Consider the following 144179-nt stretch of genomic DNA (forward strand, 5'->3'; position numbering starts at 1 on the left):
CTTGCTGTCATCTCCACTTGGGGAGTGAACCATTGCATGGCAGATCTCTCTCTCTCTCTCTCTCTCTCTCTCTCCCTTCCACACCCCATTACCCTACATTTCAAATCAATAAAGCTTTAAATTAAAAAGGAAAACTCACAGATAGGAGAGAGTATGGCTCCAACCCTCACCTAGCTCTGGTTATTGTAGGCATTTGGAAAGTGAACCAGTACATGGGAGAGTCTCTGTCTCTCTCTGTCTCTGTCTCTCTCTCTCTCTCCTCCACTTCCCTTCCTCCCTCCTTCTCCCTACCTCTGCTTCTCAAATTAAAAACAAAACAAACAAACAAAAAAGAAATCCCATATACAGACCTTAAAAATTCTTTGTTAGATAAACAGACATATGAAAACATGCACTACTAGACCACACCCTCTAAAGATGTCTCTCGGGTGTGAATGTGAACAAAACAGGGCAGAGTCTCATTCCTGCTGTGCCTAGCCTTGCCAGGCAGTGTGCCCACGACCTTCAACCTCCTAGGGGTTCCGGGACTGCTTCAACAGAGCCTGGCAGTGTTTCAGGGCTCATTTCCTCAGCAGGGAAGTCAAGTCTAGAAGCACCAACCCTTCAGAACTGGAGAGAGGCTCCACGCAATGTGGCTCCTTTGAGCTACTGTCCTGCTGCACTGACCCTATTTCCCACTCCCTTCCTGGTGGCTTGGCCCATCCTTGGCTCACTGGGCCCATTTCAGGTTTGTTGCATCAGAACCCTGGCCAGCAGCAGGGTGGTGCTCATCAGTCCCCTTTGCTATGTGCTAGCTGGGCTCTGGCTTTGACCTGTTAGAGTCCCTTGGAAGCAAAGAATGCACTCACTGGTGCAGATTACTATAGCACTTTGACATGCTGCAGCCAGCCAACACCTGGTCCAGTGCATACCACCTCTTGCCCATGGACCGGACTCCTGCACACTCCACTTTGGGTCGGCCAGGCCCCAGGCAAGCCCCTCCCTGCCATCCACCAGAGATCCCACAATGCCTCTGGCATCCGAGCAGTGCAAAGGTCAGAGGTGCTCCTTTTTCTGTTCTCAGCAAAGGAGAAAGGAACAAAGGTTTCCTGGAATCCCTGAGGCTCAGAATAGATGTGAGATGGGGGGAAACTGGAGTACACAGATGAGGGCTTTATAACAGGGGGAATGATGATGAGGGGACTGGTGATACTCCACCAACATCCACATGAACTCCCTGTTGCATCATAGACCCACTGCGTGGAGGATGACAACTGTTGAAGAGACAGGAACAGGTAAGGTCCTGATTAAAAGGCTGCAAGTGTGACTCCAAGACCACCATCCCCGACACACACATATAGGAAGTGTGAACAAAGGGCCACCTCTCATACTGACAGAGCAAGAGAATTCAATCCACACACTGACTTCTATGCTACAAACACATGTTATCTGGTTCTTTTACTGCAAACATAATATAACCAGGAAGATAAAATAGAGAAAAGCACATTCATATCTGTACCTGTGCATTAATATGCTACATGAATATATCAAATATTTGCACTGATATGTATGTTTTATATATATGTGATATCAAATATATGTGGTATGTGTGCATTATAATGCACATGTATGTATTGGTGTGTGTTATATTACACATGATGGGTACATATATGTGCATATAATGGATGTGTGTACTATATATGCTACACATGTATACTCTGTATGCATTGATTTGCACACATGTATATGTGTATATGATGTGCATGTATGCTATATGTGATGGTGTGCATACATGCTATCATATTACATGTACACATGGTGTGCATGTAAACTATGCATGTGACGTGTGCATACTATATTTGTGTGTGATGTGCATGTATGTTGTGTGTGATATTCATATATGCTATGTATACATATGATGTGTATGCATATTCTGTATTCCTGTGATGTACATGTCTACTATGTATGTGTGTGTTATGTACTGTGGTGACTTGAGTTCATCACGGTACTCATTGGAACCTCTGAAAACAGGAAAAGCATCTTTATTCTCATGTCCACTACCTCTCAACTACATATACACCTCTGTATATTCCCAGACAGCACTGAGGATTGACACAGAGTCCGTTCCATCCCCACTTGCCCCACATCCGCATCACAGATCTTGACTGTCTTGTATGTTCTATCTCCACCACTATTCCTTCCATCCTTTGCTGGTTATCACAGATTCACCTTTATTCTTATAAATCAGTGTCCTGGCCCCCTTACACACCAATATTTTATCACTTTCTGTAAACGTTCCACTTACAGGTAAGAGAGACTCCCCATAACACTGCCCTTCTAAGTCTCATTTAAGTGTAACCAATTTTCTTTGTCAAACTACTTCTCTGTTTTTATTCAGGGCCTTTAAATGACATGGACAAATACAAAATGCAAGTAAGTATGAGCATATGTAATAAATTCTCTCCCGTTATTATTTAAATAAACATATAAATAATTATCAGTATTCACACCAAAAGCAATATTAATTTTGAAGCTAAAGCCAGAGAGTCATTAGAATGAAATAAATTGTGAATTACTCAATGTTAAATGCTCATTTCATCATTATCTAGTTATACTCACATAAAATATTGCAGAGAATTTGAACATTGAGAATATATTGTTTTCATTACATCCTAATTTTAATGATGCTTGAGAAATACACATTGGTCACATTTTTGTGTGCAGCATGAATGAAATCTTGTCTAATCCAACACTCACATAATTCACAAATTACAAGGGATGACAGTATTTCTGTTTATAGCTAAAATGTCACCGCCATATAGAAATGACAAATAAACAGTTTCAATACTCTACTTTCAATTGCTCTACTTGATCCATAAAGTGAGAGTTGTAAAGTTGTCGGCAAGATTTTTTTTTTGATTGGTGAAGAATAATTACTTTAAAGTTTGAACTGAAAGTGAAATTTTATTGATATTTCTAACAGATGTTGAGTAACTAGGATCCAAAGCTAGGGAAAAGAGAAGCTCAATACCCCCAAAACTACAAGCAATTCACCAGTCCATGGGGACAGACACACCCCTCAAGGTTTACTAGCAGTCAGCTGAGGGACCCTAAAAATTAACTACCACTCCCTCCACTGCCTCCACCATGTCTACCAGACACACCCACGGAAAAGGAAGAAGAAAGCGTTGCTGGGATCATGAACCTTACTTGAAGTGAAAGATTTCCTTGTCTCCTCATGGAGAAGGAAAGGGATGCCTTCCCCTACCAGACAAACGAGGACTGCGAGAATCCCTCATGAAGTTAAAAAGGCTCAGGGAGGGAGCTGGCGTCTCGCTTTCCGGGATGCTGGTCTCTTGCGTTTCTAGCCCAGTGCCTGTTTCAGGAGAGGGTAACTGGGAGATGGAGAGTGGAGTTCGAGCAGCCTGCAGGTTCACACCAGGTTCACTGCTGAGCACTGCCCAGCAGCAGAGCAGAGCTATCTAACATACATCCTACCTGGGAGGGAGGCCACCACTCCAACCTGTACCCCCAGGCAGGGAAGATGCAGGCAGGTAACTGCATGCCGCAGGGCTCTTTGGAGACATCACACAGATGCCCACAGAGGAGCCCACCTTCCAGTGGCTGCCAGGCACTAAACTGATAACCAGTCACAGACACGTCCCTTTTCCCTCAGCCCTCTCCTCTCCTCCCACAAAGCAACAGGAGGGAAGCCAGCGTCAGGAGGAAAGCAAGACACCCAAGGCATGCAGTGTGAGACCCTTCCTTCCAGACTTCACTCCCTCCCTCATTTCTGGCCCACACTGCTCGGGAAGGAAGGATGGAGAACGAGGGATGGAGATGCGATGCGAACCAGTCAATGAATTGGAGACTGTCACTGAGTCAGACCAAATAAACCCAGAAAGTTATGGAATTCTCTTGGCACTGTCTAAGGGCTCCATACCACAGAAAGCTTCTTAATGGTCTGCTTAGATGCAGGATTTTAAAATGTTAATAATGTACTTGGATGAAATTCCTCAATGAGCTAAGGTCCATTTTTTTATACTTTTTTTAATTTTAATAATAATTTTATTAATTTGTGTTATACAACAAGCTGTCAATCACTGGATTACAATCCATTTAGTTTCTTTTTTTTCTTTTTTTATTAGAATTTTTTTTATTTAGTAAATATAAATTTTCAAAGTACAGTTAATGGATTACAATGGCTTCCCCCCCCCATAATTTCCCTCCCACTCACACCCCTCCCATCTCCCGCTCCCTCTCCCATTCCATTCACATCAAGATTCATTTTCAATTCTCTTTATATACAGAAGATCAATTCAGTATACATTAAATAAAGATTTCATCAGTTTGCACCCACACAGAAACACAAAGTGTAAAATACTGTTTCAGTACTAGTTATAGCATTACTTCACATTGGACAACACATTAAGGACAAATCCCACATGAGGAGTAAGTACACAGTGACTCCTGTTGTTGACATAACAATCTGACACTCTTGTTTATGGCGTCAGTAATCTCCCTAGGCTCTAATCATGAGTTGCCAAGGCTATGGAAGCCTTTTGAGTTTGCCGACTTCGATCTTATTCCGACAGGGTCATAGTCAAAGTAGAAGTTCTCTCCTCCCTTCAGAGAAAGGTACCTCCTTCTTTGATGGTCCCGTTCTTTCCACTGGGATCTCACTCACAGAGATCTTCCATTTAGGTCTTCTTCTTTTTTTTTTTTTCCCCCAGGGTGTCTTGGCTTATCTTTTTTTTTTTTTTTTGACAGGCAGAGTGGACAGTGAGAGAGAGAGACAGAGAGAAGGGTCTGCCTTTGCTGTTGGTTCACCCTCCAATGGCCGCCGCAGCCAGCGCACCACGCTGATCCAATGGCAGAAGCCAGGTACTTATCCTGGTCTCCCATGGGGTGCAGGGCCCAAGGACTTGGGCCATCCTCCACTGCACTCCCTGGCCACAACAGAGAGCTGGCCTGGAAGAGGGGCAACTGGGACAGAATCCGGAGCCCCGACTGGGACTAGAACCCGGTGTGCCGGCGCCACAAGGCGGAGGATTAGCATAGTGAGCAGTGGCGCAGGCCGGCTTGTCGTTTTAAACACGAATTTGCAAAGTTTGGGATTTGTATCAAATTATTACTATTTACATTGCTTTTTAAAAATATGATGCTTTGGAACTCAGGAGCATGGATGTGGTAGCAGCTACCAAGATATCTTGAGGCCGGCACCACGGCTCACTAGGCTAATCCTCCACCTGTGACGCTGGCACTCCAGGTTCTAGTCCTAGTTGGGATGTTGGTTCTGTCCCGCTTGTTCCTCTTCCTGTCCAGCTCTCTGCTGTGGCCCTGGAAGGCAGTGGAGGATGGCCCAAGTCCTTGGGCCCTGCACCCGCATGGGAGACCAGGAGGAAGCACCTGGCTCCTGGCTTCAGATCGGCGCAGCGCACGCCGGGCATAGCAGCCATTTGTGGGGTGAACCAACAGAAGGAAGACCTTTCTCTCTGTCTCTCTCTCTCTCACTGTCTAACTCTGCCTGTCAAAAAAAAAGAAGATATCTTGAGAAAAGAAGTTTCTGAATCTAGCACAGATGTGTACAGGGGACTCTAGAGCCATGCTAGGTAGCAACTGGGGCTCAGCCTAAACCCAAGCGAAGTCTAGAATTCTCAACCTGTTGTTAAGTAGTAAAACAGAAGGCTCATCTCATAGTCTCATCCTGGTGTGCTTTCCAATAATCCAAAAAGTTACAAAACTCAAAAATCTGCCTGTGCTGCAACAAAGAGGCCCTGGTCCAAAATTTTTGTTTTGTGAATTCTAGGCCAGTATCCCACTGATAACTCAGCCATGAGTTGGTTTTAAAATGAACAGAGCTACAAATGCAACCAGTGGCCAGCACAAACACAACTACTTTGGTTGTATCAACCTAACTCCATAGACCGATATCCAATTTGCTCATCTTTAGAAAGGATGTCTAAGTTTAATGCTGATGAAAACAAAGTCATACTTGTGATTGACTTTTCCTGGCTTAGGAAGATTAGAGAGCCTATATTGTTTAAAACTGGAGTCCTTCATTTTCTCTCATGTTGATAGCAGACAGAAACAACACAAACACAGCCTACTAAAGCCATCCGTTGCCAGGAGCCACATACAAACAACAGCGGGTCAAGCAGTAGATAGTACCAAATTATGCAAAATGATTTATACACAGTTTCTTTCAGCAACACATTTTTGGACAACATGGGTTAGAAAAAGCATACCTCCAAAGATGAAAACTGATATTCCAATCTGCTTCTGATATTTTCTTCTATAATCATATTAAATCAAAATAAAAATGCAAACATTCAGATTAATCTCTGTAACTATCTTAAAGCAGTTGTAAGTAATCACAGTATACTATATTGAGAATTGATAAGGAGCAAGAACTTATAAATATGATTGGATGTGATTAAAATAAGCTATAATAATGACAGTGATGTTATACTGAAAACATGTGCTTTAAGAAATGACTATGATTCTTGCTCTTTTTCCTCACTTGATTTGAATAATTTCTTGCTATAAATTAGCAAAATTTAGGCTCACATAGGCAACCAACTTGTCTTACTTTGTTTGGACTTTTATTGCTTTACATGAGAGGGAATAGGAAATTTGATATAAGCAATTTAACTCCATTTATTTTCCAAAATAACAAAATAAACCATTTTTCACATCAGAATTCCAAGGAGCTTCTACTTCCAGTTAACTCATCCCATGCAACTGCTCTCCTTGCCTTTGTAGCAGATGACAATGTGACTGTCTAAGCATTTTAATGACGCATGATGTGAACCAAATTTAGCTGCAGTTCAGCTTCTCACTGTACAGATGCCTTGTTTTGAATTAATCAAAAATAAAAGTAAAATCTATTGTCTTGACTGAAGCAGACACCAATCATTTCTGAAGTTCAAATCGCTAATTGCAATATTACATATCTACATATTTAATCTTCATGTGCATCAGATTGTCATAAAAATAAGATGGAAACAGTCTGTGAAAATTGGGGTCTTTTATCTGCGTTGATGAAGTTTGCAATAACAAAGCCCAGAAGTCCGGTCTCATAAGGTTTCTAGCTGGATAGTTAAAGTAAAGGCTCCATGTTATATACTACTTAATTCAAAATTCCTTCCCATGTTTCAAAACAAAAGAAGACAGAAAAGGAGGAATGGAAAGGAGAAAAGGAAGAAGGAAGCAGGCAGGTGGGAGGGAGGGAGGGAGGGAGGGGAGATCTGCAATCTCACGTGCAAAGGCCAGCACAAATCAGTAAACTACTTCCTGCAAAGCTTCTAAGAGTAAATACATATTCTAGAACAAGAGGAAAGGCATTGTCTAAAAACTCAAGTCATTATGAAGAGCTTTACTTTGTCAACAAATAAATATAAATAAAGTGGCTTCAACGTGCCAGACATAGTTCTAACTGCTAACGAAACAGCAACGAACCACATACATAAAATTTCCCTCGTAGCAGAGCTTACATCCTCATAGAGAGGCAGGTTATTAACTATATAAAGCAATAAATAGACTTAACTTACAGATAGCAATAAGAGCTAGGAGACAAAAATAAGCAAAATGTGGGCATGGACATGTGGGTAGGAAGACTTTTGTGAATAGGTTGTTCAGAAGAGAAGTGACTTCTTTGCAGAGACCTGGCATACAGAGACAGAGTCTTGGTGGAGACCCTACCAGTACCAGAGGAAGAGAACCATGGTAGGAGTTTTCTCCTGATGCTCACATCTGATTCATTTGCCAGCCTTTGCTAGCTCCTCCTGATACACTTAATTGTATTAGCTTTTTTATTGTAACTTCTTGATAAAGAATAACTAGGTTCTCAGTGTGTTGGAATACACATCATATAAATGTGTTTCTTTTTAGTAATATTTATTTATGGGCTGGAAAGGCTCTCAAAGACAAAGTAGTTGTCTGTGTTCTTATTTTACAGATATAGAAACAGAGTCCCAGAGAGGCCACCAGATCTCCCTACTCCCACAAGACTAGTGGTCGAAGGAAGGGAGCAGTGTAGATCTCATCCCGGCACTGGTCACGATCCATGCTGCCCTTCCATCACTGGAATTCATCTGATTTCCTCTACTAGACTCTGAGTTCCCTAAGAGCGAACCTCCATCAGAGTCAAACTGACAGTCAACAGATTCCATGAACGAGTGAACGCTCCTCTAGTCAGCCATTTTCCAAAACTCCAGATTTCTTCAAATCCCCCAAACTCCCTTTGGTAAAGTGGCTTTGTCTCCCCTAATAGAATTCCTCCATAAATTGGCAGCAGTATTCTCCACTTACTAATCTATCAGTGCTGATAGGATTAGGCATGGTTCTTGCCAGGTTTTTCATGTTTCAAATTAGAAAGGAAGGCAACATAAACACAGAGGAATCCAGTAAGGAACGTGTTTATTTCCATGCCTGCATTGTACTCTGGAATTTTGTGTAACTTCAACAGGAAGCATGGAAGGAAGAAATTTGATGTATACTGTAGAGACCTGGACACATTGTTGGCATGAAATATGTAATCAATGTTGATAACAGCAAAAATGTAGGCAATGTGTTCTCAATGAAATAACATGTCTCTTAACTGTGCAAATATGCTATTACTAAGCATTTTCTTCCCTACAGTATTAATACTTTCAGTGTTGGCATACAAGCCCATAAAGGCTATTATCATTTGTGCCATACAATTTGTAAATAGCAAAGTACAATAATGCAGCATGAGAATATATAACTGAGATGACGGTATGTAAAGAAAGAAAATTCTTCCAAAATCTATTCTTCCCTCACATAAACAATGTGAAAAAGAAATTAAATGACTGCAGAAAAGCAGCAGTAAATTTAAGAAAAAAAAAAAAAGACCTGGTTTTCTGTGCCCAAGTTCCCAGTCCTTTGCAGAGCCTAAGTTCAATGTCTCAGCTTTTCCACCATGCAATTCAGAGAATGTGGTGGGAACAGAATGTGAAGGCAATTCAGCTGGAAAACATCTCCAGTGAAATATTTTTGCTGAGCACTTTTCTCATGTGAATTTGCCTCCAGTGGTCTAGACCAGTCACCAGAGCGTGGCATTCATTTTACCTCGTATCTTGAAGATTTGTTTTTATCAAAAACTACTACATGTGCCAACAGAACGAGGACAAAAAAAAAAAAAAAAAAAACGCGTTTAACAGGAATTGTATCTCTTATGAGGCCGATTGACAAAAGCCAAGTTTTAATATCCTTAAAGTTTCTTTCCCGCGATAAAAGGGCTGTAAGGAAAACTCTTGAAGGCTCTCTGCCCTGTCTGCTTTGTTCTGAAAAGCAGATTAATTATGATCCACATGATTTATTTCTGTTTCTTAAAGATGTAAGTCAGGTTTGTTAAGCTTTTTATTCAAGGTGAGTAGTGAAAACTTAAATATTTAAAGTCTGTTTGCCCCCAGGTGTGGTGATGTTCCAACAGGTGCTTGTTTACTTCAAGAGAAACAAGGTACAAACATCTGATCATCATATTTGTGGATTGTAAAACTGATGTCCTGGGGCTGGCACTGTGGTGCAGCAGGTTAAGCCACTGTCTGCAGTGCCGGTATCTCATATGGGCACTGGTTTGAGTCCCAGCTGCTCCACTTCTAATCCAGCTCTCTGCTAATGCTCCTGGGAAAGCAGTGGGACATGGCCCAAGTGCTTAGGTCCCTGCATCCACGTGGGAGACCCGGAAAAAGCTCCTGTCTCCTGGCTTCCACCTGGCCCATCCCCAGCCTTTGCGACTATTTGGGCATGGAACGATCTCTCTCTCTCTTCCTCTCTGTAATTCTGTCAAAATCTTTCAAAAACGAAAGTCCTGGGCAACACAGAAACTCATCCAGTAGGTGTTAGCTGGTCAAACATATTTCACAAGCACAAAAAGAGAGAACCAGACAAGCTGTAAGCGAATGTGAGAGCTAGAAAAACAATAGCTCTGGAAATTAGTAAACTCTTTAAATAATGAGACAAAACTGAAGTCATATTAAAAGTTCACATTAAAAGTCCACATTCCAGGCCAGTGGTTCTTAGTTGCTTTCAGATTTAATTTTCTGGGATACAGATGAAGCAACAGAAAATTTTTTTCTACAGGTGTTTTTAATGTGTATCCAGAGTTGGGAATCAATATCCTATAATTTAAAAAAGTACAATGGAAGTCAAATATGTGAGTGCTTCTAAAAGTTCATGAAAAAATGAAATTAAAAGATAAATTTATTTTGATGCAAAAAATTCGAAAACCATGAATAGTTTTTTCCTAACACGTTTTTCATGAACTCCTTGGAGATCACTTGTCTGCATGAATTTCAATTTGTTTTGGCATCAAAATAATCTTTTTATTCCATTTTCCATTAACTTCTCTGTGTGCCTTTGTATAATTTCAAGTAACTTTTCAGGATACAGTAATAAATCAAAAAGGAAAAAAAAGAACTGTAAAAATTTAACTTTGGCTGCTGGTGTTTGGTTCAGTGGTCAGGATGTGGATTTTGCTTCTGACGTTCCCTATAGGAGTGCATGGGTTCCATACACGGGTCTACTCCTGACTCCAACTTCCCATTGACTCAGACCCTGGGAGGCTGCAGATGATGGCTCAGTGCTTGGGTCCTCGCTGCCCTATAGGAGTGCATGGGTTCCATACACAGGTCTACTCCTGACTCCAACTTCCCATTGGCTCAGACCCTGGGAGGCTGCAGATGATGGCTCAGTGCTTGGGTCCTTGCTGCCATACAGGACACTTGGGTTGAATTTCCAGATCCTGGCTCCAGACCCAATCAGGGGCCTTGTGGCCCTCTGGGAAGTGAGACAGCAGATGAGATCTCAATAAGTGTCTGAGCAAGAGGAAATCCTTTCAACTTCATTCTCAAGTTTGTAAACAAGTCTACTTCAATATACTCAGAAGACACCTCTGTTCACTGTTTTCCCTAATCCATAAAGAAATAAGAACAGTGTCTTGTCATTATGGCTTCTAGAGATAAAATGGTGTCAAAAACAGACCTTCCAACAAAGATGAATAATTTGCAAAGGATTTGGGGGTAGGGAGAGTTTAATTGTTCTATTTGCCCATTCCCATGGTGTAAATACTGCCATCCCTGCTGAATTCAGGCTACCAGTGTAGTGTGAACCAGTTAGCAAAGTTCTTGAAATCAGTTGTGGTGAGCCACACAGGAGGACTTGGGCACATCACTGTCTAGTCATTGTTCTGTATGTGCTAAAGGTGTGATCCCATAGAAGTAGTCGTCATATACTCAAAAACGCTAAAATATATTGAGAATACGTATCATGGGAAGGCATGACTTGATGGAGAAACTCCTCGATCAAGATTTATGCCCTTTCTTTTATGCTACTCATTCCATTTCTTGTCCTTTATAAGAATTAACTACGTTTGACAATCTCATTCCCTCACCCTTAATTCATTGGTTTTAATTTGGGTGTAGTTTTACTATGCCAAGTGTTGTCAGATTTCTAGCCCTACCTCTGCAATTCCAAGAATTTTACCGTCCCAAGGGAGCAATCACACTGCCAAATATTCACTTACAGAGCACTGAGAATGAACAAGGTATTCCCCTTCGCACAAGAACAGGGGGCAGGCATTTGGCACAGCATATGAGACTCTGCTTGGGCCACTCATTCCATATCAGAGTGCCTGGATTGAAGTCCCAACTCCACTCCCAGTTTCACCTTTTTGCTAGTGCCCTGGGATATAGCAGACGATGGCTCAAGTAGTTGGGTCCATGGAACCCACATGGAAGACCTCAATTGAGTCACCATTTCTTGGTTCATAGATTTGGCCAGGCCCATCCCCAGCTGTGGTATTTGGAAAGTTAATCACTGGTTGAAAGATCTCTGTCTTTCAAAAAAAAAAACAACCAAAAATAAGTAAATAAAAAGTTTTTTATAAAGAAGACTAGAACTATTCTTATATGAAAAAGTTATCTAATGAATCTAGAATCTCAATAGAAATGACATTCTGCAGTATAATTTGTAATAGAGATCAATTGCATGACCCTATGAAGTTTAGAGTTAAATCAATAACAAATTGTTTACATGTAATTTATGTATTTTTATAATAAAAGAAATCATATTTTTAATAAGTTCCCTTTTTGAAGTCTCAGATCTGTGAAAACTCAGCCATTCTCAGCAGGTACTGAAGAAACCCTAAGAGACAGAGGAGACAGAACAGTTAGCATTACTCTATAAGGCTTAATTATATTTCCTAATCTATTCAGCTATTTTTTAAGACTTATTTATTTATTTGAAAGGCAGAGTTACAGAGAGAGACAGAGAGAGTGAGATCTTCCATCTGCTGGTTTACTCCCCAAATGGCTGCAACAGCCAAGCCTGAGAAAGGCCAAAGCCAGGAGCTCCTTCTGACTCTCCCATGTGGATGCAGCTGCCCAAGCACTTGGGCCATCCTCCCCTGCTTTCCCAGGCACATTAGCAGGAAGCCAGATCAGAAATGGAGCAACCAGGACTCCAACCAGCACCATATGGGATCCCGGCACCCAAGGTGGCTGCTTTACCTGCTACACCACAGTGCCAGCCCCTCCGTTGTTTTTCAACAAGTCCTTCTATATCTTCCCACAAGAGGGACGAGAACTGAGAGGCAAGAGACAGGGAGGTTTGCACCAGGTTGTCAGATAACTTCTTGATCATTTATTTCCCACCAAATGCTTCTAGTTACAGACAATAAGAGGAGATCACTCACCAAGTAAAAGTGTAAAGGGATGTGGAAGAAAGGGACCATCAGTTTTCCACACCTGCAATACAGATTAATTAATTTCAGGTGAATTCAATGCAAAACGCACTTTCTCAAACAAAGCCAAGACGTGTTGTTGTGGTGGGTTAGGGTACAGTATACCGTTCAGAGATTGGCAGATTTGGGGAAATGAAAATGTGCAGGTATTGGCAGGTTTGCAGAAGCACAGGTACAGTATGAGGCTGCTGCTGATAGTTAGCAAGGGCTGGCAACCAGTTTACTAGTTACTTCTCTAAAATTGGAGACTACAGCCAAGAAACAATTATTCTTTTACTTCATTCTATGAACTTGGGGAACAGGAAAATTTTGACCTCTGAAAAAATCAGGAACAGTGATTACTATTTTTAAGTGTATAAAATGCTATAAAAATAATTTCCTATTTCATTTTATAGGAAAATATAAATGTTGTACTAAAGGTTAAGATTTATTTACTTAATAAGCATTGCTGTTATTTACTAACATGCTAATAATGTATTACTTTTTATAATTGATCATCAAATCTCCATGATTCAAAAATGATGTGATCAAAATTAGTTTTTAATGGTAAAAGAGTATGCCTGATCTGAACAAAATTAGCATGTTTATTTTTTGATTGACATAAAATACTTATGGGACACAGTTCCATATTTCAACACATGCATACAGTATAAACTGATCAGACCAGAAACAATGTTAAAACATGCTGCCTGTTGCCAAACAGGGTTTGTCCCATTTAATCCACTTTGAAAAACGGAAATTTGGGGAATCAGCCAGATCTCTTCAAAATCAATCTCTAGTATTTAGTAGCTGGATGGCTAGAAAAGCCAAATGCATTTTCTTCACTAGTAAAATAAAGACAGTAATAATTTTCAGCATCTGAGAAGCAATAAATAGAAGAAACGCCTGCACTCATGTTCAACACATTGCTGAAATTAAAAACAAAAAATGGAACATAAGAATACTACATAATCTTCCATGTCAAAGGTTGCTGCTAAATAATAATGATGGTGATGATGTGGATGATAATGATGATTATAAAATTATTTCAATCCTTAATTGTGCTTTGTACTATAATTTTATATATGGTCTTTATTTTTTCACAGCTGACATCACAGGTTAAGTTGAGACAGAAGTTTGACTACTTTCAGGACACTTAATGATTTCAACCTTTTGCATTAATTTTACCCAATTTATGAGACCCATATTTATTAATACTGACAGCATTTTCATTTTCCTATTTCCATAAAACAGAGTAAAATGTTCAATAGTGTACTAATTGTCAAAAGTGGCAATAGTGCCAAAATCAAATCATTGATTAAAAGGCATCAATGCTAATGCAATTCTCAAAATATCCAATTATCAACTCAAGTGTGGATGCTGCAATTTGTTGAAGAAGAGATGTTGTGCTATCTGATAATAGTAGCTGTTAGCTATATTGGGCCTATTTAAATTGAGGTTTAAAGTAACATCAAATAAAATTTTAAATTCAGTTCTTCATTCTCACCAGCCATATTTGAAGTGATCAGTGTCCACATGTGTCTAATGGCTACTATACTGGACAGCGCAGAGACCAGTTCCACCAACACACAATGCACACAAAGTTCTGTCAGAAAGCAGTGGTCTAGAGGCTTCTCCACGTGTAATGTTTGAAAGCACAGGTACTTCCTGAATCCTGTCAATTCTTCAGGCACTATATTCTGTGTCTTTCTTTCCATTCTTAATATTTCCTCACTAATTCAATATCTCTATAGGGTAGCTATTACAATCATTTGAAAATGATCTTACTATTTCTAGTCTCTTTTTCTATAAATATAACCACAAACCCAACTTGATTAATTTTCCTCAAGCAATGCTTTTTCCTCCCACCCAAAACTTTGAAGATCTTTACCTTGCCTATGGAACACATGTCAATTTAGTTCATAAGGATCCTCTACCAACTGGCCACTTTCCTTCCACTACAGATGTATTCTCAGAGCTGTGAAAGTCCAACACTCCATTGCAAAGATCACTTCGTTGTCCTCTGGTGTACTTTTTCCATTTCCACTTTGGCTCAAACTACTTTTTCTCTCACTCTTTTTTAAAGATTTGTTTATTTACTTCAAAGTCAGAATTGAGACAGAGATTTCCTATCTGCTGGTTCACTCCCCAGATGGCCCCAGTGGCCAGTACTGGGCCAGGTCAAAGCCAGTGGGTAGGAGTTTCTTCCAGGTCTCCCAAGTCGGTGGCAGGGGTGCAAGTACCTGAGCCATCCTCTGCTGCCTTTCACAGGCTGTTAGCAGGCAGCCGGATGGGAATCGGAGCAGCCAGGACATGAAACAGTGCCCATATGAGCTGCCAGCATTGCAGGTGGATGCTTTACCCACTATGACACAACACTGGCTCCTCAAACCATTTTTTCAACTGGAAACACTTATAGATTCTATTCCCCATACTTGAATGCTATCCCATAGCCTTGTGAAATGCAGTTTAAGTCTGATTTTAGCCTTAAAGCTAAACTTAACTGCCTCACGCAACAACTATCTTCAGCCACCCATATTGGCAGTCTCTCCTTTGAGATTCTGATCATCTCCATTGGCTACAATATGGCATGATGTTCATTTTAGCGGTTGTGTGTTGCACTTAGGAAACTGATGGTCCATTTTCTAGACAAAATTACAAGGATATTTCACAAAGTTCAGGGACTGCATGCCTAGGCATGGATCTCAAACTTTTGTACCAACATACGCATACCTTTTCATTCTACCTTTCTGGGAACTTCCTGAAGCACACTCCTATATATCCTGTATCTCCATAAGCAGTACCAAGCTCTACGGGGGAGGGGAGTGTTTTGTATACCCCACAACACTTCCCATACATCTTTGATGAAGTACATTTAACAAATACTAAATTGATATTTTATACAGAAAAGGAATTGAACATGTGGAGAAAATAGTATTTCTTAAACATAACACACTGTATCTTCACAAACCTTCAGTGTTAAGTCTTCTAAGTCCCATGTTACAGATTAGGTTCAGAGAAGTTATGGAAGTTGTTCCAGATTATAGCTAAGAAGTGTCAGATCAGAGATTTTGAAACTAAACAAATTTTAAAGTTCACGATATCTTGGCTCAAAGGCAAATCTCTCAAGAAAGGCCCTATTTCCCCAAGAGCCAATGCTTGGAAAAAGTTCCCATGGTATGAGAACAAGTTTTCTTCATCATCTCTAAGTTCTTCTGTCCTTAAAGCCTGACCACATGGGGAAGCTTTACCTCTGCCATTGGATGAAAAGTTAAATCCCCATGGTTTCCTAGTCACTATTTGGTAATTAAAATTCCTATATAAGCCAACATATTAATTAACACTTCAAAATTCATCCATAAGGCCAGCGCCATGGCTCACTTGGTTAATCCTCTGCCTGCGGCACCAGCATCCCATATGGGCACCAAGTTCTAGCCCCGGTTGCTCCTCTTCCAGTCCAGCTCTCTGCTGTGGCCTGGGATAGCAGTGGAGGATGGCCCAAGTGTTTGGGCCCCTGCACCCGCATGGGAGACCAGGAAGAAGCATCCGGCTCCTGGCTTCGGATCGGCGCAGTGCCTGCCATGGCGGCCATTAGGGGAGTGAGCCAATGGAAGGAAGACCTTTCTCTCTGTCTCTCTCTCACTGTCTAACTCTGCTTGTCAAATAAAAAAATCATCCATAAGTAAGGCTCCCCTCTGGCCCCCAACAAAAGTTGGCAGTAGCTGGGCCACCTACCTTCAGGACCAAGAGATACTCCCTCGCTTCATTTTTCTTTCTCCCTCATTCAGTCACTGCTTATTTCTTAGCCTTCTAGAACTGCGTGCAAAGTAGGAAGGAAGAGAGACAAAAGAAAGTTGAAAGTTCTCTCTTGGCTGAACCATCGTGGAAAGGTCTTGTGTTCTTCAGGCCCAGCAGACGACCAAGTAGATCATCCTCTCTGGGTGGTTCTGCAGATTCTGTGAACGCTTTCACTCTGGGCACCTCCAGCTGCAATTCCTTTGTCCGGTTCCTTCGCCTGTGGCTGGCTGGTCCGCACCCTTCCGCAGCTTCTCTCCTCTGTGATATCCTCCCTGTCCACATACTGTGAAGTTCCGAGATAACAGGCACAACCTTGTTTTACAGAGTCCCATGTTCAAATGGCCCCAAGCTCACGATTCCACTGAAATCTCTCCAAGGCTGCCATTCACACACCTTCGGTCCCATCACACAGGCACGTTCGGAAACTTTCCAGATAGGATCCTTGTCCCTTACAGGCTGCCCTACCTCTCTCAGGTGTGAATCGCACGTGGCTCTGTGTTCTCCACTTGTATGGAACGCACTTCAGGTCCTCCAAGCCTCTGTGCCTCTGAACCTCTCGCACAAGGCTTGAGATAAAGGCACCTCTCCAGTGACTCCCATGAGCCCACAACGCTCAGAGCTCTCTCCAACTCCCATTCTCTCACTACTTTCTTGATCCTCACCCTGGATTCCAGGGTCATCCTTCTGGTTCTCAGGTGACTGATCACCTCATGATTCATTCTTGAATCTAGTTTCCAATGTCTTCGTGCCTCAGCCAGAACTGAGGGAGAAAGAGTCCTGTTTATCATGCTGTAGTACGTGCAATTGCGTTTGACAGAATATCGTCTCTGCCACGGATTGCAGATGGTATTGATAAGAAAGTGGCCAACTTCTCCAAAATACTCATTTTCTGAGTATCAACCCATTCTGCATCCTTTCAATTCCGACTGACATTATGTCTTCACTTTTTATCACTGTAATCACATTCAAAGTCTTCCAAGCACTTCATTGTATCTGAATTTTCACCCCGAGTATCACTCCTGGCTTCCTTACACTTTTCATAGTTCTCTTTCCACCTGGATAACATTATTCAGTAATATTCCTCACCACCGCCCATTCTGAGTCAGAATCAGCAAAAAGTACATATTGTTTTCTCTCTGCCTCTCATTTCAGATAAATTGCTACTCTCGTTGCAAGTAGTAATCTTCACTCATCCAGTTGTCTTTCACAAAGAGAGCAAAGCAGAATCTGCTTCTAAGTTAAACAAAAAGCAGAAATCAGAATGTCAAATTATAATTGGCATATCCCAGACATAATCAATATTGCCTTTTGCAAGTTCCTCCCACAGCTAAAGCAAACCCTGGTTAGCGCTGGCCAAATCTTGACTAATTTGGCTTCAAGTTATTACCATACTTAATATCTTCGAATCAACACTGATGACTAAGATAAAGTGAACTACAATAAATGATCAGTCTTCAATGCAAAAACTTTTTCACTTTGTGCCAACTATTACTGGCACACCTGTTTTATGTTCAGAGTGGGAAGAGAATCCAAAAAGATGTGGCCAATTTTGAAAGAGATGTGATGTTTTCAATGTCTCAAAATAGCTCAAATACATAGCATTGCTTCTACTACTTATTCAGACTACAAGGCTGATTAAGCATATGTGCAATGCCGGCATGCAAATAAAAGAAGTTTCTTCTTATCTCCCACCTCACTCTCCTGGGTTCCAGATCATGTGTAAATTGGTAATGCATCAAGTGGAAGCACAGAGACCCCAGAAATTCAGGAAGTTTTCATGGTGCACACACAAAAAAGCACTGTGCAAGGACTTTCAGAATTTCTGATATTGCAAGTGCAAGGGGCTCTATAAATAATCAAGTCCAGTCTTTTCCAGATGGTAGCCTCAACTTCTAGTCAAAGTACATTGTACTGGATAAGCCAGCATCATAGTACAATACAACCTCTGTGGTCTCAGCCCTAGGAAAATGAGAAGAAATTTGCTTTATGTGAACTAAGGACAGATTGCTTCCAAGTTATAGTTCTAAAAACATGAGAGGTCTCAACAATTTGTGATGAGAATATACTTAAGTGAATTATTAATGTGAATCAAACAATTTCATTTGCCTGGGATGCCCCCACTTGAGAAAACAGAAATAGGGAGAGTCATGTTATAGATTCCATCAGCCAATTTTATGAGTGCCACTAGTCTGTAGGGTTTAGGACCAAACACAGACTTGATGCATAGCTGAGGACTGAGACTCGTGTCTGTGCAGATCATAAACTATAAGCATAGGGTCAAGGATTAACCATTATGGACAGGGTAGACAGTGCTGCAATGAGACTGAGAGATGATTCAAAACTGAGAATAAATCCTTAGAGGGCAAAATATTTAGGGTTTAGCACAAATAGCTGAATATTCAAATTAAGTTCAGAGTCCCTGGTGGAAAATGACTAGGAATCAAGATGAGAAGAAATGTATCTCCAACAAGGATTCTAAGCATGCAACAGCAGAATAATGGAGTTTGCAATAATGTGACAATTAACTGGAAGCTAAATGTGCACTACATTATGTGGGTACTTTTCTGTTGATCACAATTTTCATATCATTTAAACTCTAAAGGTAAATTTGCAGTTGGTACAATGCCATTTTAAATAATACTCCAGCATTTTCTACAACTATTGAGTCACTTTTTTGCACTTGATCAATAAATCCAATTTCAAATGGACTCAGTGAAATTTAATGCAAAAAAAAATTTTAACTATATGTGACAACTTAACCAGGATACAGTGATAAGCAAAATATAGAACTTATCCTCAATGAACTTACAGTATGAGAGTGGAAATGGCCACTGAGTAGTTAATAACACGGTGAGCCTTTGAATATGAGTGCGATGGGAGTCTTTCTATAAGAGAAATTCAATGTAGTTTGTGGAATCAGAAAAATATTCTTTGACAAGGCGTTATATGAAGTGAGGTTTGAAGTATAAGTTATACAAGAGGAAATTTGAAAATGTGGGAGAGTAGTTTTGGCTGTCACCATGAATGGGTTTCTCTGCTGGTATCCACAGAAATTAATTGCCCAACTGACCCACTGACTTGTGTGAAAGGGATATATCATTGCTGCTTTAAGCTATTCAATTGAGGGGTATTTTTCTATATAGCATTTTCATGGCCTAGGCCAAGTACTACTAAGCTGAAAATACCGTTCTGATCAACCTGAGACACTACTGATGTCAGAGTGTGACATTTTATGCTTTCACTAAAACCATGAGCACTCAAGATTGAGTCAGACAAGTACTGTGACGAGTGACAGAAGGCTGTATTTTATTTTGTTTGGAAGTCTGCCTGCAGTTGTTTGTCACTGTGGAAAAGCGTGTCATTGACAGCAACACCATTTGCGGCATTGGGGTTCTGATTCAACACACCTGTGTCAGTCTGCGCTTGCCCCATCAAATCCACAGGAGTTCCTGAGAGAGGGACATGGATCTGATATCTCACCAAATCTTCTAATGCTGCTTAGGCAGAACATTTATAAATGGAAGTACATGTCCTTTTAATGTTAATCTTTTCATTTAATTTTCCTTTATGTAACATTATTGGTTTTATGTGATCGTAGTTTAGTTCAGGAAAGTACTGGTAATATTACCAAAAGGATGTAAAAGAGAACTTTGGCTCTGAGATGACTGAGTCACAGCTCCGAAGGTAAAACAGTATCCACAGTACTCCATCAGATTCTTACAAGCCTTTTTAAATGCTGGCATCCAAGTGGTGGTATTTGGCCTAGCAGCGAAGATACCCGCATCCCGCATTGGAGTGCCTAGTTCCAGATCCTGACTCCAGCTTCCTGCCAATGCAGATCGTGGGAGGAAAGCCGTAGGTGATGGCTCAAGTACTCAGGCTCCTGCCACCTACACGAGAGATGCAGATTGAGTTCCTTGGCTCCCAGCTTCAGCCTTGACCCAACCCCAGTTGATGCAGACATTTGGGGAGTGAACGGGGAATTGGAGCACTCTCTCTCTCTCACTGGCTCTCTCTCCACCTCTCTTTGCCTCTCTGCCTCTCAAATAAATAAATATTGGCATTTTAAAAGAATATATTATCTTTGCATCCAAGCCACCATTTCCCCGCTCTAAAACCATTCCATTTGGATTGAGCTATTGTGTGATGTTCACAGCCAGGCTTAATGCATACAGTTCCTGACTCCCGTTCTTGTCTCTAACAGGTTGGGTAAACTCATCAATAATTCATCTCATCTCTTCCCCACCCCGAACCCAAGGACATACCCACTTGTATGTAAACTCTTTTAATAGTGAAGTCCACAACCAGAGTTTCAGTCAAGTCTGAAAAACATCAAAATTGTCTTCTTTGAGCAATTCAAGCATGAATTAGCAGCAGAACTATACTTAGACCAGACAGGTTCTCTGAATTCATTCTTCTGGCTTGGGGCTGGCACCGTGGCACCCACATCCCACATGGGTGCCAATTTGAGTCCCTGTTGCTCCACTTCCAATCCAGCTCTCTGCTTATGGCCTGAGAAAGCAGTAGAAGATCGCCAGGTACTAGAGCCCCTGCACCCAATGTGGGAGACTTGGAAAAAGCTCCTGGCTTTGGATAGGCCCAGCTCTGGCTGTTGCAGCCATTTGGGGAGTGAGCCAGCAGATAGAAAATTTCTCTCTCTCTCCCTCCCTCCCTCCCTCTCCATAACTCTGCCTTTCAAATACATTAAAAAATAAATCTTTTAAAAAAATTCTTCTGACTTTTCTCAAGTTATTTAATTTTCTATCTTTACTCATTACTTTTTCTATTGATTACCTCAATAAAATGCCAAGAGAGGTTCCTTCCATTGGGAATTTTCTGACACCCTTATACTTTCCTCAATATACTGCCCTCAATACAGCCATTGGAATCTCACAACCTTCCCTCTTGTTCCCTAAAACTCAAGTCAAGGAGCCCCTACATCAGTCATTCATCTCCTGAATTTTTGCCTCTTCCCACACAAACACCTGTAAACACAAGACTACCTAGAGCTTTGTTGGATTTTATTATGTTAGAGATGTCACTGGATTTTATTGCATCAGAAGTTTGGGAAGAAGCCTTTGTATAATCTTGAATTGTTGTGTAATCTAGGAAAATCACTTGCCTTCCTTCCTTTTGCCTTAATATTCTGATAAGTATATTGAGTCTAATTAAGGAAATTAACCTTGGAGCACTGTGAGAATTAAATGAATATAGGTTAAGTACTTAAAACAGTGTTTACATACAGTAAGCACTATATAATATATTATTGTTATTACTACAATTTTAGAAGTTATATTTTGCTGTATTTTAATTCAATGTTTAAATGCAATAATTTTAACTATACTTAGCAAAACACACTAATACCCATTTAATTAGAAAACGTGCTGATTATACCAATACAAATATATACTATAAAACTCTGGAGAACCCCAAGAGACACACCAAATCTGGCTGATTTTCAAATGGAAGCTGCTTCCACACCAGCAGCCTAGGCAAGTACTAAGTAGACATCATGCTCGCCCACGGCATTCCTTAGGGTTGGGGCCCACTAAAGCCGTCAGATTCTCCAAACTGGCAGAGTGTCCTGAAGTTAGCTCCAGATCACAGGGTACGAAGTCACCCACTGTGCCTTCTAGCACCTTTACTCTCCTGGGAAATGGTTCATTATCTAGGCAGTAATTCTGTGCCTGCAATATTACTGTGGACTTTGAAGCTAAGAGAAGAGAAGAAATCAGTTTAAGGTCTTAGAAGCATGAAAATTAATCAAGATAGTCTTCAATTCTCTTTCCTTGCTCTCAAATTTGTGTTTTAAGTAAATTCAGGGGATATGGGAAGAAAATAAACTAAACCATTTCAATAAGCCCCTAGTGGGCTTCCATGTCTACCCATCATCCTTTTCTTGACCAATGGCTACAAGTAATTCCTCAAGTAGTAGGGTTTCCACCTCCCATTATAGAGGACCCAGTTTGAGTTCTGTGATCCTGGCTTTGGTCTGGCCCAGACATAGCTGCTGCAGGCATTTGTAGAATGAACAAGCAATTAAAATATCTCTGTCTGTCTCTGTAAGATTTAGTTTCTTATTTTTTGAGATAGCATATTTTTAATTTGTATTATAGTCAAAGGTTTAATAGCTCTACTAAATAAAGAGCTCATCAAATAAAAAAAAAAACATAGTCCAACAGGAAAATAGGCAAGGGCTATAAACAATAATCAATGAAAAGATGTTAAACTTCACTCATATAAATTTTAAATTTGTTATAAAAGCATTCAAACTATAGTAGTATATAATTTTTATCTATCTGCTTGACAAAGATTTAAAAGAAAGTTTGACAAAACAGTGCAGCAAAGCTGGTTCAGGTATTTCTAATTTTTTGAGTTTCTTTGTTTTTGCTTGCACATATAAGGAAGAACATGCCTTTTTTAAAAAGCAACAAAAAAAATTTATTATACACTTACTATACACCAGGCAGAGATACGCATTCTACCAGCATTATCCTCTTCAATTGACGTTCCATCATGATAGGTGTACAAACCAAAGCTTGCATAACGCCAAAGCCCCATATTTTTTAACCACAATTCTGTGGTGAGAAGGAGAAGGAGAAGGAGAAGGAGAAGGAGAAGGAGAAGGAGAAGGAGAAGGAGAAGGAGAAGGAGAAGGAGAAGGAGAAGGAGAAGGAGAAGGAGAAGGAGAAGGAGAAGGAGAAGGAGAAGGAGAAGGAGAAGGAGAAGGAGAAGGAGAAGGAGAAGGAGAAGGAGAAGGAGAAGGAGAAGGAGAAGGAGAAGGAGAAGGAGAAGGAGAAGGAGAAGGAGAAGGAGAAGGAGAAGGAGAAGGAGAAGGAGAAGGAGAAGGAGAAGGAGAAGGAGAAGGAGAAGGAGAAGGAGAAGGAGAAGGAGAAGGAGAAGGAGAAGGAGAAGGAGAAGGAGAAGGAGAAGGAGAAGGAGAAGGAGAAGGAGAAGGAGAAGGAGAAGGAGAAGGAGAAGGAGAAGGAGAAGGAGAAGGAGAAGGAGAAGGAGAAGGAGAAGGAGAAGGAGAAGGAGAAGGAGAAGGAGAAGGAGAAGGAGAAGGAGAAGGAGAAGGAGAAGGAGAAGGAGAAGGAGAAGGAGAAGGAGAAGGAGAAGGAGAAGGAGAAGGAGAAGGAGAAGGAGAAGGAGAAGGAGAAGGAGAAGGAGAAGGAGAAGGAGAAGGAGAAGGAGAAGGAGAAGGAGAAGGAGAAGGAGAAGGAGAAGGAGAAGGAGAAGGAGAAGGAGAAGGAGAAGGAGAAGGAGAAGGAGAAGGAGAAGGAGAAGGAGAAGGAGAAGGAGAAGGAGAAGGAGAAGGAGAAGGAGAAGGAGAAGGAGAAGGAGAAGGAGAAGGAGAAGGAGAAGGAGAAGGAGAAGGAGAAGGAGAAGGAGAAGGAGAAGGAGAAGGAGAAGGAGAAGGAGAAGGAGAAGGAGAAGGAGAAGGAGAAGGAGAAGGAGAAGGAGAAGGAGAAGGAGAAGGAGAAGGAGAAGGAGGAGAAATATGGTCCGAATGAGGAGCACTTGTGAATGGAGAGTGGGCACTTGACTCTGAATTCCCAGATGGAGGCAGTCTGTAGTGCAGATGCAGAGGTGGCTTGCATACAGATTTTACCTATTGAAGTAAGAGTCACTGCAATATGAAAACGATAGCCAGAAGCTTAGGCTGTAGATCTCTTACTTAGATGGCTCCTTCTTAGAACTGCAGAATTTTCCTGGCGATGTACGTCATGCCCAACTCATACATATTTTTGCTGAGGTCCTGTCTGCCACCATCTTGTTTAGTTTGCTGAGGGTGGGTTTATGGTTCAGGGATGAGAACTAATGCAAACAGGGCTACTGCTATCATACAATAGAAGATCACTGCTCCAGGCACACAAATTGCAGAACAGAAACATTATGGACAGAAAAGCATGCCCAGCTTCGGACAGATCAACTAGTAAAAGGTCCCCCTTCCTAGGGGCCGACATTATCCCTGCCAGAAAACACTTTCCAGTCCCCAGACAGCCCTGCAAACCCATAAAAACAGGCATGAGGGCTCTCAGCACAAGTTCCTACCGGAACTTATGGGCAGCAAAGCACATCCAGTCTTCTACAGCTCCAGGATCCGTGCATTACATGACTCCAGGGGACACCAAACACATGGAGAGGTGGTGCTGGTGCCCCTGAAGCTGTGCCACATGGCAGCCCTGCACAGTAACCCTCCTCCAGATGCCCTCTCCTATCTATAAGTGTGTGAGTAGTGATCAGAGTGGGAATTCTCTGACAAATGAGACTTTCTCCCATACCTGTCACTAGTAAACATTGTTCAGTGGAATCTGGTCTCACACCTCCACCTCCAAGTGATATCGAGAGCCTATGGCCTTCCCTCCATAGTCGCCCTCCATACTGAGGCACTTCAGCTAGACCTGATTCTCGTATTTCCCCTGTGCTCGCTCCTCTACGCCATTTCCCACAAAAATATCCAGAGTGAGATTCTGTTTTTAATTCAGATTATTCCATCTCTTATTATTAAAACTCTGATTATTTCGTCCCTTCTTAAGATCCATCCATGGGAGGGGCCTGTGATGTGGTGTAGTGGGTAAAGCCTCCGTGTGCAGAGCCAGCATCCCATATGGGCGCCGGTTCAAGTCCTGGCTGCTCCACTTCCCATCCAGCTCTCTGCTGTGGCCTGGGGAAGCAGTAGAAGATGGCCCAAGTCCTTGGGCCCCTGCACCCATGTGGGAGACACAGAAGAAGCTCCTGGCTCCTGGCTTCGGATCGGCACAGCTCCAGCCATTGCGGCTAATTGGGACTGAACCAGTGGATGGAAGACCTGTGTGTGTGTGTGTGTGTGTGTGTGTGTAACTATTTCAAATAAATACATATTTTAAAAAAAGAAGAAGAAGAAGAAGATCCTGATGGCCAGCAAAGTCTCGCAGTTTCCTCGTGTGTTCCTCTCCAGACTCTTTCTCTCTCTCATTGTCCCGCTTGCTTCCTGTTTCTTCAGACTGCCAAGCTCTTTCCTGTCTCAGGACACCTGTGTGTCTTTGTCTGGAATTCTTCTCTCCCATTCTTCAGGTTCCCATGTAACTGCTGCGTCCGTAGAGAAGCCCCATGATCCAAGCAAGATCCCCTCGTGAGAGGTGGTTCATCTCTCATATCACCTGTGCTTTACTGAGTACTAATCACAATCCACACATAGATATTTATTTGTATTATTTACTGACTGCATCACCCTTGGTCATAAGAGCCGCCAGGACCAGTGCCATGGGTGTTCTGTTGACAACTACACCCAGCATGATGCCTGCTGGCCTGACAGATAACAGGAGGTGTAATACGCTGAGAGAGAGCTGGTGGGAGACACACTTTCTAGAAGTTTTTAACATATAACAGGAAAAATTGCAAGTAATAAATAAGCCATTCATAGTAAGAGAGAAAGATGACCAAAAGACTAAGTTCTGGAGAAATCCCCTTATGTGGACAGCCTGTGCCCAAGGAAGGCCATTCTCAGCTAACGAAATGAAACAGAGAAATCCATCCGGAGATAACAATAGTACTGACATGATGTTGAAGCCGGTGATGTTGACAACACTGGATAAAGAGAAGTTCTTGTCTACTGCCCACCACTTGCTGAACAGCTTCAGTGCCTTATTTTGATGTCAACCATTATCACCACTGAGTCCTTCCTCCTAAGCATATAAACTATAGAACACAAAATCCTCCTCTTTGAAAACCACAGGCAGTTTTGACAAACATATCTGAATTCATTAACCTCTTAACTCTGATGTGAGTCCATATTCACAAGTATGACAATGATTACGTTAATGAGTTAATCATTCCCTTCTAGTTATAGTCTCTTAATTAGTTGATTTAAATTGGGGAGTGAGAGGAGGAAGAAGAATTTTCTCGGGAGTCTATAACCGGATAAGATTTCTGAAGTCTTATTTTTTGAAAGATACAGAAATGTAGGTATCTATTTTATATTGTTTGTGATTTTTTTTAAAAGCTACCAAGTCCCACTAAACTGATTATCATATGTTAGCAAAATAAATCACTTGGCAAGCACTTCCTACATTCCCGTCCTGCTGTGACAAAGCTCTTAGATTGATTTCTACAGAGAACCTGAAGAGAGGAAGGAATAGGACTGTGTGCTCCTCTGGGTTCCAAAAGGGCTGTGAATTTGAGGTTTGCCGGTCACCTCGCCAAAACTTAAGGGTGAGGGATGAATTTTCAAAATCATTTGTGTTCCCTAACAGGGCTTTAGTTCACTTATAACACTGTTATTCGTCAGAAAAGGATATGTCCAATATTTTTCTATGTCCCCCCATGCATTGGGTCAGGCCCCACAAATGCCTCATCATTACATAATGCAGATAGTGTTCAAATAACATTCTTAGAATTTTAATATGTGCCTTTCTTGTAAATGATTTTTAAATGTCTCTCTTTTCCTCTTGCCCCAGATAAAGGTTTGCCAATTTTATCTTTCCAAAAATGCAGCTCATTTCATTGATATTTTGCATTTTTAATACCAAAACCAGATAAGGTCATGATTTAAAAACTAGAAAACGACAAGCCAATATCACTGATGAACATAGATGAAAAAAATCCTCAATAAAATATTTAGCAAACCAAATTCAAAAGAACACTAAAAAGATTAGTCACCAAGATCAAGTGGGATCCATCCCAGGATGCAAGGATGGTTCAACATACATAAATCAATAAAAATGATGCATACCATTAACAGAGTGAAGGATAAAAAACACAGAATAATTTCAACAGATGCATTAAAGGCATTTCACAAAATTAATCATGCCTTCATGGTAAAAATTCTCAAAAAAGTATGTATCTCAATGCAATAAAAGCTATTTATGACAAACACAGCTGACAACACATCGAATGGGGAAAAGTTGAAAGTTTTTCTTCTAAGTTCTGGAATAAGGCAAATACGTTCACATGCACAGTACTGGAAATTCCAGCTGGCACAATTAGGCAAGAAAAAAATATAAAGGCATTCAATTTAGACTGGAAGAAGGTAAATTGTCCCTGTTTGCAGATGACATGATCTCATATGTGGAAAACCATGAAGATTCCACAAAAAACTGTCAAAACTAATAAGCTAATTCAGTACTATTGGAAAATACAAAAGCAGCATGCAAAAATCAGTAATATTTCTAAAAAGACAAACAGCAAACTATCTGAAGAAATCAAGAAATCAATTTCATTTGTAACAGCTATAAAAAATTAGAATTGAATTTAGTGAAGGAGGCGAAAGATCTCTTACAAAATTATGAAAAATTGATGGAAGAAATTGAAAAAGACACATATTAATGTAATCCCTACCAAAATACTCACAAATAACTTTATTACATAAATAGAAAGAAATACTACTAAAGTTTTTATGGAACCACGAAAGACCTCAAATAGCCAAAATCATCCTGAGCAAAAAACAAAAAAGTTAGAGGTATCACACTATCTAACTTAAAATAATACTACAAGGTGAAAATCTCAAACTTCTTCACTTCACTGATGTTTTTCTTGTCAATGGCTTGTCGATGCAAAGATTTTTAAGCCTCTTTGGCTCTCCCCTTAGACACATAATCAGAATGGTGCATACTTACTCTATGCCTTTAGAACTCAAGGGACTTTTTAATTTTACATCTCTGTGTCTGCCATAGAAAAATACAAAAAGGTGAGTGATAAGAACTTTGCTGAAGAACTTGGAAGACGATACAAGAGATTCAAAGTAGCCCTTGAGAGAAGAGATTTATATCCAAGTGGTTGTCCTTCGTGCTTCTACTACCTGAAACATTTCTTATTCTCTCTGTAGCCCCTCTCAAGCTTTTTCTCCCTTATTGTGTTGTCATCACCTGTACCTTTAGATCCTAAAATAAAAATCTTACTGGGTTGAGCTGATTTTTTGCTTCCCACTATTTTTTAATCAGATTCAAACCACATAACAGTTTAGATACCTTCAAGATATTTTTAAACTGTGCATTAGGTTCTAGGACCCCAAATTAATCAAAATTGTGGTTCTATGATATTATTATATGGAAGCACAAAAAGAGTTTTTACTCTAGAAGGGTACTTAGTTATCATCCAGTTGTTTACAAATTGATCTTTGCTTTAAAATCAGAGAATTAAGGTCTCCTTCAGAGTGAATCACTATGATTCTCTGCAGTAGACTTAATCCCCTTGGAATAAAGAAAGTAAGTTTTGCAAGGGCAGGGATTTACCAAAGTCCTAAATCTGTATGGAAACACCCCCAGTGACCCCAGGACTTCCACCTGGGTCTACACAGTGGTCTCATTTTGTTTCGACTTGGCCCAAGCATTGGAGATGGTGATGGAGACAGAGTCTCGCTGTAGCCGTTAGGTCCCTGTAAGATCTGTGAGAAGAAAAGAGTCAATGGGTAATGAGAAGTAAACTAAGCACCAGCACTGCAAAACATCCCATTGTTTACCTCTGACTTGAGTGTTTTACATGCTAAAAACCAAAGAAGACAGTACTGACATATAAGCAAAAAACAAGCAGGTTTCTAAGGGCAAATATCACCTAGAGTTACTTCTCAGATTAATACAAAACAACACATTTATAATTTTACACTTTATGTATTTATGTCTGTGTAGCATACACAGGTGGCAAGCGGGCAGAACTCAGTGTGGAGACGTTGGCTCCACTTGGAAATGGGTCGGCCGAGGGCTACCAACATTGGTGCACTCAAGAAAGCACAATCCTTGCAGCGAAGCGTAGACAAGCGGGAGAACGTATCCAAGGCACACAAACAAAGAAGAACAAGTCTTCCAGGAATAAGAACGTGTAACTCATGAAACTGACTCAGAATAGCCCAGAGTCCATCCTGTCCACATGAGCAATGCCCGTTTAGAGTGAAGTGAGCATTTTTTCACTCCAGTTGATGAAGATGGATGGATTGCGCTCTCTACGTCAACTGGCTTAAGCAAATGGATCAGTTTTACCACCTAAACTCTTTCCACGTGCGTGCGGCTTAAGAATGTTCCAAACGTGTTTAAAATCGCATACACACAGTCATGTCATAGATGACAAGTTGATTAAAATGACATAGGTGGGAGTGGAAGCTGTGCATGTACTTTAAAGACAGCTTTAATTGCAGGAGGACTCGGCTTCTTTTACCTGCTTCTTTAAAGCCGTCTCCAGTCTGCCCTACTGCCAAGGTGAGGGGCAGGTTACCAGGGACACGTGGCTGAGACTGCTGGTTAGGAAAGGGTCTTCCAGTCCATAGCATTCTCACAGGTTTTGAGAAGCCATCCCCAGCAAGAGGGACCACATTCGAAGAGGATTGACAGTTTAGACTGAAAACAGCTTTCAAAGAGACTAATCTTATAAAGTACTGCAAATGAAGAAGGGCAGCAAGAGTAGGTGTTCACCTGCCAGTCTGCGCCGCACAAGATGAGAGCCTGTCTGTACTCACACATGCACCGACTGAAAAAAAAAAATCACAGAAAAAACAACATCTTTGCTACAGAGACGTTTTTAACAAGTATTACAGAAAGAGCACCAGCTACCAAAAAGAGTTGCCAGGGCCAGAAGGAGCCATCAATCGAAACAGTTTACATTTCAAAGTTTTTCCAAGAAGAGTGAAAACGTCTCCCCTCCTTGGTGGGAAACGGAGGAGCTGCAGAGAAAGAATCTACCCACTGGCTCCTCAGTGGAGTTTCTTCCTCCGGCGCGGCCCTGGCCCTCTTAAGGCGGTGCCAACAGGTAGACACGGACAGAAGGGGTTGCCTCTCCCAGGGCCTGAGCACTGAGCATCTTACCGGTCTGTGGAGTCTGGGTGAAATTCTTCCGACATAGCTGAGTTTCCTGGTTCAGAAAAGAGCCTTCCTGTTCTCAGGCACCGTCTCTGAAACAAACAGGTCACTGTCACCTCTGCACTGTGTAGGTCTCGATGCCACTTGGGGAACAATCTCACCTGCGGGCCTTAGAAAGTGTCTTGGAGATAATTCAGGAGCTGTCTGCCTTGTCGGCTTCATTTAAATTCTGGAAATGGAGGCTAACAATGCTACATCATAACCAGAATGAATGTTTGTTTGTTCATCCCCTCCTAAAAAATTATTCAAAAGAAAAAGTTTGTATGCTTCTCTTTGTTCCCCAGCAAAGCAAAGAACATTCCTTCAAATCAGAAGCAATTTTCAAAAAGTGTGTGATCTAGATGGATAATTCTGTGTTTTCGTTTGAATTTTCTGCTTCATTTTTCCGTGTCATCTCCAGACCCCAAATCCAATTTCTTGAATCCATTAGAATAAACTCAACATGCCTTCATCCTTAGTTCTAGAAGCAGGTCAAATAGAAGCCCCAGCCTAAGAAAAGTTTTCATTTCCAGGGAAAGACACGGGGAACTTTTTGTCACTGACTCATGACACACAAAAATGGTTCTCTGTGCATGTCCCTCCCACACACTTGCCCCTTGTACCAACCATCCTACCACCGGAGCTAGTCGACTCCCCACACCCCTTTGATCAAAAGGCAATGTGAACAACCATGATGAAGACCCAGATGACCTGATACCCCCAGAAGCTTGCCATCACCGTTTTATTAGATTTCAGCATGAACAGGAGAGGAAAGCCCTGAGAGAACCCTCTTCTACATTTGCACACACATACACATGCTGTTCACCACCGTGGCAAAAGTCAGTCACTTTCTTAGATGCACTTATTGATATAAGTCACACCAGAGAACTGGAAAATATTGCCAATTTCCACGCCAACATCCTTTTTAAATACCACTGGTTCTCAGTGAACTCCTTGTGACCTCCTGGTCTGGGGCTGTCACCTTGTGATGTACGTAATTCTCTCAACACCAATCTGTTACGTGTGTTCAGTGTTGGGGTCAGGCCAGTAGGGCAAAGTCAAAGATAATTCTCAGTCCTATCAATAGCGAGCTACAGGGTTGCAGCCTAAGTGACAGGCTGGAAAAGCCAGGAGGAGAGGTGGTGACGCAAAGTGGAAGGCAAGTGCTGGTCTCATCTGTGGCTCCAGCAGCTGCTGTGGGCTATCAGCATCACAGGAGACCTCGTTGCATTAGCATAAATTCAAATGACAAATGCACAGTGCTATTCAGAGACTCATTAATTTGCAATGGGTGCAGTGCTTATGACATATTAGTGCAAAATTCAAATGTCTTTGTAGCAATGTGAATTTAGTTGTGAGACCAAAGTCGCTAAAATGAAAACGTGTGGGTTTTTTTAGCAGTTTATTAAATTATGAACTGTGATGACTATATCCATGCATCTCTTTAAGCAGATGAGGTCCAGCGTGCTCCAGCGGCAAATCGCATGGTTTGTGTTGATATTTTCCTGTCAGACAATTTCCAAGCAGCAGATCAGATACCAGAGTATGGGCCTTGCTCTGTGGCATGCGGGCTGAGAGCGCCCCCTTCTGGAAAAATGACATTCCCGTGCAAGAGGAAAACTAGGCCATTTATTGTCTACTTCGTATTTTTAACAGGTTTTGATGCAAAGAATTTCAGTGTCCACCTACAGCGGAAGGAAAACAATTTGGAATCATTGTTTATAAGTAAGGATAGCTGACGGCTTTCTACAAAATGTAGTCGCCGCAATCAAAATTGGTCTTACATAATTTTGCATGAAGCTTCTCCAAGACTTCACTTCCCAGTGTTATTTGTTAAAATAATTGCCTGATTTGTATATGCCAAGAATATATGCAACAAAATAAGAAAAAGTTGCCTTAGTCCTCTTACTTCCACAACCTCATAAACAAGCTCATAATTGCTGGCGATCTATTGTATAAAGGGAAAGGCAAGCATTTATGTAGAGCCTTTTAAACAAAGCAACCAAGTATATATTGTATTCAACCCGGATGAATGAGAGGATGAACAGACCCAGATGAAGAAAATCAGATTAGACCCCTCTTCAAAGTGTGGGGTGGGATATTTTTCTCTTCAACACAAGGAATCTTCCGTCCAATTATTTCAAGTTACTCCAAGTGGATTTATCACTGGTGTGCCTTCTTTTAAAAATTGGTATGCCATAAATTTCTACTCTGATTAGTACAGTAATTGGATGAAGAAGGTTAATTTTGTCTGCAGTTTTAACATAAGCAAAATATACACTATGTCAATACCAACACTTCTCAATACCCAAGGTTCATTCTAGTTTATAGAATCTAAATATTCAAGTCTGCCAAACCATGTAAAAGACCTCTAGGTAAATTGAAATGCAGGTCGCCATTTGAAAACTTCTTTTAAGAGAATAGAAAATCCAAAAGTAAAAGATTCACCCTGTGGCCATTGGAACTAACTTTGATTTGATTACTCAAGTATGCTTTATCAGATCCTTCTTAAAAATTGTGTTTTATGACTCTTACCCTTTAAATAAATGATACCATGTGAAAGGGGATGACAGCATCCTTTTATTGCTTATAGACTTAATTATGTCCTTTCTCAGCATTCCGTTTATGATGAATTTCAGAGGGAGGCCTTTCTGTGAGCACTGTGTACTTTTAAATTACATTTTGTAATATCATTGATGCTTCATGTCATCTTCAACAATTAAAAGGAAGACCGCTGTAATCTATTCTACTTACGTGCAATTGAACTGGTTTTGAGTTATTGAGCAGGCTCATTTTATTTTCCAGTGACTGCTATGAAAAAGACATGAAGCTAATGAGGATTGAGAAGGATCACTGTGCATTAAACGTGTGGACGTGGTATGTAACTGAGCAACGTCGGATTTATCACTGTAGCTGGATGCCGAGGCGCTGCTTGTCCCTAATGAATTCCCTTGCACCAAGTAATTAGAATCCCAGCCTCACAGAATGTCAGAGCTGGAAGAGCCGTTGTTGATCATCTCTCATTTTATGGATGCGAGGAGCAGAGGCTCAGAGGAACTCAGCAAACGTAACAAGAGCTGAGGGCTAGACAGTGCCAGAACTGAGACACGAACCCTGTTCTCCAAACCTCCCCTCTCTAACTTGGGTGTGCAAGAGAGCCACCTGCAGGGCTTGTTGGAACACAGCCTGCGGGCCCACTCCTAGGGCTCCTGAGTCAGGTGTGAGGTGGGCCTGGACTCGCACTTCTCACAGCTCCATGCATTGGCTTCTACACCGATTTCTGAAAAGCTCTGATCTCATCTCCAATAACTTTTCTGTTGATGAACAAAGCAAGCTCAAGCGGAGAGCACATTTCTCGGTCATAGACAGGTGAGCTATGGGGGCACTGAGCCTGAGACACTCTTTCAGCTTCAACTTTTCCCAGTTGTCACAGAATCTAGTTAGAGGCCCAGTACAGGGATGGTGACCTGATCCTCGCTGTCTCCCTTCCCCCACTGGCTATCAATATGTAGACCGACACAGAAGTTTGCTTTCTTTTCAGTCTCTGAAGTAAAATAGCACTCACAGACCTAATGAAGCAAAGTGCAACTCATCGTTGTCTGTACAGTTGGAACAAATGTAGGTCCTGATAACCAGAAAGAAAGAGCCCTTCTCTAAGTGAACCTGAACTTGCAGCAAAGCTCCAAAGAACGGGGCCGTGTGAGAAGAAGAGGAGCTTCAGCCAGGCACGAGCTGATCCCTAATCCCACAAGCACAGGGATCAACAAGGTGCCTCAGGACTCTTGCCCACTTCCTGTTTCCCTGATTTACAGAATCCCTGGGATGGCAGTAACCATCAAAATAAAACCTTACTTCTTAAAAACTTTGTTTGTCAAATAGTGTCACTTTGGTGAAAGAGATTTTTAAACATTTTATTGAAATACAGTATATATACTAAGAAATGCACATCAGTGTATGGATAAATGAGTTTGAGGCCCTTTGATCACACTCCTAACCAACACCCAAATTAAACAAAATGTTACTATACCCCAAGAGATTTTTATTTTTATATAAATGAACTTTGATGCTACAGTGTTCTTCCTTTCAATTTAAAGTAAAATTGTCTCTCATAAATTTGCAAGAAGTTTGATTTCCTGGAGTAAGCTAGATTCCAATTCATCCCATAAATAAAATGGCATTTTTCTGAATATCAAAAGTACCTTTCAAACAATACTCTTTTTCCTAGTGTTCTTTAGTAAGTTTTTTTCAAAACATATGATTTAATACACTAAACTTTCCTGGAAAATAGTATTTTTCATTTTAAAATAATTTTATCTTTTTTTTATTTATTTATTTGACAGGTAGAGTTACAGACAGTGAGAGAGAGACAGAGAGAAAGGTCTTCCTTCCATTGGTTCACTTCCCAAATGACCGCAATGGCCGGAGGTGCACCAATCGGAAGCCAGGAGCCAGGTGCTTCTTCCTGGTCTCCCACACGAGTGCAGGGGCCCAAGCACTTGGGCCATCCTCCACTGCTATCCCAGGCCACAGCAGAGAGCTGGACTGGAAGAGGAGCAACCAGGACTAGAACCGGCGCCCATATGGGATGCCGGTGCCACAGGTGGAGAATTAACCTAGTGCACCACGGCGCTGGCCCCCATTTTAAAATAACTTTCTGATATAGATGATTTCTGAGCAGATTTCACTGTGTTTTAAGTCTTACACTTACTTTTCTACCACTGGCCCTAATTTTCAGATTAAGTTAACCAAGTAACAAAACACTAACACAGGTTTTGTCACAATTGTAGGTGCATCCAGGGGTCCTTTGGCTTACTATGTGCTAAAACAACACTTTCTCTTCACCTTCATTTTCCCTTATTGTCCATGATAAACTCATCTCCAGATCTTCCACCTCCCTTTCTCATTCCTTCATCAGCTTTGGATAACAGGAGACCTGCCTACCACAGCCCTTGAATGGCTTCAAACTTTTGACTCGTAGCAAAAGTTCTCTTCTATCTAAATGAAACTGAATTATTTAGTGTTTCAATCATCATTATAAAAAAAAAAGAGTCGTCGAATGGAAAATATGGGATTAGTTTATCCAGAACAAAAGACTCTAAGAATATGATTCTTCTTTACAGGACAACAGAATACCTATTTCTTGAAGAAATAATTCTGTTCTTTAAAAATAATTTTTTCTTAAAGAAATAAATTCTGTCCTTTAAAAAATCATTAAGCATGATCAAATATTGTCACTCAGAGGCTATTTGGCAAAAAGTATATAAACATGAATGGCTAAGAGCTAACCGCCTGTGAACACTGAGGCAGGCAAATAACAGTCTATTAATTCTGGTTATCTGCTCTGTAACTGCATTTTTATTTACTCTTTTTCATTTCAAAATATATGCGCATATGCTATTTTTATCCCTGAGTAAAACTAACGCGAGGTATTTTCTGGTATATTAAGCAAGTCTGTTTTACCTGTTTCTAAAATTTTCTCATTGGTATTTTAAGATGATTATTTTACACACTCTAGAAATACAAAGACAATAAAAATGAACATGTTTTGTCTCGAGGAAGAATTCTTATTAATAAGTGAGCATCGTCGGCACAATTTCATATTCTGTATGCACCCACAAAATTCTACAAAGTATACTTTTGTGTGTGCGTCTATTGGTAAATTTGGTTTTAATAAGAAATTAGCAAAATATGCTTCTTACAAATGCAGAAAGTGCAGGTTCCTATCTGCCATTTACAGGAACATCCTGCATTTAAGAGCTCAGTAATGAACCTCTCTGGGGAAGATTTAATAAAGCAAGTGCTCTGGCATTGCAGGCAATTCTGCTTCTCTGTCTCTCTGTTTTTCCTGCTCCCAAGGAGGGAGGGCGGGAAATCTCAGTAAGATTCCTGACCCTAAATCCGGTATAGTCCAGACCCTACCCCATCTAAGCTGTTCCAGACCTCTATCCCAACCACTATTCATTATGGAGTTTACAAAATACAATAAAGGCTGTGGAATTACAGGTCGGAGCATTCTCTATCAGTCTTTACCACAAGAAGTGCAAAACCAGCTTCAGATGACTGTCAATTGCACAGTGTTTCAAATTTAAAGAAATACAAGTCACGTAGGGGGAGGATGGAGGGTAGGGAGGGTGAGGGGAGCTCCTAACTGTTCTTTTCTCCTGCAGAACACTGAATGTCTAAAACATGTTCAATCCTGTTAATGCTTGTCAAATATTTCACAGTTCAGCTTTGTTCAGATTTTTCACTGACTATGAAAAATCAATTTGGTGGGATTCAGATTCATAGAGATGGAAGAGCTGCAAGAGACCTTAAATAACCTTGATCCACCAAGCCTGCAACGGAAACTCAGCCCCGCACAGACTGAGACTTGCCCAAGGTTTTGCAAAGAGTGCAGTTCTGAACCCAACTATGCAGATGCCCAGTCCAGCATGCTTCCCACTGCTCATTTCATCTAATTGTTGTCGTTAGCAATTAAACAATTTAGAGAGGCCATAAGATATGATGTCACAATTAAGATAAAGCAGTCACACTATATCCAGAGTTATGTAGAATTTCACTTGTGCGGAATTTCACTGGGTGTTCAGTCATTACAGTCAAATAGTATCATTATCTTTCAATTACAGGGATCAATTTTAGTTCATTAGCAAAATAAAATGCTTGCACAAAGTCCACACAAATTCTTCAAAGCTGCAATCTTTTAAATGTCAGAATTTAAATACATTTTATAAAAAAAGATGCGACAAAAGTACTTGAGGTTAAACCACAGCTGTGCAAGACTCAGTGCCCTGCATGATCATAGATCTGCTAAAACGGCAGAATTCAAAGTTCTGTGAAGGAAAATATGTGTCGTTGCCAACTGATAATTGCCATTTTCCCCTATTTCTTGTGTTTTTCAGCTTTTTCAAGGGAGATTTGGGTCATGGATATTGTGACACAAAACATTATGGCTATATATTCACGCAAGGAAGATTTAAAGATTGCATAAGAGGAAGGCTAGATCCATGTTTTAGACTACAAGAGGGCTACTGTCTACAGGCAAAAACAATGGCCCAAACAACAAAGCTATTAGAGACAGTGGCAATCTTACCAGAGAGCCAGCTTAGCAGAGCTATAGGACAAGGAGTAGCAAGGTTATCAAGTCTAAGTTGACACTGATATCTCCTTAACAAAGCTGTGTTAATGTTATCTTCAAAGAATTTGTTTATAATATAGATAGATAGAGATGTGGCTCCCTTTACATGTTCGATTACTGTATCTAAGATGATATACACATTTCAGTGCTAAGTTGTTGGAATATGCAAACCAACATGTTTTTAATTGGAATTGTGCTTTCTTCTAAAGAAGGAAGTGTTGATATGTTCATACCAGTCCCCTACCAAGAGAAAAGCTATGTGTCTCTCTGGAGATTGGTTTTATCCCAACTATGAAAATAGTTCATTGTGTTGCTGGCTCTTCTGTTTTAAAAATAGCACTACTGAAGGTAACCACTAAATGTGCAGATGAAATGGGAACCCCATTGTACAATTCCCAATCCATTTTGCATTTTTTCTTGCAAACCTAGTCAGCTGGACTATGTATTTACCACTGAAGCCATCGTAGGAAAAAAAAACTGTATTTTTCATACTGTCAATCTTATATTCCACAAATGAATGCTTATATTCCACAAAAAGGATGCTGATGGTCCAATTGTCCTGAATGTTCTATTATTTCTTAGACATTCTCAGCCACACAGTGTTGTTTCAGCTATATTTCCTAGTTTTACACAGCATTCTTCACTTATATTCTTTTTCAGAGAAAACAGAACCAGGGGAAAAAGTTTCAAGATATTTGTATTCTCCTAATTGAGCTTAAAGACAAAGGGAAAATGCTTAGCCTGGGATTAGATAGCACTGGAGAGACTAGGACTGAAGCTCTCTGTCAATAAAAGCTTGGAGTTGGAAAAAATAACAGGCTATCTTGAATAACTCAGATACTTATTTAAGGGCAAGAGTCCATGAAAGATAAATTCTATTAAAATCATTCTAACATGATGTGGGAGAGGGGTGTGCTGGGTGTTTGGCACAGAGGCAGATTATACCCAGGGCATTCACATTCTGTATCAGAGTGCCTGGACTTGAATCTCAGCCTCTCTTCCAGTTCCAGCTTCCTGATAACTCCCACCCTGGGAGGTAGCACGTGTTGGAGGTTCAAGCACTTTGGGTTCCTGCCACTCATGTAGGAGGCACACATTGGGTTCTCTACTACTGATTCAGACTAGCCTAATCGCTGCTGTCGTGGGCATTTGGGGAGTGAACCAGCTGATAGAAGTTTTCTCTCTAATCTCAATCTCTCTCTCTCTCTCCCTTCCCCTTCTCTTTCTCTCGGACTTTCAAATAAATAACAAATTGTACTTTTTTTAAAAGTATTCTAATTGTTAACTCTCAAATGACAGTTTTTCATTTGCATCTAAATACAAACTTCTGAAAGAATTCTAAAGTCTCAGTTGAGCATCACCGTGATCCAAACTCAAATAAGTTCCTGAGAGATAACTATCGTTGCTGATTAAGAATGTATTCATCTAAACTATCCTGTGCACTTATGAAGATACAGAGAATAAATGGAATAAATGTATCGCTGTCTTTGTGCACAAAGGAGCATCAAAACATTCATGGAATGTGGGTTTTATGAAAATACTGTACATGAATTTCAAATTTTTTCTACCAAAATAAACTTATCTTCTAATCGCATTTTTCTAGAAATATTTTTAAATAACCTCACATACAATTAGTGCATCAAAGTATAATATGACTTGTTTGGTTTTACAGAAACAGAAAGAAGATATATTTTAATTCCAGAATTACATCATTTAACTATTCTGAGGAAATAAAACACGTTCTCAGAACTATTGGCCTGGAAGTTAGCATTGAATTTCGCTTCTGAGATAACATATCTGCAGGGGCCTTTCCTACCTAGGGAGGAAAAAATCTGCTTTAATAGCCCTATCATTTCCTTGGCAGGCCAATGACAAACAGCAAATATTTAGCTTCCAGCTCAATGACACATCAGCAATGGAATTCACACTCAGAATCCATTATAAACCTTGTACCTGATGAACTTCAAAACAAGTTCTGAGATCACAGTATCAGTGTAGACCAGGAACCCACTTTAGTCATCTTTTATTGTCATTGGATATTAAGTTTGCAATACACACACACACACACATTCATATACACAACCACAGAGAGAATTAAACTCTACTCTGGTCTTCTTTTGGGAGAGGAAAAGAAAAAAAGCAAGAAAGTCAATATTCAATATTTGCTGTGGTATTTAAATGCATATATTGCTTTTATAGATGACAGATACATAGAAATTATATAGATGAGATAGAGAAAGAGATAGAGATGTGTATATAAGCTTTCTTTGGGTTTATAGAAAGTTTATGTAAATGATCCATCACTTAAGATCTTCAGAGACTTAACTTCTGTCCAGTTCTAATATTTGAGAACTTTTCAACTTGGTATTTGATTTGAAATTAAACAGTTTTAATAAATGCTTGGAAAGTATATTGCATGGCAGTATTTAGCAATCTTGTTTTCTTTACATAATGTAGCAAACTAATGGACTACATTTTTCTTTGCTTTCCACCGTTAACTTTGAAAATAAGCAAGTTACTGTCCCAGTCAGAGCCAAAAACACCACGGGGTTTCTGGCTGCGAAGGGACACTTCATGCACAAATGTGGGAAAGGAAAAAGTTGATAAACAGCCAGTTGGGAAGTGTGAAGAGATTATTTTTATTTCATGGTGTTTTCAGTGTGTAGTATCTCAGATGTTCAAAATATATCCCTGTGCCAGAAAGTTTATAATCCCCGTAGAAGACATCATCCAATGTAGTAGAATACTCACTACCTAACAATGGGACGCTCTCCCTCCGTCTCTCCCTCCGCCACTCTCTCTACTCCAAGTCTGCCAGGGTTCAGATGCAACCTTGCAGAAGTCAAACTTAAGCCCATGGAGAATTTCATGAGGGTGTCTGTGAGATGCAGCTGCCCCTCAGTTTCCGTTGTCACTTTCTGGCTATTTTTATTTCTCTCCCAATCAAAGAGTCCTGCTAACCCTCCTTTATCTAACATTGAACCTAAGGATCCCGGTCAGGTCTCAAGAATTACAATGCTAGAGTTTGAACGAAAGTGAAAAAAAAAAAAAAAATTTAAACATATTGCACTCTGTATCCTATCATTGATGCAGCAGAACAATAATTTTTTTAAGTTTATGCAAACACTCAGGGACACAAACACACATGCACAGTCAGACTATGGCTCTCAGAAATGTAAAAATTAGTGATCTGTCCAAGTGGGTGGTTGGACTGGCAACCTTCACAGGGGCCCTCATCCTACATCAGAGTGCCAGGGTTCAATTCCCAGCTTCCGCTTGCTTACAACTTCCTGGCAATGCAGACACTGAGAGACAGTAGTGACGTCTCAAGTGGTTGTACCTTCACCACCCTCATGGGAGACCTGGATTGAGTTCTCTGTTCCCACCTTTGGCCCAGTCAAGCCCCAACCCTTGTGGGTATCTGGGCAGTGAACCAACATGTGCTAGTTCACTCTCTCACTTTCTAGCTCTTTCTCATGTGCCTTTCTCTCCCTCTCAAACAAATAAGTATACAAACAAACAAAGAAAAATGATCTGGCCAAGGTACTGACCTGCAAAATCTTAGTAAGTTTTCGAGTTACACATTTCCTTCTATGTGAAACATTTCCTGCATCAGTCTTACTAATTAGTTCATTCCTTTCATTGTCACTGGTTTTGATCATTTTATTAATTACAGTCTTGGTGTTTTATTATTACATATGAAGATGTGCTAGTTTCATAACACAGAAAACGTATCAGATTTAATAAAATGAAATTGTAATTGTCTGATTTAATCAATAAAGGTGTGTCACTTGGGAGCAAGAAACGGAAAGCTAATTTGTTTTGCAAAACAAAAGCCTCAATAATGAACAGAGGAAAATATCTAGATACTCTTTATAAAGCAGAAAGTGAAGAATTTTTCTCTCTGATCTCCTAGAATAAAGGAGCATTAAAATACAATCAATTGACCCAACCCTTGGACCATCGTGATCATAAGTTGTGTTTTTAATGTGGTTTTTCAATATTTATATATATCCACCCTATCTATTAAATGCTGTTTTAAACTAGTTCAAAAAGTTATCCTCAAAAATGTTCACATCTGAAAACATCTTTTGTGCTGACGAGTAAAAATCTGTTGGGTGAACATTCTGAAAGGCAGAGAGATGGTATGTGAAATTAGGAAACATAATGTCACCACCTCATTACAATAGATGGCAACTGCATAGCTAACTCCCTTAAGTATGCCATGCCCATTCATTAGTTAAAAACAAGAAAACCCAGGATGTGTCTTGCTTCTTGGACCCTTCATCCAAACATGAAACCAAAGCAAATTACAGTATTCCCAGTTTAATTCTGGAAGCTAGTCAACCCTCTGTTTAAACTTATGAAATAATAATATTGGTAAAATAGTCTGAATCACAGACTCCTATCTGTTAGCTTTCCAAAGACATGTGGTTCTCCTGTTCTTAGGCAATACAGGGCTTATTTCTAGTAAATAAAATATTTCATGGGAAAAAAAATAAAAACTATTTCATAAATATAAGACTAGAGCATCTAAGAAGAGAATAGAATGAAAAAAGTAGTGTGCCGATATCCTATGTTTTAAGGTAGTTTCTTTTTACATTTGCAGTTTCTTATCCAAAATAAGGAAATAACCTTTGATTGAAAGGTTACTGAAAGATCAGGCTCTGAAGGCCAATAGCGTTTGACAAGTATAACATAAAAAAACAGTGGTGTCTCCTGCCGTGAATGCTGAAGGTCGGGAAAGTCAAACTTCAAAAACGAGAATACCTCCATACCACCAAGAATAACACCCAGAGAAAATCCTTCACCAAAAATCCCTGCCAAATTTCCCACTTAGTTTTATTGAGTAAATACACTGGCGGAGTGGGAGGTTGGGTGCTAAGCCTTCATTCATGAGTCTGCCTTCTTCAGCAACAAGCAGCCAGGCGCAGCCCCGTGAGCACATGGTGGCCGGCAGCTGCCTTTCCCTCATGACCGCCTTGTGACTGTTTTCCAGGTTTCCCTGCCCATACAACGAATGCCACGGTTCAACCCAGAATCACCAATGACCCAGCCAATTCCACTGCTTGGCATCCACGAAGCATCCCGCATCAAAACATCCAAAGCTTTTTTGAGTGTCAACATCATGTCACAAGTGGAGATATTTCATATCACACCTCACGTGACAGATCAAGGTCAACATGCAGGCATACCAAATATTGCATGAAACTGCCTTCCGGTTATGTGTAGAAGATGTATGTGAAACACAAACGAATTTCGTGTTTAGATTTGGGCCTCATCCCTGAGATACCTTATTATGTATGTGCAAATATCCCAAACTCTGGAATATTTCTGGTCCATAGCACTTTAAATAAAGCATATTCAAATTGTATCTAATAGCCGGCGCCGCGGCTCACTAGGCTAACCCTCCTCCTGTGGTGCCGGCACCCTGGGTTCTAGTCCCGGTCGGGGCACCGGATTCTGTCCCAGTTGCCCCTCTTACAGGCCAGCTCTCTGCTGTGGCCCGGGAGTGCAGTGGAGGATGGCCCAAGTGCTTGGGCCCTGCACCCCATGGGAGACCAGGATAAGTACCTGGCTCCTGCCATCGGATCAGCGCGATGGCCAGCCACGGCGGCCATTGGAGGGTGAACCAACGGCAAAGGAAGAACTTTCTCTCTGTCTCTCTCTCACTGTCCACTCTGCCTGTCAAAAAAAAAAAAAATTGTATCTGATGCAAAAAATTGAAAAGAGGTTTTGCAATAAAAATTTGCGTATGATTGTTCAAAACAGCAATGTTCAAAAGAGCAAAAAGATGGAAACAGCCCAAATACCCATTAATAGATGAACAGATAAACAGAGTGTGGCATACCCATACAATGGAATATCATAAACTCATTGAAAAGCCATGAAGGGGCTGGTGTTGGGCCTTGATGGGTTAAGCTGCCACATGCAATGCCAGCATCCTATATGGGCACCAGTTTGAGTCCCTGTTCTTCTACTACTGGCCCAGCTCCTTGCTAGCTTGCCTGGGAGGGAAGCAGAGGATGGCCAAGTCCTTGGGAACCTGGAAAAAGCTCCTGGCTCCTGGCTTCAGAACTGGCCCAGCCCTGGTCATGGCAGCCATTAGGGAGGTGAACCAGCAGTTGGAAAATCTCTCTCTCTCTTTCTCTCTCTCTGTCTCTCCCTCTAACTCTTTTAAATAAATAAATAAATAAATAAATAAATAAATAAAATATTCATGAAGCATTGATAAACAGCATGGTCAAACCTTGAACAGATTCTAACAGAAAGAAATCAGACACCAAAAGTCACATATTACGTGATTTCATTTATCTGAAATACACAGACTAGGTAAATTTTGGAGACAGAAAGCAGTTCAGCGGTTGTCAGAGGCCAAGGAGAGGAGGAATGGGAGGAATGAAGACTGATTGCTTAGTAAGTAGGGAGTTTCCTTTGGGGGCAGTGTACATGTTCTGTAGCTACAATGGTGCTAATGGTTGCATGGCATTATGTATGTACTAAAAGCTAGTGGATTGTAAGAGATAAGCTTATTTTGGTGAAAAAAAAATTGAAACTTAACACTTATCGGGGTCTTCAAAAGTTCATAGGAAATACATATTATGAAAAAATATGCATGGATTTCAAAAAATTGCACCAAAATCAATGTCTTTTAATTCTAGTTCTCATAAATTTTTGACCCTGAAACATATTAAAATGGGAAATTTTTGCATGTGAATTTTACTTTAAAAAACGCAGAAAGTTAACTCTGTGTTCTGGCCCAGAAAGCTTTCAGGGTTGATTTGAGCAGCTCAAGGGACCTGGGGACTCTAGCCGCTGAGGCTCCTATGATAACACCAAAAGGTGCACTTTTTTTTAATTGATTAAGCTCCTACAGCAGTGGCCCAATGCCTAACTTTACTCTTTTAAATTATGGCACGTGTGGCCCTTAAGATAAAACCACTGATATGCTGACTTTTACTATAGTCATTTCTAACCAGAGACATTTTTAAGAGACCTGACTTTTAGAACATTCTTCTTTACAAGTTTGGGACTTTACACCTTTTAGCTCTTTGGCTGTTAGATAAAAGAAATCTTACAGAGGAAATGGTGAATTGGCTTCCATATAAGATAATCATACATCCAGTTTCCTGGAAGACTTCCCACTCACCAACCTGGTGTGGTTATTAATAGAAGCCTACCACTCTAAAAAGCGCCCCCCGCATTTGGAAGATGAATATATAGTCCCCTACTTCAAGGGGACCAGGATTGAGCTTCCCTATCTGATCTATCCAGCAGGAATCTTTTTTGTGCCAGTTTTGATCCAGCTCTCTGGCAAGCTAGATGCGATTCGTCTTAATATGTGCGTTCTCTTTGCCAAGGCACACATAGCATGTTTGGACACATGGTCTCGTTTTATGGTCTTTGCTCTTATTTATTCTTCATACCCTATGGCAGAGCTAATCATTTGTGGGAAGCAAAATGTTAGAAATAGATGGCATGTTGGGTGATGCCCCAGCAGAATTTCATACAGGATATATTTTTAAAAATAGATTAATTCAAAAAGAAAATGCATGGTGGGCATTTGGCACTGTAGTTAAGACTCTAAATGGACCCCCAGACCCCATATTGGAGTGCCTAGGTTCAACTCCCCACTCTGCTTCTGACTCTAGCTGTGCAACCTGGCAGATAGCTCAAGAACTTGGGTTCCTACACCCATATGGGAGACCAGATTGAGTTGTGGTTATGAGCCGCTGGCTTCTGCCTGTCTCAGCTTTGGCTGTCATGGGCATGTGGGGAGTGAGCCAGCAGATGGAAGATCTCTCTCTCTGTTTCTCTGTCTCTCTCTGTCTCTGTGTGTGTGTGTGTGTGTGTGTGTGTGTGTCTGTTGGAATCCCTCTGCTTTCAAATAAATAAATACATAAATAAAAACTTTCAGAAACAAAATATCTTAAACGTCATTTGAGTCAACCCTGATGATATTGAATGGTCACATAACAGTAAATCTGAGTGAGATTTTACTCATATCTATTTTCTGGAACCAAGCACTATAGAAAATTTCAAAGTTAGCATCCCATACATATGAATACCCTCCAGGTAAAAAGTAGCCATTATAATTTTTAAAACCTAAGCAGAGTCTCAGAATTTATCTTCATATAACATTAGATCAGAGAAGTAAGAGGGCTGAGGGGACTGAACTGGGCTGGGTTTTCAAACTAGATTGCCATTGAATGCATCAAACTCGACACAGTCCTCTGACATAGCACTCTGCTTCTCCTTTCCTATATCTAGGAATATCTCACTTGCAGAAATGCAGTGGCAAAATGGTGGCATACTTCTGTATTTAACAAAGTCATCCTAGACAGAATTACTCAGGCAGTACTTCATCTGGGCTTCTTTGATTGTAACAGGGCCTCCCATTGGTCATCTAAGAGAAGGGAAGTGTATTTCAAAATGGCCCACAGGCTGAAGAAGCAGAGGCTAGGTGGTTTTCATTCCACCCTCCTTTGATTATTCAGAATGCATCTGAGCCCTGCCCCCACCAAAGCAATGTGGCCTAGCAGATAAAGCCTCCTCCTGCAACACCAGCATCCCATATGGATATCAGTTCGAGACCCAGCTGCTGCACTTCCCATCCAGCTCCCTGCTAATGTGGCTAGGAAAGCAGCAGAACATGGCCCAAGTCCTTAGGCCCCTGCACCCACATGGGAGATCCAGAAGAAGCTTCTGGCTCCTGCCTTTGGCCTGGCAAAGCCCTGGCCACTGCAGCTCTTTGGGAGTGAATCAGCAGATGGAAGATCTCTCCTTTCTCTCTCTCTCTCTCTCTCTCTCTCTCTCTCTCTCTCTCTCTCTCTCCTTTTCACAACAGGCAGGGCAGAGCCAGGCCAAAGCCAGAAGATGGAATGCAATCCAGGTCTCCCATGTAGGTGGCATGAACCCAATTACTTGAACAATCACCCAAGTACCAAAACCCCCATAGCCTGCATTTGGTAGTTAGTTCAAGTCAGGAGCTACAGCAAAGCACCAAATCCAGACACACCAATAGGGGAGGCAGGTGTCTTAGGCACTATGCTAAACGCCCACTCCCTGAAAATACCTTTCTCATCTCTCTGGTCCCTAAGCAAGCCTGTGGGATTCTCCTACCTGTCTGTGCAGGAACTGAGCCAGCAGCCAAGCTTCAGGGAGCCATCAGGGTAAGTGCAGGAGCTAAAGACACACTTATCTTTAAGAAATCATGTGTCTGGGCCGTCTTTTGTTCTCTCCTGTATTGCCAGCAAACATTATGTTGGAAGATAAAGATCTACAAAGCAAGAGAGGAGATGAAAAGTATCAGGCAAGGGAAAAGGAGATTTTTCCCTTTTTTGGGAAGCAAACAATCCCTCTTCATACATACAATTAATTTACTCACACTTAAAAAACAGTGATATAAACTCTGGCTAATTCTGTATAGAAGAGCCAGTTTTCAGGCAAAGACCTTGCAAACAGTCCTCAGTCTCATACTGCATTATATTCCTAGAACATGTGTTAGCAACTGAAATAGTGTGACTGGATCTAGGGTTTTCAATAGAAGTAATGCCATAAAGAGACCATGGGCAGGGGGTGGGGGGCACAGGAAGAATGTATATTATTGTATAAAGCCTGATGCTAAATATTTTGTCGGCAACCTATTTGGTCCCGACAAAGATTATCTTTTCAATTTGAACAGATTAAAACCTTCTAAAATATATTGAAATTCCACAGCACCAACATGACTCTCAGATGTATCATGTGATGCTCTGAGACTTCAGGCAAGTTATTCCCTCAGACTCAATTTCCTCGTCTAGAGAAATGGGGTAATGATGACACCCATCTCGTGGGGTACTGGAAGAGTTAAACTTATCCATGTAGATCAACCAACAATGCCTCTCAAGGCATGCACTCAGTAATGCTTACCCAAGCATGCAGCTAACAAAGGTTAGCTCTAGGTACTATTACATATAATTGTTAATAACCAGGTTCTTGCCTTGCCACTCATCCTGTGGACCGCCCTGGTTCATCAAAGCACTTTGTAGCTCCTATGCCCCAGGCAAAGACACCAAGCAGCGGCATTCTGTAGAAGCCCCCAAACTAATTCCTGGCCTCATTTTGGTTCAGGCATGTTACCTGGCTTGAATCAACAACCCCAACATGCCCTCGTGACCTCCATCCCAGTTCACCCCACATCACTTGATTAGGTCCTACCTCAGGGAGCCATGTCCTCTGCGGCAGACCCACCCTCTCCAAGAAAGGACCAGGTCATCTCAGTCACATGAAATGGTATTGGAGACAATCCAGTATAGAACGTCATGCCATCACAATGTCTCCTTAACTTAAATAAGTCCTGATTCTGCTCTTATTCTGCTCCCATCAAAAACTTCCTTCCTAAGACCACTCACCTCAATATAAAGCACCTCTACTACTTGCCCCAAAAGTCTAGATGTTCACTCCTCTCTTTCCCCACTCCCTAAATTCAATCCATTGGCGAGTTGTATGACCCTAACTTGAAAATGCACCTGAATCCCTGCCTCTCTGCCTCCACCACTTACACCTTTGCCCCTTGCAGAATCAGCATCAGCCTGTCCCATTCCAGATGCACTGAAGGTGGCACCCAGAGGCAGGGAGGACAAGCAGGGGCATCAGTCCTCCCAAAGGCTGTGAGGAACATGTCAGCTTGAGAACCAGCTATCCATCAAAACCACTGTCATCTCTCACTGCAGATACCATAGTACCCTTTTCACTCACCTCTGTGACTCTCCTCTTGCTCCCCTGCAATCCACTCTTTACACAGCAGCAGGAATACCGGTCTGTCTTTATTTCTTTCTTTTCTTTCTTTTTTTCTTACTGAAAATTCACCAATGACCTCCTGTGGCCACTAAACTGCTTCTCCCTACTCTCCCAGCCACTGGGCGCACCAGTCTTCTCTTCCCACGAATCAGACAGCTGGTTTCTTGCACAGAGCCTTGGTGAAACCTTGCTCCGCTGCTGAAATCCCCCTTGTCCTTCAGATCTTGGCTTCAGTGTTTCCTCCTCAGAGAACTTGCTATTCTTTCATAAGCAGCTTCTAAGTGCCAATAATTAGTTGCTGTCAGAGAGTCAATATTTGTTCTCCATGCCTGGTTTGCTGTAACCTCCTGCCTTTCAGATTTGCTAATGTGAGAGTTCATTATTGTGCTCCTACCAGACTAGCCGGAGTAAAAACCTCGTCCGTTGTATTCATCCTTGTTTGCCCAGAACAATCCCTGGCACAGCGCAAATATTTAATGAATATTTATTGAAGCATCTAGTTCATTACAATACACCCACAGAAAGAGGAATACTTTCAGCAGTGTCAGAGAATTTGGAAAGTCGTCTTTGAGAAGATTATGTCAAGTTAACCTAAAAGGAGGTAAAAAAAGGACAATGGATCAAAACACACTTGGAGTCAGAACCAGCAGGGGTCACCCACCAGCTCCATCTCTTACAAGTCACAAAAGATTCCTATCTCTCTTTCAACCTATTCAACTTCAAAAGCAAATTTCTGTATTTTGTTTCTAAACTGTCCAACATCTTCCTATCAGAGTTGTTTTGGGATTAAGTAAAATGATGCTAAAAGGATTTCTACCATAGAAGATTTGCACTGTACGTTGTATCCCAAAACTTCACAGAACACTTGGAGTTACTTGAAAAAGTATGTAATATACTGCATATGACACTCTAGGAATGTAAGTTTAAAAATAACAATTCACCTATAATCCTGTTACCAAAAGACCAACTATATATTGGCATTACCCATTTATAATACCTAGAATATTTTTACATAATAAAATCCCAATGCAGTTTCAATTTTATAACTTCTTACCTTTTTGAAAACTGAATTCCTTTTTAATCATCCTCAAGCCTAAAGAGCGAAGTGCTCAAGTGCCTGGTCTCTTCTGCCTTTGATGCTACAGGTCTCTCTATCATCCTGAACTACAATTCACTTCACACTCTGAGACTATGAAGGCAATGCCTTCCAGATCCATTAACTAATCTTTACTTGCACTAAAAGTTCTCAGCTTTTGATCATTTCCCATCCTTTTGTTTCAAAAATAATTGCTCCAGGTCTCAACATGAACAGTGGTCAACTCCAAGGTGCACATCCCCACGTCTGATCGTGAATCTACAAAATTAAAAGCCTTTGTTCTTGTTGTAGCAATGCTGGTGATAGGGAGAGGAGAGACTCCCAGGGACACATGGAAGCCAGAAGGCACAGCAGTGCAATGATTCTTGGTTCAGAAGACATCCTGAGTGACATGAGTTGTTGGAATGCTTGTGGTCAGTCTAAGTGCTGTGGAGGGCCAGTCGCCAGTGTAGTAACAGAAGAACTTTACCAGCAGATCCTGAAAAACGAAAGTCTTCAAGTTTACAATCTAGCTGTACAACACAAATCTACAGACTACTACTGTCGGTCATGCACTGTGCTAAGTACTGGGAATGTAATGAGGATCAAAGATAAATCCAGGGGCAGGCGTTTGACTCAGCAGCTAAGTCTCTGCTTGGGATGCCCATATTGTATCCCATATCAGAGTGCCTGGATTTAAGGCCTGGCTTCAGTGCTTCTGATCCCGCTTCCAACTTATGCATAACCTGGGAGGCAACAGGTGACAATGGTTCAAGTACTTGCATCCCTGCCACCCAGGTGGGAGATTTGGACTGAGTTGCTAGGTCCTGACTTCAGCCAGGGGCCAGCTCTGGCTGTTGCCTGCATTTGGGGAGTAAGTCAGAGACAGATGATCTCTCTCTCTCTCTCTCTTCTAAATTTTATTTTAAAATAAAATAAAAACATTTCAAATAAAATGTAAAACTGAAACAGAAGCATGATTAATATTTCCATGGAATTTAAAATATAATGTAGGAAATTATAATGCATCAAACACACAAATACACATAAATTCTTAACTGAGATTACCACTGGGGATAAATGAGCATGATAATATTATAAGATCATGAAACAATTGTACGCCACCTGGATTTGGGAGTCAAGGAAGGCTTCTCTGAGAAGGGCGGGCTTAAACATAGATACGAGGTAACTGAGCGAGTTGAGGTGGGGAGGACTAGATGTACAGAGCATTTCAGCCACAGAGAAGAGCGTGTGCAAAGGCCCTGAGTCCGAAAGAACAGGGCTCGTTCACACCCAATGTGTCTGTGATGATGATGCCGCAACACAGGTCCCAGATGGCAGAGTTCGAACTCACGAAGTCTGGCACAGGACTGAAGGAAGGAAATGACATTAGGCAATGCTGCCCGAGTGCCTGGCCCATAGGAAGCCATTTGTGAGGGTTACCTATCATTCTCATCATTGTTTCCCTTGCCTTGCCTTCTATTCCTATGTTAGTTGTTTTCCTGCACCAGGTAGGGTGAGGCCACCACCATCCCTCACATGGATCACTGCAGTAGCTTCTTCAGATCCATTCTAACAGGATTCTTCTCTTCCCACGTAAAAGCACTAAAAATCTCTAATTGTGCTAGCTGTGTATAATGCTGGTTTTGAAAATGGTTTATTATGTGCAAAAGTTTATAAGATAAAAGCCCAATATCATTTATACGACTTAAAAACATAGAAAATGCAGTGTCATGATCACCTAAGAGAGTGGTAGGGCTGAATGAAACAAGTTTAGAACTCAACGTAGTGGGCAGGCACTTGGTGCAGGGGTTAAAGTGACTTCTTGGGGCGCCCACATCCCATATCTGAGCCTCTTGGTTTGAAACTCGGCTTCTGCTTCCAGTCCAGCTTCCTGCTGATATACACCCAGAAGGCAGTAAGTGAGGGCTCAAGTACCTGGATCCCTGCCACCCATGTGGAAAACTCGAATTGAATCGTTGTATTCTGGCTTCAACCTGGCACAGCCCTGGCTGTTGTGGGCATTTGGATTCTGAACCAGCAGATGGTGTCTGTCTGTCTGTCTCTCTCAAGTTGAAGATAAATATGCAAATAAATAAATGGACATGAACCCAAGGTAGCACTAAACATCACTCAGAGTAATTCCCTGTAATCTTCACTGAGTGTCATCCGTCAGGTAGATCTCCAATGCACTGAAAGCTGTGCTGAGCCAGGAAGATGAACCTGATGGGTGGAAGAGGCAAGGAGGATTTCTGGCGACTCCAGAGGAGGCCACCTGGCTAGCTGCTACGTACATACCCACAACAACCAAGGCACCCAAAAGGAGGGCTCCTTAAAACCAAGAGAAACACAAACAGCAGGAAGTCACCTTCCGAGTAAATCCCTTCCACGGCCTCACCATTGCTGCCAGTAAATTCCAAACTTCCAAGCACCGCAGGGACAGCCTTCTCTGCCCTTACACTCTCAGAGCCCCAGCCTCACCTCCCATTGCAGCTCCTGCTCCCTCCACACTCCAGATACTTTCTTGAACAGATGATGTACCCTCTCCCCTTTGATAGGCTGCCCCTTGGCCTTGGTTCTTCTCCCTCCCTCGTGCAGAGCTGGCCCTCAGGACTCAGCTCAGAAGTCACCTTCCCCAAGCAGCCTGTCCTCCGTGCACCAGCCTGGGCATGCGTCCTCCTGCCATCTCCCCACAGCGCCTCCTTCCTGTTTCCATGCTCTCCTCCCAGTTCCGGCTTTCATTTTCACAGCCGCCACAGGAGTCCGGCCTTTCTGAGGGAAAGGGCAGTGATGTCTTCATTCACTTTGCTTGTTCATGTATGCACCTGTTTCAGAGTTCCCTTTAGAGGAGTGCATAAAAATAAAGCCCTTCTCTTCAGCAATCCCGCAGACTCCCCTGACCTTACCTTTCCCGCACGTCCCTGAAAACCTGGTACACAGTAAAAGCTCAATAAATGGTGAAGCAGGCGTTTGGGCGTGCGGCAGTTGTGCTTACCACTCTTACGGATCGGGAAACCTCTGACAACAGACATTCCCATGGCATGAAGTTCAGAACATTCATTTGGTTTATAATACTTATTCATTTTCTGCTTACTAAAAAGTATATTAAACATAGAAAGCTTAATATCTAAGCATAGAAATGAGTAGCAAAATTAACACTCATGTGTGAAAACACACATGAAACCTTTGTTGATATTTGGATGGGTTGCCTTACATAATGTATGTGTGTGTATACGTGTGTGCATAGCTGTATACTGTCTTGATGGCCTACTGAGATATAGTTTCTATATTATAGAAGGCAACCATTTGGAGCGTATAATTCACAGGGCAGTGCATCAATCCCCCTGGACTATTTTAACCCTCCCAGAAAGGAACTCCACTTAATTAGCACTCACTGCCTGTTATCTCCAGTGGCCCAGCCCCGAGCATCAGGCAACCACTAATCCACTTTTTGCCTCTGTGGATTTGCCGCTCCTGGGCATTTCCTATAAAGGCAATTGTGCAAGATATAGTTTTTCAGACTTAGTTTCTTTTACTTAGCATAAAGTGTTTCAAGATCATCCATGGTGTAGCATGTGTCAGAACTTTCCTTTTAATAGTCACAAAATATTTTATTGCATGCGAATTCATATTTCATTTATCCATTCAACAGTTGGTAGACATCTGAGTTGTTTCTACTATTTGGTTCTGAGGAATACTGCCGCTATGAACATTCGTGTACAAGATTTTGTATGGGTGGATGTCTTCATTTCTCTTGCTGTTATTTGAAGAATTAGAGTTGCAAGGCTGATGTTGTGGCACAGTGGATACAGTGGATCAAGCCACTATCTACAAAGCCAGCATCCCACATGGGTGCCAGTTCATATCCTGACTGTCCTACTTCCCATCCAGCTCCCTGTTAATGGGTTGAGAAAAGCTGCAGAGGTTGAGAAAATTTGCAGAGAAAAACTATAGTACTTGGGCCCGTGCTACCCATGTGGGAAACCTGGATGAAGTGCCTCACTCTTGGCTTCAGTCTGGTCCAGCCCTAGTCCTATCTAGGAAATGAACCAGCAGATGAAAGATCTCTCTCTCTGTTTCTCTGTCTCTCTGTCTCTCTCTCTCTCTCTCTGTTTCTCTGCCCTTCCATTTAATAAATAAATCCAAAGGGGAAAAAAAGAAGTAGAATTGCTGGGTCACATGGTAATTCTGTCTAATATTTTTGAGCAAACACAAATTTTTTTCAAAGTGGCTATACCATTTAATAGTCCTACTGTAACATGAGGTTCCAATTCCTTTTATATCTTTTAGGTGAAGATCGTAGCATGAATGCTTTATGTCTGACTTTACGTAATCATTTTTACTGACTATAATACTCTGCTAGGGATACCGCATCAGGACACCACAGACTAGTGGTTGAGACAAGAAAAATGCATTTTCTCACAGCTCTGGAGGCTGGAAAGCACAAGATAAAGTTTCCAGCAGGGTTCAGTTTCTGGTGAGGGCTCTCTTCCGGGCTTGCAGCTGGACATTTTGTCCTGAGATGGCCTTTCTGCTAATCTCCTGGCAACAGAAGAAAGAGTGCTGGTCCCTCTCCCTCTTCTTACAAAGACAAGAATCCTCTCAGGGCAGTGCCCCACCTGCATGGCCTAATTCATCATTCATTATCTCTTTGCAGGACCTATCTCCAAACATGGTTACAGTGGGAGATAGGTCTTCAATCTAAGAATTTGTGAAGAGACAGGATCCAGTCCACAGCAATGGCTAAACAACAGTCTACTGCAAAATTCTATATGAAAATCAGGCTCCAGGAGCAAGACGTTAAAGTTAAGAAACTTTTTCCTTAAAATATATTATTTGCAAATTTCCTTTAAAATTCATTTTGTTGTGTTAGCTACATACCCTTCACGTCCAAGTGTGGATAAAAGTGTCTTTCTGAAATTTCTCACCTGCATCTACTCGCAATCTGGAAGAACAGACTTCACACTCTTTCAAAAGATATTTAAATTTTCTGTGTAGCTCAACTGTTGTCTCTGACTCCATTTCTATGCTAGAGAAAATGATGCCTTTTACACCATCGAGAGCCGGTGTAATCGTGAATGTTTTCATTTGAACCGATGAAAGAAAAGAGGCCATCCTAGACTTAGCAATACTGGAAGCTGCTACTAAGCAAAAAACTTCAGATTTCCAAAGAAACTAATTGGAACCCTGAAGCAGATGGGAAGAGCAGAGATTTCGGAACACCTCGGTGACCTCATTACGAGCATAATGAAGGAGGCACCGATGGAGTTAATTAGAAGAGAGGCAAGAAAAAGATTAAACGGGAGTACAAAACCAACAAAATGTAACTCCAAGAAAGGGAGCCATTCAGCAAGAAATAGAATATGCTGATGGCTGCAAAACTATTCAGACCCAAGGAGATGAGAGCGAGACTCGAACAAAAGGAGTAGAAGCCAGGTGGCCACTGAGGAGGAAAGTCTGTAAAAACACAAAGAGCAGGCACCTGGGAAGGAATCACCAGATACCTGCAGCAAGCAGAAGACACAGACCTGGTGGCTGGAGGAATTTAACTGGTTCCTCACAAGCTGGTAGCACTAACCGTGTGCCTGTGTGTGATAGGTAACACTCAAGGATTGCTTATTAGTCACAAACAGACCTTAGGCCAAATGTGCCCCTTGCCACTGAAGACCACATTACTCAACTGACAGCTTTACCACCTTCAAAACTCAGGGCTATTACTCCAGCTACCAGGTGTGAAGGCCAAAAATGAACTCTTAGAGATCATTACTTTCATAAGCAATAATTGTCCTTCAGATAAAGGCTGCAAGCAGTAAATTATTCATACTATGGTGGGGGAGGAGGCATTTGGTGTACCAGTTAAGACACCACTTGGCATACCTGCATTCCCTATCGAAGTGCCTTGGTTCCACTCCCAGTTCCAGCTTCCTGCTAATGCACACCTTGTGAGACAGCAGGTGACGTGGCCCAAGTGCTTGGGTCCCTGCCACCCATGTGGGATACAAAAATTGAATTTCAGGCTCTTGGCTTTGGCCTGGCCCAACCCCAGCTGTTACAGGCATTTGGAGGGTGAGCCAGTGTATAGAAGATCCTTGTCTCTCTGTCTCTCTGTTTCTCTCTCTATCTCGGTCTCTCTCTCTCTCTCTCTCTCTCTCTCTCACACACACACACACACACACACACACACATTGTGTCCTCTACCTATCTCTGTCTCTGTGCCTTTAGAATAAAAATAAACAGGGTCTGTGGCCGGCGCAGTGGTGCAGTAGGTTAATCCTCTGCCTACGGCACCAGCATCCCATATGGGAACTGGTTCTAGTCTCGGCTGTTCCTCTTCCAATCCAGTTCTCTGCTGTGGCCTGGGAAAGCAGTAGAGGATGGCCCAAGTCCTTGGGCCCCTGCACCCATGTGAGAGACCAGGAAGAAGCACCTGGCTCCTGGCTTCAGCCTGGCCCAATCCTAGCCATTGATGCCATTTGGGAGGTGAACCAGCAGATGGAAGATCTATCGATTCCCCTCTCTGTAACTCTGCCTTTCAAATAAATAAAATAAATCCTGGGGAAAAAGAATAAAAATAAATAAGTAAGCAATTTTTAAAGCATCCCAAATTTCAAAGTAAACTAATACAGTTATTAAAAATATTTTAGACATGCAGTTTGCCGATTTACCTAGGGCTCACAATCATTTTGAGAACAATAACAAGACAGTTTTATACCTCCAAAATTCACATGGAGAAACTGGGGAAAATAGTGCCATGATTTCTGATCCAAATATAATTATGCAACTTGTGTACACTGGTGAATTTCAATTATGAAGAACAAATAGAGAATGGATCCTGAAATTGTTCAGTTGACACAGATCACATTTTTATTTCTGAATTACATAGATAGACTACTCACAATGGAGTAGAAACTTCCCACGTTTTCCTTATTTATATTTGAGATAATCCATGTCTACATGCTGTAGTTGGATTGAACATGAAACCATAAAATATGAGTTGTTATGATTCACCTTAATATCACAATGGTGATAAATTTACGTCTCCAGGTTCTCACTCACACACTCTCCAGGGACACAGCCAAGCAAGCATCCGATTGGACTGACCAGTATTTTTGCTACAGTGATACAGCCCTCTCTGTCTCAATAATGTAAGATTTATTCTAGCACATGAATAATGTAGAAGCTACATTTCTCACACATACCGTATTTTCAGACTGCTTACAGAACCATATTATGCTGTAAAGGTAAATGAAAAGTTCATGCTGCAAACTCTGTTTACACTTTAAAGGAAGAAATGAAATTTTGAAATATGAAGAGAGGGAAGGGTCAAATTGCTTTGGATGTGACTTTTGAGGGACTTATTCCAAGTAACTTCATTGAAGAATTTGTACAACAGCCTGTATCAATCACCACCCACATGACTACTTTCTGGAAATTAATCTTCCCTACTAAATCAGACCTGGTTTTTTGTTTGTTTGTTTGTTTAACCATGGTCTTCCTAGCTCACTACTATCTTTAATTACCCCCGCCTCCAATTACCTGCCAGCCCAATCCCAAATCCTGAAACTCCTCACCGTTCTTCCATTTATTCCGCTGTGAGACTGTCACACATTTCTGAAAGAAGTCCGGTAGCCATATTGATTGGCTTTTACAAACTCCTACCATGTGTCTTTTCCCCAGTTGCTTTTAACTTCCAAGACTGCGCTCAATGAATAAACAGCGACAGCTGTCCCCCTGTCACTCCGGAGTCTTCCCTGCCCACCCCTTTAGAAGCCCTCCACTGCAACCTCCTTTAGGATTTCTGTGTGTTAATCACCTTCTCTCCCTAGGCAGTCTCAGCCACTTGGACTTGAACTGTGTTTCGAACTGTACTTTGCACTGGGCTTTGTTTCTTTGACGATGCTCTTTGGAGTGAAACACAACACCAATTACTCCTCCAGGATAGCCACCTTTGACTCCTACTCTCAAAGATACTGCAGCAATCTCTGACCAAGTATCTGTCCCCCTTCACTGACCCAAGAGTTGCTACCTAATTCCTTGACTTTTTCCCGGTAGGGATCACTTTTCTGCCTTATGACATCTTATTCGGGCCTCCGCATTGTTTGATAATCCTCTGCCAATTCCAAGATGATTTGCATAAAGGTTCTTTCTGTGCTCTTCCCAATGTCTACCAGTCCCTGGAAAAGTGCCCAACACTCTCACCGTCCATCTGCAGTGGACATTCTACCTTATCAACCAGTGCAAAGCCAGTCAACAATAATCAAGGCTGTTAACTTCGGTACAGCTCAGGGCAAGTGCTACTTGCTCAAGAGCTCAGTCTGGAAGCTGGGCTCCCCCCACACCCCACCGGTAGCCTTGAGGCCACCTGCAAGACCTCGTGAGTGTGGCAGAAACAAGTGGGCTCCAAACCAAAGCCATCCATCTGCAGGTCCACTGCTTAAATGAGTTTTAACTGAAAACGAGGCAGAAAAGCTGAATAAAGAAGAAGGGATGAGGATTCACAAGCGCAAAGGAGGAGAGAAGGTTACTGATCTGAAACTGAGCTCATGGCAGGCCTGGAAAACATTTTAAATACGGACCAACGGTGTCCAAGCCAGCCTCAGCCCACTGGGAGAGATCAGAGTAGACAGGCTACAGTGAACAGAGCACATACCCCAGGCTGACAAAGCAAACAGAGAGGGCGGGAGTAAAGACATTCCTCTCCTTATAGGGAGCTGGGATGCGGGGGAGAGCAACGCGGTGTGATGACAAGAGCAGAATGGATGGGACTCACTGGGCTGAGAACAGAGTGCCAGGCCTTTGTGCTCACGGCAGAGGGGAAGAAAGAAAATAAGGCCATAGCAATAATAGATTTTTAAATACATCTTTTAAAATAAACCTAGAATTACATTGTTGCAGACTGACATACTCCTTCACGATTAGCTTTGGTTCTATTTTAAATCAGAATTATATGCATGCAGCAAGTATGTTATTTATTACATATGACGCTTTCCTGAACCCTGGGCATACTCGGCAGCGGGAGAAAGGGGTAATAATACAATAATAAGACCACCGTAACACTTCTATAATATTTTATTATAATACTTTTTGCCAAAATACTTATTTAACTATATAAAATGAATATAATGCAATGTATAACATTTTATCATTACTACTCTATAGCATAGTAAAGTAGACCATATAATACATAGTTGAACTTAATAGAACAATGAACACCATTTATAAAAGTCTCCTGCAAGGCACCTGCATCCTTCTCTGGACTCCTGACTCCTTCCTCACCTTCCTCCTTGTCTGTGACTGAAGTGGATAAAGAAAGAGCACATTACTTAAGGGTCCTTTCCTCCACCCAGGTAGTGGAAGTTTTGCTTTGGGGCTGCTCTTGGCACCACTAAGAAAGCAGCCATTGAGGCAACAGTTGCTGTTGGTTTCTTTGGCCCTATCATTCTCAGAGCACATTCCCCTTGTTTTTGTTTTTGTTTTCCCCCAAAGCTTTCCTAGTGGAACCTAAAGCCTTGGCACAGTTTCCTCAATACAGCCATTAGTTCATGCATTCAAATCTCAAAAATTACACAGGCCAAGTAAGCAGAGACTAGAACCTGGTGGCTCAAAGGGGTAACAAAGAAAGCCAGGCTGTGTCATGAGTAACTGAAGTTCCCAGGTAGGAAGTTTGCTTGTGATACCCATTCTCTTCATATGCATGGATTTCAGATGTTTTGTCGCCAAAGTAAATGTGGTTTTTAATGCCACTTTTCCATCAACTTGTTGAAGTACCCTCCGCAGTAAATCACCCTTACAAACCAAGTATGTCTGTAAGATGACCAGTCTTGAGTTACAGCCCAGATAACCACTTATCTCCGGGCTAACTCATTCCCACAGTTGTCACTCTGCCCTGAGCTGAGGCCATCACGTTGTCCATGAAGAGATAAGGTAAGTTTACCTAGGTGTCATGTAAGCTTCCTGCCACACAGAAAGACTCACCACGTTTTACTTCCTTTTCGAGGACATAGTACTTAGTCAGACCTTGCGTTTGTGGGGAAAACCAGTGTTTGACAAATGTTTGAGGATTACAGAGTCAGAGATGCTTTAGGATGGGAAAAGCACAACTAGACTTTATAAATGACTTTACATTCAGCTTTCTGAGCCTACAGAATATTTGCAAAAATGTTCCAACATGTCTGTATATATGTCATATACACACAAGTGTATACATGCGTATGATCTATCTTTTGGAATATGATGGCTCTGTATTTTAAGTTTCCTGATTCTGTGCATAGATTACATTAATCATATTGTTCTTTTGTCTCAGTGAGCTCTTCTGTTCTGTTTTTAACAATGTGCTATCAAACGATGACTGTAACTCAAACTAGAATAATACTAGATCATGCAGTATGATACAATTAAAAATATTTGTCTTAAAAGGATAGAGCATTGGTGTCTCTGGAAGAGTTAATACAACATCTGAAAATACGAAGCCAGGGACCAGGAGAAAGCAGTGAGGAAACTGGTTCAATATGCTATTGATTTGTGGCTTTCTTGAGGTCAGAGCAAGAGTTCCCCACTTGTTCTATAGATCCAAGCTACGTGTTCCTAGAACCAACATTCATAGTTCACAGAGTGCTCACTGGAGCTCTCTCAGTTGAACCTATGATAAAACGACCTCCATGATGGTTCATGTTCCCCAAGAACAGTACTAGACCGCCCGGGTACCCTCAGACCTTCTCTCCCGGTCCATCTTGCTGTGGGATGCTCAGGCACGCTCCAGGAGCCAGGTGAATCATGGGTGACATCGAATAAAAGCAAGTCGAGGTTAATGTTTTGAATCCACTTCTCTCGCTAATAGAGCAGCAGAGAGTGATTTAAAGCAAATGTTTTAATTGTTCATTTCCTTTGGCCAAACTCGTTGTAGCATTAAAACAGAGCCTCCTACAGCTTCGTCACTCCCACCTGTTCCTACAAATGCCATGGTTGTGTAGGCATCACCTATGTGCGTTTAGGTCCAAATTTAAAATATTCTGGAAGTTGGTGTTCCTTTCCCTTTCTGCACACAAACAGGAAGAAGACAAATCAAGGCAAAATATGTCCTTCTAAGGACATTTTATCTTAAACATTTTTCACTCATTTTTAATCTCCTTCAGAAAACTGCTTCATCAAGTAACAGCAGATTCTTCAATAAAAATAGCAGAGGAGTGTAAATACAGAATAATAAAAAGTTCCTAACTCTGAATTAATAAATTTTGCATTGTATTCTATCAGCACAGTTACAGTTTAAAGATAGAAAGGGTGTGTACAAAGTAGCCATGTAATCAATAAATATCCAAAAATGAAACACACTTTATTAACCGTTCAAGGTTTTCTATTTCTCTTAATACAGTGAAATTCAAATATTACATTTGAAACTGAATCATAAATCCATCAAAGAGCTTATTTTCCCCCAAATCCCAACTTCCAAAACATATGGAAAATTGCCTAAAGGTAGAGCGAGTTGTTGCTTTTATCACACTGTGCATCTCAATTCTCAAGATGATTGATTTAACGAGGTTTGCACATTAGAAGCCTTTTCCATTGTTACAATAAGAGGAAATCACAAGAAAGATTAATGCCCTCTGCATGGTGCCACGGTATTAAAATGTCTTTGAAATGTCTTCACTCCAGGAACACTTCCTGCCCATGCCAGTACTTAGCAAAGTTGGTCTCAGTGTAAAGAATGTGTTAGTTGTGGCCGATGGTGGCGGCACACTGGATACCGGTGGCTGGCTTACTTTCAAAGGGACAGAGAAGTAGGACTGTTTCCAAACAAAACTGATTTCCTGGCTAGTCACAGGAGCAGTGGGCTCTGCCACACTCCTCCATGGGGCCATCCACAGATTTGTCCCAGTATCTAGGGTCTTGTCAAAACACAGCACCCTTTATCACTGGGAAACCACCTCACACTTGGTCCTCACCGGCAAATCCTCTCAAGTGACAGGATGTCTGCTTGCCCTCGCCTTCTCTCTGTGCAACCAGAAGAGAAAAATATCTCAACCCACTCTCACAATCGCTGACACCGGACATATGCCTGAGCTGGTCGCTTCTCGCTTCTCTCTGAGCATAAAAAAGGAGGAACTTCAGAGAATGATTTTTCAAAAACAGCTACCAGGCAGGCATTTGGTGCAGTGGTTAAATGCCTCTGGGATGCCCACATCATGCGTCAGGGTGTCTGGTTAAAGTCCTGGCACCTCTCCTGGTTCCAGCTCCCTGCTAATAAGGATGGCACAAAAAGAAGGGTCTAGGAAGCTGTTTGGCTCAGCACTTTAGTCTCTACTTGGGATGACTGCATCACATATCCAAGAACCCGATTCAAGTCCAGGCTTCTCTGCTTCCAATCCAGCTTCCTGCTAATGCACCTAAGAGGGCAGCAGATGATGGCCCGAGTGCGTGTGTCCCTTCCACCTGCATGGGAAACCTGGGTGGAGTTCCAGGCTTCTGTCTTCAACTCTTCCCAGCTCCAGCTGTTGCAGGCATTTGGAGAATAAACTAGCAATGAAAGATTTCTCTCTCTCTCACTCTTGCTCTTGCTCTCCCCTGACTCCGTCACTTTGCCTTTCAAATACATACATACATACACACAGAAATCTTAAAACAAATGAAAAAGGTACTTGGGTCCCCAACACCCATGTGGGAGACCTGGATTGAATCCTAGGCTCCCTGCTTTCCACTCAGTCCAGTTCTGGCCATTGCAGTCCTTTGGAGAATGAACAAATGGCTAGATTTCTCTCTCTGTCTCTCTGTCTCTCTCTCTGTCTCTGTGTGTGTGTGTGTGTGCGCGCCTTTCAAATAAATAAAACAAATAACATTTTAAAATTTATTTTAAAAGGGACAATGCCTCTTAAACCCAGCCAACAGCACTAACTGACTACCAACTATATGCTCAGTATTGTGATAAATACCAGGATAGACATATGAAACAATGAACCAAAAATTATTTATTATTTATTATTTATTACTATGGAGTAAAATAATACATCTCAAAGTATACAGCCCACACATCAGAAAAACAGCTAAAATAGGAAAGATTACATGCAAAGCAACAGAACTATGGTGGACGGATGCCAAAATGTATGTGGCACAGAAAGACAATTGTTGGCGCACATAAAATGTCAAATTAACCGGCATAGAAGCAGAAAAGTTCCTGTCACTTCAGTCTAATTCCCTGGTATGTTGCATCTTGGTGGCCTTCACTGACACTGCCCTTGTCTGGAATGTTTTGTCTCTCCTCCAAGTGATTCTCTCCTTATGGACCCAACTAAAATCCCCGTGCCCATGGCAACTCCAAATGCACCAGTCTCCCACCTCTAATCACTGCTACATCATTCAGCATAGATTGGCCCACACAGCTGGCAACTGTTTTCCCTTGATTAGTTGTATAATCCCAGCTAGTTTACAAGCTTTGTGAAAATAGGACACAAGCCTTGTATGACTGCTGCTTTCTCACAACTCTCACTGTAGGAGTGAGCTCATTATTATTTGCACTTAATAAATAGTTGATAGTTTGGTTTGTTCTAGGATGGCCAGTTACCAGAAGGCTTCAAGACATTATAAAACAGTTATCAAATACAGAATGGAAGCAAATATTTATTCACCACTTCTGAGTAAAAAAAGGAACACAATCATCAAACTATATAGAACACATGGATATTGAAGTACAAATAATAAAGTAAGAAAAGTTTAAGGAGTTCATTTGTTTAAAACAGCACTGGAATTATGAAAAGATCACTAAACAAACACAATAGGAACAAAAATGAATGTGCTAACTCACAGCCTCTATGTCTTACTCCAAAAATTGTGGCAATGCTTTGTAGGCATCCCCTACCCTTGAAAAGAGGAAGAAGCAAAGAACCTGTACATGGGAGGCGTGAAGAGACATTCAGGGAGAGAATGCTTGGGCTGAGGGGAAGGCCTGCTGGAAAAGCTGTTGCTGAGAGAGGCAGGGGTGAAAAAGAAGGCCTAGCACCCAGTTCCACTCCACTGTGAACTCTGAATTACAGAATCCACACCTGTAAAATCAGAATAATAAAACCTACCACACTGGATGGTTGGCAGGATTGAGTTCTTGCTGCATGCTTGACACTCAGTAAAGGGAATAAATGTAGCTATGTTATCATCAACAACAGCCTTCGAGAGTGTGTCTGATAATGTCTTACACGAAAAAGCATGTTTAATTCCCTATCTTAGAAATTAGTATATCCGTAGGCAGGCTTTAAGAATTAGACATTATCAGAGAGTTAATTACATCACAGATCTAACCAGTATGATAGTAGCACAGGGAGCGGCCAGGTGAGCCTGGTGGACAGGAACTTTGCATAGCTCCTCTCTCTCTCTCTCTCTCTTTCTCTCTCTCTCTGTTTAGCAAATCACCCCTCCCTTTTTTAGCTTTTTCTTCAAGCATTTCCGAAGTCTTCCTACCCAACTCCTCTCTTCACACTTTCCTCTTAATATCATTTCCAACGTTCCCTTTCATCTACTCTATTGCCTACAAATTCTGTTCTGGGAAGACAGAAAGCATAAAATGCAAATGTGAAGAAAGTGTTCACTCTTCTTTATGGGTAATAAGTTGGAACACATCAAAGTGCCATGGTTGGGAGGGGGTTGGAGGAAGGAGCAGACAAGCATCCAGCTTAGGGGTAAAGATGCTGCTTCAGACACTCACCTGTCATTTCAGAGCCCTGAGTTCGTATTTCAGCTTCCCAGTGAAACTCTCCCTGGTAGGCAGCAAGTGATGCCTCAAGTAGTTGGGTCCCTACGACCCATGTGGGAAACCTGCATTGAGTTCCTGCCTCTCGGCTTCAGCCGGGCCCAGCACTGGCTGTTGCAAGCATTTGCAGGGAGTAAGCTAGTGGGTGGAAAATCTCTCTTTCTCTCTGTCTTTCAAATACATAAATGACCTACTTAAAAAATAAAAGCAAAATTACCATTTTGTAGAGAAAAATTTGTATACACAAAACATACAGTGTGCTTTTAACAGTATGTCAATCTACAAATATAAATATTTTCCAATGTTTTTATTGTTTTGAGTTTATGAAAAGTGAAGGTAACTTCACTTTGGTAACACAAACAAGGAAGTGTGTGGAAATTTCAAAAGTGAGCCATAAAACATAAACAGATGTGTGTGGAAATGCAGTTAGCATTAAAGGAACAAAAGCCAAATCTGACTAACTTAAGCCTAAAAGGTAATTTTATTGAAAGACACAGGATATTTCATAGACTTTCTTTAAAAAAATCTGCCCAATCAGTTCTTGGAAAAATGTAAGTACAAAGACCATAAAAAAAAATCAAAAGCAAGAATTAATGTGTAGAATCTTTAGGAAGATTCCAAGGAACAACAAAGCTCCATTTTTTATTTCTGTGTTTTCCTTTCAAGAATCACAGTTCAGGTGGCATCAGACTGGCCTTGCTGCAGTCAGCTGTCTACACTGGGTCTCCCTGCTGGGCAGCTCCAGAGGTCAAGTGCCTGCTTGATCTATGACTGGATCAGTGTGAACAGTGCTCCCTGGAGTCATTCAGGATGGACTCTGGCATTGGTTGGCTGTTCCAACAGAGCCAGTGCAGCTGAGGAAATGGGAGCCTCCTTCTTCCTCCCAAAAGCAAAATTTTACTTCCCAAAGCTGGAAGTAGAAACAAGTGGGCTCCGCAGAGCATAAGTCTGTAGTCAATGTTGCGGAGACAGTAAAAGATATTCCTCTGAGTTGAATAACCTGGCAAATAAAATGTAACTTTATGACATTTACACATTAATTGTTTCTGCTTCTGAACCCTGTGGACACTGTCATGGCTGTGTATGAGGTGACTCTTAGAATTTTCATTTCACTACAGTATTATAAGAATCTGCAACGCCTGGGTTAATTATTGTTTGTGTGTGAGAGGGGGCGGGCTCTTTGCAGCCCGGAGATGAGTCAGCTGCTCTATGGAGCAGAATGAGCCACAGCTTTAGCCAGGAAGGATGAGGGTGTTCATCCAGCTATGCAGGAAATTCTCACCGCAGACTTGATGCTAGAGCAAGACATGCACATTCTACACAGGTTGTGTACAGCCAGGTGCAGTGTCTATTATGCCTCCACGCCTCTGGGTCCACATTTAAGTTTCATCTGACCACTTGACCTTGTTAGGAGATGTGCTCTGCTGACCTGCCTGCTTTGCCAGTTCCTAACCCACATGTTGTGGGTGCATCTAAAATAGCACAATGGTTTAGGCTCAGATTACAATCTTGGCTCCACCATTTACCTACTAGCATAATGGCCCTGGGCAAGGAATTCATCCTCTATGTATCTCGGTTTTCTTAACTGGAAAACCAATGGGAATAACATTTCTGCCTCACAGGGTTGTGTTAAGTACATGGATTAATACACGTAGACCACTTAGAATACAGCTTAGGGATTATCATAAATATTCAATAAAAATGAATTACATATTATCCTCCCAGAACGCAATGGTTATTACTTCTATGAGTACAGTGCCCCCTCACCCTTTTGGTTTCTGTGTGAGTATGTGTCAGTTTCTCTGGACTAGAATCCTGGCTTTCCATCAAACCATATTTTTTGCCTCACCTCTGAAAACCAATATGGAATGTGCCTTTCTGATAGACCAAGTTCTCTTCCTGCCCATATGCTACTCTCATAGTCAGTCTCTTATTCTAATCTCCAATGACTTGAAACCCAATAGGGAATCTGACCCTGTGTATTCAAGATGTAACTCTTATGTTGGGTAGGAGGGAAGATCAAAGCAATTAAGAGGACAACGCATTGACTGGGAAATCATCAATCCCTCTGAGGCTAGAATACAGATAAAATATGACAAAATCCTATCTTCTGGCAATTGGACTCATTTATGCTAAAAATTATCTTTCTGACGGTCTTCCACATTTAAATCTCACAAAGAAACTTGAAATGCTAACGAGGCATTTTGGATTATAAGAAATCAATGGCATATTCTGGGCCATTCCCGGGAAGGTGTTGGGCCCTGAAGCGATAAAGCAGTGGCAGGCCGTGAAAGCAAAAGAGGATGACCCTTAAGAGTTGTAACAGATTTGGCTAAGATGTAAAAATAAAGATTTCTTGAAACTGAGGAGACTCAGAGTATAGGTAAAGAGCGACTTTTATTCTAATAAACTCCCACAACTCATTAATGATCAAATACAAGGAAGCCATGACTATGTGCAGATAGACAGAAGCATTCTTCCTTGGATTTTGATTGCCTATCCACAAACACTTGCTCTGCCATTTTATGACTAAGAGCACCCTTTAAGATATTCATTGGAGGAAGAAAAGAACGAAGGGAGGGAGAAAAAAGTGTAACAAAGGAAAAAACCTAATATGTTAACAAAATACCAGTACTTGTTGAGGGTAGCTGAAGAGTGTATGTTGGAAATTTCTCAGAGGTAAAATATTTTAATATGTGCCCTCTTCCTATTTCCAACTTCTGAAAACTGCTGTGACCAAGCAGGGATGACAACTCCTCTTATGGCAGAGCCGAGAAAAGGAAGGAAATTTGATTCTGGATGACATTCAAGCTGGTGGATGAACCAGTTCTGAAAACATTTTACTTAGTGAATTGTCAAGTAATAAATATTTTATTATTCCATCTAATTTCAGCACAGCAATTAAGTTGCCACTTGGAACACCCACATCATCCCCTGTCAGATTGCCTGCTCTGAGTCCCAGCTTCTCTGCTTCTGATACAACTACCGGCTAGTGTGCGCCCTGGGAGGCAGCAGATGATGTCTAAGTACTTGGGTCCCTGCCGCCCACTTGGGAAATCCAGTTTCAGTTCGCAGTATCTGACTGCAGGCTGGCCCAGCCTCAGACACTGCAGGTATTTGGGAGTAGACCAGAAGATGGAAAGTCTCTCTTTCTAAAAAACCTCTGTCTCTCCATCTTTTAAATGGAATGGAAGTAAATTTTAAAATAATAATAATGCTAAAACTTAAGATGAGTCTCCTGTTACTTGCAGCCACAATTATTCCAACTGATAAAATGTTCTATAAAATTTTTTATTGCTGTTTTTTTAAATTATTCATTTTTAATTAAGCAAGTAATTACACGATCATTAAAAAGAAACAGTGGAGAAGAATATAGGGCACCGATTATTATCTCCCTACATGCCCCCTGGTCTCTTTCCTCATCTCAGGCATCACTGCTAATGTGTTTTGATTTAAATGTTACTGGACACTCCGCACCTGTGTTTGCCTGGGTAACATTGCCCATGAAGGCGACTTTGTGAGTCTGTTTGCCATTTATTTGTGTATATCCTCCTGTGGGTCCTAATCCTTTGGAAGTAAGGATCTGCATTTTCATACCCCTCTCATTGTCTCCCCACGTACTAACTCAGCACTGAAATTTCACCAGGCACTCAGTAAACACTTATCTGCAGGTGATATTGATGTTGATAAGAATAGCCATGCTCACAAGAATCATTCCCAGACTGCACACACGCACGCACACACACACACACACACACACACGGATCACCAGGTCTGCAAATGCAGTATTGCACCTTCCCCACCCCCGGCAGAAAAATAACAATAGAGCACGACCAAGGATACCAGCAGGTGTGCAACATGCAAATGGCAAGCATGGGAGCTGAAGTGACTGACATTCGGAAGACATTTTCCAGCAAGATAAATTGTCAAAGCTGAGAACATGTGAACAGCAGGGCACAGCAAAGAGGCATTACATCTTCACATTTCAAGTCATTTGGCTGTGCACAGCAGAGTTACTTATAAAATGTAGTAAAGAGAAATCTACATTAACTGTTGAGCCATCCATAGGACTGCATTTGGTAAGGAGAGAGGGCATATGTGCCCATCTGTTCCGGATCTAGCTACCTTCCCAACCTTCCCTCTCTTGTCATTTTTAGAATGTAAACATTTTGAATGCAGGGAGGAACTGGGTTCTGGGGCATGTTCTGAACAGTTTCCAGCGCTTTGAGCACATAGAACATTTTTAAGGAATAACAACATTTTGCATTGGACTGCAGGGAATAGAACTTCCCCTTCATTTGCTAAAATGAGAATATCTTTTATTCACCAAAAGCTGTTCTTTGGCTGACCAATTTAGCAAAAGAATAAAGAACTCCTCTTCTGTAGCTTAGAAGAGACCTGTTCTTAAACAATGAAAATGGTAATTCTAGGCGACATGCAGCGACAGAGAGCCAGTTTGTAAAGTGCTTCTCTGGACAAGAAACTCAAGGGGACCCACTGCTTTGGGAGGTTCAGACTCCCTAATTCAGATGCAGAAGGAAAGTGTTGTGATGAGACCAGGCATTTAGAAACCTTTTTGACTGCACGTGCCTACGTCTGAAAGGATGGGAGGAGATGGTGTCAATATAATAGCAATAGTAGCCTGTTTCTTAAAAAGAAAAATCAAATTTTTTAAAGTTTTCTTTAGAATTGCTTCTATAACTGTTGTTCAAGTGTGAAACAGGTATAAAAAATAAAGTGAGTCCTGGTGCACTGTGATAGTGAAAGGTTGGAAACCACACAAATACCCACCAATAGGGGACCAGTTGAGTCTTAAGCATGATACAGAGGAATATTATGAGGCTGTAAAAAAGAATGGAAAAGATCTCTGGATAATCACAGAAAACTCTGAGTGGGCTATTGCTATGTTTAAGAAGCACAAAATAGTGTGCATAATATAATGACAGTTTCCAATAAAGAAAAGGTAAATATCTATATGCGTCACCAAGTATATACATAAAGAGAGTCTATGAGGGTATATTTTAACACTTCACGGTAGCTCCATGCTCCAGATAAAAACTGAAGGTCTGATTTTCATGGTGTAATTTTCATAGTTCTCATTTTGAGTCATGTGACTGCTAAAAACATATTTTACTTAAGTCCCTCTTAAGCCATTATTACCTAGGATCCATTAAACGGGGCAAATTTCACATTTTAGATGAATTTTTTAGATACCTCTTCAAGTCTGGTAAAGGAACTTAGTACTGTTTGTGCTGATGGCCTCAAAAAAAAAAAAAATAGCAGAGCAGGTGAAAAGGAGGTAGGTATACAATACACTGTTTTTCCCCAGACAGCCGATAAGCTGAATACATAAATATTTGAAATGGTGAGCTGCTAATGTAAAATGAAAGATGTAACCTCAGGGGTAGAGCTGAACTCACAAGGGAATGACGACAATTTAGAGAAAGAAAAATACATACAGTCATACTAATGCTCAAACCCCAAGTGTGTCCACAGGGACAGTAAACAAGGAGTCCAGGTGAGTGACACACACTATAAGATCTTCAGCAAAGAATGCTGGTTTATATGCTCCACTCCATTTATGTCAATAACAGGTATATTTATGGAGCACAGAGACGGCCTCACCCAAGGCCCTATTACCATGGAAAATAAAAGTGTGCCATAAACAGCAAGTCTGCCCATTGCCCCTGGTTAAAATAAATTGTTGAGAATACAGTTCAGTCAAAGACCGGATGCCTAAAGGTCTCTGTTAAGCTTTAACCTAATCCCTAAAACCTTTTTGCTTTATCTTTATTTTCTGCTATTTCTCAATTATTTCAAAAACACATACCCACAGTGGTTGGGGAAATAAAAGTTGTTTGTAGTAGGTTCCCTATCAGGACAGTATAGATCATTCTTTCTCAATAATAACACAAAATGAAACAAAAATTTCAAGTACTATTGTTGCCTTCCTTTTACTCTCATTGAAAAAATTTTTAAAGAACATGGTCACTGCCTTTTAATGTTGATCAGATGAGAAATAGGCCAATATTAACTCTAAAAAATGCAGGGAACATAAACCATAAACCAGCGAGCACTATTGTATTTGCTCTTTAATTTATAGATATTAATTATAAATGTAAATCAATATAATATAGGCATAATAATTTCCTCATAGCAATAAATAATTCCACATTGTGATTCACATAAAAACCTTTCATTTGAAAATTAAGTCACTTTGTAAAATCAGGGAAAATACATTTGGAAATATTGGAGCTTCACCAAGTAACAGAAGCATAAACGTGAATTAATAATCCGAGTGCCGTTTCAACTCAGTGTTTGTGTGGTACCAAATGCACGAACAACTAGGGTAACATTTCTCGATAGAGTATTGTGTGTTTATTTCTGTACAAGATTTTTAGTTTTATTTTAAATCAGTGATGTTTCCTAAGATCAGACTACAATATTATCACCAGCGACATTATTTCATCTGTCTAACACTGTTAAGGTTTATATCAAAGTGGTTATCAATAGTTACAAATTTTAAAAATTATAGAAGACTTCTTTCAACAATTTGGGTGTGTCATGCAATGACTAGGAAGAAAATCCAAATGAAAAGCAAAAGTGAAATCGTTCCTTCTGCTTATAAGTCACCAAATATCTGGGAGTCACAGTGATGGAAGGAATTTCTTCTACCATGCACTTGACTGAGGATCCTTTACCCTGGCTGTCTGGGTGAGCAATCTTTGGTGATAGAGAATGAACAGCTCTTCTGAGACAAGACATGAACAGGGCTCACAGACTTAAGCTTCTTCCAACCCTACCACCACATATTCCTCTCTAATCACAGGATGCTCCACCCAGCTCCAAATCAATCAGGAACAAGGACCACCCAGATCCTCACTGCAAAAGACTTCCTTCAGTCCTGTCAGGGACACCCCCAACCTGCGTGCCCACCCAGAGAAGCCCCACACTTCCGATATACGGTCGTCCTGGTGTTACTCACTGCCACTCTGAGCATGTTATGCACAAAGGTAGCCACGATGCCTGTGGAGAACACCAAAGAGCAGTATGCCTAGGGGGACCAGCCAGAGAGCAAGACAAGGCCACCCTTCCCAACTGATATAAACCCCTGCTCAACTCCCTGGGGGAGCCAATCAGCATAAACTCTTCCCACCAGGCTGTCTCCCCTGTGCTCAGCCGTAAGTCCCCAGTAAACCTTGTCTGGGTTGCACGTTGGCCTCTTGTCAATTTCTGTTGCATGCCAAAGAACCTCAGCTTGGTAACAATTTCTTGTTAAAAGTTCTAGTTATTACTGGAAAGCTTTTCTTTGTTCCAACAATTAGCCTCGTGCCTTCTACCACATATTCTGAAGCCAAAAAAGAAAAGCCAACTTCCAGAATGTGGCAGTCTCCCAAATACCCAAACACTGCTGCAGTGTGCACAGGACTGCTGGGTTCCAAACCAAACATCCCCACATCTTTCAAGTGTTTTCTTACAACATTCTTTCGAGACTCACGGTTTCTCTTTGATGCCCTCATGCATCCACGTGGCTCTCAGGGTGACACTCAGTACTGAGTATAATACAGGTGAGGGCTAGCCATGAGTGACACCGTGCTCCAACCAACGTGGCCTGAAACTGCACATCCTGTCACATGACGTTTCTTTGATCTCACGTTGGATTTAGGGTTAATCATGAAGCTAACAAATTTCAATATTACATATTTTATTTTATACTTTAATAATCATATGACTTTACATTAATATCTGAACATTTCAACTGATTGATTTTAGCCCATCTGTCCAATGAGGATTAATCTTATTATCCAACATACTTACTATACCTCAAAGGTTAAATTTAATTATAATTTTTATAACCTGGAACACTGTTTCCAAGACAGTAAAACGAATGTTTAATAGGGTGACTAGAGTGTTATGAAACTTCACTAAAAAGTCTTAAAAATTGACATAGGTGTGTTAATTTCCTTTGCATAGTTACAGAATGAGATACAATTCCAGCTCATTGTGTTATCACCAGTACCACATTTTATCACCTATTTAAAAAGAAGAGTTGTTAACTGGTTGAGCCACCCACTCTGTGGAGTTAGGCTGACCCACCAATACAGCAGAACAAGAATAAATGGAAATGGCATTAGTGATGAAGGACTTTTGGCAGCTGAATGCCTAGCACCACCCAGAGATCACATTCCACATTTCTGTGTAGCATCCAGCAATTTATTTCTTCATCAAAGGAAAGAAATCACTCCTCTACACACGACTTTTGAATCAAAATATTATTAAAAAATAAGCTTTTTTTTAAAGTTTAAGCATTATGAAACTACTAAGATTAGTCAAAGGAAGGGACAGAAATCTAGTATGAAGATCACCCAGTTGCAGTGGAATCTAGATGTCTCCTTGGAAGGACACGTTTTGCTTCTGGTGTGGTAAAGCACAAGAATCAATATTAGCCATTTTCCTGCCAAATAGAAGGAGGAATGAAGCAGCGAAGTACTCTTCCTTAATTATCATAACATCTATGACGTACAAAGGCATGGACAAATAAATAGAACATTGGAGGTGAAAGAGAGACAGGGGATGAGGAGTGAGAATTGTATCAGTGAACTGGTTGTAGGGCTCTGTTAGTGCATAAATGCTTTCCTTAAGTGGCTTACAGTGGGACAGCAAATTAACTAAGAAGAGGAACAGGAAGGAATCTGCAAAAAGAAGGCAGAATAATTTAGCAAAATGCCACCATATCTTTCATACAAGTTCTGGGACAGACTTGACTAACTTTTCCAAAAGAAGTTTTAAATTTTTAATATAGGGAAGCAAAACAAAAAGCCTGGAAATCATGTCTGTACAACAACGCAGAAACATAAACCAAGTGAGACAATAGTCTTTCTATTTGCAACATTTTGAAACCTTAATTAAGACTGTAAGAATAATATAAATTATTTCTTCATTTATTTTTTTAAATGTCGCAATTAAAAAATGGTTCTAACAGAAAACACTTTTTTTTCCAAGGGACCAAAACAAACTGAGATGAATAGACTTCTAAAAACAAATTGAGTTGGTATATCCATATAAGAAGTCATTAATTTTAGCACAAGTAGACTATGTAGAAATTAACCAGACTGAAATCCCTAGCAAGACATTGTGTAGGTGAAGATGAACTTGGCTTATCATTAAAGTCCCTACTATTACAGGCTACATGGAGCAATCTAAAAGTTTTATAGAACATTCACAGTTTTTGAGTTCACTCTACAAGATTTCTCATTAGTACACACTTGTTTCTTGGGTTTTTCCCTTAATATTGAGATCCTTTTATTTTTTGATAACTCATGCAGTTCTGCCAGCTACAATCTGAGTAACAATATTACTTGCTCCTCCTCCCTCTTAATAAGGATAATTCTTAAAAAGATTCCGTTTTTGGGGGCTGGTGCTGTGGCTCAGCAGGTTAATGCCCTGGCCCGAAGCGCCGGCATCCCATATGGCACCGGTTCTAGTCCCGGCTCCTCCTCCTCAGATCCAGCTCTCTGCTATGACCTGGGAAAGCACTAGAAGATGGCCCAAGCCCTTGGGCACCCACGTGGGAGACCTGGAAAAAGCTCCTGGCTCCTGGCTTCAGATCGGCGCAGATCCGGCCATTGTAGCCATCTGGGGAGTGAACAATCGGATAGAAGACCTCTCTCTCTGTCTCTACCTCTCTCTGTAACTCTGCCTGTCAAATAAATAAAATAAATATATATAAAAAAAAAGGATTCCACTTTTTAAATCACTTTTGGCAAAGCTGGCAAACATTAAGTATGCCAGGGCATGGTGTTTGTTCTTGGCTTAGCTCTCCAAGGCCACTAAACTAGTGTGACATTTCCTGGGTCCTGGGATGGGTAGCAGCTAGAGACACGCATATGTGGCCTCACTGGCTGTCAGCTCTTGGTATCCTCGAAGCTGAAAACATTGCCATTTCAAAACTGGGAGCAACTCTATCTTTCCCAAGATGTGAAAATCATACCCTGCATCTTCCTCTGTCATTTGAAAAATACTGAGTCCCTTTGTTATGACAAATATTAAGGAGTGATGTTTGAGAAGCTAGGCTCCAAAGAACTGAAACCCTTGCTGAAAACATGCATACCTCTGAGTCTGGCCTCTGGAGACTCTCCTTTAAAGAAAAAACCCTTTTTCAACTGTGCGTCTTCGTGGCAGCAAAGCTGCTGGCTGCTGCCTTCCTTGTGGATGAGGCTGTGTGATAAGTCTAATGATTGCTCACGGACTAACCATAGCAAAGACTTAGGACTACCAAAGAGGTAGCTGATATTATGCTGGTTTCAAGATATCAAAGGGAACTGGAGTCAGAATCTCTGGGGATGGAACCTCTCTATATTTTTAGAAAGCCCCATGCTTGTTTCTGAAGCACAGCCAGACTTAAAAAGCCTTTTGCTACCAGGCATTGTTGGAAACCCCCTCATGGTATAATTTAAGATTAAACACTCCAGACATGGAACATAATCTAACGTTGGGCTATTATGTTTGGATGTAATTTTCTGGAGCAAAGACACCCCAGGAATGATCCAAGACTGGGGTTTCCCTAGGAAGAAGTAGAAATAGGAAGGTGTGGCGATGAGAGGAGCCAACTGAGTCTGCCTCAGTGTGCGTGAGACTGAGCTGGTGAACATCTCTCTTGCACATCGGGCCTTATAGCTCAGCATACAGGACCTTGAAGCATCAGGACACACTGGGAGGCACTGCTGGCTACAGGATAAGCAAAACTACGGTTGCAGAAGCTGACCAAGAGCCAGACTGGTGCTCATGGGGAATGGCGAGGGCAAAGGGAATACGGATGGGCATTGATGGCCTCATCTATGCTCGCACAGGCTACATGTGGATGGATTGTGCGCCAAGTGGTAGAATTACCCTTCCACTTCCCATCTTTGTGTGTGTTGGAGTTCTCCAAGTGTGGCTCTGAACTAGCAATGCGAAGGTCATTCCATTCAAGACACCACAAAATTCTACCTGATCAAAACTTCATTTGCCCTGGCTATATAGACAAATGGACCAGAAGTGACCTGGCATCTATCTCTTGGCATTTGACACCTTCTACATTAGATGAAACCTAAATAGTCACATGAGCTCCAGGATGGAAGCAAACATGTTAAAACCACAATTGCAGTTTCTATCTTCAGATTCACCTGGACAATGCAGAGACTCTTTTGCAGGTTGCCTTGCCAACAGTGACAAGGCTTTCTCTCTTCAGCAGAAAAGTATGTCACCAGGCAATCTGCATATATGCGCTGCAAACTCCACAATGCTATGAAACAGGTACAGGAATCACATATTTTAATGATTTCTGTCCCATAAGATGACAAATATATCTGAATGTGCCAATACAGTGGACCTTCTCACAGCCACAGATTCTAATGTTTTGTACATGTTTAGTCATGAGATGTCTATTGTTGAGTGAGAATGAAAAAAATCTCCTGACTTTGTTAGATAACACCAAGTCCCCTACATGAAAGTTGTACCATTTTACCTTTTCCCCAGGCAATGCAAGAAACTTTCTCACTGACTCCCCGACACCATGTGCTAGTATACCCTTATTCCACACTTCTGGGTTTTTGTAAATATGGTAGATGAAGAATGGTATCTTGATGCCATTTCAACTTGCCTTTCACTTGTTACAAGTGAGGCTGAGTATCTTCCCACTGATCAAAGACCCACATGCGTTTGTTTTCCTAAGTTCTGTCTGCTCATACACTTTGCTCATTTTTCTATTGGGTTGATAGTCTTTTTCTTCTAGAGTTCTAAGATTTGTAAACTCTCTAATAAGTATTTTCCATATAAACAGACCCAACAGGATACATATATTTTTATATATATATTTATATGTATGTATGTATGTGTATGGTAGATGGATACCTAGGTAAGTGATAGACACCTACTCAGATTTATTATGAGAATTGGAGGTAGGTGAAAGGCATGGAGCTAGACATTGGATTTAACATGAGAATTAGAGATGGATGAAAGACAGATTATAGAAATAGATAGATATGTAGATGAGACACTTCAGACTTACTGTGAGAACTGGCTCATGAGATTATGCAGGCCAACAAGTCCCATAATCTGCTGTCTGCAAGCTGAAAGACCAGGAAAACAATGGCGTGAGTAGTCCAAGCCTGCAGGCCTGAGAACTAGAGCAGCTGATGATGGAAGTCCCAGTCAGAAGATCAAGGCCCAGGAGCTGAAGGCCAGAAAGTCACAGGGCGGCAGATGATGGATGTCCTAGCTCAGGAAGAGAGAGAATTTACCCTCTGCTGCCTTTTTGTTCTATTCAGGCACTTCCTGTGTTGGATTATGCCTGCCCACTTTGGGGAAGGCAGGTCATGACTCAAGCTATGGATTCAAATGCTGATTCTTTTGGAAACCATGAGGAGCACACACAAGGACAATGTTTCACCGGATACCCAGATATCCTTTAGCCCAATCTACTTAACACATAAAATGAACGACCACACTCTCCCTAGATTAGCTTATAAATTTCATGCAATCTGAATAAAAATAGCAACTGACCTTTCTAGTTTTTGCCTGAAGCAGGACAAAAAGTACTGGGTTTTGTACTTACTCCATTTATTTTTTTTCCTCATAAATGAGAAATAATTTGGATTTGTCTTAAATATGACAATGTATAAGATTTGTGTATTTCTAAGTTTTACCCATGCACTATATTTTATCTTTTTTGTTACTATTGAAAACAGATCTTGTCTTCCACCATCCTGTTACTAATTGATTTCTGTGTCTATTAGGGCCATTTGTTTAAATATGGTAATTTCATATCCTGCTACTTTTCAGAGCTTTGTAACAGATTTTAAATAAATTCTCCTGGAATTTTCCAGTTATTTATCCATAAAGTGCCTTTTGCTTTCTTATAATTTTATATTTGTTTCTTTTTCCTGTTTGTGCTAAAACCACCAGTGTTATTTCAAATAGCTGTGTTAAAAACAAGTGTCATTGTCTTATTCTTGACTTAACTCAGAATGCCTTTGGTCCTTCCTTATTTTGTAAGAAGCTGTTTTGAGAATGACACTAATGTAGATATGTATATGTATAAATATCCATACCTATTAATAAATGTGTTTAATACACATATATAGTTAATCCACCAATTCCCACTTACTTTTCTTTTTAATGAATTATAAATGAGGCTTGAATTTTTAAATGCCATGTCAGCATTTGTGGATATTATCATATGATTTTCCTCCTTAAATTTGTTAATACACTAATATCATGTCACCCTTACTTTTCTGGGATAGACCTCACTTGGTTAATGTATGATTGAATATTGTTTGCTTATATTTTATTTAATATAATTGCATTCCTTCCTATTTGGAAGTGAGATTAATCTTCAGTTTTTTCTTTATTGTACATCTTTAATAGCTTTGGTGCAGTGCTATGATATTTTCCTCGGCTGTCTTTCTTTAACTAGAATAGCTCAATAGCACTGAATTACCTGTCTTTCATTTTATAGCAAGATTCCTTAAAAAACAATCTGGTCATGATGATATCTTAAACGATGGTATTCTGACCAGTTTTCCCATTTCATCTATCCTCTTCTCTGCGCCTACATCATCCAGTTTTAATAGATAGTGGTTAATTTGGGAATTCATATATGCCTACACTTCTACTGTAGTCTGCCATCCACACCTACAGATTCTACAAATCAAAGGTTGAAAATATCCAAGAAAAATAGTTGATGTTGTACTGAACACAAACAGACCATTTTCCTTATCATCATTCCCTTAAAATACAATAAATTATTGTTGTCATTACTTATATAGCACTTATGTCATATTTGTAGGTAACCTGGAGATGATTTAACATCTACAGGAGGGTGTGCACAAGTTCTATGTAGATTCAAAACCATTTTATAGGAAGGACTTGAACATCTGCAGATTCCGGTATCTGAGGAGGGGTCCAGAAATCAGTCTCCCATGGACACAGAGGGCTGACTACACATGATTTATCACCATAAAATAATTTTATTCTACTTCCAGCTCTTATGCATGGAATAACTCCTCAGCTTTTCTACTTTGCACCAGCTTTCCTTCTCCCACTTTTTTCTCAAGTGCACCAAGTCTTCTGCTGCCAAGGCATACTCACTTACGTAACACTCACACACCATTACATAACTCTTATCCTTTTATCCTGTTGTGTTATTCTCAGTACTATATATAAATGGATGCATTGCTTAGTATAGGTTATTTTGCCCCTGCTTCCTTCGTTATCTTTGGTTGGAAGAAAAGCACACTCGAGTTCTTACATGACCCACATGTTTTATCTGGCATCTCCACTCGTCAAGGGGATGTTGACTGGACACAGAACCCTTGGCTCACAACTTCTCTCCTGAGTTCGGAGTCCTGGAAGGTTCTGCAGGCACTGGAAATGGCTATTGCCAAGTATGTGGCAACTTCAAGTTTTATTCATCATAAAGGATTTGGATTTTTTGCCAACTTGCCCAGAGGATTCTCTTTTATTTATTAAAGAACAAAGTTGTATTACTTTATTCCTTTATGTCTTAATTTGATTCTGAATTGTCTTAGGTACATGATATGCCCCTTCTATATATATATATATAGCTGTATATATGCAATTTCCAAGATGTTCCCTTAAAATATAATTGTATTTGTTATTTTACTTTTTCTTTCTTTCTCAAGAACTTAAATTTTATTTTTGTGGATCTGCTTTGTATTCTACACTCACCATTTTTCTCTCTAGTCTTCATTTTATTTTTATTTTAATGTTTATTTTTTCTCATTTTCCCCCACATCTTTGTATTTTTGTGGTATTTAATGTCTCATAAATTTCTAAAATAATGTTATCTTTTCCTGTCATTTCTTTTCTAAATTCTGTCAATTCCCATTTTCATCTTCCCATTATCTGGCCAATTTTTTCTCTGAGTTCCTTTATCTTAACTTTATTATTTTTTAGCTGTGATTACACATATATGTAAAAATACACACATATACATATATACATATACATATACATATACATATATATGTTTGATGCGAGGCTGATGTTTGAAATTTTCTCCTGACTGTAGTAGCATTTTTCTGGGGAGCTTTCATCTATTGCTGATAACTTTGTCTTTTCTTGCCCCGTCTTTACTTGGAAACAGCATTTTTTCCTTTTTGTTCATGGCTGAATGAATTTCCTTTATCCATGAGGCTCTCCTTTTATCAAGAGGAACAGGTGGATGGGAGACGAGAGCTAAGGGTTATGTCTTAGCCGCTTTGTGCTCCTATAACAGAATACCTAAGATTGGCTAATTCTCGAAGAACAGAGGTTTATTCCTCACAGTTCTGGAGCCTGGGGTGGTCAAGGTCAAGTCCCTGGCAGGGTTGGTTGCCTGCTGAGAGCCGCACTCTGCTTCTGAGTCCTCGCATGGCAGAGTGGAAAGTAGGGGACTCCTGCCGCCTGCCCTCTCAGGACAGCACTCGTCCATGGGGAAGGCAGAGCCCTCGCGGCTTCATCAACACCGCTGCATCGAGGACCATGTGTGAACAAGAATTCTGGAGGGGGCAAAAACATTCGAAAAACAGCAAGCAGCTTTCTCAGTTTCTTAACTCAAGGAATCTGACTTCCTCTGTTACTTCTGACCCCAAATGCATGGGACTTCTCACACCAACCAATTCTCCAGTCCTCTGGACACCAACCAGCTGTCGTACAATTTGTCTCTACTACTGACTACCCAGAGTTAGCACAGACCCCACAGGTTAAGGACCCAATCCCATAGGACTGCCCCTGCTTCAGACACTAGTCACCAGTGTCACCGTGACGCCTGTCCTTCTGACAATCAGTCATAAAGTTTGCGTTTCCATGAGCCCTTCCTCAGATTCTATAATTTACTGTTTTTCATTGAAAAACACCCTATCTATATTTACTATTTACTGTGAATGGATGGGACAGAGGAACAGCCAAATGGAAGGAGTGCATTCTTAGGTCACGGTGCACATGGGTGGGCCTGTGTGGAACTTCCCTGCCCTGTCTTTGCAGCACCCCACCCCAGCACTTCATTGTATTTATCCTGTCCTTTAGTGGTTTTGTGAAGGTTTCATTGTGAAGCCATGATTGACCACATCATTGCCAGACTCCAGCTCCTCTCCCCTCCCCAGAGGTTAGAGGCAAAGCTGAAAGCCTCAACCCTCTACCCTCTGATGGACCCATGGTCTCTCTGGTGACAAGGCCCCTTCCTGAAGCTGTGGATGGATCTCATTTGTTGGGCAAATGAGAGGATACACAGGAATACTTCTTGCATGATTCTTTCATCTGGAGTGCAAATGTTAGGCACAAGTGATATGTACAGACAGCTACTGGAAAGCTGTCCACAACCTAGGGTAGGGAGGAAGTGGCTAGAAACAGATGCAGGGGACTTGGGGGGTTGGTGGAAATGTCTTATATCTCGACTGTGATGGCACTTATGCACATGAACACAATTATCAGTGCTCATCTAAATGAACACTTAAAATATGTGCATTTCATTATCACAGAAGAGAAAGGGAAAGATTAACAGTGATCATTTTCTACTTATTTAGTAAAAATATTTCTGGGATAAAGTTAGTATAATTACATATTTCATTTAGAATGTTGGACTTGTAATGATGAATGTGGTGTTATTTCCTGCCATTGGGGACCTTGACGTTCATTATTTTTCCTGCTATAACAAAAGGAAGGACCACAGCATCTGAAGGGACCCTTAACATCTTGAGTTGGTGAGGAACAGAGCCTGATTCAAACCGTCCCCACGCAGCATCAGCTCTGACAACCCAAGGGCTGCACCTTGGGAATGTGGAACAGCTTAACAGTAGAAGGGTTCAAGGCAGGTGTGGGGGCTGTGAGCCACTCCCCTCTCAACAGGACAATGCCCTTCTCCCTCTGACCCCAACTCCTCCACTTCTCCAGCCACCCCCACGCCCACTAGCTCACACCCTGTGTCTCTCAGTTCTGCTTCCGCCTGGTTGCTGCTTGCTCACAGCTTCTGTGTACTTCAGCTCACTCAGCCCTTCCGCTGCTAGTAAAACCACTCTGGCTTCCTCTACATATCTTCAGGAAGCTGTCCCTAGACAGACACCTGAGTAGGCCTAAATAACCAACAACAGAACATCCATGCAAAACCACCACTTAGACCACCTCCTCACAGCCTTAGGCATAGCTGTGTTGCAGCAATTGTTCTGCCTTGAGTCAAGCAGCTGTGGCCTGAGGACTGGATAAGTTGACACTGTCACAGCAAAAAGGCATGGCAGATGGCAGCCTAACCTCCTGTGTTCCTCACTTTATGAGCTCTTTTAAGCCCTACACAAACTGGGAGGCAGTGGAGTCTGAAATATCTATGGAATCAGCCATTTGTCCAATGCCAAACATTCAGTGAATAGCAGAGGCGGGAGTTGATCCCAGACAGCCCAGCTCAATCACACATTATTTGGCCCCTTTGTAGCGATTCATGTGTTGGTCAGGATGGAATCCAGTTGAAAAATGCTCTCTGTTTTAAAGGACAGAACCAAGCCCTACCCCTATGGGTGACCTGTTTCTAGAAAGTTGGCTAGACCACAAGTGGTTAAGAAAACACTTTGGAAAACAGCTCTCTAAGCGACTGCCTAGATTGGAAGGGAAAAAGCAGCCTCCATCTCTGTGACTCTCCGAATACCACTGAGGGGAGGCAGAGAACAGGTGTGGATCAAGACCCAAGCACAGAACCATCTGGAAGCCAGCTGCCCAACCACTGCATCCCAGGCCCCGGGAGAAGTCAGGCCTCGCCTCTCCTCTTACCTCCCCTTACTGATGTCACACAGTCCCTACAGCGAAGTCCCTCGCCCTCCAGCATCTCCAGTGTCCTGGGGCTTCTGCATGCAGGTGGATCATGAGACCACAGGACTCTCAGCTCCCTAAGAACAGGAGTCGATTACCCCTATATATGGGCACACATGGGTGATTGATTGATTGACTGATTGATAGAATATTTGACATCTGAAGCCACCCTTCTATTCCTCCTGTCAATAATGACTGAATATTAAGAGAAGAGGTGATCTACTTGTTCATCAAACATATGCCCAAGTTTTCATGTGGCAGAAAATGCAACACTTATGTGCATTAAAACTAGAATTTCCAGTTACAAATATATTTCATAGGAGGAAAGCAGTTGACCTAGACCCACACAAATGGTCCACCAATATGATATCTAAAATGTAACACTATATTCTGTTGGTAGTGTATTTGTACAAAAACTTACTTTTAAAATTCATTAAATACCTTTAATTTTAAAATGTGAACAAAAACATTCTTTAAATATTCCAAGAAATCCATCACTCATTAGGAAATAAGGAAGGATGGGTTTTTTTAAGCATTTAAGTAATAAACAGTGGGAGCCCAGCATTGTGGCTTAGTGAGTAAAGCCACTGTCTGCAGTGCCGGCATCCCATACGGGCACCGGTTCATGTCCAGGCTGCTCCACTTCCTATTCAGCTCCCAGCTAATGGCCGGGGAAAAGCACAGAAGATGCCCAAGTGCTTGGGTCCCTGTATCCACATGGGAGACCTGGAAGAAGCTCCTGGTTCCTGGTTTTGGTCTAGCCCAGGCCTGACCACTACAGCCACGTGAGGAGTGAAACAGTGGATGGAAGATCTCCCCACTCCCCGCCTTTTCTCCCTCTTTCTGTAACTCTAACTTTCAGACAAATAAATAAATCTTTAAAAAATAATAATAAGTGAATAATAATGAATAGCTGAGAGTCAAATTACATTCGATCCAAAATTTATGGATTCAATAGTGCTCTTCAGAAAAGAGCCCCAACACGGCTTCTTCATATGTGATTAACATTGTCTAATGTTCTCAGTTATTCACTTCCTTATTCATTAAAGTAGTTATTGAATGCTGTCTTGGAGTCACACTGGGCACTGGTGATACAGGAGTGGATAAAACAAATTTTAAAAATGTTTTGGGGTGGAGCCGGCGCCGTGGCTCAATAGGCTAATCCTCCACCTTGCGGCGCCGGCACACCGGGTTCTAGTCCAGGTCGGGGCACCGGATTCTGTCCCGGTTGCCCCTCTTCCAGGCCAGCTCTCTGCTGTGGCCAGGGAGTGCAGTGGAGGATGGCCCAGGTGCTTGGGCCCTGCACCCCATGGGAGACCAGGAAAAGCACCTGGCTCCTGCCATCGGATCAGCGCGGTGCGCCAGCTGCAGCGGCGGCCATTGGAGGGTGAACCAACGGCAAAGGAAGACCTTTCTCTCTCTGTCTCTCTCTCACTGTCCACTCTGCCTATCAAAAAAAAAAAAAATGTTTTGGGGTGGGTGTTTGGTCCTGCAATTAAGACGCTCCTTGAGGGTCCTGGATTCAGGTCCTGACTCTTCTGCGTCCTTCTGATCCAGCTTCCTGCTATTGTGTCCCCTGGGAGGCAGCAGATGCTGACTCAAGTATTTGGGTTCCTGACACCCACATGGGAGACCCGTGTTGAGATTCAAGCTCCTGGCTTCAGCCTGACACAGCTTTGCATTTTGTGGGCATTTAGGGAATGAATTAGCAAATGAAAGATTCTCTCTCTCTCTCTCTTCCCCTTTCTCCCTCTCTCCTTCTCTCCTTCTCTCTCTCCTTCAGGTAAAAACTTTAAAAAAATAATTTTAATAAAACCTTGAAAAAATTATTTGAATTCTCACCCTCATGGAGATAGGGGGAGGTACAGGAATGAATAATAAACAAAATTAGTACATGGAGCGTACAGCGTATCAGATGGTGATGCAGACTAAGAGCAAAAGTAAAAGAAGGAAGCCAGATGGAAGGAGTTGCGATTTAGAGAGGGTGTTCAAGGCATCCTCGTCTGACCAGGAGGAACGACGGCTGTGCTCGCATTCCTCCACCCAGGGCAAAAGGGGATGCTTGGCCACGGCGAACCTAGAGAAGGCACACCAGGGAAATGTTGCTTGAGTCCAGAACACTCCCAGCAGAGGAAACAGCCAGTGCAAGGTCCCTGGGGCACGGACGTGGGGGCTTCCCGGAGTGAGAGGAGGACCTTGGTGGCTGCAGCTGGTGTGAGAAGAGGCCAGAGGAGTCAAGGATAACGTGAGACGTATGAACTGGGAAGGTGCTTTGGGGAAATGCCTACTATTCTCTAAAGGATTCCAGCCCTGGCCGGAATCTCCCCACCACCTAAGCTCTGACATCCAGTATTCCGGAAGGAGCCAAGGAGCCAAAGGGGGATGCAAACAGCAGTTGAGGAAGAGGGTGGAAAAGGGATTCCAGCCCCGAGGTCTGCCACCCCCCACCCCGATTCCCTCGGGAGGTTGAGGTGAAATCCTCGGAAGGGCCTGCGTGCTTTTCCCGTCTCTCCCCTCTTCTCCGATCCTGCTCAGCCCGGCTCCTTCTGTTTGTTGACAATTCAGGGTTTTAAAGTTAGTACTACCACCAGGCATTCCTGCTCGTGGAAGAAGGCCAAATTCTATTTGGCCACGAGTACAATTACACCCACAGAAGTGTATTTTTGCTCTCAGCTTCAGTCTTCTTTTTGCCAGGTAGATAATTTATACGGAGCTCGAAAAAAAGATGGTTTGGGGGCAAGTGACACAACACGCTTGCCACAGACAGACGCGGCCCCGTGTTTGAGACCGCGGCAACTAGCAGCGGAGTTCACTTCTCAACTCCCGTTTCAGCATCCTTTTTGATTTAAATGGAGTTGATGTTTCTTTCCCGTCGCGAGGACGAGCGTAAGCAGGGTGTAATGAGGACACTTTTAAAACGCTTTCAGCCACCGAGATGAAAGATACTTTGTGAGCATTAGGCGACGCTGCCACTGCGTCTTCATCCTCGCGAGCCCTGTTTATGTGCCTTTCCTTTTTATTTTCAACAAACATAATCACGCAGTAGACCCATTGTCTGCATACTTGGCAGATTTGCTAAGTACGCATTCGTGCGCTCCTTCAGGTGTGTCATCCATATTTATTGATAGTCATCAAATAAGCAGGGATAGTGATGGAGCCCAGTTGCTTTTTTTTTTTTTTATTTTCTGCTGCTCTGCTTGCAGCCGAATTAAATTGTCTCTCAGATGTTATCAGCAGCTGTCAAAAAGTATACCTTACTCAGAGATCTATTTTGTATGCAGAAAGCAGAAAATCAGCAACACAGTCACTCCAGTAGCAAACTCAACGGCTATCTACAGCTATTTACTCCGGACTAACTGTGTGTCAATCATCAAATTCTTAAGTTTATATCTGGGGGCAGTCCAGGAGTGGGTAACCACCATGCAACATTTATGATTTCAAAGTCTCCCAGCAACACGTCGTCCCCTTCACGTATTCTCTGAAACAGATTCCCTCTAAAAAATGTGACAGGGCCCACTGATGGTACACCCAGCCTTGAAGACAGCCTTTGCAAGTAATTCAAGGCCTAAACACCCTCACGAGAGACATGAGCATAAGAAATGCACTTGACGGAGACTGAGCTGACCAGCACAGGAGATCCCTGCCTGATAGGAAAAAGAAGAGCAAACAATGCAAATACTGTATTTTCAATGCTCTTTTTAAAAATACTTTAAGTCGTTCCATTTCTACCGAGCCCCAGACACAACCTCGCAAGAGCTCAGACACTAGTAAACATGCACTCCTTGGAAACTGATCACTCTGTGTGCTTAACACAGCAGGGCTAGTGCTGTTGCTCTTGTTCAACTCTACTTGTGTTTTCTTTTTATTTTGTTGTTTTCTTTCTTAGAAAAAAAAAATAGGAAGGAGTTAGACATATGCTCATACACAGAAAAAAAAAATTTCAGTTCCTAAATCTGACTTTTCTAGGTGAGATGAATTTAACCTCCAGGTATCTTGGTTTTCCATGCTGTAAAATAGTCATAACATTACCAGTCCTCCCTCATTGCAGAGTTACTCCATCTTATGAGACAATTACACACAAACACTCCATAAAAAAAGTCACTGTTGAAATATTAGGTGGAAATTTTTATTTTCTATTTAAACTGTTGATTTTATTGCCCTTTCTGTCCATCAAATGCTGTCCTAAACAGACTTGCAAAAAGAGACCTCAATCATTGGCTTTGACAGTAGCACTCTGCCACTTGCACAGGGGATGTGTTGCTCTTTGTGCAGCCCCTGGCAAGCACATGTCTCCACCCTGTGTGGCCAGAAGCAATGAATAGTCCTAAGTGAAAAATACGGATCAGTCATCCAATCCACATTCACTCCTCTGGTTCAGGCATCTCTTTGTCATGACGAGAAGCCACAAAACTATCCTCGCCTCGGAAGCACCAAAAAAAAAAAAAAAAAAAAAGAGAGAGAGAGAGAGAGAAAAGAAAGAAAACCTGAGTAATCATTGCATATTTTTTCCTTAGAGGGAAAATTACTCCGTATGTGTTTCAAGAAGGTATTTTTGTTAAGGATTTTTTTTGTAGTTTTCCCAACATGTAACCTTTGTATGATGTAATCTGCATCTCTATAAATTATATAGCATGTGTCACAATCAAATGCTCTGAAAATATTATCAAAGGTTGCTAAAAATATTTTTGCACATTCCTTCCTAATTCTATGTTATATAGTAATTGATACACAGCCCACAAAGCATCTAAAAATACTTTACAGCAAAATAAATGCCTGCAATTTCTTTCTGCTCTATGGTAAACGTGGACCGCAGAAACCAATTGTAGAAATGCATAAGTACCATTCAGGAAGCAAGGGGAAGGAAAGCCGGAACAGCCGTCTCCACAACTCAGCATTTACATCATCTCTCTAATTACCAGTCCTCACGTAGGTCAGGGAGTTGGGATCCATTAGAATCGTGCCCTTTTTCCGCCAACAAGATGGGAGTATTTTGTTGCTGGGTGAAGAAACGGCTGTCCATGGGAATAAAACAAACATGAAGAAATGGAGGCAATGCTGTTGGCCAACCCCACATCCACGTTCTCCCGCTCCTTCCCAACACAACAGTGTTTTCCTCCTGTGTGCAAGCTGCCTACCCTGCACTCAGCAGAGGACATCCTGACTCGGCCTCCTCCCTGAGCATGGCCTTCCCACTGAGCAAACAGAACATGCTGGAACTCCGGCTTTAGGGTCAACACAGGCACATGCCAAATTTCAACATCTTGATTCCATACCTCCCTCTCTCCTGTTGGACGTGAGTAGGAAAACCACATGATCTCACCTATATGTGGAATCGTAAAGAGCTGGACTCACAGAAGTAGAGGGCAGAATGATGTCTACCAGAGGCTGCAGGAGGCAGGTGTGTGGGGAAGGGGCAGAGGATGCTCCAAGGGGACAGTCTCAACTAAACACGGAGAATAAGATTTGTGATCTTATTGCACTGAATGGAGATTGCAGTTAATAATAGTGTATTGTAGGTTCCAAAATTGCTTAAATATTAGATTTAAAATGTTCTCACAGCAAAAAAAAAAAAAATAGTAAGTATGATAGGTGACAGATGTTAATTAGCTTAAGGTACCCATTCCACAATGTAGTGGGTGAGCCCTGACGGCCCCAGTGGTAACGGCCAAGGGAAAGAAGCAGAGGAGGAAGGTGGTGCTGAGCACAGTGGAGGCAGGAAGGAGCTGGGCCCTTAAACGCCTCACGGCAGCTGCGTGAAAGGAAGCCCGCCCATTCCTGGCAGTGACTGCACACTGTTCAAGCAATTTAGATGTTGTTGCTGTTACTTGCAGCCACCAAACCCTAACTGTTCACAACCATGTTTCTCCCAAATTCTCTTCTATTTTGGGCAGCTTATAAATGAGTAGACCTGTCAGGTAGGTGCAAACAGGCTGTGATGTGTAGGTTTCTTTGCATGCTGTGGTATGCAAATGATTTGTCCCTCATTGTGCCCAAGGTGGATTTACTGGCAGGACAGGCCACAGTGAGAAAGCTTCAGGAATCTCCTTGTGAAGATGTCAGCAGCTCCGTCAGGATCTCCTAGTGTTCTCAAGTACCCCAGTCCCAGCTCTTCCCCACAGGGAAGCTAATTTTTATTTGTTTCTATTTCCCACTCACATGCAGGTTCCCCTGGGGCTGGGATGGTGTCAAATTCACTGTCTTAACCTTTGCATCTACCACAATGCCTGCTCATCCTAAATTTTCAGTAAGTATTTGCAGAAGGAACACAGGCCCAGAATGCATTGAATAGAACGAAGCAGAGCTGCAACAAAGGTTCCACTTAAAAAATTAAATAGAAAACATTTTTTGAAAAAACGTATTTCCAAAAAAGAATTTTTAGGTTAACATTGAACATTTATAACTGCATACTTCAAAAATTTTATTAAAGTTGATGGTGCAAGAAAAACATATACCAAGAAAGATGCTGTGGGCTGCTTTCTTAAAATTAATTCACTATAGACAAAAAACTGAGTTTAAGAAAAAACAGGGTCCTTTGCTCCACTGTCCAAGAGTTATCACCCATTCCTCCATGAGAAGTAACTGGACGCTGAAATTACAACTCGTTCTATGTCCTTCACAGTTGCTTGTTCTTGAGTATGGTTTGGTCATTCTCAACAGTTCTGTGGAGAATTCTTTTGAGTGTTCATGATATGGGTAAAACCTTCCTGACAGTTTTCATCCAAGATTCTCTTGCCTAAAAATGACAATTTTTCACAATGTGTGCCACTCCTAATGATTACTATCTTTTAAATTGTAGTCACCAGTCACATTATTCTGGATGTATACCATTCAAAAAGTCAATTATTATTTAAAATAGAACCAAGGACTACCAAAGTTATTGTAATACATAATTTTCAGTACCAAATAATAATTACAAAGATCCAAGCACCGTTGGAACTTAGAAATCTCAAAGCACTTTTCTAATATAGAACTTAGTTAAAAATAGAACTTCTTCTATGCCATTAGAAAATGTCAAAATTTTAATAGTATAAATTGTAACAGAAGGCTCTCACATTGCTTAGAGAAAAGAAAGTTTTGTTTTGTTTTTAAAGTAATATTTTTATTCATGAACACCAACACCCCAAAGAGAACATAAAAGGGTGTCAGGAACAGATTTTATGAGAGATAAGGCAGAACTGTCATGCTCTGTCTCCAGAATATTTGCATTTGGATTTATTTGATGCCTATTTTTCCTTATGCAGAGTTTTCTAGTGATAACAAGACCTTCCAATTTTATTTATGTTGAAAGATAATGATTTCAGTTGCATGCCTCAAGATAGCACCTGAAGAAGTTTTTATCAGAGACCAACAACACTGCTCCTAACAAGGATTCTTTGAGTATAATTTATTAAAAACAAGTAAACAAACAAGTTCAAGTTCACTGACTTCCTTCTGAAAGTTACTGTTCCAATTCATAAAAGTTTATTGAAAACCTACTGTGGCTATGACCCTGCCCCTACACAAGTTAGGAATGGAGGATTGAGGAAGTGGTGGTTAGACTTTCATCTTGCATCCTAGCATCTATGGCTTACTTTCTGCCAAAAGAAAGAGTGAGTAAGAGGTGTAGCATAGTAGGCTAAGCTTCAGCCTATGGCACAGGCATCCCATATGGGTGCCAGTTCGAGTACTGGCTGCTCCTCTTCCAATCCAGCTCTCTGCTAATGGCCTGGGAAAGCAGTGGAGAATGGCCCACGTGCCCAGGACCCTGCACCTGCGTGGTAAACCTGGAGGAAGCTCCTGGCTCCTGGCTTCAGATAGGCCCAGCAAATGGCCGTTGCAGCCATTGAGGAGTGAGCCAACAGATAAAGACTTTTCTCTCTCAGTCTGTCCCTCTCTTGGTCTGTAACTCTGCCTGTCAAATACATAAATAAAAATTGGCCGGCGCCGCGGCTCACTAGGCTAATCCTCTCCCTTGCGGTGCCGGCACACCGGATTCTAGTCCCGGTCGGGGCGCTGGATTCTGTCCCGGTTGCCCCTCTTCCAGGCCAGCTCTCTGCTGTGGCCAGGGAGTGCAGTGGAGGATGGCCCAGGTGCTTGGGCCCTGCACCCCATAGGAGACCAGGAGAAGCACCTGCCTCCTGGCTTTGGATCAGCACAATGCGCCGGCCGCAGCGTGCCGGCCACAGCGGCCATTGGAGGGTGAACCAACGGCAAAAAGGAAGACCTTTCTCTCTGTCTCTCTCTCTCTCATACTGTCCACTCTGTCAAAAAGTAAATAAATAAATAAATAAATAAATATCTTTAAAAAAAAAAAAAAAGAGAGGTGTAAGAAGGAAAGATTTCAGAGTGGAGATCGAGGCCAGGTTAGTGAAGTCCTAGGTCTCTTTAATCCCCTGGTAGCTTCCAGAAAGAGTTTGGTTCATCTTTGTTGAGCACATACCTACTTTATTCAACTTCCATAATTAGGATAGCCCATTCTGTTATTGCATTGTTGGTTGGTTGGTTGACTAACAAGGGAAGGAGTAGTTCCTTTATACTCTACTTACTACTACATGTACTGCCAGTTTGCTGCTTTAGTAGTATTTAATCTTAAGCAGCAGATGTTCTTGTATTCTTTCTTAATGCCTCCCCCAAAATAAATTGTATTTGTCTCTCATTCTCTTGCTGAAGCCTTGTCCCTCCTCTCTGCTCCATAGATGTCACTTTAGAAGAAAAGTTACTAAGAATAATAAATATAAAATGATATGCCCTATAAATATATGCAACCCATTTTCAAAAAGAAAAATGAACAGGAAACAAATCCAAAAGCAATCAGTAGATTGTACATACAAAGTAGAGTAGGAAAAAGGAGACTCAAAGTTATCAAACTGATAAACTTGGGAAAGAGATTGAGTAAGATCCCAAGAATGAGGGCACTTGGGGTCTAAATGTCTACTTTGTCTCACAGAGAATCATATAGACCAGAACACTCATATAAGGGGAAAGGAATGGAAAGATTAGAAACCAAACCTTAAAAAGTTGGTAGCAAATCAGAGATTAAATGGAAGGAGCGTAGCATTGAGAATAGTGAAAAAGGAACCTGAGAAATCAAAAATTCTGACAAATTCCCCATGACATATATAGACGATGTGTGAAGTAGGAATAGATAGCAGAGTGGGACCAAACAGAAGAATTTATCTTGGGGAAGAATAATGCCATTACTAAACATGGAAAGTACAATAGGAGGAAAACTGAGTAATTGGAAGTACAAATTATAAGAAAAATTGAATGGAATTTTGAACACATATAAGCACATCCACATAGGAAATGTGTATTTAACAAGCTGAACACAGAACAAAGGAGACGAGGTTCCCCTTGGGGCCCCTGTACTGAGTGGAAATGAGTCTTAGGGTCTCACTTCCCTATATTTGCCAAGACATTAATGTCAAAACCTAATATTGATATTAAATAAATCACTAAATCTTTGCTAAAGTCTGTAATATATAACTAGAAATAATTCTCTAAAGATGTGTGGATAAATGTGAGTACTCATAATAGTGTTCTGTGAATACTACCATAAGCACTTTTTCTTTTTTTGATATTTCAATATCCAGCAGTGTGTAATTATATAATGTCAACCTGTTATGCTTGAAAATAATATCCCTACAGGGCTTGGCTTCTATCACAAGGTCTTTGAATATGAATGTGGTTATAAGAATTTTCCTTATGATTATACCTCTGTTGAAACAGTTTGTTGCTATAGGTTGTGGTAATAATACTTCAGATTTTATAGCACTTTCATCCAAGGATTTGAGGACCTGTTACTAAAAATAGGAGAGCTAAAATTCAATAACTTGAAAACCTAAGGTTGTGATTCTTTATCTACTTATTGTGAAATATTTTAAAGTTAAGTTTTGGGTCTGTTTTTGTTTTTGTTTTTTACTATTTCACAAATTTCTCTTTGGTAATGTAGAGGACAATTATGCTAATATAAATGTGGAAGCAATTATATGAAGCATACAATTGCATAATGAACTAGAGAACATATAACTGAATAGAAATTACATCTTGAGCAAAGAAAAAAAAACCAGCAGTTAGAGTGTTTGAACTCAAATGAAATCACATCACATTTAAAAGATGACATGAGAGAGCTTCTTTTTGCATTGCCTTCTAGGAATATATGCAGACTTGTGTTTGCAAACAGCAGGCTGCATCTGAGAGCTGGGCTAACTCACCACTTGGAACTGACTCCACAACCAGTTCCCAAACATAATCCACAGAGCTAATCCACGATGCACAAAGGCAGCCCCTCTTCAATAACAAATCTAGACCAATAAGAAGGCAGGTTTTTAGCCAGCTTGGGAAGGATAAAAATTCTGATTCTAGAGTATTTTACCACTTTTGAAGGAAGGAAATATTTGTGATATTTAATAGCAACTTGTGCATTTCGGCTTCAACTCAGTAACATATTTTCTTCTCTTCTCACTTATCTACCCAAAGCTGCTCATTTAACCTTGCTTGTCGAGAGTTCTCCCAGGGTGGTTGTTTGCTTCGGTTTTAATAATACATTCAAATGTTAGAAAATTCAGAGTGCTGCAGGATGGCTCAGTTTTGAACTCATGTTTCCCATTCCATTACTTATGGACACCATAAATATTTAGAGAGGCCCTGGGGGTGGACCAGGCAAAGCTGTGAGTTGAACAGATACAGGCCCAGCCTTCACGCACATGACAGTGCAGAGATGAAGACAAATCCCAAGACAGCAAGTGCTGTGGGCACCATTGAAAGAAAGGCTGGGCCCATGAGAGTGCCTGACCTGATGGCCGGGGGGAAGTGCTGTGTAACATAAACTCTGAAGGATGGGTAGGAGGGGGAATTCAACAAGGTAGGGAGGCAAACAGGACTGCCCAACTGAGAAAGGGACCAGTATATTTAAGGATCCTGAGACAAGAAATAACATGATAAACTCATGGTAGGCCAGGAGAGCTTCTACTGCCCAGTCAGCACCATGAGGGCAGTGGTCATGCCTGTTTCTTTGACGTGCAGTCAGAGTACCTGGCACACAGGACTTGCTCGGTAAATCTTTGTTGGGTGAATGTGGATAAAGGATAGGTGACCAGGAGAAGAGTAGCACAAAATTGTTCTACAGACGTAAGCAAGGGAGAGCACACAGAAGGCCTCATGAACACATTAAGAATACTGAACTTCCTTCTACAGACCATGGGAAATGATCGAATTTTCTATGTACATCCAAAAGGATGACTTTTCTTCCAGACATAGTTAAATAAATCTAAGATGCCTCTGAGTATAAAATGCACCAGCATTTTACATAGGACTCATAAAAAACAAATGCTATGAAGTTATGAGACAGAATAGATTGTAAAGACACATCCTGAGTTCAGAGCAGTTAAAGGACAAAAAAAAGTGTATTAGAGTTGACAAAATATAATGAAAGCATACTTCAAATGCTTTGGACAAAGTGGAATTAAAATACAAGTTATTTATTTGTGGAACAAAATTTTGAGGTCCATGTGTCCAAGGGGTCTTCAAAATGTTAATGAAAAAGAAGTATTATAAGAAACCTATCCATAGATATCAAAATTTTGTTGCAACAAAATGAACATGTGTTTCAATCTCATTTTCTACAGGCATTTCTTATATACTCTCCTAGGCGTGGAAAGAGATGGCTAAGAATAAGGAGGCCATGGGAACCAAATGACATGTTGGACGGGCACTGTCGGGGCTGCCTGGGTGGCTCAGTCTGCTGCAGAAAAAGAAGACAGGACCAGACTACGGAAGTTAAAACAGAAGAACAAGGACCAAAAGGAGAGCTCTTCGGGAAGAAGAACTTCCAGGACTTGTGACTGGCGTGAGAAAGTCAGAGGCTTGGGGGGATGGAGGGATTTACTGAGTTGGAAACATTGGTGCGGGTACTCTGAAGAGAAATCTGGCTCAAGATAGAAATTTGTGATTTATCATCATAGAGATGGTGACTGAGATCGTGGGAGCAGAAGAAGCTTCCTTTACACCCAGAGCAGAAGTTTTAACTGGGGTGAATGCCTGCACAGCATTGCTGGGATGGCGACAGGGAAGCCTGTGAGACAAATCAAATGCTTCTTGAAGTAGGAGGGGAGAGGAGAGGCAGGGCCTGGCAGAGGCAGCAGCAGCAAGAATAGAAAGAGGATTCAGACATGATGGCTGCTGTAGAGGTGAACTCCCAGGACTTGGGACAAAACTGGCTGTGGAGGCTGTGACAGCAGACTTGATTGCAGCCTGTTAACAGTGGTGGAGGTGAAAAACAGAGAAGCAGAAACAACGGATTTGCAGGGAAGACAATGAGCTCGGGTTTAGGACCTTCGATGGCTGAGTGTGGCCTATGCAGCATCTACATGAAGATGTCCTTATCATGCCATGTGAGAACCCAGTCCACCCTGTAAGCAACAGGAGGGAGGTCTTGACCTTACCCATTTTTTTCAGGCAGAAGATGTAACAGCATTCAACCTGACAGCAGATACTCTACAGTTAAACTCAGTTCTTGTCCTGTTCCACTGATCACCAGCTGAGAGATACCGACGTAAGCGGTTGGTGCCACTGAACCTTGGTGTCCCAATCAGTACACTGAGAAAAATATTTAGCTTCTAAATGCATTTCACAAATTGACCAGAACATAGAAATACTTGGTGTGTGATGAGGACTTGATAAATAATACTTATTTTTCTTATCTGTTTTAGTGTACTCATGAACTCTATGATGGCTTCTTCTAACATTCATGATTGTATTTTTCATCTGTTCATCAAATATTTATGATCTCTGCTAGGTGAGTGGTATTGGAAACCAAATGCATGCCCTTATCATATTCACATCATCCAAACTACGAGCTGTGTTCCTCAGTTTTCCTGTGTCCCCTATAGTATTTCATGTCCCACCCGTCCGTGCTAAAATATCACGAAGTCGCTGGCGCCGCGGCTCAATAGGCTAATCCTCTGCCTTGCGGCACCGGCACACGGGGTTCTAGTCCCGGTCGGGGCGCCAGATTCTGTCCCGGTTGCCCCTCTTCCAGGCCAGCTCTCTGCTATGGCCCGGGAGTGCAGTGGAGGGTGGCCCAAGTGCTTGGGCCCTGCAGCCGCATGGGAGACCAGGAGAAGCACCTGGCTCCTGGCTTCGGATCAGCATGATGCGCCGGCCGCAGCGGCCATTGGAGGGTGAACCAACGGCAAAAGGAAGACCTTTCTTTCTGTCTCTCTCTCTCACTGTACACTCACCTGTCAAAAAAAAAAAAAAAATCACAAAGTCCCTGAGTGCGAGTTAGCCAAGGCCAGGCACACTTTTTCCCTGGAAAGAACAACTTCAAGAACATGAGAAAGTCACCCATGAAGAAATGGATTCCAAACTTCTTCCTTCCAACCTGACCCACTCCATGTAGCCACAAAGGGATCCCTCCAAGAGCCTCCCATAACCCCAGTTACCTCCCAATAGTGTAAGCTACAACAGGCTACTCTACAGTTCCCTGCCTTACACTTGCCAGATCTCACGTGGCCCTTCTTCATCTATGTCACTGAAAACCAAGGAATAGCCTTGCGGGTTCTTGGCCATCAGATTGGTGCCTCTTTTGCTCCTGGAGCTTATCTCTCAAAAACATCAGATCCCACAGTCAAGGGTTGGGCGCCCTGTTTATGGGTGCTAGCCTCAGCAGCAGTTCTCATACAAGAGTCAGAAACACTCATCTTCGGTTCACCACTTACCATTCTTTGTTCTCACCATCGATCAGAACTCCTAACCTACAAGAGCCTCCAGGCTCTCCCACATCTCGCATTCTGGCCCTTCAGGTGCCCCTGAGGATCCCACCCTCCCCACTCTTAAACCTTGTCTTCCCTTTAACCCAGCTACTCTGCGTCCCCCTCATCCTCCATCTCTAGATCGCACGGCTCCTGTTCACGCCTGCATTGAGACTATCCTACAGTTACTACACCATCCTTCAAACATCCAGGAGGGTCCCCTCATTAACCCCACTCCAGTCTGGTTCACAAGGGCAGGATATGCTGTGGTACTGACCACTGACGTGGCTGAGGCAGGACTGCTCCCCTTCAATACTACTAATCAACAGTCTGAGATCTATACTCTAACCAACACTGTCCATACAGACTCAAAATACACCTTTCATATCCTCCTGTCCCACTCAGCGATTTGGAAAGAAAGGGACCTTCTAACCAAAGAGACAACCATCCCCAACACTACCTTCATAACTCCTCTCTTAGAGGCAGCCCATTTTCCAACACAAATTAGACTTGTCCACTGTAAGACTCACCAGACTCATAACTCTGTCATCAAGGCCAGTAATAACAGGGCAGATCAGGTAGCCCATCAGGTGGCACTGTCCTTCTTTTCCTCCAGTTTATTCTCCACTCTACCTGCTATACTGATAAACCACCCTCAAGATCAACAACCCCAACAGCCCTCCACTCAGGCCATCTTACTCTGTCTCCACCATTTGTTTCAATCCAACATGTCTTCTTCATTATTGTTTGTCAAACAATCGCTTCCTCTCTCACCAGAAGATACAAAGTATCTTCAACAACTCCCCTCTTCTTGTTTTATATGTGGAAGAACAAACCCTGACTCTAACCTGCATCCTCCATCCTTCCCCTACGACCAAGCCAGAGGACATCTGGCCTCTGATTGGCAGATTGACTTCACCTACATGCCTAGAGTACGGCGCTTTCAATATCTCTTGGTATTGGTAGATACTGTCTCTGGGTGGGTTGAGGCCTTTGCTACTACTAACAAACGGGCACTAACAGTTTCCAACATCCTACTTCAGGAGATTATTCCCCAGCTTGGGGTCCCAGCCTCCCTCCAATCAGACAATGGTGCTGAATTCACATCACAAGTAACTCAACAACTGAGCAAGGCACTCAACATCCCCTGGCACTTGCAGTCCTCAGGAAAGGTGGAAAGGACAAATCGTACACTGAAAGACATTCTAACCAAACTCTCCTTTGAGCTTCACGTAGACTGGACTAAACTTCTCCCCCTAGCTCTGCTCTGTTCGAGGGCCCTTCCCAAAAGGCCTCTCAACCTTTCACCTTTTGAACTAATGTATGGACGCCCCCCTGGTTCCTCCAGCCATACCTACAATCTCTACTCTTGCCACCCCATCTACTCTCGTCTCTCCTCTGATATCTCCGAGCAGAGTTATGGAAATATACAGACACCTACTGCCCAGCTCCAGGTACAACCACTACAGATAGCTGCCTCCTATTACACTGGGAGACGAGGTCTTCCTCCTCTTCACACCCCTTCTTGCCCCCTACTCCCATCAAGCTACATGCTAAATGGACTGGACCTTACCGGGTTATTCTCACTACTCCTACTGCAGCAGAGTAACAGGGAGTCTCCCACTGGGTCCACTTCACCCACCTTAAGCACTCCTCTCCTCCTCGGTACACAATCACTCTCACAGCACCACTCGCAGCCAAGTTTACCTGGACTCAAGCACCACTAGCAACAGTGCCCAGAAACTCAGACCCTTCCATGCTTGGTGAACCTGCCTCTGGAAAAGAGTGGCCACCCAGCTGTCCACCACTTTCAGCACTGGGTAAGTGTTGATCCTTTCTTATACCGCTACCAACTCTCCCTACAACTTCTGTGGGAAGACTATCAAACACACTCCCTGCCCATCCACCCCTCCCAGCTCCTTCCAGTTACTGAAGATTTGCATCTCCAGGGAACCTTCTTAGACCTCACTCCCCTTGACACCTACACTTTCTCTTACCTCCTCTTACTATCTCACTCCCTGTTCCACACCCTGAGATGAAACTCCCTCTTCCATACCCCATGATAAATTTCCCAATAATCTCATCTCTTCTGCTCTTTTGTGTCTGCCCTGCATCTGCACTGGCCCCACACATGGAAATTTCAGATTTACACCACTTCCACTCCCACAAGATTACTTAATTCTACCTTCTGCCCCTTAATGGGCTGTACAGGCCCTCTCACTCTATTCTTCAATTTCACTAAGGCCTGCTCACATAATTGTTTTGACTGAACTAAATACACTTTATCTCAATTAAAAGGACATCATCCATTTTATCTCTGCTTAACCAAGGACAACACAGGGCCATGTAAAGATGCTTATTGGAAAGGCTGCTCATCATGGTCCTGTACGTACTACTATACGGACCATGGGTACCGCCTCCCAGGAAAACAGCTCTCTCAGGTCTTGCCCCATGATGATGCCATTCTTGATGACAGCCAGGCCCAACCGCTTTTAATTTTCACTGTAACTGACCCCTACCTTCAGGTCTGCCAAGATGGAGTCAAGGGATCCATCACTTTATATACAGGATCCTATATGGCTGATCCCACGGAACCATAAAACTTACCAGGGCCTATCAGCAGCTCCCAACAGCTCCTGTGGATGTAGTGGTTGATACAGTGAGGGAGTCCTCCAAACACCTGTCCCAACTAATCAACCCAGTCAAACCACCTTTAGCTTGGCTACAACTCATCAGTCTGTCTCTCACCCTACTTCATCAGCTGCCCAGTTCTACCTTACCCTCTGCCCCTCACCAACAACAAAGCTTCCTAAGTGCTTCCTCGGGAACCTCCCATTGCAGCTACTCTACTCACTAATGCTTCTGCTTCTACAAACTCCTGTACCACCAATCCTCAGAAAACCATCTGTCATCTTCCTCTACACCCTGGATGACAAGATCAACGTGTTGGGTTACCAACATAACAGAACAATACAACGAGTCTATGCCACGTAACATTCCCTGTGTTATCAATATAACCATGACTTGCACCACTTCCTTCTCAAGCCCACCGGGAGCTCAGTCCTTTCTAATTATACCTTATACACTTGTATCAACAGTTCTATGCCCAGTCCATGTGTACTGGGGATCCCTTTCCCTCACCTAACATTATATGACTACTCAGAGTTCCTTTTACAGACTAATCCCTCTACCTGCAAGAGACAAGTGGTCTTTCTCCCACTCTTGGTTGGAATCAGCTTTGCTGCTTCCCTCTCTTTGGTTGTGATCTTGCAAAATTCTCTAGGCCACAGTGTTATCTCCAAAAACAACTCCAACAACTACAAGAGGAGGTCACCAGGTCCAATGAGACTTCAGCAGACGCTATTCAGGAGTCTGAAAATCAGATCACCTCACTAGTGGGTGTAGCGGTACAGGAAAAAAAAAAAAAAAGCAAGCTCTGGACAGTACAACAGCTGAAAAAGGGGGAACCTGTGTTTTCCTGGGAGAACAATGTTGCTATTATGTTAATCAATCAGCCCAGGTAGAACAAATTGCTAAAACGTTTCAACAGATACCACAACTACTGAACACTCTACCCTAGGGTCCAGAGAACCTCTCCTCTCTCCTTCCCTGCAGAGTCCTCTCTTGGTTAATGCCACTCCTAGGACCATTGGCCACTACTCTCACACTGGCCTTTATACTACCCTGTCTGTTTAAGTGCTTACAGGAGGTGATAATGGAACAAACCAAAGCCTTCACCAACCAGGTTGTCAATGAAATGCTGCTACAAGGATATACTCAGCTCCCCACCCAGGAGATCATGGCTTAAGATGTCGCCCCATGCCAGCAGGAAGTAGGTCCAGAAGATAGATCATTGTACCTCTACCCCTCCTGGGCTTCTGGCGCCAATGTATCCCATACAATGCTTGCTTTATTAAAAAAAAAAAAAAATACCAAAAAGGAGAGAATGTTAGTCTTATCTGAGGCACCATCTTCAGCCTTGGGCGCCATCTTAGGCTCTGACCTAGTCACCATCTTGCACCCTAAAGTTTCAATTTCTCCAAGATAAATTTCAGTTTCCTAAGTCCAGCCTGGTTTATCAGAAATCAGGTGACCAAATGGCCCAACGATACATATTGCCTTAACTCCACCCAATAAAATTTGCTGTTATTACTTCCTCATCTCTGCTAAGCTATATAAGACCTATTCTCCTAGTCCAGGCTGCTGTTTTCTCTTGTGCGTGGAGAAGCAGCCTTGCAGGTCGACAATAAATCTTTCTTTTTCCGGTGTTTGGTGTGTTTGGTGGTGGCCCTTCAACCATGATGGAATGGGCCAGGTATCACCACAAAAACAAAATGCAAATTTACAAGAAAAATGGATACAGTGAGCTGAATACACAAATCAGAGGGGATGCAGAACAAGGACCTGGTTTTGAGCTACTAGAGTAAGAGTTCCTAGGGAACAGAAGTTTGAAAATATCTACTAGACATTTAACAAAAGAAAGTCACTATTATTCTTCCACAGCAGGCAGTCAAGGGGAGCGTTCACAGTGCCAACAGACTTAAAGACCAAGGAAATAACCTGACTGAGGCCACTCAGTATTATTAAGCATCAGGGGCCTCCACATTGGCTTCAGTTCTCTGATTATCCGGATATTTTTCCTGCAAGTATTCAGCACACATAAAGTACCCTACCTCTTGAAAGTAGAGGAAGTGCAAGCAGAGGGAGGTTCTGACTAAAAGTCAGGGACTACTTCAAATGGGAAACATATTCCTTCAAAAGTATCATGGAACAAAAATTAATATACAGAATAAAGAGATCAAAAAACCCAACAATAAAATAATCAATCTGTCTAATAAGCAAAGTATCTGTACAGATACTTTTCAGAAACAGAAATACAAATGGCCCCCAAAAATGCATGAAACTATGTTATATATCACTGGCTATCAGAGAAACACAAACTAAAAATCACAATGACATATCACCTCACTTCAGCCAGAATGACTATTATACAAAAGACAAAAAAATAACAAATGCTGCTGATGATGCAGAGAAAAGGGAACCCTTATACATTACTGCTGACAGTGCAAATTAGTATAGCCACTATGAAGACAGTATGGAAATGTCTCAAAAAACTAAAATAGATCCACCATATGACACAGTTATCCAACTTCTGGATATAGACCTGTAGGAAATGAAATCAGCATGTGATATGAAAGAGGCAAATGCATTCTCATGTGCATTGCAGCACTATTCACAAGAGCCAAGACATGTCATCAACCTGGGCATCCATCAACAGATGAATGGAAAAAGAAGCCACGGTATATTTACACAACGGAAAATTGCTGAGCCATTAAAAAAAATGAAATCCTAACATTTGCAGCAAAAGCATGGAACTAGAGATCATTGTATCAGAAAGACAAATACCATAGGTTATCTCCCATATATAGAAGTTTAAAATCATGTATATATAATTTGTATATATATATATATATATATATTTCAAATTTAACATGATAGGAAAGGTGAGCTAGGGGGATGGAAGAAACTGGACAATGATACTAAAAACTGTGGGATGAACATAACAGATTCTGGGATTTTGCAGCAGAGTTGGATGAGTATGGCTCATAATGAAGGATAATATTATGTCTGAATAACTGGAAGAGAGGAGCCCCAAATATAAAAAAAAAAAGATGATAAAATGGAAAGTTTGCCTGATATGACTTGTTATATCGTATAACATGCTGCATGGTACTCCTTAAAAGTGCCCAAATATTACGTGTTAATCCAAAACTTAAAAACATCTTTAAATGTTCAGGAGTGATAGAAACGCTTCCTAATTCCATTTCCATAAGCAGGGGCCTTCTCCATTCCTTTGCAGAAAAATTAAAGTGAAAGCTGCTAGAATTTTTAAATTTCTTAAAGAAACTTTCCAAGCACTCTATGTTTTGTTTGTTGCCAAATACATAAATTGTCTTTTGAAAATGCTCTTACTTGTTCCATACAGATCTTTCTTGTCTGCCATAAGAAAGATTAGATCACTAATTTTGTGTTGGGTGGGCAGGTGGGAAAATTTTTACCAAGGGTTTCCAGAAACAGAGCCAATGATATGCCGAAAAGAAGCAAAAAGGAATTCTGGAATATCCCAACAGGAAGCAGAATAAGAAGCTCCCTATGACTTTTTAAGCTGTTCCAAAGAGTAACATAAGGGATAAGCATGGAATTTTATTCTCCATTTTAAAAGTGCAGGGGGCGGGAGGAGGAAGTTGGGGACAGTGCATGACACAGTGAGAGAAGCTGCCACCTGCAATTTGGGCAGCCCATATCAGAGTGCCAGTTCAAGTCCCAGTGCTCTGATTCTGATCCAGCTCCCAGCTGATGTGCTTGGGAAAACAGAAGGAAATGGCCCCAGAGCTTGGGCCCCTGCCACTTATGTAGGAGCCATTGAAGGAGTTCCTGGCTCCCAGCTTCAGCTTGGCCCAGTCCTGGTCATTGCAATCATTTGAAGAAGGAACCAGAAGATGGAAGATCCCTCTCAGTCTCTCTCTCCCACTCACTGTGCATTTCTAGTAAATAACTCTTGAAAGAGAGGCAGAGATGACTACTTAGAAAAGTAAAAATAATTTTTAATGGATGCAGTCTATTGGGAAATATAATCCTGATTTAGAAAAAGCTCTCAAATAGAGAATAATTTCTCTAGAGTTTAGTTTTAATAATTTCAAGTAAAAGAGAAAAAAGCAGCAATGAAAAATGTATTCTAAAATAAGAATATTTATAATTCTTATAAATTATTTCTATATTAATTTATTTATATTTATTATTTATATATAATATTTACTTATAATTTATATATTAATTCTTATAAAATAAGAAAATTTATAATTCATTATAGGACAATAAGCATGAAATAGTTTACTGCTAAATAGAGAAGTTGGAAGGTATGTTGTGAAAATCCTTATTTTCCTGAATTACTTGGTTTGAAAAGAACGGATCTCTCCATGACTGGGAAATCTCAAAATTAGAAAGGGAAAAATACTCATTCCCAAATGAAGGCTTTGATGGCAGGTAGATTAAGCTTTAATTCTGACTCTGTCATCTACTATGTCACTTCAGCATTTTCTTTATCTGAATTAATACCTGCTGTGGAAATTTGTTGGAATATATATAAAGCATCTAAAACTTCCTTTCAAGTGTACTGAATTGAGCACACCTGTTCTATGATCCTTCCATTAAAAAGAAGAAGAAAAATAAGCATAAATTCACCAGGACAACAAAACTGGGAGAGAAGAACGTAGGAGACAAGAGGTGATGGGAAGATGTTGAAATTTAACAAGCACGTGGATGAAAGTGACCTGACAGGTCAGAGAAAGGAGAAAACCCAGGGCGCCATGAGCTGGGGCACCGAACCTGGAAACAGCAGCGCAGAGCAGCCCACCCGACCCCCAACCCAAATTAGCTTTCAGAGGACCAGCAGTCAGACTAAGGCCTCCAGGACGCAAGACTGGAAGGTTCTTCTCTGAACAAGCTGAATGCACTGGCCCAGCACACAACATAGAGATGGAAGTCAGAGCGGAGAATGTTAATAATTAAGGGATCCATCCAGGAGGACCAACACTAAAATATTGATTTGCATAAGGGGAGGGGGAATGGAACAACACAGATTATTAAAGAACTAAAATAAGAAAAGGTTTCAAATTTCTGAAAGTCATAAGTTTCCAAACTGAAAATGCCAATTGAGTTTCCTATGGAATGAAAAGGATCTACACCAAGGTGCACCATTGTGAAGTTCTAGTACACTGACGACAAAGGAGAGAAGACGCAGCTTCCAGAAAAAGGAAAATCAAAAATGGCACCTAAAAAGCAATCCTTCGAGCCCCCTCTCATGTCTGTGTCTTTCCACCTGAGGCTGCCACCACAAACAACTAAAACAGCTGAATAGAAACAGCTGTTGTAGGGCATGGGCAAGGACGAAGGCATCTAGCACCAGAGCCAGGATCACAGAGAAACAGAAAATGCATGGACATAAGCCTTGCATTTCCCATTGCTTTTTCCCCTTAGATCATCTGTCAGTTTTCACTGTAGGGCATTAAAGCTGAACAAAAACTGTAGCCTAGAGCTAGTGTCAGTCTTGGGGTTTGAGAGATCCAAATTCAAGTTCAGAGGTCCTAAAATTTTAGTAGCCAAAAAAAAAAAAAAAAAAAAAAAAAAAAACTAAAAAGAAACACGAGATGATTCGTTTTGGGGATCAGCTTGACTGGTAGAGGGATGTTAAGGCGGCTGAAAAAAAAACAAAAAACATTATTTCTAGGTGTGACTAAGAAGGCGTCCCTGCAAGAAATTAGTATTTAAATCAGCAACCTGAGAACAAAGATCACTGAGGGACAGAAAATAATTTTTAATAAATGGAAAGAGGCAGAGTGACATTTTCCTTTTTCTTTTTGAACTGAGTTATTCATTTCCTGTCCTTGGACACCAAAGCTCCTGGTCCCCAGGACTTATGCAAGTAGCCTGCCTTCTCCTTCCCCATTCAGAACCTGAGTTGCTCCATCAGCCCCTGGATTCACAAGCCTTGATTCAGACTAAATCACAGCATGGCTCTGCTGGTTCTGCACCTTGTGGATGGTAGACCATGTGACTTCTCCACAGCCAAATTTGTGCATGTCAATTCCCATAAAAATTTTTTTCTCTTATGTATGTGAGGATACATCAAAAAGTCTATGGAGCCATTGCAGCCATTTGAGGAGTCAGCCAGTGGATGGAAGACCTCTCTCTCTCTCTCTGTGTCTCTCCCTTTATCTCTGTAATTCTGCTTTTCAAATAAATAAATAAATCTTTTTTTAAAAAAAAGTTCATGGAAAAATAGAAATAAAAGATAAATTTATTTTAGTGCAAAAAATATTGAAATAGTTTTTTTCATAATATACACTTTCCATGACCTTTTTTGAAGGCTCTTCCACACATATCTACATCCTATTGTTTTTATTTCTCTGAAGAATTCTTTTTTTTTTTTTTTTTGACAGGTAGAGTGGACAGTGGGAGAGAGAGAGACAGAGAGAAAGGTCTTCCTTTTGCCATTGGTTCACTCTCCAATGGCCGCCGCGGCCAGCGCATCGCGCTGATCTGAAGCCAGGAGCCAGGTGCTTCTCCTGGTCTCCCACACAGGTGCAGGGCCCAAGGACTTGGGCCATCCTCTACTGCACTCCCGGGCCACAGCAGAGAGCTGGATTGGAAGAGGAGCAACTGGGACAGAATCCGGCGCCCCAACCGGGACCAGAACCTGGGGTGCCGGCGCCGCAGGCAGAGGATTAGCCTATTGAGCCGCGGCGCCGGCCTCTCTGAAGAATTCTAATATAACCTGGCATCTCTTGAGACTTTCTTCCCTTCAAAACATTTGCAGATTTTTAAACATTGTAGTTTCACGCCAAGAAATCAAGTATAAATTTGCAACTGGAAGCTACAAATGAAGCAGTCTTCAATGCACTATGACATCGAGAAGATAAAAATTTGAGTTCAAAATTAGAGGTCCTGGTAAACACCTCTAGAGTTTCAGACAACATACACAGAAGGAAATTCCCTAGGAATATGAAGAGACTGGAAAAATACTATCCTCAGATGGATCCTCAGAATGAGGCAACCCTGTTTTAACTGCCTTGCCTCTGTAATGTTTAATTTATGCTGTCCAGCATTAAGCCAAAAATCATCAAATACACCAAGAAGACAAAAACAACTAAAAACAAAAAGAAGAAAATAGGAAACAGGAACATATCCATAGGTGGTCAAGGTATTAGCATTAACACGGACTTTAAAATAGCTATAATAATATACTCAAGAATGGAAATAATAAGGATGAATTTAATCAGAACTAGCATCTATAAAAGAGCATCAGATGGAAATTCTTTAACAGAAATAAAATCACAGATTAAAAAATCAATAGATAGATCTGGCAACAGACAATGGTTGATTAAATAGAGAACAACTCACTAGAAAAAAAACTGAAACATAAGGAGAATAAAAGACAGAAGTCACAAAAAGTATGTGACTCAAACAGGGCACATTAGAAAGGCCTCGCAGAGAGCAAAAGTGGAAATGTCTGAGAACAGCAGTGTGCCAGCCACAAAGAACACCAAGCCCAGGCTAGAGAACAGCAAGCCCAGGCTAGAGAACACCAAGCCCAGGCTAGAGAACAGCAAGCCCAGGCTAGAGAACAGCAAGCCCAGGCTAGAGAACAGCAAGCCCAGGTTACAGAACAGCAAGCCCAGGTTACAGAACACCAAGCCCAGGCTAGAGAACACCAAGCCCAGGCTAGAGAACAGGCGTCTACAAGGGGCTTCTCTGATGCTCAGTTCACACAGCGTCTTCAGAAAGCTTACGGAGAAGCTGTGCGTGCATTCCAAAACTTTTGCCACAAAAATTTAATTTAACTTCATTTTCTTTAAGATTTTATTTGTTTATTTGAGAGGTAGAGAGAGAGGTGTTCCATCTACTGGTTCACTACCCAAATGGCCACAATGGCAGCAGCTGTGCTGATCAGAAGCCAGGAGCTAGGAGCTTCTTCTGGGCCTCCCACCTGGGTGCAGGGGCCCAAGCACTTCAGCCATCTTCTAGTGCCTTCCCAGGCTATAGCAGAGAGCTGGATTGGAAGAGGAGTAGCCGGGACATGAATCAGACCCACATGGGATGTTTGTGCCGCAGGCAGAGGCTTAGCCCACTATGCCACAGCACTGGCCCCTAACTCTATTTTTCTATGAACTTTCTGAAGTACTTTCATCTATCACAGGTACCCAAAGAGCTAGAATTTTAGTTCTGTTAGATCACTGGGATGAGCTAATGATATTATGTAGAAAAATAAGAAACAAGAGGAATTTTTAATGTCAGAGAAAACATGTATGGGAAAGCAAATCAAACATGGTATAATATAAGATTCATTATGTGTGCATAATAAAGTCATAACAAATAAACAAATACTGATTTAAGTTTAAATGCTTATATAATGTTATTGGAAGGAGAAGGAAGGAAGAAATATTTTTGTGTAAAAGAGATGGGAGATATGAGAGCACTAAACCATAATCTTCTGTATTGGGAAGTACAATAAATAATATTGAAAACTGGCAAGGGGTGGCATTTGGTCTAGTGGGCAAGACCTGACTGACACACCTGTAGCCCAATCAGAGTGCCTGGTTCAATGCCCAGCTGCAGCTCCTGATTCCAGTTTCCCGCCAATGTCTATCCTGAGAGCAGCAGGTGATGCTCCAGTAATTGGTTCCCAAGGAGTAAATCAGTAGATGGAAGGTCTCTATATCCTTGTTTCTCTCTGTGTGTCTCTCTTCTTCTCAAATTAGTTTAAAATAAATCAATAAAATAAAACTGGAAAATCAACAAACAGGTCTACAGGAGCAAATAGAATAAACAAGTAAAAGTAAGTTAGTATTGTAGCCTCTGTAGAGGAGGAATTAAAGAAATAAAATAGGGGCCAGCTCTTTGTAGGAGTCTTAAACAATTGCTGATTTTAAAAAAAAATGAGCAAGTAGAACTTTAAAACAAGAAAAATTAACTTAAAAAAGTAAAAGAAGGGTCCAGCATTGTGGTATAGTGGGTAAAGTCGTTGCCTACAACACCAGCTTCCAATACGGGTACCGGTTCATGGCTGCTCTACTTTCACTCGAACTCCCTACCAAGAGCCTGGGAAAAGCAGCAGAAGATGGCCCCCAAGTGTTTGGACCCTGATACCCACGTGAGAGAACAGGATGGAGCTCCTGGATCCTGTCTTTGGCTTGACCCAGTGCTTGCCAGTGGGCCATCTGGGAAGTGAGTGAGTAGATGGAAGTTCTGTGTGTGTGTATATATGTGTGTATCCCTCTCTCTCTGTAACTCTGACTTTCAAAATGTATAAATAAAGCTAAAAAAATGAATGATAAAGTTTAATTTTAGAATGAAAAAATTAGCTTCTAAAAAAATAAAAGGAAGGGTCAGTTCTGTCGCACAGTGAGTTAAAGCCCCAGCCTGCAGCACCAACATCCCATGTGGGTGCCAGTTTGAGTCCCAGCTGCTCCATTTCCAATCCAGCTCCCTGATAATGTGCCTGGGAAAGCAGTGGAGGATGGCCCAAATTCTTGAGCCCCTGCACCCACGTGGGAGACCCAGAAGAAGCTCCTGCCTCCTGGCTTTGGATCTGCTCAGGTCCTGCTATTGCAACCATTTGGGAAGTGAACCAGCAGATGGAAGACCTCTCTCTCCCTGTCTCTACCTCTCTCTCCGTAACTCTGTCTTTCAAATAAATAAAAATAAATCTTAAAAAAAAAAAAAGGAAAGAAAGTCTCTTAACAAAGTGACTTTGATGGCACATAGTAGGTGTTATATAAATTTTACTACTTCACGAAATGTGGTAGAAGGGAGCTCATCTACATTTGTTTTGGGCCCAGGACCTTCCTGGAGGACTGAAGCATTGCCTGAAAGTGTGCCGTTGTCTATCCCTCTGTGAGCACTGTGCCCCTTTTGTGCCTCCTCCTGGCTGAATCTCCTTACAACTATTCAGTAGGACAGCCCCCTCACCGCCAGAGCAGAGTGGGAAGCTGTCTGGTGACTGTAAAACAGCATCAGCCAATAGGCATCTCCCTCTAGCTAATTATTACCTCCTAGAGAAACCTCCAGCCCCAGAATCATGATGCGAGGTGGCCCAGGACTGTGGTGGCAGGGAAGAAATCATATGAGAAAGGTACCATAATGTAGCCAAAAAATTAGTAACACTCACATTTCACCTGCAGGCAATAATCAGGTCTGCCCAGATGACTACATGTTTGAGAATGACATTTACTGTGTGACTATTTATAGTTTCAAATAGTGCAGCAAAGTGCCGAGTAATTTGAGAAACAAACTAGTCCACAGTAGAATCTCAGTGTTTGTTATTAGAATAGGTGGAAAGATATATGGACATAAGAGGAAATATTGATGCAGGGGATAAACACAATCACAGAGCAGAGCAACTTAATCAGAGACAAAGTTTGAAAATGTGACAGTGAGGCAATTTCTCAATTTCTCATGTCCTCTTTCCTGCATGATTTTGGGTCCAGTTAGGTCCTCAGAAGTGTACCTTACAGCAGTGGATGTTTAGAGAAGGAAAGCATAATAGGAGATCACTCCACTGTTTAGTTCAACAGCGGAGGAAACAAAAGTGTTAAGAAGTCAAGGCAGGGGAAACCATGGGAAGACAATGATGGCAGACAGCTAGGTTGAATCTCCCCAAATTCCAAAACAGCAGCACGAGACAGCTTGGACAGGAAAGCTCCAAATAAACATATCAATGTCTACAACAACATAGTTGAAGGAGGTATTACCTGACCCTAAATCAGACAGGGACAAACATCAACAGCTACATGTCCTGAGTAGCTTGTATAGTCAGGAGGTGGCTGTGTCTGCACATCTGAGGACATGTGCGAGTCAGGAGGGGGGGATATGTGCACACTGAGGACACATGTGTGTCAGTAGTAGGAGGTGTGTGTACACTGAAGGCATATGTGTGAGTCAGGAGGTGGGGGTGTGTTCACACTGAGGACACATGTGTGAGTCAGAAGTTAGGGGTGTGTTCATACTGAGGACACATGTGAGTCAGGAAGTGGGGGGTGAATGCACACTGAGGACACATTTGAGTCAGGAGGTGGGGGTGTGTTCACACTGAAGACACATGTGTGTCAGGAGGTGGGAGTGTGTTCACACTGAGGACACCTGTGAGTCAGGAGGTGGGGGTGTGTTCACACTGAGGACATGTGTGTGTCACGAGGTGGGAGTGTGTTCACACTGAGGACACCTGTGAGTCAGAAGGTGGGGGTATGTTCACACTGAGGACACATGTGAGTCAGGAGGAGGAGGTTTGTGCACACTGAAGACACATGTGTGTCAGCAGGTAGGGATATGTTCACACTGAGGACATGTGTGTGTCTTGAGGTGGGAGTGTGTTCACACTGAAGACATGAGTGAGTCAGGAGGAAGATGCTGTCTGAAGACCTTAGGTCACCAAAGATCCTGAGTCAATGGAAACTCTTTTCAGGTTAAAACAAGGCCTTTTTCAACTACAAAGAAAATCACTGTTTTAGAGACAGGGGTATCCAAATTGATATCAGCACATATTAGAGATAGTCTTCTGCCTCTTCTGAAGATTAGGTCACAGAAAATTTCAATATCATTAACTTACCAGGTAGTAACAATCAATTAATTGCCAATACTCTGAAAACTGGTTAAAAAAAAAAAAAACAACAAAGCAGCCTAGATGGATATATGTGTGTAACATGTAGGCTTGTCTCTATCAACACAACGAATGTTTAGAGACTCTTTCTTTCAAACTATTAATTGTGTACTCATTTTTGTCATTAACACAAGTCATTCTAGAAGAGGCGCCTGCTTGTTAAAATTGTGTGGATGCATGAAATTGACTTTCAACACCTGAAATTTTCAGGGAGGTACTCAGGGATCGTTCACCACCAGGAGTAACTTCTCTCATCTCGCAGATATCAAACTGCCGTTTCCCCTCCAAATGCAGGAGAAGCCCCTGCAGGACACTCACACAGTGCCCGAGGATGTCTCTATTTATACCGTGAAGGCTCTTGTGCAGAAGGGAGAGTTCTGGTTGCAGGCAACAGTGCTCCGAGGCAGAACAGAGTGGTCTGTCCCAGGTGACCCCCGACGATGCAAATCCATCTGCCCTCAAGGCACCCTATGAATTCATTATAAAAATCTAAAATAAAAAATCACAAAAATAACAAAAAAAGTTGGCCTCACTAAAATTAAAACTGTTGCCTCACTCCATGTAACTTTAATATAGAGCAGAGCAACAGTTGCCCTGAGAAACAACAGACAAGGCCTCGAGGGCGTGGCAAACACTTTCTCATATTTAACTCTGAAAGAGGTAAAAAGCTAAAAAAGTTGATTCTGCGGAGCTGAGGGGGTTCCAGTGCCTGTGTGCTTTGCAGTCGCTGCATTGCTTTGTGATGGGTCCACCAGCATTAACAGTTCAGGTGGTTCACTCTGTCCACAATTTGTTCTAATGAACTTCTTATCACTTACTTTACTGTCTCCAGGAATATACAGCAGGAAGCCTACACGAACACAGTCATGGGCCACACGATATGCTTTGGTCAACAACAGACCCCACATTTAATGTCAGTTCCAGAATACTGCATGGCCTGGTGGCGCTGAGCTGTCTGAGTCCAAGGTATGACGTTCGTACAACGACAAAGTAACCCAAGAATGCGTTTCTCAGAAACGTCTTCATCGTTAGGGAAAGCAGGACAGCAGTTCTACAAAAAGCCGTAAGCTACCTTTCAAATTCCAGTTGAGACACCTGCTTCTGGCCACGACAGAATATCAGAGGGACCTCCATCTTCAACAGTGCAGGGAACTGGACCAAAAAACGCTGGAAATCGTCGTTTTCAGATGTTCAACAACAGGCTCCACAGGAGTAGGATCCCTAAGCACAGAGAAACAACCAACACGAGCACTACCACAGCCCCTGCTTACTACCTAAGGATGGTTTAGTCCTGGAAGTGGCAAAGGGGACCCAAGCTGAGCCCAGGGCTCTTGCTTAGCAGAAGAGATGGAGGCTGGACTTCTGAGGGGCCAAATGACCTGCACTGGTGGGCAAAGGCACAGAAAGCAGGGAGCTACACCGAAGAATCTAGAGGTCTGAAGAGAGCTCCCTGCACATGTTTGGCCAAGTGTGATTGGTACAAGCAGAAGAAGAAAGCACTGTGGGTAAAAAGGGAAATTAGAAAGCAGTAGGGGCCAGCGCCGCGGCTCACTAGGCTAATCCTCCACCTGCGGCGCCGGCACACCGGGTTCTAGCCCCAGTCGGGGCACTGGATTCTGTCCCGGTTGCTCCTCTTCCAGTCCAGCTCTCTGCTATGGCCCGGGAAGGCAGTGGAGGATGGCCCAGGTCCTTGGGCCCTGCACCCGCATGGGAGATCAGGAGAAGCACCTGGCTCTTGCCTTCGGATCAGTGCGGTGAGCCGGCCGCAGCGCATTGGCTGCTGCGGCCATTGGAGGGTGAACCAACAGCAAAGGAAGACCTTTCTCTCTGTCTCTCTCTCTCTCTCTCACTGTCCACTCTGCCTGAAGAAAGAGAGAGAAAGAGAGAGAGAGAGAAAGCAAGCAAGCAGTAGGCTGGTCAACTCAAGTGGCTCCCACAGGACTGGCAACAGCCCCAGGTCCACTGGGCACCGTGGAAAGATCTCCTGATACATGAAGCATTAGGGAGAACCTTCAGAAGGGGACTGCCGCATAGGGGGCTGGATCAGCCGCACACCAAGTGCTGCTCGGGATGTGCCCCATGAACCTGAAGAACAAGTCCCAGAAGAATCTGACCGATGCCTAGGATGTGAAGTGCAAGCTGGGACAAGATCAGACACTGTTTAAAGCACACAAAAAATTCCAGCTCCATCCCTACAAGGAAAAACACAATATCCAGTCTCCAATCACTAAACACCAGGCACAGAAAGCGGCATCCATGGCCAGGGTGCTGCAGTTAGCACGCAGAAATGTGATGCAGGAGAAATGGAAGGTGGTTTCACAGCAGAGCTTTCCTGGGATGGAAAAGCTGACGTCTAAAATCAAAAATATGCTCCATGTGATGAACAACAGATTGTCAGTGCAGAAAAGCAGAATCAGTGGACTTGAAGATGTGCAGTAGAAAATATCCAAAAAGAAGCATCGAGGAGAGAACGAGCAAAAACTTACCTCTGGGACACTGTCAATCATCTAATATTTGTGTAATAGAAATTCATAGGAAAACAAAAATTATTTGAAGAAATAATGCTTTCAATTCCTCACATTGGATAAACACCAGTTATTCTTTAGATGCATAACACTTCTGAAAACATTCCACTCCCAAGTGATTGATGAGCTTAACCCTTATCTTGAGCAGACAAAAAGCCAAAAACCAAAGCTGAGGCTGGGAAATTCAATGTGACATCTCAACCATTTTACCAAAGAAAGAGAGAGAGAGAGAAGAGAAATAACAGCCCTACAGAGTGAATTAAGGCTGAAATGCCATGTGGTATTTCAACCCTAATTCTGAATTTCCTCGCTCTAATCAATCTAAATCAAGCCCTAATGATATTTAAATGTAGCTACTTGTAATTCCCATAATAGGCAAACAAAGGGGAGGTTAAAATAATTCTATTATTGCTCCATGATGAAACAGACTGCATATTTCAATTCTTCTACTTATTATAGTACCCACAGAACAATGCACTGTAATCTACTGCGATATATATAGGCTCTTTAACCACAGCACAGCACGGTGGGACTAACACAGTCACTCTGGTTGAGCTGCACTCGCTGATTCAGTGCTGGAATAAAGTACTTCACAGATTAGCTTAGTCTGCAACACTTAAAGGTCAGGATTTATTGTAATGTAAATCACAAAGCAATTTTATCTTGACAGAGATTACATACTGTTACAATATTTCTCGCTGAATCTAGTGATGCGTTTGCTTTTTCTTCGCAACTGCTGTGCAAATTGGACCGTAGCCCAGAAAAGAAAAGGAGATGGCAGGCTGCTCTGGCTTTTTAGAAACAACTTAATTCTCTTCATTTTTCAAAGTTCCACAAGAAAAAAAATTCTGAAAATACACACGAAATCAGACATAAATACTTGTAAACGTCTACAAACCCTGTGCACACAGATATCTGTAGGTGACCACCTCTCAAATATGTTGATGTGTTTTAGGATAATGACTTACTCTGCTCCTTGTACCGAGTATCTTCATGCATTATCTACATTATCTTGATTTTCAGCAAACAAGCACAAGCAAAAGGAAGTGCTTGTTTTTTCATTGATAGTAATCACCAATCAAAAGAAAATTGAGTGTAAACAAAGTAAGGCAAGAACTAGAAAAATCCACAGCTGTCACCGTCTTTATAATCGAATTTGGGAAGGTAGACTAGCAAAACCTCCCTTCATAATCTATTTCTCTGGGGACTGCACTCAAAGCATCAGGCACTGGGACCAAATATCAGGAAGGAATTTTTTTATTCTTTTTTTTTTAAAGTCGGAGTTACTGAGAGTGAGAGAAAGAGAGAGAGAGAGAGAGACCCTTCATCCGCTGGTTCACTCTTCATATGGCCACAATAGCTGGCCCCGGGCCAGGCCAAAGCCAGGAGCTTCTTCCAGATTTCCCATGTGGGTGACAGGAGCCCAGACACATGGGTCATCAGGAAGAAATTTTTGATTATCAGGGAATTAAATAAACTTCCCAGAATGTGGGGATCTTTTTTTAATTTTATTTAAAATATACAAATCTCATATATTTCATGTATACAGATTTAGGAAAACAGTGATACTTCCCACCCTACTCTCCTCTCAGCCATGCTCCCACCCTTTCTCCTCCTTCTCCTATTCCTTCTCTCAATTTTTGCAATGATGTACTTTCAGTTTACTTTATACTCATCAGATTAATCCTACAGTAAGTTAAGAGTCCAACAAAGAGTATGAAAAAAAAAACTGTTCTTCAACAGTATAGACAAAGGCTATAAACAATCATCAAAGCCCAAAACGTCCATTTCACTCCTAAACATTACATTTTTGGTACACCATTAGTTACCACAGATCAGGGAGAACATATGATATTTGTCTTTTTGGGACTGGCTTATTTCAGTAAGTATAATGGTTTCCAGTTGCATCCATTTTGTTGCAAAAGATAGGATTTCATTCTTTTTTATGACTAAGTAGTATTTCATATGTACACCATAATTTATCTAGTCATCAGTTGGTGAACATCTGGGTTGATTCCATATCTTAGCTATTGTGATTTGAGCTGCAATGAACATGGGGTTGCAGGTCACTCTTTCACATGCTGATTTCATTTCCCTTGGGTAAATTCCCAGGAGTGGGATGGCTGGGTCATTTGGTAGATCTATTTTCAGCTTTCTGAGGTATCTCCACACTGTTCTTGAAAATCTCAAGACCAGACCAATTTACTCTGTCCTAAATCATGCCTGTCAAAAAATCACCATGCATTAAATAGCCTCATGAAGAATCGACCCATGTATGTACACAAATTTGCTAATTTTCACCAATTATTTACACAGAGTTTGCATTAGTAACATAAAAAATATATTGTGATGTCCAAAGATTATCAGGAAATATATCCAATGCTAACTGTCAGTGGCAATCACTCCATCTCTTCTACCCTCACTTGGGCCACAATTCCTTAGTTAATGCACCTTGCACCCTGGCAAAACACTCTTACTTGTAGGAAAGGTGACAAATTATTACTCACCAAGACTGTATTCAGACACAGAGTAGCTTACTCTTTCCCTCTGGTCCCAAGGTTTCCACTCTAAGTCGTTCCAGATCAGCCTTCACATATCTGTAACACAATGGCAGTATGATTGGTATGATTGGTTTAAATGTGTTCTTTAAATCGTTGTAAAATTTTACCCAAATTTATTTTGAGACAAAAATTTCTCCTTCTAAAATTATACATTTGACTTGATTGTTTTTAAATTAACCATTTAAATCAACACTTTCCATATATTGCTTAAAATAGACTTGTACACTATTGGGTATCTGAGGGGCCCAGGTTATTTTCTCCAATGCACAAAAGAATTCAAGGATGAGACGTAGGTAAAAGTTAGCAGAAGAATAAAATCTATTAGCAAAACAAAAGTACCCTACTCAAGAGGGAATGTGGGCACATTCTAGATTGAGCTGTAGCTCACACAGTTCACGGCCATTGGTTTATGTGCTCTGGAGTCATAGGGTGTAGTGATCTGGATGGAGTTTTCCAAGAAAGGGGCAGAGATTTCCATGAATTGGGTGACTGCTCATTTTCTGGCTTTGTTACAGAGTTCTGAAGTGTCATGGTGTCAGGTGCATGATGGGAATAAGAGTGTCAGCCCTGGTAATTTTATTGTGATGATATTAAAATAGGCTGTAGATCATTGCAGGGACCCAGTCAGCAGCCATGTTGGAGATTTTGGGCCAGCATTTCTTCTGGGGGTAGCTTTACTACAATAGCTAGCAATGGTTGCTGGCTATGGGGCAGCTTCAGGGGCCATCCAAGTGGGGTAGAGTATGGTGACGTATTTCCTCCACTCCTTCTCTCATCCCTGACTGTCTCCTTACTATAAGACTAAAACCAATTGTCCACAGACCACAGTTTGGGAATACAAGCTATACAAAAAAAGTTATGGAATTCCAAGATATATAAACTACAGGTTCAAGCAGCATGTGGGAAATAAAATGATATTCATAACGTACGAGCATTTATTCACAAAATGCAAATATCCCTGTCCACAATACCACACACAGGCACAGACACTTCCCATCCAAGAGTCCCTGTGTGTAGGCTGAGCATATAGCCTGCTGTTCTGAGACAGCCCCAGTTTATGCCTGTTGCTGTCCCGGAATAATGATTAGCCTCTCCTTCTCTCACTCCAGTGTACCCTGGTTTGCGTGATCCTCAGAGGGCACAGTAAGTCACCCCCAGAAAAGCAAACAGAATGCCTCTAATGTGCCTTACTATTGTCTACTGCACAGCTCCCCAGGACTTCTACAAAAAAGCAAACAGGCATTTCATCTACACTGCACATTAGAACTTGCAATACACATTATCTTATTTAATCTTCTCAACAGTTGGGTGCGACCTGTAGACCGCAGTTGGCGAGACACTGACTTGGAGACGCTCAACGCCCCACTCTGGATCCCCGCAGCGATCCCAGGACACGAGTTAAGACTCATGCTCTCGGGTCTGCCTCCTTCCAGGCGACCTTTCCTACAGAGTTGGGAGAGGTGGGTGTCTTAGAAGAAAAAGGCAGGAATTTGGGGACGGAGGAGTGTTCTGAGAATGCGCCCATGCTCTTTTGCTGTGGATTTGGAGAGACTGGGGCAAGAAGCGGGCATGCCTGCGATGTTGCCAGATCCCCATTTTAGAAGAATTCATGTTCCATTAAAACTACATTGCAAACACTGATGGGCTGGCCAGGCTTATAACCGACAGACCTTGTGAGTTTACTGGGCTTCTGTATTAGGCTCTGAAAATCCCACAAACTCTTTAACTACAAGTTAAATTTTCTAACTCAGGTTGCTCTGCTGACTCTGAAAACGGGGGGTCTGCGATGAGGACCAGGAGGCACCCCTGCCCGGCTCAGAGCCAGGAGGAGACGGGAGGACACTGATCAAGGCAGCCAGCCTGCCTGGTGGGCCGCGCCCGCCTTTCCTCCTGCTGCGCGCGCGTTCCGCCCCGCACATCCGTCCTCCCCACGCCCGCCCGTGGCGGGGGCCGAAAGCTTTGCATCACACCACTGCTTGACACCCTGGGAACCGTCTCGGGAGCTGCAAAACACTCTCTGAAGCAACTTTCGAAAAGGCACATCTATATTTACCAATGTGTTCCACATGATTAAACTGTGAAATTTGTCTCCAGTTTGGCAATACCTTAGGGAGATGTTGTGAGTTTAGAAAGACAACGCCTGCGAAGTGCCGGAAAGTCCCACGGAAGGAACACACTCCACCCACCCAAGGTGCTGGGCCCCTCTTCGATGCGATGTGGGTGCGACAGCAAGGAAAAGAGCGTGCGGCGTGATGTCACAATGTTGTCATGTAGCATCATCCGTGGCGAGAGCAAGAAAAGCCTGTTTCTCAGATGCCTCTTCCCCTCCTCCTCAGCTTGTGAAAGCATATGGCATCCAAAACTAGTTCAGAGTGAACTTCAGCTCTGCCGCTGCTGTAAATGAAGTCCTTCCCAGGCAGATGTCAGTGCTGAAAGTTTGAGGCTCATAAATACCAAATTTACATAAAATCCATATAGCTTTTTTCAAAACCCTTTCTTGGTTGATGTAAGGCTGATTGGCTGGGATACAGAGTTCACTCACTCACTCCTGTGACCATAATTCGCTTCCAGCCTCACTAATTGGAGAAACAATGATTTTGACTGAGCCACAAATGACATTCCTTGAGGCCTCTCGGGGCTGGAAATGCCACGTGTCAGATGGAAAGAAAGAAAATAGATTAGAAAGTTAAGGGAGAGATCCTTGAACTAGTAAGTCAGGCCTGCGTCACACAACGGCCCATCATTGACGAGAAATGCATAATAAGGTGAAATAAGAAAGGAATCTTGTAGGGCCTTCAGTCCCTGCAAACGCCATCGAAACAACCTGGTGGTAAAGCAAACCAGAGTTTACTCCTTGCCACAATAAAAATGGCCACTGCCTTGACAGGAATCCTAGTGGGATCTCAGAAGGAAGAGGAGGAAAGCAGGATATTTGTGAGATTTTAGGGGTCTGGTTTGATGTAAATCTGCTGTGGGAAAGGTTGATTTTCTTATGACCACGCAGATCTGTGAGGTACAAGTTTATTATCAGTAGATATAGAAAAGGGAGGATTTCAAAAAAGGCATTTTCCAAGCAGTTCTTTCGACTCCACAGCTGTTTGGTGCTGCCTTAAGGTGAATAGTCTAAATTTGTTGAATTGTAAATTTTTAGGAACTTTATGAATTGAACAGTAAGGCTATTAGCAAATCTATCTTCTGGGCAAGAATTTTCTGGGGGAAAAAATCCAATTGTGGAAGACAATGGACTGATAAAGTCACATTAATGAGGTGACTTAATGGTTAAGTCATGTTGATGCAAAATATGAGCTCAGTGGGTAAGACTGACTTGGACCTCAATACATGCACTTCTAGAGTTCTTCAAATTCAGTCTGAAAAGCCCAGCACACCAAGGGCAGCTCCTGGTCTCAGAAAAGGATTCATTTTAAACCACAAAGCAAGAAAAGCTTCCTCTAATGTCGGCCTCCTCGCCTCACCACCAGGCTGACTGGTTTCCTCCACATCGCTGTCAGTCCTCAGCCTCTCCTTTGCTTGACTGGGCATATTCCTATGTGTGCAGCATGCTTCAGCACTCTGAGATGAACCTCATGTTCTTCAGAAACACCTCACTGTCACTCCCTCGGTAATGACCCTGATCCTAACAGGGCTCTGTGTAACTCGTCTTAGCAAGTCCCCGCAGGAAGAAGTCTCACCTTCTCAACCTGCCTCTTGACCCCTGTTTCTCCCTGCTCCTCTCTCTCATCACGGACTCTGGGAGTGCACACAGGAACTGTACACACAAGTCACACTAAGCTCTTTGCAGTCCCAGAATCTACTTGGCTCTCTGTCTCCTCACTTGGCTCCATCCAGGGCCAAGTCTCTCTGGAAAGCTCACCAATGCTCCTTCCCTAGGGCCTAATCTTGTTAAGGATTCTTGTGGCAAGGAAGTCACTTCCTCCTGGAAACTCCTTGACAATCTGGGAGAAATGTTTCCTATTTGTGCCCCCTTAATACACTGTGCTTTCTTCTAATTTCCAACATCCCAATAATAAGGCTCTCTTGACATTGTATTGCAATTGCCCTTCTCACTGCTTAGTCATACCCCCTGAGAGGAACCTCCTTGAGGCCGAGTGTGTCTCAGCACATTGGTCACAGAGGTAACCCAAGTGCATCTTTTGAAGAGGTAGTAAATAAATAAATAAAGTCTTAAGATGATAATAAAAAAAATCATACAACTTGGGAAGATCTCAAAAATATCATCTGATGGATCCTAAATAATAAAGGAGAAATTTCAAAGTATTCATTTTTTTAAAGATTTATTTATTTATTTGAAAGGCTGAGTTACACAGAGAAAGAAGGAGATGCAGAGAAAGAGAGGTCTTCCAACCACTGGTTCACTCCCCAATTGGCTACAATGGCCGGAGCTGCGCCGATCTGAAGCCAGGAGCCAGGAGCTTCTTCCGGGTCTCCCACATGAGTGCAGCAGCCCAAGGACTTGGGCCATCTTCCACTGCTTTCCCAGGCCATAGCAGAGAGCTTGATTTGAAGTGGAGCAGCTGGGTCCCAGTGCTCATATGGGATGCCGGCACTTCAGGCCAGAGCTTTCACCTGCTGTGCCATAGCACCAGCCCCCAAAGTATTCATTCTAACTCAATAAAGTTTAAGAGAATTAAAGTTGGCAAAAACCAGGTTAATACAAATTCAAAAGAATGAGAATGTGTTTTGTTGGTAAGGATATGGAAAGGCAGGCACTTTCAGATATGATAAATACAACCCCTTTGGGAAAATTTGGCAATATTTAACAAAGCCACACATTGTGCTTATCTTGTGACCAATCATTCCACTTCGAGAAAATTACCTTGAATATAAAGTTACAACGGAAAAAAAAAGATATGCACATGGTTATTCATTACAGAATCGTTTATAATTACAAAACACTAGAAGCAACATAAATGCCCATATATAGAATAATGGATTAATAAGCCATGGTATGTCCAGAAATAGAGAAGTCATAATATGTAAGAAAAAAAGGAATATGGAACAGCTCTGTGAACTGATTCTGAACAATTTCCAGGATGTATTATAGAAGAAAAATTGGGGAAATTTAAAAAGAGTATTTATGCAAAATTCTAAAAAGCAAAATTTTAAAAAGAGTATTTATGATAGTCTGCCATTCAAGTAGGAGAAAAGGGGGAATACATATGTATCTGTTATTTTAACAGAAAAAGAAGTGCAGCAAACGTTAACCAGGAACTAATGAAATTCACTACCTGCAAGTATGGAAGCAAATAGGAACAGGGTCGTAGGGAGGACGGTTAGCCATCTTTAAGTATTCCTTCTTGTATGGTTCTGATTCTCAGAATGATGACATTGTTCAGAAACTCAAAAAATAACTAAATGATTGAAATTAGCCAAGACTTGGAGGAAACCTAAAATGGAATACAAACAACAGCATAGAACCCACTGCATGAGAAAAGAATAACATAACCCTATTGAAGGCTAATCCTCCACCTGCAGCGCCGCCAGCACACCGGGTTCTAGACCTGATTGGGGCGCCAGATTCTGTCCCGGTTTCCCCTCTTCCAGGCCAGCTCTCTGCTGTGGCCAGGGAGTGCAGTGGAGGATGGCCCAAGTGCTTGGGCCCTGCACCCCATGGGAGACCAGGAGAAGCACCTGGCTCCTGACTTCGGATCAGCGGGATGCGCCGGTCGCAGCACTCTGGCCGCGGCGGCCATTGGAGGGTGAACCAACGGCAAAAGGAAGACCTTTCTCTCTCTCTCTCTATCACTGTCCACTCTCTGCCTGTCAAAAAATAAAAAAAAAAAAAAAAGAAACCTATTGAAAGGGACAGAGAAGAAAAGGACCAATGTAAATTACTTTGGAAAATAATCATTTTAACTTATATTTTAAGTCTAAAGACAAAAAATACACTAGTAAATTATTCCGACAATATTATATTACAGTAATAAAAAATGTGTTCTGGATAGTGAAATGTAGGTATCCATCTCATCATTGGAGAAAGATTTACAAATAATAAAATGAAGATGGCTAAACTGGATCCTACTGTGTTGGACTGGAATTGAAAGTATCAGTACAAAATCATGGCTTTTATTATACAAGGAGAAAAAGAGAGAGACCACATGTGTGCATTTCTGTATGAAGTTGCTCTGTTCACTACAAACGCCTGGAAGCCATGACAACTCAAGAGCAATGAATTCACCTTCTGCCTAGATTTGATTTCCAAAGGTATCAATAAAAGAACAAGGACTCCACAGAGAAACAGCTGGTTGCAGGACTGGGGCAAAAAAGTTCAAAAGAACACAGGAACCAGCTTGAAGAAGCATCCAGTAGCTAAATCTGGGACAATCTGAGCATCAAAATGATAATGGTAATAGATTATAATCTACAAAGAAAAATAAGTATCTATTACTCTATTGTGATATACTTACATAGTTGATTAAATAAATATGAGAGATGAGATAGCTCTTCCTTATAAAGGGACTAATAAATACAAAGAATGAAGAATAAATATGGAAGGAATATGTCATAATAAATAATTAATTAATCTGGGAGGAATGATGGAAACAGAAATATCATTAAGCAATCACCTCAGTAATAATTGTTGCAGGCAAGAATCAATCAATGGATGCTAAAATTGGTGAGCAAGATGTATGCAAGAAACAAACAAAATATTTGTGGAGTCTTGAAGCATCTTCCCCCAAGGCACTTACTAACTGCAGAGGGAAAAACAGCAACTTTAACAGAGAAATCTGTTGGGCATTGTCATGCCCAAGTGATCAAAGTAAACGCACTCATGAACTTCGTGATACAATGTTTGGAAAAAGATATCACTTCTACAATATCCTTGCCAAGAACTGATAGTGTTTAGATTACCTAAGACATTTCTGCAGTGCTGGCAACAAAGCACCTTCTGCACTTCAGGTGCTTAACAAATAACTGCTATTACCATTAACATGACCCTCTCAACTTTTGCTCTAAACAACTGCCATATAAAGTAAGTCATACATCTGTTATTATATTCATTTTAGAGCTTAGAAAAAAAGAGTCATATGGATACTAATAGGGGGTCCACATTTAATCCCAGATCTTCTGATTTGAACTAGTATCCTCCTCATTCCCATCTGAGCAGTGACAAAGCCTTATCCTCTTCTGTGAATCTTGCTCAGAGTCCAGCACACAGCAAAGACTACCCAACACTGACTCTTGACGATATGTAACTGCAAATAGAGTGATATTTTAGAAAGGGAAAAATACGACACCAAGAATAGAGAAGAGATGACCTGATATCAGCAGTCACACACATCCTATCTATACATGACCAGCATTAGACTAACTTCAGAGAAAAGCATTAACCTACAAAGTACTATTACTAGGTTACAAAGTAGTCAGGCATATTAATCAATAAACCAAGGCTGTCTTTAGCTCCAAGTAGGAACTTATGTCCTGGGGTGGCAAAGTGCATCAGGGGTACATGAGTCTGAATTTCTCAGAGAGAATTTTCAGGGTCAAATGCACACTCCCAAAACCTGTATGGAGTTGTACTCAACATGGGAACAACGTATCCATTGAACAAACCTCCTGTTTAATTTTTGACATTATTTTATCTCTTCACTTATTTTGTGTTCCTTTTTCTTTCACTTAATTAAAAATAATTACCTGAAATCTGTATTCATTTTAACAATTCAAACAATAGGGAGTCCCCCCCACATTTCCTCCCCCCAGTACCTATCCCTGTGTGGTAAAAAAGAATAGTTTAACCCTTCCTGGTATTTCTCTGATCTTCTATAATGAATGCTGACACACCACCCCCATGAACACATGCAAATCACACAAATCCCAATTGAGATAAATCAGGTGAACAATGTGTAAAGTGAAGAACAAAACACTAATTACAAGAAAGAGCATGGAGGGCCAGCACGGTGGCTCACTAGGCTAATCCTCTGCCTTGCGGCGCTGGCACACCGGGTTCTAGTCCCAGTCGGGGCGCCGGATTCTGTCCCGGTTGCCCTTCTTCCAGGCCAGCTCTCTGCTGTGACCCAGGAGTGCAGTGGAGGATGGCTCAAGCGCTTGGGCCCTGCACCCCATGGGAGACCAGGATAAGTACCTGGCTCCTGCTATCGGATCAGCGCGGCGCGCCAGCCACGGCGGCCATTGGAGGGTGAACCAATGGCAAAGGAAGACCTTTCTCTCTCTGTCTCTCTCTCTCACTGTCCACTCTGCCTGTCAAGAAAAAAAAAGAGCATGGAGAAAAAAATATGATGTATTCAAATTAGGTACCTAAAATACATTAATGATTTGCGCTTTTGTGTGACCCTTGATTTTACTTTGCCCAGGTAAACAGATCCAGCTGTCCCAACCATTTTACTGATAGGGATTTAGAACCAAAGAATAAGCCATTATTAAACAGCATGTGCTCTAATGCTGTGAGCAGGGAAAAAGAGAAAACGTTCCATCCGCTTCATCATTTTAATCCTTCTTCTCTTTGCCTATTACAGCCTGGTAAAGATTTAACACTGCATGCTTCAATGACGTTCTCAGGAATAATTCCCAATACTAAGAAGGAAGTTTCTGTTGCAATAGAGATTGGCAACTAATGACGGACAGCACTCCTTTGTCCAGGATGGGTGGCCCTGGAGACAGGAAGGAGGGACTATAATTCTGATTGCCAGTATCAGTCAGATGGATGCCTGTATTCCCTGCAAAAGTTGACCACACTTCAGAGAGCTGCATTAGCACATATTCCTGCTAACAGTGGTCTGATACTACCTGGGGCAGCTCTTCTAAAGTTGCTTTGAGTGTGATACATAAATCTGCTTGTATTTGCCTTTCCATTTTTTCAATTAATTAATTTATTATTTAAGGAATACAAATTTCATATGTACAACTTTAGGAATATAGTTAATTCTTCTCACCATACCCACACTTTCACCCCTATTCCTTCTCCCTCTCCTCTTCCCCATCCCATTCTCCATTAATTTTCAATTAACTTTGTACACAGAAGACCAACTCTATACTAATAAAGATTTCAACAATTTTCACACATACACAAAAAAAAACCTGTTTTTTATGACATCCTCCCCACTGATGAATCCAAGACACCTGAGGGCAAGGATCCTGCATTAAAATTCTCTTCTTTCACCTCTCAAAATATGCACCTGCTTCAAGGAGATGTGGTTTGAATAACAGAGTTTGGCCGGCTTGGCAACTCTGATGCATATTTTCCTTACAAAAGATGATAGATCAGAGTACAGTCTATGAATAGAAAGGACAACCAATTAATCAGAAACCTCCTTTAGTCATCTTCAAACTGCCTATTAGAAAAATCTAAACACAACTGAGGATTTGAAAATGATAAATACCTTTAGTGAAGTGGAATTAAACAGGAATTAGTGAAAGCTTCCATAAGGAAAAACTAAAGGAAACAGGAATGTAAGCGTCTATTGTTTCATCTTTACCATAGCCTTATGATGTAGGCATTACTATAGCCACTTAACAGATGAGGAGACTGAACCTCAGAGAACCTTCTGAATTTGACACTTGGTCAGTGAGTAAGCAGCACAGGCGGAACTCACTTTCAGTTTAATATCAAAGCTAATGATCTTTCTCCTATACCACAAAAAGGAACATCCCCTCATGGAATCCAAACATGATTAAATCAAAAATGTTGGATGAAGTTTTGATAACATTAGAACCAAAAACAGAACATGAAAGGCAACCAACAATCTGAGAAAGGCAAAACCAGTGCAAACAGCACAGGGCTAAAAGTAAGGGAACATGAGTTCCAGATCATGTTGTTCAGCTCATACTTCTCTCCTTCTGACATAAGGCCTGACTCAGAAAAACAGTCATTAGTCAACCTCATTCACTGATGAAACAGCACAAATGGAAGGAATCTTAATCAATCAATCAATCAACAAATCCTATCGCCATAAAGGCTCAATTCATCAAAACAACCAAGAAAGTGCCCCTTTTACTGTATCCCTTGGTTAACAACTCACAAATGAGAAAATCATCTTGCAGATTCCAGGTTGCCTCTGGTATCTCTGCTTTACAGAGCTAAGGGAGCTTTGCTGTATGAAAGAATCCCTTGGAGAACTTGCTTAACCACAGATTCTTGGGCTCTGCGTCTACAGGGAGAATGGCTGGGGTAGGGCTCGGGAGTGATTCTGAGTCGGGAGATCCCAAGATAAAATGTGGAGAAGCTTCAGTAGAGAACTCAGTGCACTGGGCTCCAACTGCTGTCGGCAGCACACACATCCAAGGGTGGCAGCCCCCTTTGAGGACAAATATTCTACCCCATGCAGATATAGGTCATACGAAGCAGGATGAATAGCACTGGCCAAGGGCAGGCAACCCACCATGTGAGCACTAATGGTGTCACAGCCACCTCTTGATAAAGAAAATAGGCCCTAACCAACAATGACCAAGCAGTCAGACCCCAACAACTTCCTTGTACTGGGCAAGCAAACAAAAACAGGTTTTTACCTATCAAGCCACCATCTTAACCACTGACTAACCTTGGCTTCATTGTTTAAGATGCTAATGAAACACACAATGTGTGGTAGAGTTGGTGTCTCAGCTACCCACCATGTGGGCAGAAACCCACCCCAAACATGATAAAAGACTCACCCATCAGCAAAGGTTGCTTCCCTGGGCTGGGAAAACCTGAAATAAGAATCTACATCAGCCCCTGGGTGTGCACCTGCACGCACACAGCAAACACGCACTTTGGCTTTCCATTGAATCCTATCTCCTTAATCACTTTGTCCATGCCCCATCCTTGAATTCTCTCCTGCATCAGCGACAAGAATCCGTACCCCTCTTCCTCCAGCAATAGCACTGATCCAGGCTAGGCAGGGAATTGGCGAACAAAGGAGCTGAGAGGTTTCCAGCAGTGTTTGTGCCTTACCCCTGCACCAGTAAGAAGCTCCAGCCCCTTCCCTGCTGATTCAGCACACCCACTTTCCCACAACGCACCTGGGCCTCCTCCACTATGAAGAGATGTCATGATGAATACATGTGTGCTGAGCTCCACATGGAGCTGCCATGAAAACCTTCCTAGAAATCACACACACTGAACTCCCCAAACTCCACCTCATTTGTCTATTCTATTAGGGCACTGCCTCCTACCCAATAAAGGGGGAGGCTGAACTGGGGAGCCTGAGCTTCTCCCCATGGGACTGACTACATTCATTTCCGAGTGTATACTGTCTCTTTCATCTCTTTAATCCTGCTCCCATTCTTGCGATTTATCTATGGTTCTGAACTCATCTCCTACGCAGAGACAAGAACCTTGGAATAAATCCAGGAAGAGGACCCATCCCCACAACAGCACTGTATCTGCTTCAGTGACTTGATGCCACAGGACACAGTTAATTGTGCCGACTGTTGGGACTTAGATCAAAGTTTAGTCAATCTGAGTCTCTTTAGGAAGTTGTAGTTAGTTAGGATTAAGCAACCCCAGTTTGTCTCCGATGGTGGCAAACATTAAGGCCATGGATGCAAGTGCTAGCAAATGTGACTGTGGGATTCTCTGGCAGTTATCTAGGGTGGGGAAAGTTATTGACTGGCCGGCGACATGGCTCACTTGGCTAATCCTCCACCTGTGGCGCCAGCACCCTGGGTTCTAGTCCCAGTTGGGGCACCGGGTACCAGTCCCAGTTGCTCCTCTTCCAGTCCAGCTCTCTGCTATGGCCCGAGAGGGCAGCAGAGGATGGCCCAAGTGCTTGGGCCCTGCACCCGCATGGGAGACTGGGAGGAAGCACCCAGATCCTGGCTTCGGATTGGCACAGCACTGGCCGTGGCGGCCATTAGGGGAGTGAACCAACAGAAGGAAGACCTTTCTCTCTGTCTCTCTCTCACTGTTTATAACTCTACCTGTCAAATAAAAAAAAAAGTTATTGACTGAGAAAAAGAACAGAAAGTATGGGAAGTATGGTAGGAGAGGAGAAAGTGTAAAGCAACCCACCATGCATTCTCCTACCTCCTAGACTTGGATGTACAGCAGGAGTGCCTGAAAGCTTTAGGGTCCTACTTGAGGTTTGTGGTCATGGATTATTAATTAATCAATCAGTAAGGTGGGATGTGTTCCACTAACCACATTCAGCTGCACAGGAGCTGTCTTTGTATTGGTCTAACAAGACTGGACTACAGGGTTAATACCCTCCAAAAGGTAACAACTTAAAGCAACCAATATAATTCTCTCCATGCTAAATATGAGGGAGTCTTCGAAATGTTCATGAAAAACACATATTGTGGGAAAAAAACTATGTATAGATTTCATTTTATTGCTCTAAAATAAACTGATTTTTTATTTTTATATATTCATTTTTAATTGAAAGAAAAAGGGGGGACAAAACAAGAGAGCCAGAGAGAGATCTTGCATCTGCTGGTTCACTCCCCAAATGCCCACAACAGCTGGGGCTGGCCAGGTCAAAACTCCATGAGCCTGAAACTCAATCTGAGTCTCCCATGCAGGTGGCAAGGATTTAAGTACCTAGGCCATTATCTGTTACCTCCCATAGTGGGCATTAGCTGGAAACTGGATTTGGAAAGGGAACCAGAAGGCTGACATTGTGGCACAGTGGGTTAAACTGCTGCCTGCAATGCTGGCATCCCATATGAGTGCCACTTTGAGTTCCAGCTGCTCCACTTCTGGTCCACTTCTCTGCTAATGTACCTGGGCAATCAGTAGAGGATGGCCCAAGTGCTTTGGCCCCTGCCACTCACATGGGGGATCCAGACAGAGTTCCAGGTTCCTAGCTTCAGCCTGGCCCAGCCCCTCTGTTGCAGTCATTTGGGGAGTGTACCAGCAGATGGAAATATCTTTCTTGCTCACTGGCTCACTGTCTGTCACTTCCTCTCTCTCTCTCTCTCTGCAATTCTGCTGTTTGAATAAATAAATGAATCTGTAAAAAAAAAAAAAAAAAAAAAAAAAAAAAAAAGTAGAACTAGACTTGAATCCCAGCACTCCAATTTGGGATGTGGGTACCCTACACAACATCTTAACCACTGCACTAATCTTATCTTCTAATTCCATTTTCCCATGAACTTCTTGAAGTTCCTTCATATTAAAGCTGGGTCGCTGGAGATTTCAGTCCAAATCATGAAGAAATCCAGGTCTCCAGGTGGAAACTCCATGTTGACACATCACACAGCAAGATGACTAGGAAGATGGTACATGGGCTGCCCACCCACTCCCACTTCCAGTTGACACCTAGCACTTCTGCTCATTTGCCAATATATGTAACACAGATCACCCGGCTTTCACATGCCTGGAAGTAGACTAGAATATCTGAGAACACATTTGAGCACCTGGTAAATCATATTTCTTGGGAAGAAATCGGAAAACACTCCTGCTCTCTTTCCATAGTCCCTTCTCACTTAAGGCTCAAGTCTGGCCCCAACCAATCTACCCCTTGAGATACTTCTGAGCTAGTTTCTGATATTGAAGAATCGAGTAAGGAATTTTTGCAGAGTAAACAGCAACGCTTTCAGAAATCCAGGAAAGACAGTCTTGTAGTGACTAAATTTTAAAAGTGTGCTTTTTTTAAAGTTCTTGACGTATATTGTTCATTTGTTTTTTGTTTGTTTGTTTGTTTGTTTGACAGGCAGAGTGGACAGTGAGAGAGAGAGACAGAGAGAAAGGTCTTCCTTTGCCATGGGTTCACCCTCCAATGGCCGCCACGGCCGGCGCGCTGCGGCCGGTGCACTGCGCGGATCCGATGGCAGGAGCCAGGTGCTTCTCCTGGTCTCCCATGGGGTGCAGGGCCCAAGCACTTGAGCCATCCTCCACTGCACTCCCGGGCCATAGCAGAGAGCAGGCCTTGAAGAAGGGCAACCGGGACAGAAACTGGCGCCCCAACTGGGACTAGAACCCGGTGTGCGGCGCCACAGGTGGAGAATTAGCCTAGTGAGCTACAGCGCCTGCCTATATTGTTCACTTGTATAATCCATGAGGCAGGGAACTCTATCACCTTCTTTGCCTCTGGGTCAATAAAGAAACAGGACTGGTGCAGAGCAGGTACAAAGAATGTGCTGAATGAATGGATGGATGGATGGATGGATGGTTGAATACATTGCCCAAGGACTTTCCAAATAAACAACATTCTCAAATACAATTATTCCACAGAAAGGCAGGACGATCACTTGTTGCTTCTTGGTCAGATTCATTATTTAGCTGCTTTAATCCCTCCTGAAGCTCTCTAAAGGAATATTTAACAGGAAGGAGAAGACACAAATTTGCTTTTCCCATCAACTCTTCAAAAGCTTAGGATCCAACAATATATTTCATAATCTTGCAGCAAGAAGAAATACACTGAATAAACTAAAGACATTTGTATTTTCCTAAAGCCTGGATAGGAACCGGATGCTCACAGATGACTGAGTAATACAAGTGACTCTGTATGAGGTGTGCACTGCAAGTCACAACATCAATGACATTCTGTCCTACATTAAAAATGGCTCCTGTGGCCAGCATTGTGGTACAGAGGGTTTAGCCACCTCCTGTGACACTGGCATCGCATATCAGTATGAGTTCATGTCCCAGCTGCCCCGCTTCCTGTTCAGCTCCCTCCTAATGTACATGGGAAGACAGCAGAAGATGAGCCAGGTACTTGGACCCCTGCCACCCATGTGAAAGACCTGGGTGGAGTTCCAGGCTCCTGGCTTCGGCCCAGCCCTGCCTAGGCCATTGTGGCCATGTGGAGAGTAGATCAGCTGATGGGAGATCTCTCTGTTTCTGTCTCTCCATCTTTCTCTGTCACTCTGCCCTTCAAATAAACAAAATCTCTCTTTTTTTTTTAAAGTGGCTCCTAGTCCTCAACTTAATCCACATCCAAAATATGTAATTTATTCCCCATATCTATAAAGAAGAAAATAATCCTAGAACAGTCTGTGCTGAAGCCTCGTGCTGTGTTGGCTCACTTTTTCCAATCACACACTCAGATGAGTAGATGTGTAGTGGTGTGAGGTAGAGCTTCCATATCTCAGTTCCTAAATTAAAGCCTTTAACTGAGCTTTTAATAATCCAGTCTCACGCTCCTGGAATTGCAGGCAGTTAAAAATCATCTCTCCTTCGCCTTTCCACAAATTTCAGTTCTTTCCCCTAAGTGTGTGCATGCAAATTCCATTGATGCTAACGGAGGCGCCGCGCCTGCGTGCCGAGGGGAGGGTATCTCTAAATCACACTTTCATCGTGAGCTGCATGGCTCTGGCACCTGTTCAGATGATGCATGTGCCTTCAACATGCACTGTATGTTGGCTGTTTCCTGTCTAGATATCAAAATGTATTCATGCATTTTTAGCGGCTATTACAACGTTTTGGCCAACAAATTTTCTTATTATTGTCGTACATGTGTTGAGTTTTAACTGAGAGCCTGATGTGACCATAAACATGCCTGATTTGTTATACTGCAATTAGAATATAAATTTGATTCCTGACCAGGTTATATTTGTTTTTAAAATGGGAAATTTCTGTTGTTTTCCACCTGGTTAAACATATGTAGTAATGAGAAAACATAATGCAAAAAAATAAAAATAGGTAACCTGGTAGCTTGTATTTGGTATTAAATTATGGTCACCTTTATGTAATTAAAAAGATAGCTTAATGCACGCATGTGTTAAAAATTCAGTCAAATGAGATCATACTTGGTTTATTTATACTAACATATTTGCTTAATCATATTAAATTTTAGAGAAACAGTGGTTAGCCTAATAATTTTACATTATTTTTACAAAATTGATATTCCCTGAAAATACAGTAAATCTAGCATTAGCCATTTCACAAGAGGACCCCAGCACCTCAGTCTTCACACTCCTTTCCTTTTCAATGTCCCCATAATGTTCTCCCCAAAAGCTGAATGAACAGCGGTAAGGGAAGCAGGATGGGGCCTGACCTTGCGTTTTTCATATTTAGAAATGAGGTACTCAAGCAGGACAATGCTTCCCAAAGCCACTCTCAAACACCATAGGACAGATAGCAAGAGAAAAATACCCATATCTCTATGTCCATTTGTCAGCGTCCAAAGTAGCTACAGAAGACAGACCTCTGGCCATTTATCCCCTTAAGATTATGGATATTTCTCTCTTGAGGGGGGATGTGTTAGGAAGGAAGTCAGAAATTTAGCCTGTGTGTGTTTGAGATAGGCCTGAAGACCAGCATCCACTGCAGAAACTCCAGAAGCCCAGCATTTTGCACTTCGAAGTCTTGTTCAGACCCTGATAACCTCCCAGGTGGTCCCAGCCCTTTCCCCAAGGAAAGCTCCCAGGAGAACCCTCTCCTCAGGGCAATAAAACCATGGGGCAATAAGGGAATAAGGGGCCCTAAGGGAAGCCCCTCTGCTCTGCCCCAGCACCAGCAAATCTGGGGAGGAATTTGCTAATTTTCACCCAAGAAACCCGTCCACCAGGACTCCCATCATTTGTCCTGGAGGAGAGGGGCAGGTGGGTAAACAGACTCCCTTAAAATCCTAGAGAGTCCAAACAGTGCCCTCAGTCCTCTGCCTCTCCGCTGAGCTGCCCACCTGGCCTGCCCAGGTGTATTCTCTCCATCCAACCATGTAACCTCGCTTTCCCCCAGTCCGAGTGACTGGACACTCTGTCTGTCCCTTCCATTCTGACAGATGCCCTAACCCCAATAAAGCCTTATTATCTCACAAAAATAAAAAAATAAAAATTTTTAAAAAGATACAGACTGCCTGAGATCAACTGTGATCTGTACCTCAAGGTGTTCTGAGGTTATTTCATTGAATTGTCCAGTTCTGTTTTCTTCTGAGTGTCTAGATTTCATAAGAAAACTATCTTCTGCCTAGACCAGATTGTCAACTTTCTGAGAGCCACGTAGGGAAAGAGGGATGAGGGACAAAGTCTTGATATTCAGCATGCAAACACTCAGTCACTTTGTTTTCAGCAAGCTATGACCCTCCATCCTCCCTTCCCCCAATCATCCCCTTCCTAATCCACTGAGGTTTTGTTTAATCCACTCAGTAAACTAGATTCTCAGTATTCTGCCAGGTTGGGGAAAGGAGGTTGCCGGGCTGTGCCACTGGGGATTTATCTAACGGCGTCTGCAGGAGTCCTTCAACCAGTCCTTCTATTTTTAGCCCCACCTTCAAGCTCATGTCCAGGGGAACCTGGAAACGCCAGTTCCTGAGCCTCCTGGAGATCCTGCAGTGTGAAAGCCTCTCAGCTTTTCCCACGGTCAGCAAAGAGCTTGGCTTTCTAGGTCTGCTGCATCAGCACCATTCATTCATCTGCTTTCTGGCTCCCAAAATTCGCTATTTCTTCCTCCTCCATTCCTATTGTCCTTGTGGGTGGATGCCGTTTAAAAATATCCCTTTGCTGTCGTTCTAGGGAGCAAAAGTATATGCATCTATTAAACTCTTGACTTACATGTTCTTCCTCTCCCTCTCTCTTCCTCTTTTCCTGTCTCCCCTATACACATTTTTAAATAGGTAGGATATTCTCATCATTCTGAAGAAAATAAGTATCTCTCCTGCTCCTGTCTCTTAACTATCCAGTGGCCTCTTTTGCCTCCAATCACAAGGAAGTAATCAGTTTTATCAGATTTTTTATATCCTTTTAAGAGTTCCTTCATGTAAATAAAAAGAAATGTGAATATGTATTCTTATTCCACCCCCCTTTTTACACAAAATATAGGTTATTATGACTGCTCTGCACTTGGCACTTTTCATCTAATATTGCTTGAATTTCTTTCAACAATCATATAGTATTTTAATAATCAAATACTGTTCTCTTTAATCAGCTTCCTGCTGAGGGACATTTGATTTTTTTTCCAACTGATATTACAAAAAACCTATAATGAGTGGGCTGGCATTGTGGTACAGCAAGTTAAGCTGCCATTTGGCTTTGCCCATACCTTATATCAGAGTGCCAGTTCAAGTCTCAGCTGCTCTGTTTCTGATCCAGCTCCCTGCTAATGCAGCTGAGAAAACAACGTAAGATGGCCCAAGTACTTGTCTCCTGCCACCCATGCAAGAGACCTAGATGAAGTCTTCGTTCTAGCCTAGCCCCAATCATTGCAGCCATTTGTAGAGTGAACCAGAGGATGGAAGAGCGATCTCTCTCTTCTCTCTCTCTCTGCCTTTCAAATAAATACATCTTTAAGCAAAGAAAAACCTATAAGGAATGGTTAAACATATGTAACCTTTATGCAAACACAGATACCCACAGTCTAAATTGCTAACACCACACTAATTCAAGTGGTACCTGCTTAATGATCGCAATAGTCAACTGTCCTCCATAGGAGTTGGACTAACTTTTAATCTCATCAGTGGATGAGAGTTTCTTCCCCCTACCTCCTTGCATTTAACAGAATGAACTGTAAAACTAGTAGAATATGTGAAAGTGCTATTTCTGTGTACTTTGTGTATTCCTCTTCATATGAGTAAGACTTTTCACATGTCTAAAACACACTTTCATGTCACTATACTTGAGCTGCATTCTATTCTTCATAATGTAGAATTGGCCTACTTCTGTGAGGTCAGTGTGAGGTGTGGGTGTCTGTGTATCCTGGGGCGGGGCGGGGGACACATGTGTGTGTGTAAGCAGAAACGCCGAAGCATCATTGCATTATTGAGGCAAATATATAATTACAATATATAAAATATGTCTTGCTGTATCTGATATACCACGTGTTGATATCTGTTAAGGACAATGGAAATTAACTGAAAAGGTTATCAAGAGCAAAGCATTTCTCACACAGAGCACATGTCTGGGACAGAAGGCTCACTAGCACTCAATTGCAAGTTCATCAGTCTAGCCTAAGTTGACGAAATATGCTTGGGGCAATGGTTACTCCATATCTGGGATATGTTAAAACCAACTGTGTATTTTGGAAGGAATATTGTACTTAGAATCACAAGGCAAAGAACATTATGTTAGCCAAGTCATGTAATCCACCTCCACTTTCTGATCTGAAAACCAGAGGTATCATATGTGCCCCAAAGTGTTTGCCAACCCTCTTCACCACTGAGACCCATTATGCAAGTTACTTCTAATCAATAAAATCAGGAGGGAGGTGGTTATATGAGTCAGTAAAAATATAGCTAGACTATAGAAAATTACAGTGCTCTCTGTAATAGAATGTGTGAACCACTGAAATAATTAAGGAATATTAAGAGATAGAAGAGTATAAACAAATAGGATAGTTTTATGCTAAAAAATAAAAGAATGTAATCTGAAAGTACAAAATAGAATATCCTCACAAGTAGAAGTGAGGCAAAAATTCAGATAGACCCAGGATAGTATTTCAGAATGTACCCATTTTGTGGTTACAAATATAAGTGTGCTTTCAAAAGTTCATGGAAAATGGAATTAAAAGCTAAGTTTATACTGATGCAAAAAAATGTAAGCTGTACATACACAGGGTCTTCAAAAAGTTCATGGAAAATGTGTATTTTGAAAAAAACTATCCATAGATTTCAAAATAAAATTGTATAAAAATAAATTTATTTGGTAATCCTATTTTTCCATGAACTTTTTTTAACTATCCTTATTTTATAGTATGAAAATGTTTTACAAAAACTGTAAGTCTTTCAGTCCCAGATAAAAGTAGTGGAGTAGGTAATAAAATATACGTAAGAAGCAAATTTGGGAAGATTAGTTTTATGAAAATTTGTCTTCCCTGCTTTCTGTAGGTAATCAATCCTATAATAAATAAAAATTATTCTCAAAGACTGAATTTACGTTTTCATATCAATCATTCTACTAAAAAAACCTGTAAATGCTAGCAAATCAGGAAACCTCATATTTTATTTTTCTATTTTCCTATTTAATGATTAGATGTATTGTAAAAATAAAACCATACATGAGAAATACCATTATGTGGAATATAAGAGCATTTATTTCCAAATAGGTGTACATACTCTAAAAAATATAAACTGAAGCACCCTGTAATTGTGTAAAATGCTTGCCCTTTCTCAGAGACAATCTTTTACTTGCAGCAATAGGTCCCCCTGGTGGAAATTGAAAATACACTTTGTCCTATTTTTCTGTCTTCCCAAATCACTATTTTGAGCAGTTGGTTTAAGTAGCATCATGCCGTGAAGAAATCCATAGGAAAAGGTTTAAAAGAGAAACTGGATTTCAATTAGGAGGTGAGAAGGCTGTGGACTGACTTCCATCACCTCCACATATGAATCTGTGCTCAATGATATTCATAATTGCACGTAGCAACATCCTTCATCCCAAACGATCACCACCCCAAAACAAAAAGTATTGGTTGTTATGGATGAATGCAATTGAGTATGTAATTCAGTAAAGCTTTTAAAAATCAGATTCATAGAGTGCAACAATTTAGTCAATGATTCTTATTAATGGTCTTTAGCTACCCAAGTATGTGAGGCAGAAGTCTCCTTAAGCGAGAAAGAATAATCATTGTTTGTTGAAAATTCACAAGGATATTGCTGAGTTTGTCACATGACATGATGCCTGAACAAGTGATACAGTAAGTGTGTGCCAGCTTCTATCATGAATGACACAGAAATGCTTGGAGTGAGACTAGAACCACATGCCCCCATTCAATCCCATCAGTGGGTGATGCCTACTTACTTACCTGGCAAATCTATGGATCTCAGATTTCAGATTTCATTCATTCAATGTCCTCTTGGAAACCAATATTCCAGCAGGGTCATCCCTGAGCAAAAACTAAAATGTATATGACTGTTCTTTTAGCTGTTTGTCACACAAGAGAGGTCCTGGACATTCCAGAGAATCTGAGATTGTAGACTTGCAAATCACTTGGACTCACAGGCCAATAACTTCTTGGCAATCTTTTCTTTGCCATCAGTACCCTGACACTGCTCAACATTTCTTTGTGGCTCCTGGAAGTCTCCCCCACATCCATCCAAAAACTCTAGCTAACCTGAGGTTTAAGGAAGCCCTGAGCATTGATCAATACTTGTAATTAGTGTATTCCTCAGTACCTAGTTCATCAGAATCTTGAGTGGTGTTTAATATACCAAGCCAAATGCTATAACAATCTTAATTCCTTTAAGATTTCCCTAAACATATAAAAGTATATATTTCTTGGAAATTGTTACAATGGGTTATGACATCAAGCCAGTAGGGAGTATGAATTAATGCGCACTTTGGAAAATCTCTAAATCCATTCTGTAAGCCACAGTCCAAGTCAAGCTTTTATTTCCCTCATCTTGTACCTCAGCCCAGATTCCTGGAACAAGTTTCTTGATTATATGAGAGGTCTTCAAAAATTTCATGGAAAATGTACATTATGAAAAAGCTAAGCATGAATTTCAAAAAAATTGAAATAAATTCATCTTTTAATTCCATTTCTCTGTGAGCATTTTGAAGTCCTCTTGATGCGGGCAGGAAAGTAGCTAGCAGGCAGGAGCTGAGGATTGCGAGCACCTTCCCTGCAGCCTCAGGGGCGCCACCCACACCCCACTCCCTTCACTGCAGACTGCAGCTGCCAGGGTTTCAACACCTAAGAACCACAGCCTACTAGAAATATCCAATATGCCTACAAGGCTGAGTGCCTGTGAGGACCTTTAAGCCATTATAATGTCATTAGAATAAAATTACCATGGTCAACACAACCATTCTTGTCATGCACCTGACAGAATGACACTTCCAAAAAAAAAACAAATGCACATCAAGATGGGTGGTACTCTAGTCCTGCCCCAGCTCCTCCCGCTTTGGATACTCAATTAAGCTGTGCCCCAGACACCACTCCCTATGTGAAAGAACAGCTCAAACCTTGTAATGGGCGGCATACTCTCTTGAGATTGCCTACACACACTCCTGGCTTGTACTTTCCCTTTGCCTGTAAATAACCTTGCAGAATTCTCTTCTTACCTTTACCTACACTTCTGCCTTGAATTCTTTCTTACATGGAGACAAGCACTTGGACCAATGCACACGCAGGGCCATCTCCACGACACCCTCATCTAAAAGCAGAGTGACTGGTCTGTAGATGGATAACACCAAGGCAGGGCAGAGGTCCAGTACCTTCCCTCCCTTGTAGTGCTGAGAAGGGTTCCGTTAGGTCCCCACCTGTCCTTCAACTGCAGACCTCTCCAGTCAGTGAACTCAGCAATTCTCTAATCCCATAGGAAAGAAGGGGGCTAAAACGAGAGCAAAACTGGTAACAGGCAGCAACCATTATTATAGGATGTGAGTTTTGTCTCAGGTCTCTGAGGTGTCTGATTGTGGCTAACCTGGAAACTCTTACATCTGATCCCAGATAACTGAAGTTGACTATTTATTTCTTCTTCCCTCTGAAAACAAACTGCTCCTAAAAAAGTCTGCAAAACATTCAAAAGAAAGACCTACTGCGACCTGTCTGTGCCGTGTCTGGAGATGTATTAATCTGATCCCCCAGGTCCGCTTTGACTTGGGTGATATACACACGGGGTCTGCTTCATCCTAGCCATCTGGAGCAGCCAGGAGCAATCCTTTGTTCTTTATACATTCCTGACCTATTCCCAGAAATGTCCCTACTCAAATCAGCAGCAGTCTTCTTTTGAGTAGCTTCTTTTCAGAGATAATACCCTGTTCTCTACAGGTGCCTATAACTTGCCATGATCTAAAGAGAATAATCTGTAACTGGTGGCAAATTCATCCTTGCTTAACTAAAGCCCCCCTTTTGGGACCAAGCCCATGTAAGCTCATTGTGTAATGATAAATGAAAATTTACTGTCATGGAACACAGAAATTCTGACTAGAATTTGATTACTTTGGTCTGTTTTACTTCTGTTGACACTTCTATCTGGTTTGCAAACTATTGTTTCTGATTTAATCATGTGTTTGGTATGGAGAAGTTTGCTGCAAATCCTTTTATTGCAAAAAAAATGTAAAAATGATGTATAGATTATAAATAAAATAGAAACTAAAAATCCTATTTAAAAGATTTGCATAGTTTACACATGAATTAACCTTTAGAAGTGGAGATAGTGGATAGGTGCTAGGAATTAGGATTAGTTTTTTTGAATCTAACTTTTGATTAGCCTCTTCATATTAGTCACTTAGGTAGAAATGAAAATAATGATTTTTAAGCATGTTTTGGCCAATTGTTAATCTGAATAATTTATCCTGGCACCCTAAGGGTACAAGGCTAAACTCCTGTCTCGCTTTCCTATTTATGAATGTGGTAAGGAACTGAGGCAGCATTTAGAAATTACCCCCAAACAATATCCTAGCTACCTGGTTTAGGTATACGCCTACATTCCCTAGGGGCCCTGACAATTCCAAACTCCTAGGATCCAAAATCGTAGAACTGTAGATACTCGGATCTAAAGGCCAATAATTCCAACTACAGAACAACCTGAATTTCAAAATTGTCTACAGTATTTTAATATAACTTGGGAATTTATAAAACATTTTCACAAATATAATCTCAATTCTCCCCAAACCAAATTAGGTGATAGAAAATATTTTTAATTTTCTAGTTTTTTTAATCTTCCCTCATTTTGTTCTTTTCTTCTTTTTATCTTTGGTACAGTAGTGAAACCAACCAGATTTGAACAATGTTTACTTTCACAAAGAAAACTTTTGAATCCTGTGGTTGCTTGTTCCCTTCCCCTTCTCTGAGGCAATTGCTTTGGTTTTATTGCCAATGTTGAAAAGGGGCCCACTGTCTCTTAGATTTAGATTAGTAACAATTATTTCCCAGCAAGACTGTTGCTGAAAAAGTCTCTTGGCAAACTTGAGGTTTGGCCAGCTATTCGGATTTAATTGAACACCTTTAATCTTAATAAAAAATGAAAAAAAGGGAAAATGTAGATCTTGGCGAACGTATGGTTACTTCCTGTTTGGCAGGAACTTCAAATGCATGAACTTTCAAGACAATCAAAACACATATTTTCTAATAAAAGATCACTTCTCAGTAGGTGAACCCCAAACCTTTAACCTGCTGTTAAATTTAAAGAGGTCCTCCGTGGCAGGAAATACGATTTGGAAATATTTTCATCGCTTAGCATTTAGTTGATGCATATGGAATAATTCTTGCACTAAAGAGCCATCCATCAGAAGTAGGCTTTCATCAATAAGTCAGTAAAATTTATGTTCTACGACAGTACGTGTTTCCTTGCTGTCAGGCTTACACGGACCTTTAGGAAGACCCTGGGGACAGGCAGTCTGTGGTAATGCCACACAGGGAAAATGATCGCTCTTTTCAGAGAGCACAGTGGTGTGTTGGACAAATGTTACAAGCATATTAAAATCAGAAATGTCGGACTCTGGGGATTCTATTAAGTATCCCCGATTTCTTTTATTACAGAAAAAAGAAAACCTATTTTAAAATATTTTTAATTAAGTATAAAATGGAGGTAACCCTGCTGATCTTTGATTCTATAAAATGTCAGTAATCTTCCTAAAAATCATCAGATATTTTTAAAAAGTTTACATATTCTCAGAATAGCACAAGACATGCAGATTTCTGAAGTTATATTTAAAAATAAAACTTGGATTTTGGTAGATGATTAGATACTATTATTAATCATTACACCTAATATTTCAAGTACACCACACAGAGCTAACTTTAACATACAAGTATCTCAAACAAATAAGAGATTTCGTTTTACTAGTATCAGATTTGGCAATTTCTTGTAATGTTTAGGATAAACTTTCCAATGAATGTTTTAAGTAAAGGATACATTAAATTCAGAATGAGAAAATGTAAAGAAATTATGCATTTTCAATTGAAAACTTATTCCACGTGAACTCAAAACCTGTAGCTGTTTAATCAAGATTTCCAAGATTCAACAAAGCTTCCATGCCATATTTCATGAGATTTCCTACTTACCACTCAAAATATGAACAATTCAAACTTTTACTATTCAAATGACCTTATGTGGCCTCCTCTCTGAACAATGTTCTTCTACTGAGACCCTCAAGAGCATTGTTCTATTACACTGTCAAGATCAAGTCCATAAACTTTTTCTCTCTCCAGCTTAATGCCTTAAAGACCCTCTCACACCCTTTACCAACCATACTCCAAAACTCAAGTTCCCTTCCATTTAGAACAATACCTAAAATTAAATCTTCTCTACAAAAATGACCTGGAGAATTTTTTCCCTAAGTTTCATCCTTAAGATGAAAATCTTTTGAGTTTTCACCACTCAATAATACTCACTTTCTCAACATTTGCTTAACGCTGATTTTTAAACAATGCATTTATTTTCTAAACTCACCTACTTTTTCAATATGTTCCTTCCAGGGCTATAAAATATAGTTTAAGATAACAAGCTATAAGAGACCTGACACCAAACATTAACCCACATAGAATGGCAAATACAATGCCATGCCAGGTTAAGCATAAATGTTTAATCAATGCTTTTTCTGCTAAGCTTCTGAATTCCAGATTTCTTATTAAAACATTTCCTTTGAGGTGGGCATTTGGCATACCAGTTAAGATGTCATTTGGGATGCCCACATCCCGTATCAGAGTTCCTGGGTATGTTACTGGCTCTGATGCCAATTCCAGTTTCCTCCTGATATGTACACTGGAAGGCAGCAAGTACTTGAGTACTTGCCACCCACAAGGGAGTCCTGAATTGACTTTCTGGTTCCTAGCTTTGGGCTAGCTCAATCCTGACTGCTGTGGCATTTAGGGAATAAACCAGTGGATGGAAGATATTGGTCCTTTTGTCTCTAATTCATTCAAATCATAAGTTTTAAAAACCATTTATTTCATGTTTTGTAGTTTTAAAGATTCGACCCATTACTCTGAGAAAAATATATAAAAATCATTCTGAGGAGAGAGAGTTACCTAGGGATTATGAGTAGACTCTAGAGTAAGAAAGCTCGGCATCTGGTCAGCCCCATGGCTCACTTGGCTAATCCTCTGCCTGCGGCACCAGCACCCCGGGTTCTAGTCCCGGTTGGGGCACCGGATTCTGTCCCGGTTGCTCCTCTTTCCAGTCCAGCTCTCTGCTGTGGCCCGGGAGGGCAGCGGAGGATGGCCCAAGTGCTTTGGCCCTGTACCCGCATGGGAGACCAGGAGGAAGTACCCAGCTCCTGGCTTCGGACTGGCATAGCGCCGGCCATAGCGGCCATTAGGGGAGTGAACAAACAAAAGGAAGACCTTTTTCTTCCTCTCTCTCTCTCACCGTCTAACTCTGCCTGACAAAAAAAAAAAAAAAAAAAAAAAAAAGCTCAGCATCGAACTCAGTGTCTGTCTACTACTTTGAACACTTGACTTGAGCCCTCCAAACATCAGTCGTCTGGTGTGCAATTCAACAGTATCAGCACCAGAAGAGATTTTTTGTTTGCTTTTTAAGATTAAAATACATTAACTTCTCTAGGATAATAGTGGTTACTATTCATAGAGATCAGGTGACCATGTGACTTGGCTTGCTGAGGACAGGTATGGTTTGCACCTGTTATCCCAGTATAAATAAATAGCAGCTCCCCTCCTCCACCACAACCCCTCACTCTCCAAAGTAACCTGGTTCAGGTAACAAAATCCACAGTGAGCTTTGCTGGCTATTGAGCTATTTCTAAGCTTCAGCTTACTGCAGTTAAGACTCTTAGAACCCTCTTTCTGCATCTTTGGTTCTTTAGTACGAACTCATCCTATTCCTTTTCTTTATACTCTGCAAACTGTGTTGCACTCTCTTGTCTAGATCCTGACTGATACCAATGTTATTCAGAAAGGAATGGGTTGGAGAGATGGAGTTTTGCTTTTACCTTTTAGAATGTCTTTATGCATCACTTATATAATTCAAAATTAACTTATTGAGATATTAAAAATTTCTCCTTTTCACATCAAACAAGCTTAGTACAATTTCAGCCTGTGATATTAATATGCATTTGGTCTCTGCCTGGATTCATGGCACACAGCTCCTAAAACCTTTGGAGTCTCCGAAGTGGTGTATTTTTGTATGTCAGTAAGATGACCAGTTGGAGGTTAGGGTGCTCCTCAATAGCCACAGATGGGGAGCGGCTGCCTTGGGAAAAATCATGTGATTAGAAAATTGGAAATTTTGTTCCAAAGGAGGAGGGGCTCAACGTTAGGTCCATCACCAATGGCCAATGATACAATCAATCAAGCTTATTCAGTGAAACCTTCATAAAAACCCAAAAGGACTGTGTCCAGAGAGCTTCTGAACACATGAAGCCCCTGGAGGGTACTGTGCCTGGGCAGGTCCTGGAAGCTTCACACTCTTTCCCCATTCTTTGCCCTGTGTATCTCTTCATCTGCATCCTTTGCAATAACCTTTATGATAAACCAGCAAACGTGTTTCCCTGAGTTCTTCCAGCCAGGAAGCAAACTTAAAAAATAAGTGGAGTATTGGGAATGTGTAATTTATAGGCACAGGTGAGAACAGGTTAAAACCTGAGGCTTATGACTTACACTTGAGGTAGGGGTTGGAGGAAGTTTTGTGGGAGGAACCTTTAACCTGTGGAGTCTGTCAGAATTGAACTGAATTACAGAACAAGCTGGTGTCCACTGGAGAATCTGGTGTCAGAGTGTTGTGTTGAGTGAGTATGTAGGGAAACAGGAAAAACAAAGTGCTTTTTCTTACATTATCACACATGAAATGGTTAAAAAATATTTTCAATTTCCTCCTTATCCCAACCACCAAGCCAGGAGACTGTAATCTAGGAGATGCTGCTTCTTCAGAAAGCAAGTTGGGGTAGCCATTGGACTGGCAGCTCCAATACCAGTTAAGATGCCTGCACCTCACAACAGAAAACCTGCGTTCACTACCTGGCTCCAGCTTCTAACCCCAGGAAGCAACAGTACTGGTTCAAATAACTGGGTCCCTGACATCCACTGCAAGATCAGGACTGAATTCCCAGCTCCCGGCTTTGGTACTGGTCCAGCTTTGGCCGCTGTGGTAATTTGAGGAGTGAACCAAGCAGACGGGAACTCGACCTCTTTGCCTCTCAAATAAATGTTAAAAAAAAAAAAAAAAAAAGCAAGATCTATTGATTTATAACAAAGGTGAAAGAAAATATCTTAGTCAACAAATTTCAAGTTATCAAAGCTCACCATGACACCACACTGCAATAACTAGGTACAATCATGATAAATATGATTATAATAAATATGACTAATACCCATCTCCTTTTGACAAAAAAAATTCACTCCTTCAGATTGCTACCTCCTAACCAGTTTAATCAGCCTTTCAATGTGACAATTTTTTTTTTTTTTTTTTGGACAGGCAGAGTGGACAGTGAGAGAGAGAGAGAGAGAGAGAGACAGAGAGAAAGGTCTTCCTTTACCGTTGGTTCACCCTCCAATGGCCACTGCAGCCGGCACACCGCACTGATCCAGAAGCTAGGTGCTTCTCCTGGTCTCCCATGCGGGTGCAGAGCCCAAGGACCTGGGCCATCCTCCACTGCACTCTCGGGCCACAGCAGAGAGCTGAACTGGAAGAGGGGCAAACGGGACAGAATCCGCACCCAGACCGGGACTAGAACCCAGTGTGCCGGCGCCGCAGGCAGAGGATTAGCCTATTGAGCTGCGGCGCTGGCCCAATGTGATAATTATTAACACTGATAAAAAGTTGAGAATAATTCATATCCTACTCTAAGACAAAGCTTCCACAAAGGTGAGCACTCTTTGCTAACTCAAAGTAAACAAATTATTGGTATCCCAAGGAAACAGTATTTAAATTATCAGCAAAGACAACTTTATAAATGACAAAAAATAGCTTGAGTTATTGCTCCAATAAAGTATACAACTAGCAAGTTTCAATTTTTTTTATGTTTTATTCTACACCTTCCTGGAGATCAATATATTTCATGATCGAGAAACAGAAGGTAATTCACCAGGACGGGTCACAGAAATTTTTGAATTTCAAAGTATACTGGTTGTCTTAAGTACTTGTTACTACTATGAACACTGACTTCATATTCAAAATTAAATTTTACTCTAGGTGGACAATTAACTTGCTTTCTAGATAACTTTGAAATGTCCCTACTATTATATTATTCCTTACAACTCTTAATGTAGTATTCTAGGAGTCTTAAAACATTTAAATTGCTTCTAATTTTATTGAATTTAAAACAAGTATAAAGAAAGAGCACTTGGTCAACTCAATTCTCTTCCTGACAGAGCCCATACCAATGGAATTGGTTATTACTGAAGGATTGGTATAACTTCTATTATTCTAAGACCTATTTCCCAAAACTGCTTGTTATCCCCAACCCCAATTTACATTTCTGTAAGTCAGAAGAGCCTACCAATACCTATGAAATCTGTCTTGACTGTTTCCTGATGAATCACAGAATATTCCTTCATAAGGGAAAATGCAGCCTTAAATTATTTCTGTGA

At 41.6% G+C, this 144179-nt stretch overlaps 3 long non-coding RNA genes across 3 annotated transcripts; all 3 read right to left on the reverse strand.

Annotated features, from left to right (window-relative positions):
- Nucleotides 1-12628: 12628 nt before the first annotated feature.
- On the reverse strand, nucleotides 12629-17755 carry LOC138845135 (uncharacterized). The gene is made up of 2 exons (XR_011381916.1): nucleotides 16460-17755; nucleotides 12629-12749 (listed from the first exon to the last, which is right to left on the reverse strand). It is a non-coding gene; the product is annotated as an uncharacterized lncRNA (long non-coding RNA).
- Nucleotides 17756-27007: 9252 nt separating this feature from the next.
- Nucleotides 27008-30839, reverse strand: LOC138845136 (uncharacterized). The gene is made up of 2 exons (XR_011381917.1): nucleotides 30295-30839; nucleotides 27008-28886 (listed from the first exon to the last, which is right to left on the reverse strand). It is a non-coding gene; the product is annotated as an uncharacterized lncRNA (long non-coding RNA).
- Nucleotides 30840-46369: 15530 nt separating this feature from the next.
- LOC127492787 (uncharacterized) lies at nucleotides 46370-117528 on the reverse strand. Its single transcript, XR_007922552.2, has 5 exons — nucleotides 117022-117528; nucleotides 114863-114952; nucleotides 49299-49818; nucleotides 48203-48835; nucleotides 46370-46742 (listed from the first exon to the last, which is right to left on the reverse strand). It is a non-coding gene; the product is annotated as an uncharacterized lncRNA (long non-coding RNA).
- Nucleotides 117529-144179: the final 26651 nt, after the last annotated feature.

The sequence above is a fragment of the Oryctolagus cuniculus genome, chromosome 14 (genome assembly GCF_964237555.1).
Source record: "Oryctolagus cuniculus chromosome 14, mOryCun1.1, whole genome shotgun sequence".
NCBI classification, from domain to species: domain Eukaryota; kingdom Metazoa; phylum Chordata; class Mammalia; order Lagomorpha; family Leporidae; genus Oryctolagus; species Oryctolagus cuniculus.